The sequence below is a fragment of the Balaenoptera ricei genome, chromosome 5, assembly GCF_028023285.1.
Source record: "Balaenoptera ricei isolate mBalRic1 chromosome 5, mBalRic1.hap2, whole genome shotgun sequence".
Taxonomy (NCBI): domain Eukaryota; kingdom Metazoa; phylum Chordata; class Mammalia; order Artiodactyla; family Balaenopteridae; genus Balaenoptera; species Balaenoptera ricei.
The window spans coordinates 92368144-92512322 of NC_082643.1; the positions used below are offsets into that span (position 1 = coordinate 92368144).

The 144179-nt window shown below is 38.7% G+C and overlaps 1 protein-coding gene across 4 annotated transcripts; it reads left to right on the forward strand.

Annotated features, from left to right (window-relative positions):
* The first annotated feature begins 7364 nt into the window (after window positions 1-7364).
* Window positions 7365-119592, forward strand: PPARGC1A (PPARG coactivator 1 alpha). Of its 4 annotated transcripts, none has more exons than XM_059923255.1 (13): window positions 7365-7451; window positions 25389-25568; window positions 78041-78235; window positions 80689-80811; window positions 81683-81887; window positions 86025-86070; window positions 86180-86253; window positions 97746-98661; window positions 99222-99326; window positions 99481-99601; window positions 108813-108934; window positions 109266-109417; window positions 115674-119592. In XM_059923255.1, the coding sequence occupies exons 1-13, from the start codon at window positions 7434-7436 to the stop codon at window positions 115775-115777; spliced, it is 2361 nt and encodes a 786-aa protein (XP_059779238.1). In that variant the 5' UTR covers window positions 7365-7433; the 3' UTR covers window positions 115778-119592. The 4 variants fall into 4 exon arrangements, with proteins under 4 accessions (XP_059779238.1, XP_059779237.1, XP_059779239.1 ...); XM_059923254.1 differs by lacking the exon at window positions 7365-7451 and adding an exon at window positions 20300-20441; XM_059923256.1 differs by lacking the exons at window positions 7365-7451; window positions 115674-119592 and adding exons at window positions 21211-21429; window positions 114856-115337.
* Window positions 119593-144179: the final 24587 nt, after the last annotated feature.

The window sequence follows — 144179 nt, forward strand, 5'->3', positions numbered from 1 at the left end:
GGAAAATCATTGATTAATTATAGTTTAACATGTGTTTCTTGGTTAAATGCATGGTCATTTATCCCAGTTTATCAACAGTTAACAGCAGATTTTGTCAGACTGATGGCCCGTTAGGAAGATCATCAGGTAACTATCAGAACTTGTTGGTGTCATTATTTATATCAGGTCTCTAATTGTATATCATGTCTGTCATCTCAAGATTTCACCGCAAACCATGTGAGCCCATATTAGAATTATTTAAGTTCACATCTCTATCCCCACAAGATCATAAACTCCTTGGGAGAGGATAGATTGTATTTTATTCATAGTTGTGAGTAAGATCAGAAGAAAATATTATCTTGATAGTCAGAAGGGGACAAAGGCAATGATTTCCACTGGGTGCGCCCCACACAGCGCTAGGCACACGTAGAATGATTTCAAAGAAGGGAAGATGGGAGAAAGGCTCCTGATAACGCCTGCTTCTCCTTCCCCACTCTCTTCCAGGCAGCCTGGGTTGCCCTGTTCTTTGTCCAACAGATTCCTCTTGTACAGCTGCTCCAGACTCAGAGATTCCATCATCCCTATTAAAGTGTGGGCTCTGTGAGGCCAGCAGCCAGATCTAATTCAACTATGTAGCTGTAGCGCATCACACAGTTTTAGCTAGCAAAGATTAAAAACTTTGTCAGGCAGCAGAGGGAGGCAGTTTAGTGTAGAGGTTAAGGGCATACACCCTGGAACCAGGCTGCCCAGGTTCAAGTTCCAACCTTACCATTTATTAGATGTGTAGTCTGGGGTAAGTTACTTAACTTTTTGTGTCTCTTTCTCCATTTGAAAAAAAAGGATAAGAATAGTTCCTATTTCATAAGATAATATGTATAAAGCACTTAGAATGGTAGTGGGTACATGATGGACATTATATATTGAATTCTATTTTTTTAAGAAAACCACCTATTTCCGTTTTAAACTACTTTCGATTTTCTCTCTCTGGTCTAGTTACTTCCTAGAATTTTGTGGGTTAAAGACTGATTTCCAATAATATCACATAAGCAGCTGCATCCTACCACCTGCTTGAGAGCCAGATCTTGGCTCTCACTGCCTTTCATATTTCTTTGTATTTCCCTTAGCAGTTAACACTGGACCTTGTATGATTTATCATTTGTCACCAGGACTTTTTATTTTCTAGTCCCCTTAGTATTGGGGAAAACTAAAATTTAACCAAATATCTACAGATACCAACTTAGGTATCTGATCCTTACATTCTCCATGAGGGCAGTGGTGTCATCCTTATTTTATAGAGACCCAGGGAGATTAAGTATCAATATCTTGACTCATTTCAAAGAGTCAGGAGGTATCAGAGTCTGGTTCTGTCCTCAGGTCAGCCTTCTTTTAAATCTCCCCTTCATTATCCTTCCTCCTTCTGCCTTTCACCCTTCTGGGGTCTCAGCAGGTACCCCCCATCCCAGAGCTAGAGGAATCCACATGCTCTTTTCCGGCCACGTATGCCTCTTGCAATCATTTATTCGGGATCCCAGAACTTTTATTGGAGCGCCCACGAATGGACGGGCAAGGTCCTGGCAAACCACATCTCTGTTTTCCTTTATTTGCATGTTGGCAAGCACACAGGATTACCCAATACTACACTAAACTAGTGAGTAGGGCACTCAGCAAAGCAGGGCACACATGCAAGGGCACCAAAATTTTTCCTTTGAAAGATTATTACATTTGTTTAAAAGAATGAAATAGTGCCGTTTGCAGCAACATAGATGGGCCTAGAGATGATCATATTAAGTGAAATAAGTCAGACAGAGAAAGGCAAATATTGTATGGTATCACTTATATGCGGAATCTAAAGAAATGATATAAATGAACTTATTTACAAAATAGAAATAGACTCACAGACACAGAAAACAAACTTATGGTTACCAAAGGGGATAGTGGAGGTTGGAGGTGGAAGGGGGAAGATAAATTAGGAGTTTGGGATTAACAGGTACACACTACTATATATAAAACAGACAAACAACAAAGACCTACTGTACAGCACAGGGAACTATATTTGATATCTTGTAATAACCTATAATGGAAAAGAATCTGAAATCACTTTGCTGTACACCTGAAACTAACACAACATTGTAAATTAACTATACTTCAATTTTAAAAAATGGTTAAAAAGGTGATCATTGGAAACAGCTATTCTGACAAAGGTTAGAACCCTATTGGGCTTCTCTATACATATGTAATTTAGTAATGAGTCTACTTTTTATTTTGAATTACATGTGGGGCAGGAGCCTCTAAAGTCTTCACAGGGCCTGGCTGTCTATAAGGTGAAGTAGATCTATTTTCAAGCCCCTAACTGATCCCCGTCTCTTCTCCCTCAACACACTTGCTATTGTTCTGTTCACATGTGAGTGTATTAATTGATTGTGAGTCTGACCTTCCACTCACTCTTGGACTATAAGCGGTTTCAGGGCAGAGAGTTATACAGTCTTATACAAGTTAAGCACCTGGTTATACAGTCTTATACAAGTTAAGCACCTGGCATGTTGCTGGACCATCTTTTGGATAGTAGTGGATATTTACTGATCTGTTGACTTGTAACAGCTGGCTGCTTCCCCTTTAATCTTGCATTCTACATGTTTGCAAATATGTATTTTCCCAGACAGTTGGCTAGGTGTAGAGAGATTGGTGATGTGTGTCTTCCTCTTTGCCTCGGCATCATGACGCTGACGTTGTCCTTTGACCCCAAGTCTTTGAGCAAGGACTTTCAGTTTTAACTATAACCTTTAGGATCGACTTTATCTACCTTTACAAGGTGGGAAGATTGTGAACAGTTAGTATTTAGTAGGCAGAGTTCCTGTGGAGGAGAAGGAAGTCCATCACACACCCTTTGACAAGTCTCAAGTTACTGTCTGAGACTATAAATAACGACTGTGGACATGAATCGCGGAGACGAATTCTTTGTGGATAATTTTCCAAGCAGTAAGGTGTTTTCTTTCCACTTCCCTCTTCCCCTTTCAAGTGGTGATGGTTACTGATAATATTTTGAAAAACAATATATAGATTCTGAGGATACATTTCTTCTCTCCTATACCACCAGTTTAATTTATTTTACTTATTTTAACCTCTGGGCATTTCTACAGTAGCTTTATGATGCAAATATCTGGAGAGAGCTTTGGTGCATATGAGTAATCTTACTTTCAGGTTTTCCTTGTTTTTGTTTGTTTGTTTGCTTGTTTTTATTTTCCGCACTTCACCTATTTCTGCATTTTCAAAATTTTGATTTTTCATATTTAGTCCTTAATAATTTTGCCTATAAATAACAAAAGAGATGCTTGGAGTTGGAAAATGTAGACATTGTCTGTCACTCGTTCTTTTGAAGCAAGTGACATTTGGTAGCAATTTGTACTATCTCTTTCCTCATACATTTACCCAAACTGGCAATGACTAAAGCATCAGCGATAAATCCAAATATCAAATTTTTTTTTCCGTTTAAAAGTTTTCAAGATTTTTCTTTCACACGAATCTTTGATCTTTAAAAATGCCTCTTTTTTTTTTTTTTTAATATTTATTTATTATTTATTTATTTATTTGGCTGCTCTGGGTCTTAGTTGCGGCTCGCGGGATCCTCATTGCCGCATGCAGGATCTTCGTTGCGGTATGCAGGAAATTTAGTTGTGGCATGCGAACTCCTAGCTGCAGCATGTGGGATCCAGTTCCCTGACCAGGGATGGAACCCAGGCCCCCTGCACTGGGAACGCGGAGTCCTAGCCACTGGGCCACCAGGGAAGTCCCAAAAATGCCCCTCTTTTATACATTGAGTTGCGACTTACTTTATCCTCCAAGCAGAGTTGTCATTTCTTCTCTCCCTTCAGTAAGTGGGCAAGGCACCCCCAGAGAAGGAAGCATGAGTCCTGGTCCTTATACACCTTTGTGTATTCATAAATCTCAATCTCTACTCCATGGACTAAAAGGTACAAAAACTTTATTGCATATAATTTACTTTAAAATGCTTTAGGAAAGGAGGGAGAAGAAGGAGTGAGAGGACAGAGAAATAGTTGGATCTGAGAAATTTGAAAAGTGAGGGAAGTGGGCATTTGTGTAGCTCCCCCCTGTAGGTGAGGCATTCATTTTGTACTCCCCTAACTTACACCCCTTCAGCTTTTCCTGTTGAATCCCTGTGATAAGCCTGGGAGGTAGGCATTATGTCCACTTTCTAGATGGGAAAATGAAGGCACAGAGACATTAAGTAGTTCAGCTCTTGTGATTGAGATGAAATGTTCTGAAGTGGCTTCGTACTCATGTTTGTGTCTGGTGCTCCTTGCTGAGGGCACAGCCTTCACAGCCAATGTATTCTGCGTCCATCGGAATTAGATTTTGCTTCAAAGTGTTTGTTCTTAGCAGTATAATGTGCATGCCTAGAAAGGGATCATGAATGTGAACTTGGCTTAATGCTCTTTTAGAAAATGAGTTTCTCCTTTTTAAATCATTACATTCAGACCAGACCTCAAAATATTACAAAACCAAAACATGCAACTTTCATTCCTACTCAGTTATAATCAGTGTGGTTTTGATTTTTTTTTAGGCGTGGTGGCGACGGTGGCCATGGGGATTTCAGAATTACTAACACATGCCTACCTCCCCAAGTGGCCATAGGCCATCCCTGTTTGCCTTTGTTCTTCTAGGCTCCAAGAGGTGTGAGCATATCAGAGGACACAGTCTCATTCTGGCTTTGAATTCTGGGCTATTTACTTTGGAACCTGCCCCATTGAATGATGACCCTCTAGTCCACCAGGTGACCCAGGTACTTTGGATCTTAGTTATAATTGTTTTAAGACCAGAGCTGCCAAGTTCTGCAAACTTACATTTTTCGGGGGTAAATGCATTCAATGGAGTTTGTTTTATTTATTTTTCATAAATCAGAGGAGATTAGAAAACCATATTTTTTAGCTCCCGTTTCTGAAGACTAGTACCATGATGAGTTTTGAATGGCCCTGACTCATGCTACCTTTCTGTATTTGGCTGCACTCCAAGCAAAGGCTATAAAATTGTGAGTTTATTCAATTATTGGTATTAAGAGTCAAGCTTAAGGTGTATTTACTGAGTTCTGTTCTAGAGTGAGATAAGCATATTGTTTGTACTTCATGGGATAGATTTGTATAGGAACAGGTTTGTGGCATGGAAAACACTTTTGTAATGTGGTTTGCCATGTGGTCTTAAGATGTGTTCTAATCTGACTTTCGTTTGCAATTGCCATCTTCAAAAGGAGTCTAAATTTCATTTTGGAAGAAGAGTGGCATTATAATAAGGGCTCCTTTTTCTCTGGGGGGTGCTGTCAGTGATCTGAATCAGACATCCCAAGTTAACTTTAGAGGTTGATCCACAGAGAAAGGGATGTTCTTTTAAATGATTTGCCAAATCAGATTCAAAGAGACCTGTGGTGTGGCTACTTTTGACCAGAGCAGGGTGCCATGTGTTGGCTGTGATCCTGTTTGAGTTCTGCCTTTTCTTAATTTCCCTGGCAGTTTTAGCTAGATGTGTGTGGTGTTTTTACTTTCATTCTGAATGGGAAGCTATGGTTCCCTTCTGATTCGTGGAGAGATTCCTAGATGTCTAAGTTACGTGACTTTGGGGCACAAGCAAAAATGCCATTTTTCTGCACGGTCTGCAGAATGTCTGGAGTCAGACAAGACTGACTTCAGGCCCCAGGTCTCCTACATATCAGCTTTTTGTCTTTAGAAAAGTTACTTAAACTTTAAGATTCAATTCCTAGAACTGACATAATAATAGTACTTGCTTCTCCTGTTAGTCCAAGAACTAAGTGAGATAATCCACAAAGCTCCTCAGCACAGTGCTTGGCATTAATAGCAAATATTCACCAAATGTTGGTCATCATTTTTTTTTTATTGCTACTATTTTGACTCTAGCTCAAAGAGTTATGGGCTATGAATGTTAGAAGTAGAACGTTCTCTAGAAGTAGAAAAGACCCTGTTCTTTGAAAGCTGAAGAAGGAGAGGGGGAGAAAGGAGCCCCGTGCTTCATTTCCCATCCTTCAGACTTGTTTATTACAGTGGTAGGTTACCATGGAAACTTTTGGGATTAAGATGGCATTATTGAGTTAAGCATTCAATAAACACCTCAGGAAAGCAAAGCTAAGACATGTATGCACGCCATAAGTAGTTTTCAAATAAAAGGGTTATTTGGGGGCAAAGACGGGATGGCAGTTTACTGACTTCCTTATCTCATGGAGTTTCCTGAGAGAATGATGATCAAGAGTTGAAACTGTGATTGTCACCCTGCTTTTGCCCTTTTGAGGCCATTCCGTCAAGTTGGCAGTAGTTACAGCCAGAATTTCAAAATGGGAAGCTGCTCTTTACGTACCAGGGAGTGTGGCTTTCCAAAATAGATTCTGAAGTCGAAAAGAACTCTGAGTATTTTTCGAGAAGGGTTGACCTCCTTTCATGCCACTTACTGTGAATTAAAGCTGCGAGGGAGAACTAGTTTGGGCATGTGGTACAGCACTTAGAGCCGCCGCTGCCAGGGAACAAGATTTGTGTTTCTAAGGAGATACAACAAAAAGGAGAATGCTTCAAGAGCCAGCGGCTGTCAGAGTGTAAAAGTATCTATGTTCAGAAAGGGAAACAGAAATTGAATTAAGTAATTTTATACACAAGTTACAGGGTGCCCTTCTGCTAATAATTCTTAAATGCAAAAGCAAATAGTTGTGGTCACAAAGGGCTTAGTACATCTCAGCTGATTTGAGTTCTCAGACTTGAACTGGATGTGATTGGTATTAACCTGCTCTGTGCATGTGATTTTCAGATGGTCTGACTCTTGTCTGTCATTTTGTTGGGCTGTATTAGTAACAGGGACATATTCCAGCAGAGGTTTAGGCAGCCACTTGACAACGAGAGGAGGAGAACTCTCCAACCAGAGCAGCAAAACAGAATCCTCTACCAGTGTCTTGAATGCCAATTTCAGCCCGTTTGCCAATGTTTAATCAGTGTTTAGCATGGAAGGATGCCCTGGATGGGTTCCTTCGATAAAGTATCATCACAGGACAGAAATCACAGGGAGAGTGCACCAAAGAAAAATTACAGTACAGCTATATTTACTTAGTGCCTCTGCAATGGGGTTTTATTTTCCACAGTTGGAAAGGGAACCACCTGTCTCAACTGCTGATGTCAGAGAGCTCCCTCGAGACACAGGGCTGTTGGAAAGCACATGATACTGTATATATTTGCTCTTACGTCCATATCAGGCTAAGATTGGGTTTCAGATTTGTGCCCTATTGTGGAGTTCATTGAGCAGTGACTCCGAGGTGCCCTCCCACGTCACCATGCCCTTGTGAATTAAAAAGTAGTGTGTGTGAGCCCCCATCGTGAGTGTTCCCTCAACTTGCCATGCAAGTATTTACACTGCAGTAAAATGAATGACACGCATCTTGGGGGTTATCATTTATGGACTCGATTCTGAATGTGAGTATCAGGAGGCATGATCTCTGCCCCCAGACTCCTTCTGGTGTCTTGGCTTTTGTTTTCTTTCTACTTATCAGGATTTAAAAAATACATATATAGATATCTATCTATCTATATCTATCTGTCTATCTCAGATTTGGAGGTTTTATGTGTAGATTGTTAAAGAGGCAAAAAAAAAAAAAAAAGAATAGGATGTGCCTATCTTTTTAATTTTTATTTATTTATTTAACTTTATTTTTTGCTTATAGCATGTCAGTGTGGGGAAATTGTTATAGAATGAATGAATGCCTAATGCCTGATTTGGAAAGGCTGGATAGTATGACCATGCAATTTCAAGGCATCTATTGAATTATTATTATTATTTTTTAAGATGTTCAGGAGTTGTATAACCACTGCTCCAGTCCTTTGTACCTAGGGGAGAATTAGGCCTTTTAAACATAGTTCCTTAAGGCAATGGAGGGCCACTGTATTGCACAACTCCAGGGGGCACCATTTCTGTCGTAGTCAAGGACTCACGCTTGTACTATCCAGCTGGCTATATGTTCAATCCCAGAAAATATGATGCTATTAACATTACTCAAACATTACATAAAAATAGAATTGTTACCAACAATTGCAGAAGGCATGCTATTAGTGAAGTTCATTATTTTAATAGTGTCACACATCTGAATTTGACTGTCTTTACCAACTTGCAAATTATATGGTGGTTACACAAAATAGGTGGAAAACAGAGTTTCTGAGAGTGTAAATTACATTCTTGGGCCACATCAAATCGATGTCCTATTAGGGATAAGAACGAGGTTTCTTAATTCCCAGACTTCCCATGATGCACACCTTCAATTAAATTAATATTTTAAGTGATGTTTGGTACCTTTTTCTCAAATTCTAGAAATAGAGTAATAGGATAGGTTAAGACCCCCGGTTCATCTAATCTTTCCCCTAGTGTAAGATTTTCCTCTGAAACATTAAAAATGTTATAATATATGATTGATATTAATTAGTTTTCTGTAAAGTACTGCACTCCTTAATGTGAACTGAACTAGAAATAAACATATTACCATGAATTAAGATTTTATTAGTTGCGAAGAAGAATTGGATGAAGGCACCTATGTGAAATCCTAAGCACAGGCATCAAATTGAATTCATGCCAGCACTGCCTTGAGATTAATTTGAGTGCTGAATACGAATAGTGTACCATAACATAACTGTGTTTACTGAATCATTTCTGGCACCAAAAACTAAAGCTACATTACAGATGCAACAACGGGCTTTTCTCCCTTGGAAGAGAGAGGCGGGTGCATTTGTGATTCAAGTGAATGTTACCCTCTGAAAAATGCCTCTAGTCCCCAGGAAGAGAACAGTCTTCTTGAGAACCTTGCATATTCATCCCTCAGACCTTGCATACTTTGTGCTGCTCTGGCCTTCTCCTGCAGCCTGTTCGAGTTTTATAATATGATCAGCTCTATTTTCTATCCACACCCCCCGCTCCCAATCTGGAGTACCGGTTAGACCTCACTTTATAAATTTCCATCGCGTTATTACGTATATGTTTGAAAAGGTTTGGAAGGTGTTGAAAAGATAATATGGGGTTGCCTCAGGGATATTGTAGAAGGACTTCCTGATTATGTAAGGAGGTGGATTATACAACATTTAATACAGGGCTGTGCGAGAATACGGTAAAGGTCCAAGGATCACTGTTCACTGACGGGGATGGGAGTGATGGCCCTGGAGTTGTGTACTGCTGGGGCCCTGCTCTAATACCCCTTTTCTTCTGAAATTCCCTGATTCTGTATTCTTTCATTTTATTTGCATCTATGATATCACTTACTTGAGAGTGAGTGCAAAACTTCAGGCCGCCACTGTCAAATAGGAACATTATGTACATCACATATATAATTTGGAATTTTCTAGTAGCCACATTTAGAAAAGGTAAGTTTAATTTTAATAAAATCTTTTATTTTTCCCAATATGTCCAAAATATTATATCAACATGTCATCACTATAAATTATTAATATCCTCCATTCAATTTTTCACACTTAAGACTTTGAAATCCTCTGTATATTTTGCCTTGACAGCACATCTCAAGTTTGACTAGACACATTTCAAATGCTCAGTAGCCATAGGTGGGTAGTGGCTGCTGCATTGGACAACAGTTTTTTAATGTATATGCCAATGTATATACTTTAATGTATATGCCAACTTTTTAAATATATATGCCAACACAGTTTTTTTAATGTATATGGATATCCTTCCACAGAAAAATTACTTGAAATAAAAAAAATACCTCAACTATCTAAAACAAAACATCACATACCCTTTATGTCACTTTATCAATTTAAAAAGTAATTGTATGATTGATCACAAATTCGAGAAAAGTGTGAATGCTAAGACAATTTAGTTAATGGACCACTGGTGGCAAAATTGACTTTATATTGAATTGTTTTGCTCCTGCGGCTTTGTTTTCCACTTTTACCCCATAGATACCATCATTTTAAAACACGATTTGCTATTTGGCGGATCTTCTCGAATTTGCAAACTCATGGTATCTTGTCAGTTTTCAGGCACCATATGGATGTCTTGTTTCTTAACAGAGAAACTCTTGAAAGACTTTTGGCTCAGATCACTTTTGTGGACAGCAACATGGAAACAAAAACTGTTCTCTGCACTTGCTCCTTCCGGTCTCTTTAGAGGTAGAGACAGGTCAGGACTGGTATGAGGCTGGTTTTCCCTTCCTCAGGTACAGGCACTTGGCATCCCCACAGCTTAGGTGATGATTCTGTGTGTACACTCATAGAGAGTTGGCTTAATGTAAGACTTCAAAAGGAAGTCTGCTCTGCTTTGCTTTTAGGACTTTTTTTAGATGGGGAAGCCAGGCAAAAAGCAAACCTATGTATTTATTCTACTGGTGTTTGATGTTCAAAGAGTTTTAAGTATTGGTATGTGAATGACAGGTATCATTACTGGGTACTTATTATATGCTAGGCACTGGGCTTGTATACATCTCATTTAACCCTAGCACCAATCATGTAAAGTAGGTATTTATGTTGCCATTTTCACAGCTAAGAATGAGAGGTCTGATAGTTTAGGTAACTTGCTTGGGATCACACAGGTAGATACCCAGTGGCGCATCTGCGCTGACTGACCCCAAAGGTTATGTTCTCACAGAAGGGGACCATTGTTTTCACACCAAGTCAATGACCCCCTTCAATAACAAATTTTAAACCAAGGGCAAAATGCTAAAGGTATAGAGTTGGAAGTTTCCTTCACTTCACTCATTTAGGAAATACATTCAGAGATATCTAATCCTAGCCCATCTTTTGATAGAAGATAGATCTAGAAAGGTGAAATGGCTTTGTCCAAGGTCAACAAACAAACCTACACATCGGGTCCCTTGATTCCTACTACACTTCTGATTGTCTATGTAATTTCTGGATTTTTGAGATAAATTGAACATTCAGAATATTTTTTTTTAACAGAAAGGTAGCAAACTTTAAAACTTGGGAGTATAGAAAGACTTCTTTCTCTTTCTTCTCTATGCTTTTTAGACTTTTTATTGACATATGATATGAATACCAAAAAGTGCATATATCATAAGGGTTCAGTTCCATGAACTTTTACTAACTGAACAGACCCATGGAACTAGCACTGCCAACAAGAAATAAACCATAACTAGCTTTCGGGAGCCCCTTCCAGCCTCCAACCACTACCAAAGGCAACCTCTGTCCTGACTTCTGGCTGCATAAATTAGGTATATCTGTTTCTGTACTTATTTGTATAATGACTAGCGTAAGTAGGTATGTACTTTTTTGGTGTGTGTGGCTTCTTTTGCTTCACATTATGTTTGTGGAAATTATGTACATTTTGATGTGTACTAGAAGTTTATTCATTCTCATTGATGTACTTGGCTATACTTTTGAAGTGTAAGAACCTCAACAACCATAATATTGTCAGTGGAATTAATAAGTTTATTGAACATTATTATTTAAATTGCTTTTTTAAGAACGTTATTAACCACAGTTTCATTTGATTCAGTCTAAAACAAAATCACAAAGCTCAAATATGGAGCCTTAACAGTTGCAGTGTAAGGTATCTCCCAGCAAACCTCTCTTGTTCTGTGTTTTTACGCAATATTCAACATAAGGTAATACAATAGGGAAGACAAAAAGGGCACAGTCTGAAAATACCCACAGGAGATTGAATAGTTGGAGTTCCCACTAAGTAGCTTTGTATGGCTGTGCAAAAGGTTAGGTGTGGCCTATTTTTAGGTACCCTACATGGAAATGGATGTACTAAGATGGATGGTAGGAAGTTACACCTCAGGAGTTGTCAGAGATTTTTGTTTTGAAAAGAGGTAGGAAAAGAATCCTTTCTGATCATCTGCTTGGGGCAAAGTACAACCTGGGCTCTTTAAAGAATAATCAAGCCTTTGGACTGCTGAAAAGGGAAACTTGTAAACTGCCTTTTGGAGACTGTTTCACAGGCCCAGAAATCAAGCTTTCTTATGTTAGCTTTCTTGTTGTTTCTTTTTTCTGGGTGCAAGAAAACAGGAAGTTAAATCTGTCCTGCTAGAGTGTACTGCTGGAGTGTCCTGCACTGTTTGAGCTGGTGGTCTGTCAAGGCTTTGTCCTTACTGAGGTTTATCATTCACCTGGTCTTACTTTGCTTACTCCATTGTTACCAGGGCTCCCTCTCCAAATGTCCTATTAGGGAATCTAGTGTGGCTGCAGCTGAGCTATTCATTCAGCGCTAAAGGAAGGTCTCTAAGTTGGTGATATTATTTGGCTCTGAAGCACAGATCTTCCTCCTGATAAATAGGGTCATATGTACAAAGAACACAGCTAAACAGGAAAACTCGATAACTCCCAGTGATGCATCAACCATATATCTTGTGATACAGCATTGGTTTAATATATTTGCTAATAATGCCAAGATAACCCATGTTAGGCATTTGTCCTTCTTTTCTGCCTCCATACCCTAAAGTAGTATCTCAGATGATCCTTCTCAAATTACAAAAAAAAAAAAAGGTAAGGTCTTCTTTTACCCAATACCATGAGCTTTTTATTTAACGGGGGGAGTGCTCTGGTATTAGGAGGCAAAAGCGTTACTCTAAGCTCGTATTTCCCTAGACCTTATTCCTATTTACAAAACCCTGAATTTCAGATCCATCCTCTTTTCTATCTTCTCTCTCTGGGTAACATCATTTCTTACCTGTTGTAAAAGCAAATCACATGTTAGTATGTGAAACTGCATCTATATGCAGGCAGAAGTGAATAGTCACTATCATATCAGCTGTGTGTTTTTCATCCTTACCATGCAAGCAGGGACTTGATCTTCTACGTGACTTGTACCATTTAATAGAATTAATGATAAACAAGATGAAAACTTGCTGTTTCTCTGGGGCAATGACCTGGGCTTTGTAAGAAATCCAGGTCTGTAGAAGCTGGTCTTCTTACAGCCAATATTCATGAAAGTATTATGTTTTACCAGTTCTCATCTATTCTTTTTCTGCAATGGTTAGGAAGTTAAATATCCATATTGCTATGAAAGTGATGAAGCTGTGTGGTTTTTCAGCAAAGTTGAGCACCGGATACCTTTCCTGCACACCCTCCCTGATTTCTAGTGCCTTTGTACAATGAAACATTTGGATTCACCGCATGCAGAGAAGTCTTCCCAGGTTGCCTGCGTCTGTCAAGGCAGATACAGCATTGCGTTTGAGAGTTGACAGGGATCTTAGATATAGTTGAATCCGGCCATCTCTGTTGATAGATAAGGAAACTGAGGCTCAGAATCATTAAGTGAACCGCCCAAAGTTGAATTGCAGGACCCATGTCCTTCCTACCATCCTTGTCCTTCTCTTTTGGGCTAAATCAAGATCCACAAAGTCACTCTACTTATCAGGAAGACTTGAGCCTCATGTAATCACTTGATAACTCATGAACTTGGCCTTGGTTCCAGCCCCGTCAACCATCTTCTCATGAGAATTCTTAATGGTCAAAATAATGATCACCCAAGTGTAGGAAGAGTGATTTGCAGGAAAGACCCATGAAACTGCAAGGATGCTAAGTCGAAGAGGCTCATAATACAGCTTCCATTCCTGCGGAGATAGTCAGCCTTCCAGGGGAAAGGAGGTGGGTCAAGGTCTCATGTGACATTCGGAGAACCCAGAATGAGCTTCTTGCCCAAGAACAGGGCTGCAGCATGACACTATTTACACAGGTGGCTCCCCGTTTTGGAACAGATTGTGGTCCAGAAGTTCACTTGCAAGTCATTGGTTTGAAACGTGGACTGCATTTTCCCCATCCAGTCAATTTCCGTGGTCTCCAGTAGAAGCCACATCTCCAGCACCTCTTCCCTTCTTCCTTCTAGAACTGCCCCTTCCTATTCCCTAGTCAGTAACAATCCCTTCTTGAGAAATTTTCTCAATACTTTAGTCATAACATTCTGAAAGCATTTACTTTTTTTTTTTCTTGGTTTGTGCTTCTGAGCTCCATTAGATGCTAGAAGGGAATAAAAAATATGATTAACAAATAGATGCTTTTGTATAAATAACTGAAATTCCCTTAACCCTACCAAGGATAATCGCATTTTAGAATGGAATGTTTGTTTCACTTAATTGATGAATTTCAACTTGAGAAACAAAGTGAAGATGGCTGTGGCATCTGGGTGTCAGAGGTCTGGGCCCACCTCTGAGGCAAGCTAATAGTGGATAGCTTTCCTATCCCTATAAGTCGGGGCTCAGAGGTTTCTCAGGGTTCCAGGTAGTAACTTCTCTCAGCTTTGCATCCTGAGTGGAGTGGCTGTTAGACTCGATTTCATATACAGAAATGGCTTTCTTTTAAATATATGATGAATGTTGAGACTTATATTGGATGTCAGGGGCTATTTCTATTTGCTACATTCCCTGTATGTTAAGAAGGCACAGTTATAAGTCTGAATCTCTATATTTCTTTTAAAAATGAATAGTTTTTATTCTTCTTCTGAATATAAAAGTTATACATATTTAGCATAGAAAATTAAAAAATTACAGAAAGGCACATATACCCCCCCCACACACACACAAATTTAAAAGAACTTATGTCATCGGCCACTATTAACACCTTGTTATATTTTCTCCTTATCCTCTTAGCTCTTCTATCTTTCTGAGTGTATATTTATATGTAAATTTGTTGTGATTATAGTTTTTTCAAACATAAAATTTTAAACCTTAATATATTTTGAACATTTTCTCATTATGCCATTAATGTATTTCACAACAGTTTTTAATGATAGCATTGAATATATATACATAATGAATGTATGTGTGTGAATATATATGAGTTTATATATATATAGTGTTCCATTATTTATTTTGCTAGGCCATTACTGTTGGACATTTACACTGCTTTCAAGTTTTCAATAATGTAAATTATGTAGCATTGACTATCTTCACACTAAAAATCTTTGCACATATCCCCCTGTTATTTCCTTAAGATGAACTTCTAGAAGTAGAATTTCTGGATCTATGCGGATGCCCATTTTTAACATTTTTGACACATACTGCCTGCTTGTCCTCTAGAAAACTTTGTACTCATTTATAATCTGACCAGTAGTATTTGACATCTGTTTTTGATTGAGCTGCTACGTGGAGGTCAGTCTTAGAAGTGGTCTTCTTGATTAAGAATATTTCCTCAAAAATCTTGTGTTTACTTGGGCTAGCAAAAAAAGTAAGAGTTTATATAAGGCATCACAAAATTTAGCTAGACCTTAAGCTAATTGCTTCCTAAGATGAGAATTTATTTCCTTTCTACATCCTCACATTTTTAGGACATATATTCACTCTGCTAGAGTAAAATTCAAATACCAAAGCACTGGAGAAATCCACAACAGAAACAAAAGCAAAATAACTAAAACCCATCTGAATCTTACCTGGTGGGATTGAAAAAAAGAAAAAGAAAAAAAAAAAAACACCTCACTTATTTAATTCTTCCATTTCAACAATAGTTGAAAATACAATTTTTTCTCTACAATCAAGAAAAGTTAAGCTCATTAGGACCCCAGCTCTAGAAATAAGTACCAAACAGGGGGAACTGTTTGACTAACAGTTTTTTTCCAATTTAATAATTTGTGTACCTGAGGTTTCTCTGGCCCTCAGTAACTTCAGTTAGGGGATAAAATATCTGTCTTACCAAGTGAATTATGTTATTGAGGTTCGATAGGACTTTAAAATTTTAAATAATAACAAATTTAATAAGATATGATGTGCTTTATTTTCAGTTTCAGTAAAAAAAAAATGCTAAATAATCCTATTGAACATTTCTTGTTTAAATAGTCAATAACTCGCTGCATTATAAATGAATTAACCTGAAATAATTAAGGTAAATGAAAATGTCTATAAATGCACAAATACAACAGAGTTAAGCATCAGACAAAATCAGATTTTAACCATCCTTTTATTATCTCTTATCTGTGGGCCTAATAAGCATACTTCTTGCCTTATGTTTAGATTAGTCCAATTGATTGCAATTTGGATTAATTTGCACATTATTTTTTATTTTAATGTGAAAAATGCCAAGAGCAGATTTTGAGATCCACGTTAAAATACAGGCTCAGTTGCATAGAGCTGGTCTGCAGAAGGTTTCACTGGAGATGAGAGAGAGGTTGCTGAAGTTGTTTAGTTTATTAGAAGATAAAAAAATAAATAAACAAATGCTAGGAGGCATTAAAGCCGACTACTGATTTTCCTCTGTTTTCCAAATATGCTCAGTTCACAGTGACATCACCATGGTGATTTTGTGTAAAATAAGACTTCATTTTAGAGTGGTTATAGGCTAGAGGCCTTTGTTATACCCTGCCCTGCTACCAACTTCTGTGCCCCGCACAGCAGCAGCTTCAAACACGTCTCAGGGGCTCAGAGCACGTGCTCAGACTGATGTGGGGTTTCAGGGTCAGTTAGCCCCTCTAGGAATTAAAAGCCAGCAATTGAATGCCTGTTATCAATGATTAACTTTAAAAATATTAGCCATTCTAGGCAGATCCCTTTCCTTTCTATGCAGGCAGCATTCCCAGGAATGCTGGTTTCCAGCTACATAGACAGTCTCTAGGTTATAAAGTTGCCTCGGGGGACTTTGCTGTGCTTTTGATTTGGGAATGAATATTATTCTTATTATGAAACTTTAGTTCTTCCTAGAAGGGTTTTCAGAGATCTGTATGCTCTTTTCAGCTGTTATCTAAATCCTGGCTCTGTCTTATTTTTCTCAGTTATAAAATGGGTACACAGATCATCTTTATTGGGTAGTTTTGAGGACTAAATTGATTGAAGTGTGGTATCTAAAATGCTAATTTCAGTGTCTAGCCCTTGTAAGCTCTGCTGTATATTTTCTTCCCCATTTTTCTTCTTTGAAAACTTTTAGCCTTAAATTTATTCTCATGTAGTTTATTGTAAGCTTAGAAAAACAAATGAGCAAAAAGATATTTATACTAGTAGCTCTTCACTTCTGAGTTCCCACCTATGTTCAATAATGAGATCAAAACCAGTAGTCTCTGCTGTTGTCTACTTGGGTATTTGGGTTTGATGGTGTTTATTTTTTATAACTGGCAGATGTCTGAAATAGGCAGGGCAGCAAAAGCCTTGCAATCTGGGGCAGGAGAGGGGAAGGAAACTCAAACGTTATGTACTTTGTCAAATTTTTTTCATAGAATTGAATTCTTCTCTTGAAGGTTTAATTTCTCTCTTATCGACTTTAAGGATAGATACTCTTGCCTCCACCAATGTTGGAGTCTTGGGGAACAATAACCGAACTACTGAGGGGAGAAATTCCATTGGGGTGGAATCCAGGCTCTGTGTAGATATGGAACATTATGAGCACTCAACAGATGTTAATAAATACCTCCTTCTATTGTTGAGACAAAATGGGGTTGATTTGGGTGTGAATTTAATGGTTAGTGAAAGGACCTTGTACCTAGAAAGGGTGTATTTTAAGGAAGAAAAGAATTGGATATTGAGCAAAATAGCAATGTTTTTTTCATATCAGATTACTCTGTGTTTTTAAGGTCTGTCATCCTCCCAAATTGTAAGTAAGTTCCCTTGTGTTCATGACATATGCCTTCTTAGCAGCCTTTGCAATACATTGCTGTGGACACAGTAAGGTTTCAATAGATCACTGTTGATTGAAACCAAACATTTGGAAATCTTGGAGGCAGAGTTGATGAAGGGATGAAATGAGGGCTGCAGGGAGAAAGGAAGAGAAACAGTCAAGGCAGAGGAGGAATCAAATATAGAAACATCCTGGGAAACCAGGAAAGACCAAGGTTGGTGAACAACTAACACTTTATGTACTCCTGAGAAAAGAAAAACTGGACAGAAGAGAAAGTTTAATCTGAAGAGCTAATTAACCAAGTTATAAGAAGACCTCTAAAGTATCCCTCTCATTAGAGTTGTAATTTTGAGACCAAAAAAACAACAGTGGAAGGTACTCTAATTTTCCCCAAGAATCTATTTAAATTTTTATGTGTACAATAATAGAAATCTGAGGGAAAAATTACAGTATGCTGGAGTTTATAAATCATTTCAATGTTTTGACTCCTAACTAACCCTCTTCGTGATGGTAAGAAAAAGAAAAAAGTATGTATATATAAAACCACCTTTGCTTTCAGTGGATGTGCTGATTTGATTAAGAAAAAGTGGAATTAGGCGGCAAAAAGACAAACAAGAAAACCCCGATAACATAATATGAACAGGTTAAATATCAAAAACAATAATACAGAATGTTCCAGTGTAAAGAACATCTCTAAAAGATAGGATTAAAAAATATATATGTATTCACATAAATATAATGGATGCCTAGTGTTCAATGAACACAAAAGTATCAGAGAATTATCACAACACAGGGATCACCTGATAATAGTGAATAAACATCAACTCTTCTTGGTCAAGTGACCAATATTATTTCACAGTTGACTGTGTTGAGCACAGAGCCAATGACCTTTGCCCTGCATTTTAATAATTTACTGTAGTTTTACATTAAATCAGAATATAATTGTGAAGAAAATTAGTGTTTCTTTGTGGGGAGTGCAGAGTAATGCCACTAATTGCACGTATAAAAGCCTTCCCGAGGTTGTATTTTCCTGTTCTTTCTTGATTTGGAAAATTAAAACTATGGTAATTTTCCGCTATTTGTAAGAGGGAAAATGTGCCAGTGAAATGTATTCAGCTAACTTAAAACGTCAAAGCTTTTGGCCATCGTTTTACGTCCAGTAATGACAAACTGTCAATTTCATCACATTATTCAGGAATATACTAGCAACTTGTTGCAGATCTCAGGGTAGACAAATTTCTTAAAATAGATGTGATCTGAAAGAAGAAACAGTCTGATGTTTTTTGGTTTGTTTTTTCTTTCACTTTAATGTTTGAGCTACTTTATATTTAGAGCAAATCACCATTTTTTTCCTGATAAAGGGATGGACAATAGCAAATTCATTACATTAAACCTAGTAGAATAGGAGAGTAAATGAATAGTGCTTTAGAATCATTTTTAGATCCCTGGGGAATTTTTTTTTCAGATGAGTAATTATCAAGTAAAAGATTGAGTTGATTTTTAAAATAAATGGGGTTTAAAATTTTATAAAAACATGTATATTCACAAATATGTATCCACGTGAACATCACTCTGGAACTTGGAAGGGTTAAATCCGACCTCTGTGGTGTTATGGGAAGTGTTTTCTGGCGTTGTCTAGTACCTTGAGTTTGTTATGGATTCAATATGTAGTGTCATCATAAAACAGTTGAACCTGCATTAGCCCTCATTGTCTCAGGCTAGAAGCTGAAAAATTCAAAAAATGAAAAAGCTCAAGAAATGAATATTTCTGCTAATAGCATGTTGGTATTTTTCCCTTACTCCATGGACATTCTTGATCTCAAAGGCAAACTGCACAACCCAGGGTACTAGGGTTGGAATCCAGTGTTTATTCAAAAAGGCACCCTAAGGCAGTTGCAGAGGAAATGCTACATGTATGAAAAAAAAAAAAAAAGGTAGCCGGGAAACTAAGCTGATCTGGGCAAAGCGGCAGCGAATGTCTTTACTAACACTTGTTTTCTGAGAGCCTATGAGAGAAATGGAAATAATTAGAAGGACCCTGAAAGGGTGGTATTTTGTTGCTTGTTCTCCTTATATGGAACAAAGTAAACTGCAGTAACACTTCTCGGGAGCTGGTGTTCCCTACTGCCACAGGGACAGCAGATTTCTGGGTGGAGGAGTTTGTTTATACCTTAACAAATACAGGCTGTTTTGTTGATTAAATAAGCAAAAAAAAAAAAGAAAAAAAGAAAGAAAGCATGCCCCATTCTCTGTTTTCAAACACTTCCCCCAAGTAGAAAATGTCTCATAAAAATCCATCATGTGATAAGATCTTGCTTTAGTCCCAAACCAAGTCCACTTGGATGTCTTCAAATCTGAGTCCTGAGGGAGTCCACATTTTAGCTAAGAATGTAGTTACTCTGTCATGAAACAGAGAGCTTTGCCACTTGCTTGTTTTGGAAGGAAAATAAATTAAAAAAAGATTGCAGGGGATTTTAGTTATTATATGGCCAAGGCTCCATTTAGAGTCGGTGGCATTCAAAGCTGGCTTTAGTCACAGCATGATGCTCCAAAAGTCCAAGTGTTTCCTTTCTTTCTTTCCGTTTTTTTTTTTTTTTTTTTTTTTTTTTAAGCGTTACTTCACTGAGGCAGAGGGCTGCCTTTGAGTGACGTCACGAGTTTGAGCAGCTAGCAGCACAGGAGAAGGGAGGCTGGGTGAGTGACAGCCCAGCCTACTTTTTAATAGCTTTGTCATGTGACTGGGGACTGTAGTAAGACAGGTGCCTTCAGTTCACTCTCAGTAAGGGGCTGGTTGCCTGCATGAGTGTGTGCTCTGTGTCCCTGTGGATTGGAGTTGAAACAGCTTGACTGGCGTCATTCAGGAGCTGGATGGCGTGGGACATGTGCAACCAGGACTCTGTATGGAGTGACATCGAGGTGAGGTGGGGCTGGACTCAGCACTGCAGCCAGGGCGGAAGCTTCCCTCGCAATGCAATTATGCTTGTAAGAGGGGGAAGGGCTTGGGCTTGGGCGAGGAGAGGAGGCAGCAAAGTAGCCCGGGCAGGAGCTTTGGGAAGGGAATCTCAATCTTATCTTAACTCCAATAAGTTTGCTATTTTAAGGTGGCTCTGAGATACCGTGAACAAATCAAAGCTTAGCTGCTGTCATCAGGATCTGTTGCAGTTAGAAACTCTTTCCATGTGCCTTTGGCTCTGTTTCTACTCATATGCAATATTTATGCCCTAAGATATTGATATGAATCAGAAGCTGAAGTCTTTCCAGTGGTGTTTAGTGGCCTGGTTGGAAAAATGCCATTTCTATTTATAATAAGATGAAGATAAAAATATTAAAATAGATGGGCTCAAATCTAGTCAGTTTTGACTCTAGTCTGGATTTTTTTCTTCTTCTCTCTCTGTTCATCAGAGAACTCACAAAATCCTAAATAATCCTGCTGGGCTATTTTAGATTGCTTTTCCCACAGAACACAAAACAACAAAGCTGATTCTTTTAAAACTCCTCTGTGGTTGAAAGCTTTGGCCAGCAAAGAAAAAAAAAAAAAAAAAAAAAGCCTCACGGTGCAAGGTTTTCCATCAGCGTCAGTGGCAGGGAAGCCAATGGTTAAATCTCTCTGTACCACGGAGAGCTGCCTGAAGCCGGAGAGAGAATAGAGTTTATGCAGGACTGTGTGTGGAGCTGCTCGCTGCTTGTGTAAAAATAGATGGCAATACATCAATTCCACAGTCTCTGCTGGCTACAATTCATACAGGGGGGGAAGAAAAGCGAGCCGGTTTCCTCGTAATCTCTGGAGTCTAGAGTGACTAGCGGGGGGGACGGAGGACCGCGGCATGTTCGCATTCAACACAATGGAATGTTCTCGGAAAGTTTGGCCAACTTGGGAAACAAGCAAAACTTTCTGTGGACTCTGGTGAGATGGACCCGAATTGAATTGCAGGGAGGATCTGAGCGGCTAACAATGAATCTGGCAAAGGGCTGGGAGAGCTTCCTCTGGGAAGCTGGGGGCACGTAGGGTAAGGGGAGGATCAAGGGCTACACGTGATTTGATTAAATAAGATGTCCATGTGGTGCTGCGATACACATCTAAAGTGAAAATAATTTGGCCAAGGCCGTCTGTGAATGCATTTTTCCTCTCTAGTGAGGCATGCCCTGGATTCTTAACTCTTCGCTGGGCTTGCAAATGCTGGCTCCGTTTGCCCTCTCTTGCCTTGGCAGATACATATTTGCGGATTGTAACTGTTCTTATCTTGTTGTGATTTCTTGGTAAGGTGGAAGAGTTATGGATAATTCATACGTCCTGCAGCTATTACGAGTCAGGGATCTAAGTGGCTTCAAAGTCCTAATTGTCTTCGAGTAGCTGGAGTATCCTGTGGGTGGTTGTCTGGCTGGCACTGTGGGTCTCAGCTGCTGTAGTTTCATTTTTGCATCATGTATTCTTCCTGATGCTGCTAGGAGTTGATTGAAGAACTAGATCACATGGAAATAGGGAAGATTTATTTTCCTCATTGGCATTCCTGCAGTCATTTTCAAATAAGCGTCAGAACCGTTTAGAACAGCGGCTTTTTAATTTTGTTCTTAAGGAGGTGAGGTCTCGGGCTAATTGTCCAGCCGTGGATTGAGTTGTCGGTCAGCTGAGACGGGCCAGTCGCTTCTCTGTTGCGCTGGAGGCAGCAGGCTGCTAGCAGCCCAACCTCGGTGGTGGCAGCCCTGGGAATCACCTCCGCCAGGCTCAAATATTACGAGCAGCAGGTAGCGTAGGCCGCTTTCATTTTTTGAATCATTAATGTTTGCTGTCATCCTAAAACGTATTATGCCCTTTTGCACATAATGACGGGACAGTACATTGGTTAATAAAGGCCTCCATCACTATAGCTACTCCGAGTCCCTGGTGTTTCCCAGTTTAATGAAGGTGATGTCCAATAAGCTTACCAAGATTGATAGAGACAGTTCCGATGACATACACTCTACTAAGACTGTCATTCTTTACTGACCCCTGCCCTGCCCCTTATCCCCTGTCCTAATTTTTTTTTTAAGAAGTAAGATTCTTTTTTCATTAATGTAATTAATGTGACCAAGTCCACTCTTTCTTCTCTCTCTCCCTTTAAAATTTACCATCAATGGCACAAAAACCTCCAAAAGGTTAATGGAGAATTATACTTAATTATAATGTTTCATTATCATCAGTGCAGTTAAGCTAATTTATTGTCTGCTCTTCAACTAAGAGAAAAGTCTGTTGGGGTGAAATAACGTACAATAATTAGCCTTTTGTGTTTAGTGACTGCTTTATCCTCTTAAATCTTATTATAAAATTAAGGCTATGGTTGTGAAATAGCTGTCATAGTTGCAAAGAGGCAGTAGAATGTATCTCCGTAATTGCAATAAAGCACACCTGTTACAGATGTATAGGGAAGCAGTAAATATCAGAGTGTCAGATGGGGACAGTTCCAGGGCTCGGACTGTTAAGTCTGGCATCATCCAAAGGCCAAATATAAATTAATAACAGGAACACTTGCTACCACTAATGTGTTTTAGATTATCAGGATAATGCCACGTTCAGAAGCCCTGATTTTATTAGCACGTCAGCATTGGCAAGAGCACATGCACATTTTTCAATGATAACAGAAAAGCAAAAATGAGAGAGGCAGACAGAGAGAGGAAAGGAAAGAAATATGTGAATTACAGCAGAGTAAAATACAAAACATTGATCTGATCTTTTTAATGGTTTTCAAAAGTTACTGAAAAATACATATTTCTGAAAGGTTAAAGGGTTTTGAAGAAATCATGCCTCGAGAGGGCTGTTAAAGAGAGAGACAGCAAGAAGTTGTCCCCCAGTTGGTATCAGCATTCCCAAACACGGGTTCTAGAGTATGCTCTCCACAAAAGGAATTTAAGCCAGATGTAGAGATCCTACGTTGTCGAACTTATTTTTCTTTTTTGTTGTTTACGCTTTTTATTTTAAGGACTCTCCCCTAATCCTAGTGGGTTTTGCACCAGCGAAAAAGTTCTCCCCTTGTCTCTGAATTGGTCGTGTTGTGGAAGAGTTAACTGTGTGTGGGTGTGGGTGTGTGTGTTTGTGTTTGGAGGACAAGCAGTGGGCAAGTGTGGAGACTGGGAAGTGTTGTGCCTGTAACAAAATCCAAACACTGTCCCAGAACAAAATCTTCTCTTCAGCCCAGCCTCCGCTTACTTATCAATCTAGTCAAGTATACGGATCTGTAACTTTGGGCTAGCTCCAATAATAAAAGAGAAAGACCAATAAAATGATAAGGAAAGAGTTGAGATGAAGGGGGTTGCCCTTTCTTGGCATTACCTTTGTGCCTGCAATTTGCGATCTCCGTGGGGCCCAGTGGTCTTAGGGAGGAAGTGCAGGAATTTTCAGGCTTCTCCCAGCCTCTCCTTACCAACTGCTGACTCCATTACCCAGTACCTACTTCTCAGCGTGGTGCTTACGATCATGCTGCTGCATATGACCCGTGTAATGTAGCCTGCCAGGGATGACAGAGGTGCTTGAGAAAAAAAATCTGCGTAGAACTCATTTTATTCAAAATCTGAATGTCAAGCAGTATCTTTAGCTTCATGCCCAACTGCTGCCTGGATGGGAAGAACTCCCCAGTGTCTCTCCTGGCCTTGGGAGGGAGGGCCGTGAGGGGACCACCTCAGAGAGTGTGCCTTTCAATTGAGACCCCTCGGCTTGCAGATAGATAAAGTCCTTATGGCTCTGGCATCACCAGATCCCTTCAAAAGGAAGTTTCTGCAGGGTTCTTCACAATTGGCAGTGATGAATCAGCAGTCAGATAGCCAGTTCGAGGTCAGAAGCCCACCTTAGGAAGCGGGTCCACTTTCCTCAGAAAGCCACAGTGCAGGAGAGTTAACAGGCCACTTACTCTATGCAAGGAGGTGACAAGCAGCCCAGTCACGGTAGAGGGTATTTTAAGCCTCTCAATGTATTGAAATCATTTTTAAAACTCCAAATAAAGAATTGTTCTTTTGAATTCACTTAGAGCATAGTTTAGGAATATATAAATGATGAACAAAAACATAGTTGTGGTGTGCTAGAGTGGTTTTTCTTTTCAGACTTCAGGTGATCCCAATGGTATACACATATACACAGACGCACACACCAACACACAAGACCTGCAAGTTACACATAGCGAAAGATACCAAAGATCATAAAAAATATGATTTTTGTCCTTCATCTCAATGGATTTATTTTTGACCTGTTTGAGAAGTTCAGAAGCTCATGAAAAGTAAAAGATTTAAATAACAGTTCAAGAGAACTATAGACACGTTAAAGGACGTTGCATCATTAGTTGCTAAATGAATTATATGGATTATAATGGTTAAAGAGAGAGTAAATGGAGAAAGTTTTCCTGGTATAGTTCTTTTTTTTTTTTTTTTCTCTCATTTAGTAATCGTTTATTTTGTCTCTCGTATGTGTGATGCAATTGCAAGGTGAAATCAAATTTGTATCTTTCCCTCAAAGGGCTTATACTCTAAGAGTAGAGTGAAATTTTACATATAGTTAACCAGAAAACAATTTGAAACTTGGTAAGTGCTTACTATCAAAGAGGTACCAACAAATCTAAGTTGATTTCTAACTGGACGAATCAGAGGAGGCTTCATGGAAGCATGGCATTTACTATGGATTTGGAGGTAGAATTTGGGATGGAATGGTTCTGGCAAAGTATCCTTTGGGAGCAAAGTGAGGTAAAGAATTTAGGATGTTTATTCTGGGGACTAAAACCCTGGAAACCAGCTTTGGTGGTGTCGTTGAATTAACCAGGCTTAATTCCTATCACATGCTATTGCAGTTTAATAAATTCCTGCAGTTAATGAAAGCTTTTTTCTTTCCTCCCCTGCCCCCTGCAGTGTGCTGCTCTGGTTGGTGAAGACCAGCCTCTTTGCCCAGATCTTCCTGAACTTGACCTTTCTGAACTAGACGTGAACGACTTGGATACGGACAGCTTTCTGGGTGGACTCAAGTGGTGCAGTGACCAGTCAGAAATAATATCCAATCAGTACAACAATGAGCCTTCAAACATATTTGAGGTAAGAACAGCCCTTGGTGAAAATTAATTTCTCATTGAACTTGGCTTATGCCACACTAACATGATTATTGGCCTGAAAGCATAATGAATTCTTACTTTGCTGTCACCAGAAGACTTTTTATCATACTTAGGCACTTCCTATTTTGTGGAAAAACAATTTTGTAAGACAAATTTTTTTTTTTTTTGAGAATTAAGGCCCTAAGGACCCACAATAGAGTGCATCAAACTGTGTTGAAATACTAAGGGATTGTGAAAGAATAAATGACAAAGAAGAACAAACGTCTACACCTGTTTATTCCTGTCTATTTCCCACAGAAAGTGATGCCTACTGTAAACTAATGTAAAATGTAAAAGAATACATTTCTTTTTAACCAAGGGGTGAGGTCTACCTTTAATTATTTTACAAAGTAAGTGAGCAGTTTTTTTTTTTTTACTATCATTATCATATTTATAATCGTACCTCTGATTTCTTTATATTATGGGAACTTCTAAGCCCAACTACTAAGCCCAACTACTCTGATATTTACTTATAAATTAGTCAAAATTAATTTACTTTTCAGTAGTGAGAATTACCTCCCAGACTCTAGACTCTTTATTAGAAGCCTACCCTGTAATAAAGAATGTTAATCTGCATCTATTAAACAGTTACTTTGAGAAAAGAAGTTCTTTCTTACAAGATCAGTACTCATTTACTTGAAAATAAATGGTTTCTTAGAGGGACAAACTCTGGCAAGTGAATTGAGTAAAGATTATCAAATCAACTAGTTTTCAATATCACCACCACCAGCACCACCATTATCATGTAACATTTTCTATCTACCATGTGCCAGGTTCCATACAAAGCACTTTAAATGTATTTTTTATCCACCAGCAGAGACATTTCTTATACTTCAGTGTTGTTTGGTTGAAATCTCGAGTCATTAAGAAAGCCAATTTTACAATATTTATTGAGTTTTTCCAGCACCCAGCACATAAAAGGCACTGAATAAATGTTTATTGAGTCATTAAGAAAACCCATTTTACAATATTTACTGAGTTTTTCCAGCACACAGAAGGTGTTGAATAAGTGCTTCGTGAATAGTGGGTGAATGATGAATATAGTATGTTCATAAGAGTAATAGTAATAACAAAACGGCCAACATTTTAGCACACTTTTGCTTTATGTATGTCATCGCACTCATCCCTCAAAACAACCTACTGTTTAGGTACTATTATTATCATTCCCATTTTACATATGCAGACAGTGAGTTTCAGAGAGGCTAAGTGATTTTCCCAAAATCACACAGTTGACAAAGACGTGGGATTTGAACCCCAGATGTATCTGACTTCAAAGTCTATTATCCTTGATTAAAAATAGAATAACAGTGAATTTGGGTGACAGCCATCCTTTACATACCAAGCTGCTTCTTTGCTCAATATATTTAAAAATAGAACAGAATCTTTCCTTTCAGTGTTGGTTGACATGGAAGCAGGTATATAGCTGGTGAGCTGAGGTGGCTGCAGATTCTGTTGACCGCTAAGATTTTATAATATGTCTGGAGCATTAAGTGGGTCTTAGAAGAGTGCTTAAGGTAATGGAGTGAAGGCTGGGGAGAAGGAATCAGGTGGAGGAAACACTGAGGGTTTGTGGTTAGTTATACTTTCCCAGGCTTCTCAGCCGGGTCTCAGAAAGTTCATGTGAGGACTTGGCTGGTTCGAACTGGTAAATTGAACATTCCTCATTCAGTACACTTGTCAGGTTACAGGCCCATTTTAAGTCATGCTGCATTAAGTAAACAGTACTTTTAAAAATGTCCATCTCCATAGACCTCTTATCTAAAAATCGACTATTTCACATTGGATGAATGCCATGCATTTTGTAGAAGATGGTTAGGGAAAAACTAAAAGGTGGTTGGGGCAATGGCGTGGTAGTCAAGGCCTCCCTTGTGGGCTGGTTGCAAAAAATACACCTTTTTTTCATGGCTGGTGTCCCTGTATTTCATGTCGTGGCACCTGCATGAGGTACTTCTCATTTACACTTCCGGGAGACTTGGTTTGGCAACTAGTTATATATCTATAGATGCTTAATCTACACAAAGACACCCCTTTTGTTTTCCTATATAACTTTCTACTACTGGTAGAATTGTTTTCAACACTCTAAACACAAGGTTTATTTCATTTAATCTCTCATCAGTTCATTTTAAACCAGTGGTTCTCAACTGAAGGCAATTTTGCCTGCCTGGGGATATTTCGCATTGTTTGGCGGGATGTTTGATTTTTTAGGACAGGAGGCAGAGAGGTGCTGCTGGTATTTAGTAGGTAGAGACCAGAGATGCTGTTTAACATCCTATAATGCACAGGACAGCTCCCCACAGCAAAGAATCATTTGGCCCCAAGTGACCATAGTGCTGAGGTGAAGAAACCCTGTTTAAAAAAAAAAGTCGCCACAATTTTTAGAAAACACTAAAGATGAATCCGTCAGATTTCCGAGAGAGAAAATAGAGTTAAGATACAGGATATGAAGACTTAGAAGCCATATAAAATTATCGAGATGCCCAGGGCCCCAGGACTGATATGTCAGGAATTCTCTTAGTGGCAGACAGCAAAAGTGACTGTATCAATAAGTCCCCATAACAGTTTTCTCTGATGTCACGAAATCCATTCTTCTTTGTCGATGCCAAGGGCAAGGCCAAATGTGGCAATACTCAATACTGTTACACACAGAAGCAGCTTCCTCAGCATTTGCATACAGAAAAGATGCCTCTACTCTTTGCCCTCTAGCGTTAAACTCAGACATCTTTTCTATAACGAAGAAAAAAGTGTGTTTTGAGCATAGGTGGAATTCTAAAATTGTGTCTTCCCCTGTGAAGAAGCTCCATAGGCAACAGAGTAACCCTTGAATGGCTACAGCTTTGCACATTGCTTCTACCAAAGCGGCATTACCCCAAAGGCATTTCCCAGCGCCTGTGACTTTAAACCTCTCACAGCGGACTTTCACCTGTGCTCCCTTGTTCTCCTCCAATTCTCAAAACCCTGCCTCATCACATTTGTGAAGGCCTTGTACTTGAGCAAGCCCAACAGTCACGGTCTCTGCCACCTCTGATCTGCCAATAACAAGCATTATCTACCTTGGATTCCCAGAATAAAATAAGGCACCGAGCAGTTCAACACTTTTCCCTGACTCAAGTATCACATTGATGACACTGCTGGACACTGGCCACAGGATTTCTGAATTCTCATCAAAGCGGGAAGAAAGCGGGTATTTAGAGTTACGTTTAGTATTGCAGAATGTTTAAACGTTGGGAATAAATAGAAATTTCTTCCTTTGACCTCTTCCATAATTTGAATCTTAGTTTGATTTTTATGTGTTGAATAACTTAAGAAGAAGAAGAAAAAAAAGAATGGAATTGAATGTCCCAATTTGGGAAACAGTGAATTCCTGAGTGGGAGGAGAGTGAGCTGACGCGTAGTTGTGCATGTTGGTTGAGTAACTGGGCACACAAACAGCAATATCTGCTTGCACAACCTATGTTCGGATGTGTAAATGCAGGTGACCACGTATGATTCAGAAGCCACTTAGCAAAACAGGACACGAGGCCTATAGGTGCAGCAGCCAGTTTATCTTATCCATGTGTCAGGAAAACAGGATGCTGTCCCTGGACCGGCTGGTAGCAAGATTTATGTTTCAGAATATTGCAACACAACTTCCTTCTCTCTGTCGCTTTGTGCATTGTTTGAAGGAGGAGAATAAAGAAGTACTTTTAAAGCATGGCAGTGTTGTAAAGATGGGTGGCATGGGTTAGGTTAAATAGCACATTGGCTCTTCTGGGACATTGTGGGCCACCTTGTCTCTGCTTTATTTTAACCTCTGCTTTGATGCCTCCTTGATTCCACTGAATGGGCATCTTTCATTTGGTGGTCTGTTAACTTCTGAATGCAGCTACTTGGGGTTCTTTAGTACATGGAGAGTGAGAATGTAGCTCTCTCTAGGTCATTGCTCATAATACGTACTGAAGGCTGCCTTTGCTAATGGGGAGGGAAGGTCTCTAATCTGTGGCCAGCATTCACGTTGGGTAATTACTGAAACTTGCAGGAAGGTCTGATACTGTGAACTTTTGTAAAAGAAAAAAGGTGGTTTCCTGCTATCTGTCTGTAAGGTGTCCTGCTATATGCCACCAGGGAATGGTGGATGGAAGCTTTCAAGAATATTCGATCATTATAGTGGGAATATAGATGATTTTACATTTTTTCCTTCGACTTTCAGTTGTATTCTAATTTTTTTCTACAATGGGCATATATTATATACTTATGAAGGAGTTAAAAACAACAGATCTTGGCTATTCAAAAGGCTGTGAGCATTTTGGGAGCAGGGAACCAGCTTGTCTTGGTCACTGATGTTTTTCTAGATGTTTTCTTAGAAAGCAGGAGAAAGTGTGTACTCAGTAAATAATTGCAACCTCATGAATGAGTTAACCATCATATATTTATTGATGGTGTGAACTGCGTTAGCTAATGTGAAAATTACATATAAAGCTCCAATAGATCTATTTCCCCTAAAGGACTTTAAATCTAGTTTGGGAGGGTGAAATCGGAAACCATTAGCAAATAATGGAAGACTATGTATACAAATATACAGATATATGTACATGTTCATATATATCAGTAATTGGAGAACAACGTAACACTATCTACATCCATGTATATGTGCACATGTATAGTTATATGCATGGAGTTATATTATATATATATTAGCAATTGGCAAATATTGCAAGACTGTGTGTATTCAAGTATACATGTATATATGTACGTGTGTGTGTGTGTATATGTATGTATCCTAGCTAAGGAGGGAATCAGCAAGAATAACATCACCCAGGTTAATAAGAGAATAAGAGTGAAGTCTTTTCATAGACGGATTATGAAGGTAAAGAGCTTGGTTTACTCAAAGTGAAAAATGTATTAATGGGAGCACAGGAGTAAGATAGGTTAGTCTGGATTTAGGGTGGGTACAAAATTATGCCAGGCCCTGAGGACCCAGTTGCAAGTGTTTACACGATAGGAATTAGGGTGCCACTGAAGATTTTTAGCAGGAGAGCAATGTGACAGAGATGGTATTTAAGGGTGATCGTTCTGATCGTTCTAAGAGCTATGGACAAGAAGAAAGTAGAGGAAATCTGACAGCAGGCTCTGTTGCATTCCAAACCCCATGCGATGCAGGTGCAGGGAAGGGACAAGGTGACAGCAGAGGGGATGGCGTCCAGGGAACAAAATTTGAAGCACCTCAAAGGAAAATTCCATCAGTCCTGATAAATATGAGTTAGGTTAGGGAGGGAGGTGGCAAAGCAGACTAACTCAAAAATATTCCAAAGGGAATTGGAACTTCATGGGTATCTATCTGGTTAAGTTTCTGCTCACCTTTAGGAGCTGAAGCACTTTCTTAGACTGTGAGTCATTTTACAAAGGGGCTCCCATCTCCCTGCTGCGTCAAGGGCAGAACAGATTTAACCCAATCCACAAATTCACGTGGTGTCTGCTTTTTCTCAGTTGTCTCCTTGGAGGAAATTCTGTAGCCTTCCATGGTAATGAATTCCTGCTTCTGACTGTGCCTGAGGTCAGGCAGACTTTTCTATGAATGGCACACCTCTTGGGATTTTAATAAAACAAACAGAGAAAAAAAATGTGTGTCCAAACCACCTCCCCTTAATTTAATCATCAGGAGAATAAATTCTCCTTTGTTATGTGGAGAGACCGAATTCATTTACAATAATCATTTCTTGAAGATTTCTGGAATCTCCAATTTGCAATCAATAAATGTTTGTCATTTAAATTCAATTTACGGCCCACAACCAGATTTTTGCCACACTTGGTAATGACGCTTAGGGAGAATATAGACTTCAAGTAAGAAAATAATAGCCATTTAAGTGGGGAGATAATTGGCTGTAACATAAGAACATTGAAGAATGTTGAAACTCCTGGAGACTTATGGAGTATTTTAAAAATTTATGTTGTACTTATCTTTGCATTTGTAGCCTACCACAAAATTTCAAATTCTGGGTATAAATCAGTTAGATGTTCATCTTGGAGAGTCACAAATCAGGAAGCAACAATCTGACCCAGCCTGTGTGCTGCTTTATTTTCAACCTCTACTGTAGGCTTATCCAGCTGGGAGACTGAGTAGTGTTCACGTGTGTGTGTGTGTGTGTGTGTGTGTGTGTTTCTCTACACACCTCAGTTAAAGACCGTTTAGACTTCTTGTCTTGATAACATCTGCCTTATCTTGGGAACATCTGGTTTATCACCCTGTTTCCGCCTTGCCATTATGCTGACCACTGGAAAAATATGGCTCAGGAGCTCTGACCCATGGGGCTATGTCTATTGGCATCAATCCCTACTAATAAATAGTAAGTCAAAGGATGCCGGTTAAATGACATCCTTCACCACTAACTTTCCTGATGGTTGCTTTTGTTAGTGTAAGTTGTGGTTACAAAAGATGAGGTCGGCTGCTGTTTTTCAGGGAAGTCAATCCAGTTCTTAGGCATTTGCAATTTGGAAAGTGAGAATCCATATGTGTAATTGGGCATAATGATTGTAGAAGGTACTAGTTTGTGTTTTGGGGATAGAGACCAACTATTTCGATACTCTTGGCACTCCAAGAAGGAGGTGAGACATTTTATGGACATATCTTGGGCTTTTCCTACCTCCTGGACTCTCCAGTGGGTCATTGAAATAAAATTTACTCCACCTGGATATCTTTGGAGCCAGGAAAGTGGAGACCCACATTCACAAGGAGGAAAACTTGGGGAGGAATCAGGAAAAAGTGGCGCAATGCCTCTTAGATTTACTTCAAAGATATTAGTCGAGGTTAAAGTAATCAAGATTCAGGGTGCTGCAGTGGACAAACTGTCCCTTTGTATAGCAACTATGTGTGCTTGCATAGTAAGCTTATACATAGTGTCTGTTTGTCCTCCTCCCCCTATCTATATGAAATGTCGTGGAAACACAGCCCAGCAGATGGCTCACCTCTGAATGAGATCAACACCCAAAGCAGATAAAAAGATGAACATTAAAGACCGACAGCCAAATTGTTCTTCCACTGTTCTCTACCCCAGACTTCACATTTTTAACAAGGTTTATCTGTCCCGATAATTATGTGCCTATTCTTTTAGCAATGAAAACTTTTATTGTGTGTTTTATAAAATGAATTGCCTGTGATGTAAAACAATTTTGTAAGGACCGTTTTTTTCTTCTTCTTTAACCTCTCAGGTTACTTTCAAGATTGTGCGCTCTGAGGTATAGTTTGAAAGCAAAGCAGGGCACTGTGTTTTACTGTAGCCTGCCAAAGATGCTGAATTACAAGCAGCTAGAATGAGAGCAAGGGAAGCGGGGAGAGAGATACACAAGGAAATACACACTCCTACTCTTGGCAAGGGCAAATTTTTACGAAGATAAATGACTTCTTATCCATTACGCAATTTACCCCAAAATGATAATAGGAGATACTTTTGTGCCTTTTCTGTTCCAAAATGATAGAATAATTTGCATAGTTTCAGATCCTAAACACTGATGCTATGTAGACCTGCCCATCTCCATTACTAGAGCAAGTTATTCATTCAAGGTTTGCAGCCGGATAGATTAATGAATGACCAGGTCTTGCGTAAAATGACTTGGCTCGACTTTTAAACAAGTAGGCTTTTTTTTTGTTTTTTTTTTTGTTTTTGGCCAGTCTTGTGCTTGGTGTTAATGGGCTCTTTCAAGCCCCCTCTAGAGTTGTTTTTTGTGTTTTTTTTTTTTAGAAGTAGCTTTGTTAACTATTTCCCCCACTTTTTCATTCTCTCCCAAACTTCTGCTCAGAAGCAGTTAGTTCAAGGAGGTAAAAGCAGGCTGGTCGGGCAGGGAGGAGGGAGGAGACTTCACAGCCAAATTCTTGGTGGCCGATGCCCTGCCCTGTGCCACATCAGCATGATTTATTGGAGCCTGGTCTTCGGCACAACTGAGTTTAGTGTGAGATCCTTGGTGTTTCTCACACAATATGCAAGGCTGGAGCTCTGATCTTTGAAGGAAAGCCTCAGAGCTATTTGCAAAGTGCTGTGCTTAGTGAATACTAAATTACATTTAGGAAATAGTCTATTGCTACCAGTTATACTTCATTTTTATTCTTGACACAGACACCTAAATCAGAGAATAGTAACATTTCAGAGATTATGGAAGCAGTTTGGGTATGTTCCAACACTATAATAGGATCAGAATTTTAAGGCCTTTGTACTATTACCAATAATCACTTAGTTTCTACTGCAGTGTACTTTGTAGGGAATTACAGCTTTTACTAAAAAGATTAAAATGCTATTATGCAAATGATTGCAGTATGTTATTATGTTTACAAATTAGCATCCATGGCTCGACACACAAATTAACTAACTATTCTATCTATGTTATTAAGGATTTAATAAAGTAACTGTTAATAAAAATGGGGAGCTTGGAACACTTAATAGGAAACAATTGTGATTTAACACAGAACTCAAGCCTTGTGTTTAAGGTTGTAGGGGATATAGTGGTAAAATAAAGTTGAGCAAAGCACAAAGAAGAACTTTGACCATGAGAGCCACAGAGCTGCTTGTCTGAGACGCTGATGACCATGAACTAAATACCTTCAGGCTACAATATACAGTGGGCAGCATATCAATAAATCTAAGCAAAGCACACACACCACCTTCTATTAATAAATAGTTCATTGAAATGATAATAGCCCTTCACTGCATGTTTGATACGTTCCATACACACAGAGAATACTTAAATTATTCGAAAATGGAGCTCAGAGCAAATTTTGCTGTGGCGAATGGGATTTAGCTGCAGAATATTGCCGTGTGATAAAAGAGGGGAAGGCTAGGTTCAGACTACGATGGCTTTACAAACAGCCTGCAAATTGCTATTCCTGGCTGTTCATAAGAGATCATAAAAGCAAGGAGATAAGAACCGCCAAGGTCTCTGAGAAATGAATGTATGTGATTATGTTATCTTGTGGGTTGGATTTACTAGACAGACCGACAACACCTTCACTTCAGTCCAACAGGAAAAGTAGAAAGAGATGTAGATTTTGAATAACAAACTTTGTTAGAGTGTGGAAGTTCCGAAACACTAGAATTAAAATCTTTCAAAAAAGATCCACGATTCCGGTCAGTGACTGCATTGCTAGATCTCAAAATGAGAGCTAAGGGTGTTACTTACTCTTAAGCAAACACACAAACAAAAAGGAAACAAAAGAATTACTAGAAAATCCTGCAGCAATGTAATTCATATTTCAAATATTTTTTATTTATTTTTCTTAATAGTCACATACAGATGTTGAAGACTTCTAGATAAACAGTAAGCTTTTTAGGTCTACCTAAAAACAAATAATTAAATGAAATAATAAATAAACTATTATCCTTTTAGATCTACCTACAGAGGGCCACCAACTTGGGCTTCTTAGCAGGAATATCAGGGTGTACTTAAAGAAACATAGGAGCAGGGAAGCAACCACAAACTTGGTCAAGGTTTGTGCCCTTGCATACAATACAAGCAATTTATTTTGTTCCAAATAGCACTTCTGTCGTTGGGAAACTACTTATGCAAATTTGTGATATCTAGCTTTAGCAAGGCACCTGGTTCCCTCATTTCCTTCCACATTTGGATAAATTGGGTTGTTCTTCACTCTTCCAAATTTGTCCTTGTGGAAGCGAACACTTGCAAATTGGTTGAAGCTTGCTAAGAGAAAGAAAGAAAGCGGGGAAAGAAAGGAGGAAATGATTTGACCAAAAACAGTGTCTGGGACAGCTTATGATTTGATGGTTTGTGGCCTTGTCCCATTCCCAGGCACCTGATCGAGAACGTGGTACAATTCTGTTATGCAGACGTTCCAGAACTCTTGCCAACATTCACCTGACATGACCAAGGTTTAAAGTACTGCCTGTAACTTTACACAGCATAGTGGAACTGTGTGTCTGTGTGTGTGTGCATACACATTCGCATTCTTTTTTTTTTTTAGGGAAAAAAATGGGATACTTGCCATGGCTGGCTGGTAAAATAATTAGTCCAGCAGACAAATGTCTTGGCCCATGTTTAAACAGAGCTTTAAGGACACAGTGTTCTCACCAGTCACATATCTAAATACAAACCAGTGTCAGCTGCCATGCAGACCAAAATGTAATAGCCTGCTTTCGCATAGGTCATCGTCAGTCCATTTTGGTCAGAGTCACACTTCACATCTGTTTCTGTGCGCTGCAGCCCCTTAAGGTGGCAATGGGCTTCGTAAGAGCAGCTATAAATTGCCACTGCTGGAATTACTTTGAATAAGTGTATACTGTTTCATATTTATAACAGTGAGCCTTCGTAATATGCACAGTGAATATATAACACCGATCAGTTCAACAAGCATGAAATTGTATGTTGTCAACTTGTCACATAAATAGAGTCATATTCTGGCTTGCCATAATGTTGAACTAACACTTTTTCCCCCAGAATTGTCGAGAGGGTCACAAAAAAAATTGGGAGGTAGCACTTCCTTTGGGTAGATAAACAGTCAGGGCTGTTGTAAAGTTGATATTACCGTTGATGGGTTCCTTTCCTCCCTTCTCTCCAAAGTGCTTACTTTTCTTGGGTGAATGTTAATTGGCTAATCTGGTGTGTTTCTTCTGTCATCCAATGGTATCATTTTCAGTCAGTGCTAGAAGGCTTTTTTTGGGTTATGTATGTGTGAGAAGCTTTTTTTGTTCTCCTTTGAAACAATTTTTTTTTTGTATTCTTGTAGCGCAAATCAGTGCTAATTGTCATGAAATTCTCTAACCATCTTCTGGCAAGCTCTCTGTTTCATTTGCACTCCAGTTAACTCTTAATTCATTACCAGAGCCCTGGGTCATAGCGAAGACTGGACATTTTGATCAGACTTTCCCACGATAGAGAATTTAGAGAGATGCAGCAGAGAAATGATTGGAGCAAATGTGCAATTTACTGAAAGGAGAGGGGGACAAATGAAACATACCAGTCGCCGGGGAGCAACTGCAGGGACCAGTTTCCACGATGGCTGATATTTCGGCACCAGAGGCATGAGTAGAAACTGATGCCAAGTACTTCTGAACTTTGGAGAAATTCTTAGAGTGTGTTCAACACTCCCCATCTTCCTTCAAATGGTCTGGAAACAGAAGGTGTTGCCGGCTATCTCTGCCGTCATGTGGATTTTCCTGGTTAAGATGCCAACTTTAAAACCTCAGGACTGTGCTTTAGAATGCATGTATTACCAAGGGGGTATGACTAACTCTGATCTTTCATCCCATATCACTTGTGGTGTGGACGGTCACATTTTCTCATGGAGGAAACCACTTGCCTGCCGAAGCTACTGGTCTCCAACTTGTGCGTATTTTCACATTTTTTCATGCTTCTGGATTTTAACAGTTTCTCTATTCTCTCACTGATTTATTTATCCCTTCATTAAAAAAAAAAAATTACTGTCAACCATTAGCATGCCCGTCTCCTTGCCACTTTCTGAAGATACAGTGATTACATGTAGACAAAGTCCATGGTACCATGAAGCTCACGGTTAGTGATGAAGACGGAGCTTTAAAATCAAGTGAGATAAGCTCTCTGAGAGAGAAAGCAAAGCGGGGACTTTCCCCACCTGCCTGTTATCCTGGTTATCGCTCACAGATAATTTCTGCCCTTCTCTGGGTTGGTACACTTATCATCTTCAGAAATGCCTTCACCTCGACATGGAATTTTGCTGGAGAGCGTTTCTCCTAGCTAATGGGACCTTCTGTTCCAAACCAAGAGCCCAGGCATAGGGTCCATCAAAAGCAGGGCAGTGGGACAGAATATTTGAAATTAGAGAACCTGGGATTTATGGTGTCCTACACAACTGTGTATTGAGAAAAACAGCAGTTTGCTCATTGGAATGGCTGAGAGAAGAGGAGAGGTAGTCAGCCTAAGGGAAGAGGGCAAGGCTGTCAGCAGAAAGTTCTCTCACCAGTGTACAAGGCTGCCGTGAGTGGAACACTGAGCCCCTGGCAACGTATTTGGGGCTCCTTTGGATGAATACCATTTTGCACCATTTTAGGCCTGTTGACATTTCTCCGTGAGAATGATATTTCAGTCCAGCTGGAAGGCCTGACACACTTTTTGTCTATATGCGACACCTTGAATATGTGGCTTTCCTACGTCTTGGAGCTTTCTTTGCACTGTTTCATGGATGGTCCTACCTGCTTCCGTGAATGAGGCAGGCACAGGAAGAAGGCTCACTACCTCTTGCCTCTTCTCTCTGGAGGTACCAAGCATTACATCTCTACTGGGCCTGATTCAATTAGATCCCTTTCACTTCCCTGTAATTCCCCGGCTTAAACTTTTTCTCCCCAGTCCTTTCCGAGAAGTTTATTTCTGATTTGAATGGTGCTTATATAGGGAAAAAAGTCCCTCTATTATAAGAATGCCCTTGGTTTTTCCATGGACTCTTGGCCTAAGGACATTAGCTTCGCTGGGTGCCATTAGCTTCACATTTGTTCAGAGGTGAAATTGAAGCTTCTGTATTCCAGACATAGTTCTCCCAGGTGTCCAGGGATCCTCGCCAACTCAGATCCTGTCCAGAAATGTTCTCATGTCAGGATCCTCTTGTGTCTTGCCAGCACATGTTTAGCAGGGACACCCTGCTCTCCTCTGAGCCACTGATACCGGCTTGCCTTTTCTTTTAGGCAGTGCTGCCTGATGGGCAGGCTCGCCTCCTATTCCCACTGGAGAAGAGTCTAGTCAAATACCTGAGCATCTGAACGCCGCGACGCTGCGTGGGTTAAGTGACATCTTACCCCGCTGGTCCGCAGTTCTAGGGCTCTGTGTGCAATAGATTTGAGAGTTATATTAGGTCACAATGCCACTTTCTAGCTCCTTTAATCCTATCACCCGGCAATCCCAGCAATGTAGCTGAGGTGGCTTCCTCTGTCCTAAAGGAATTTGTGTCAGTTTCTCCTGGGACAGATCTCATCCGGACTGCTTTGCAATATTTGTTCCAACTGAAAATTTTGACAAAGACATTCTGTCCACACAGAGCCAAAGAATTTTCTGTGTTTAGATGCATTTGGAGGTAACAGAATGTTGCCTGGTCTTGGCAGGTAACTGAGTCTGGCAATCCACGTAGCATGATCCATGCCCTGTTTAATTTGTCTTTGAATGGCAAATGTGTTTCTTCTCTGAGTCAGCAAAAGCCATGATACCCTCCAATGGTACTGTGTGACCTCCCTCCTGCTTTTGTGATATGGAAAAACAAAACAGCGATCCCACTTTTTTTCCTTTAGTTGCTGGTTCGCTTTTATTTCCAGCGACATGTTTCATAGCTGAAAGGGAAGATGTATGTTCCATAGATGGGATGCATTTTTACTTAATCACAGTGGTTATTTTTATAATTCATATTAGGAGACCTCATTTCTCTGGCCATTTTTAACTTAGTATTATTAATTGTCTGAAACATAGCTGAGAAACATACCATTTGTATAAATGTCTCTGAGAAGCCAAACCAGATGAAAAAAAAATCATACCCTCAAACTCAATGCATTTTATTCCCAGATAAGCTTCTCCAGCTCTCACTTATCACTTGCTTCCTTTTGTTTTACTTGCAATTTACACCAATCTAGTTATCTGTGTTCTGAGCACATGGGAGATTAGAAGAAATGATTTAGAAAGTTAATGAGCTTGTAGAGGCAAGGGGTGGGAAGTAGGAACTGGCCAAAACAGATGAGACTAAAAACTACAAAAAGTAGACACTTACTCAAAATATGACTGTCTGGGGCCATTTCAGTTGAGGGCAAAGCGCCCTGTATTTCTCAGGGCTATCTTTCTAAATAGCTCCCTGCGGTCATTTTACAATATCACATAATGCTACAAAAATCAATTCTCATAATTTTTAAGATGAGGGAAATATGTAAATGATTTTGAAATCTTCCCATTAAATGCTTTAATAAAAAATTGGGTGGTTAAGCCATTCAACTTCTTGATTCATCTGCACAAGTGCCCAGGTGGATTAATGCCTGATCATGAGAAATAAATGAGGCATATATGCAAACACACACACATATTTTTGCATCTAAAAGATTTTCCTGGGGTCTGGATATCATCCTGTTTTTCCCACGTAGTAGTACCTAATAGGAGAATATTCCATGTAATGTTAAACTTCATTGTATAATTTGTCAGATCACTTTCTCCCTTAAAAAAACACAACTGGTGGGATTTCCCTGGTGGCGCGATGGTTAAGAATCCTCCTGCCAATGCAGGGGATACGGGTTCGATCCCTGGTCCAGGAAGATCCCACATGCTGCAGAGCAACTAAGCCTGTGCGCCACAACGACTGATACCCGCGCGCCTAGAGCCCGTGCTCTGCAACAAGACAAGCCACCGCAGTGAGAAGCCCGTGCACCGCAATGAAGAGTAGCCCAGGCTCTCCGCAACCAGAGAAAGCCCACGTGCAGCAACGAAAACCCAACGCAGCCAAAAGTAAAACAAAACAAAACAAAACAAAAAGAACACAACTGGTAAAAATTTCCTGCAATAAAAAGATCACTGATTTTTTTTTTCTTGTCAGGAGTAAAGCTCTTTAGCTGTAAGGCCATTGGTCAAGGCAAATACAGCTCAGCAGACTTATCCTTAAATAAGTAATTCCCCGCATTACCTTAGAAGGAAATTACTGATACTTTCCCCTTCGTTGCTTTTCTACCCAGTCCCCAAATAAACCACCACTCCAACAATGCATAATTCATGTGTCTATATTCTTTGAGAACACACTCAATTGTATTACCAGTACTATGAGTAATTTCCCCCTTTTTTTCCCATTTTGTTTGGAGATCCTTATAAATAGAGGATGTAGGGCTTACAAGACAATCACTAAAATGCGCTGCTTGGTTTTGGGTAAAGGATTTCAGATAATGTGCAGGACTGAGTTCTCTAAATCTCATTTCTCTCTCGAAACCCAAGGAAAGCTCTGTGTCTTCTTTATCCAAACTCTCTGGCCCAGCTCTGTCACCTTTCACCTGAGGGGAAAGAATGGACAGCGTGGGTTTCTCTATATGGACCCTGAGCCTTGGTTGGGCCATGACCCCTCATTAGTATTCAAACTTTGGCAATTTCAAAGAATGCCGTCCACCCTGACTGCTGTAAGCAGCCCGGCCCCCCTGGTACTTCTCACGCTTCTCCCTTGTATGAAGACATTTGTGCCTCTCTTCATGTCCCCTTCAGGAATCATTCTTCCGTCATTCAATTTTTCCCCTTTCTCTTTATGGCTGTCATAATAGCTCCTGATACAGTCGGGCAGTGGTGACCCTGTCCATCACTCACCTGCAAGCTATTCTTGAACCAGTGGATGGTTCCCTGAATGACCAGATTCATTGTGCCGATGGTGGGCCTTTCCACCCGACCTTTCATCCAGGAGCATAAAAGCCCATCCCAGGCTGTGTGCAAGCTGGCTGCCCTGCCACCTCAGTGTCCTCCACGGAGCTGAGCAGTGGAAAGGAAAGAATCAATGCAAATGAAGTGCGGAGGCACGGACAGAAAAAGACGTGCAGCTGGGGGTTCTCAGAAATTACATCTGTCCTCCTTTGAGTGTCAGTGGAAATAAGCCTTAAGAAATGAGAGTCCAAAGGAAATTTGCCATACACCCAATGTCCATAAACTGTATTATAACCATGTGCTACACTAAAGGCCAGTGGTTGGTTGGGTCTGTGTTCAGTGGGAACCTTCACCAGGCAAAGGATAAACTATTAAATCCCTAAACTTAAGAAGCTATCAGTGGCCCCTCTTAGGCAAAATGAGTATTATTATCACATGTGCCAAAGAGCATTGTGGCCATAGGGGTCTGTCCTTCCGGCAGTATCCCTCGAGCTACATTATGAACTGCATGAGGGCGTTCCTTCGTGTCCTTTATAAGTGTACCTTAACTTGTTACCTCATCACCTTCTCTGTGCCGAGCACAAAACTGTGCATATTTGGAATTCTATCTCTGATGTCTGTTAACGGATGGATTTACAGTGGTTCTATCAGATTCAGGGAGAGGAAGAGAGAGAGAGAATAAAATGACCTCCCCAGCCATTTAGACCAATCCTGCTAAAAATAAGACATCTCAAAGATCTGAGAGCATGCTCTCCAAGAGATGGTTTGTAAACAGAGCCAACTGTGACAGCAGTATGTGTGCACCTGCCAGACTAGCTGTGAACTTACCTTCTAATGCACTGCAACTTGCTCCTCAGATTAAGATAGATGGGTGGTTATAATGGCAGTTGCAAGACATGTGTTAAGCTGGTGTGTGTTGGCACATAAAGACACTGTTGTATGTCTGCTTTGGACATCGAGTATTCACTCCTCTCTCCTACGGAAGAGGGAATATTTCTCACACTCAGTGAAGAGCTAAAGAATTGGTACCTTTATGGTGTTCCAGAGCATGGGGGATTAACTCTGCCTCTGTCCAAGGGATCAGCTGTTACCTGGGAGCTCATAAAAATGCACGGCCCCAGCTTCCCATGGCCCACATTGTTCCCACACTGTGCCCATATTTCCTGGCCTCAACAGATCCAGACTTCCAACATGTGCAGATATTTTGTTTTTGTTGTCATTTCCTTGTCAAAAATTACAATGAAAAGAATTTATCTCATGAGGAAAAGTGATTGCCTAATCGCACAAGTTTACAGTACCATAGCTCTATGACAGTTATCCTGTTTCCTGGAAGAATCAAGCACAGAGGCTAGAAAGAAATGGTGGGATGGCAAAGGATGGCTAATCTCCCAAGGCGTTCAGGCTTTTCAGAAGTTGTGAATGTTTTGGCCTTGCTTTGGTTTATAGGCTGGAAACCTGGGTGCAAAAATAGCAAAGCAAAAGGATCCCCTTAACCTGAATGTCTTACCAGTTTCTGGAGAGCAGTTGAATTCTTGGTCATCTTTGCTATTTTAGCAAAGACCTCAGAGAGCTGTCTTTGTTTAAAAGGGAACAGTTTACCCAGCCCACGTGGGTACCTGTTTAGGCTGACTCATGGGTTAAAATTTAGTATGCTATTATATAGGATGCTCTGATACAGGAATTTATTTCAGTCCTTCTTCAATTGACCCATTTATTGACCATTTAAAGAGCATCCACTATGTGCAAGGCACTAATTTAGGTGCTCAAAATACAAGGACGTATTGTGTACATAATACTTAGGACACAGAGTTGGTTGTCTAGTGAAAAGACACTTAACAAATTATAAGATATTGGGATGGATTTTGTGGCAAAATTAGAGATGAAGTACATGAAGACACAAACAGAGGGGTAAAAATGTCTGCTGAAAGGGTGAAAAGGGAGGAAAGTTTGTAAGTGTTGGTAGGTTATTTATTTGAGACTTCACCACATCAGGGGTTAAACATACTCCTATTTACTTATAAAATATAGTAAACTGCATTTCTCATCTCTTAGCAGGAAAACGGAATGGCCAAGAAACAGGATGCACACATTAGGCCCTTAATAACATTTTTTTTTAATGAATCTGCCTTCTAACAAGGCCGTTCTACGTCACGCTTGGCAGTCCAATAGCTCATTAGATTTTAACAAAAGCAGCAGAGCTAAATGAGAAGAATTCCTCAGTCAGGTACTCTTGGCAGTATCCCTGGGAGCACATGTGACAAATAGAATCAGAAATGACTTAAATAGTCAGCTACCACAAGCCAAACTTAAAAAAAAGCCCTGAAAAGACCAAAAATGGAAACATATTACAGTTATCTGCATTCACAGTGCAGAACAAGTTTGGTCGTATTTAAGATAATTCTCTAGTGCGTGCTATTTTTAGCCCAAGGGTAAGCTCCTTTAAGAGTCTTTGGCGTTGCATCCCTTTAACCTGGCCTAACAAACTAAGCCAATAAGCTGTCTGATTTTCCTTGTCCATCCAGGAGGAAGAGAGATAGCTAAAACAAACCATTTTCGGGGAAAATGTTCAGCCTATCTTGTATTAGGAGCTTTTTTCATATAGATTTTTAAAACATCCCAATATTAAGTGTTGCCTGTCGGAGACCAAAATGTCAAACTTTGCTGTTTTGAAATTGTAGGCTCACGGTTATAAAAAGAGGATTTTATAGGCCTAGCCTAATGGAAATAAACATTACTCCATTACCTTCAGTAAAACCAAATCTTTACAGTTCAAGCTATCATTATTAATGTCTATGAGAAGAAAGAAACGTTTCCAGGGGGTTTATTTATTTATTTATTTAGGCAAAGAAAGACTGGTGAACTGTACCACAGCAAATGAAAGTTTTCTTAACGCTTTCTCCTCAGTGACTTTGCAGTGTGTAATTTAAAAGCAGAAAGCAAAGAAAATGCCGTCTTAAAACACTAGGCTGGCTATTCCTGGTATCTTTCTTTCTTACGTATTAACAACTCTTTGTGAGACGATTGCTCTGTCAATTCTTGTCTGTCTGTCTCTATATAGTATATCCAAACAACTCTATCAGCTTTCTATTGTTCACAGCCCTGTGTGTTTTTTGAGGGCGTGGGTTGGTGGGGGTTGGGTGTATGTCTGGAGGCATAGGTGTGAGCTATCTCAGTTTAAATCATATAACCACAGGTGTGGATCACAACACTTAACAACGCATTAATTTCTGCTTAGTTCATCAAAAACAATGCTGTTAAGCATCCAAGTTTAAGGTTGTTCCCAGATTGACTGGGTTATTGAAATTCAGAAGACAATTTGCCAATCCAGTATCGGGTAGATTTCAGCAATCAATAGCCAGAAGTTTCTTGAGCTCATAGCATAAGCAAGATGGTACGCCAGGTGAGGTGGCGGTTAGAAAGGTGATTAAGGCAGGACTTCAGTTCTCAAGGAGACTTGTCACCAAATGGCAGAAAGAAGTTGCCCACGCCCACACAGTGGCAGTCAGAAAAGTTTAGGACGTTTATAGAGATCCAGACACCATGCCTAGGTTTCCTCTCTTCCAGAGTGATTCTACCTCAATTACCAGCCTTCTCATAAACATGTCATTAGGCCCCGGATAAATGAATGCCCCACCACTCCTCTTGGTTATGCATGATTTCTATCTTCCCACAGATTAGGGATTTAGGAGTTAGTATTTAACCAGAACTCAAATTCCCTGGTTCCCATTGCTTGCCCTCAGTGTCAGTAGGATGGAATTGCTGTTTTCTATCAGGAAGCTTCAGAAACACTGGCTAGTCGCATGACCATCTCCAAGGATATATTTGCTTCCTTGAGCTGCTCTATTGCCTGTTAAATGATCAAATGGTGCCTATTTCTGCAGAGCACTGGTGGGTCTGGGCATTCTTTGTCCTGCCATTGCAGTCTGCTGCCAGGGAGGTGTTTTGTGCTTTACAAGCTCGCTCCTGATCTTTAGTCCCCTTTAAGACCAGCTGTTAATCTTTAGCACAGGCTGACTCTGCAACCCAGTGCACACCAGGTTGCCTAACTTCTTGTTTGTGTGCTCCCAGGGATCAGAAACCAGTTTGCTGTTTTTCCCCCAAACCACAAGCCTTAGGGTCACTGCCTCCGTCTCCCCGTCCTTTGTTCTCCACGTTCGGTCTGTTGCTGAAAACTTCCTGTTCTTAAGTGAATGATCACATCTTCCTCCGTCATTTCTTTTTAACTCTTATCACCTTGTACTTAGTGATCACAGCCCCCTTTAGTGCTTCCCTGGTGGTGTTGTTCCCAGCTACTTCAGAAGGTATCATATCCCGCACACGCCATACTTGATGACGAAACCAACCATTATTTTTCAGCTTCTTCTGTGTGTCTAGAACGTTGCCAGAAACTATGGTGCCTATAAAAGAAATATATGGACTTTAGGGATTATCTTTCTTTGGGGATACACAGCTTTGTGAGGAAACAAGACCTACTCATGGGACACAATTGGACAGTGGGTGAAATGTGGATGGACATTCAACAAAGCCCTATTCTAGGCACAACGTAAAATATACGAGTCAGTGATCTACTCCCTGTGTTCAGTTTCCATTAGAAATAAATTGTCCCATAAGGAAACATGTGCTCATTGGCGTGATATTAGCAAACTCCTCTAAGAGTTTTAGAATTAGGAAGAGATCCATAAGACCTGTGGGGGAACACAGAAGCCAGATCTTCTGAAACAGATCTTCAGAATGGAGAGAGATTTCCATTGGCAGAGAGGAAAGGGAAGTATTTCAGACATCAGTTTTCATCTCTACTACATACTTATTGCCCACCTACTATGTACCAGGATTTATGCTAGCTGTTGGCATAACAAACTGGATGAGACAGGGACCATGTTAAACGCAAAGTCATGGTGGTGGAGAGAGCCCAAGGGATGACTGGGAAATAAGAACGAATCTAATTGGGCAAGAGGGAAAGTAGATACAAGTGAATAGAATCTTAGCATTGGACTAAATTAATATGAGGAGAGATTAGTCCAGCAATAGGGAAACTGAGGCCCAGGTACCTTATGTGACTTGTATGACAGATAACAGCTTGAGGTCAGGACAAGCAGGGGGAAGACAGAAGGCAGGGCTTGTTATCATGGAAGAAGTGTTACCTTGCACAGGGGTTGCAGGCAGAGGCCCAGTGAGCAGGCGGTTGTGGTTTTCAAGCTTGAGGTAATAGGACTGGAATTAGGAGATGATGGTGACAATGAAAGGAAGGGGTGGATGTGGGAGACGTTGTGAAGAAAGAATCGATGAAGATCTTGATCCCATCCAGTGAGAGGTTCGATGCTGTGGTGGGAGAAAAAGGAGTAAAAATGGCTGTGGTTTCAAGCCTGGGGGATTTGGAGACTTTGGGATCAGTTAAGGAAAACAAGAGAATCAGAGGAGGGTATGTGGATCATGGCAGGAGCTGAGAGGAAGGATCTAGAATGTAATGTGCTTCGATTGTAAAGAGCATGGGGTGGCTGCTATTGGAAGTCTGTGAAAAAAAATATAATAATTGAGCTTGGGCACAGTCATGGAAGTCTTTATGAGGATAGGTGTCTTAAAGGAAATATTTATTTGGCAGACGCTGTGGAGGAGGGATATCAAGGTTCCCCTTTGTCTGACAGATTAAAGATTTTTCACTTTTGCTTTGAGGTCAATAATTCGCCAGGCTTTTTCTTGCCAATAGTAACAGTAACTTTCGGTATTTTTATGTGATAAACACTAGGACTACACTTTCAAAGAGCATTTTCATGTAAAAAAAAAAGTTTAATTTTGGATATACAATGGAGAAAAGACAGTCTCTTCAATAAGTGGTGCTGGGAAACCTGGACAGCTACATGTAAAAGAATGAAGTTAGAACACTCCCTGACACCATACACAAATATAAACTTAAAATGGATTAAAGACCTAAATGTAAGGCCAGACACTATAAAACTCTTAGAGGAAAACATAGGAAGAACACTCTTTGACATAAATCACAGCAAGATCTTTTTTGACCCATCTCCTAGAGTAATGGAAATAAAAACAAAAATAAACAAACGGGACCTAATGAAACTTAAAAGCTTTTGCACAACAAAGGAAACTATAAACAAGACGAAAAGACAACCCTCAGAATGAGAGAAAATACTTGCAAACGAATCAACGGACAAAGGATTAATCTCCAAAATATATAAACAGCTCATGCAGCTCATTGTCAAAAAAACAACCCAATCAAAAAATGGACAGAAGACCTAAAAAACATTTCTCCAAAGAAGACATACAGATGGCCAAGAGGCACATGAAAAGCTGCTCAACATCACTAATTATTAGAGAAATGCAAATCAACATTACAATGAGGTAGCACCTCACACTGGTTAGAATGGGCATCATCAGAAAATCTACAAACAGCAAATGCTGGAGAGGGTGTGGTGAAAAGGGAACCCTCTTGCACTGTTGGTGGGAATGTAAATTGATACAGCCACTATGGAGAACAGTATGGAGGTTCCTTAAAAAACTAAAAGTAGAATTAACCATATGACCCAGCAATCCCACTACTGGGCATATACCCAGAGAAAACCATAATTCAAAAAGACACATGCACTCCAATGTTCATTGTAGCACTGTTTACAATAGCCAGGTCATGGAAGCAACCTAAATGCCCATGGACAGACGAATGGATAAAGAAGATGTGGTACATATATACAGTGGAATATTACTCAGCCATAAAACGGAATGAAATTGGGTCATTTGTAAAGACATGGATGGAACTAGAGACTGTCATACAGAGTGAAGTAAGTCAGAAAGAAAAAAGCAAATGTCATATATTAACACATATATGTAGAATCTGGAAAAATGGTACAGATGAACCGGTTTGCAAGGCAGAAATAGAGACACAGATGTAGAGAACAAACGTATGGGTACCAAGGGGGAAAGCAGGGGGTGGGGTGGCAGTGGTGGGATGAATTGGGAGATTGGGATTGACATATATACACTAATATGTATAAAATAGATAACTAATAAGAACCTGCTGTATATTAAAAAAATAATAAAATAAGATTTTTTTAAAAAGTTTAACTTAATATATTAAAAATAAATGATCTCGTTTGATTCACCTAATTGCCATGAAAGGTTGGAGGTGTTATCTCACTTTACTGTTGAGACAGTGAGGCTTAGATAAGTAACTTGTCCAGGGCCAAGGTGCAAAAAGTAACCAGAAGAACTAAGACGGCCCAACTCCCAAACTTGAATTTTTAACCATACCTTTTGACTTAATACCTCTATTGCCGGGCTCTAAGCTTCTCATCCCCTCCTACTCCCAGCCTTTTTAAAATTTTCCAAATGCCTGGAATTATTTCTGTCCCCTTGTTTTCAATTCTCCTGAATTTGAAAATCACAGGAACCTCTCAAATTCAGGAAGTGTTCCCTGATTAATTCCACCTCTACCCCAACAGCTAGCAGAGCCCAGATCTGATCTTGTTAGAGTAGATTTCATGTTATTTAGTGGAGAGATTGCATGAATCCATCCTGCCACAGCCTGGTCAACAGATCAGAGTTTATGCCTTACTGCACATGGATCTGTAGATGTTTTCATTTGCAGAGGATTGTACTTGGAAGCATATATTAAAATTGTAAGGCCAGGAACTGTTTGTGATATTCTTCATGCCCCCAGTGTGTATACTCCTGATGCATGTTGACTGATGGACCAATATTTTTGTTGGTATTTGGTTGAGAAGGAGGGCAATTGCAAAGTATTGATAAAGCATCCTAAACTTGGCTTTAAAGTCCTTTATTGAACTCATGGGCATGTCTTCATAAACTAGATTTGGTAGAATATGCCTGTAAGATAAGTCTCCCAGAAGACAAGTTTAGTGGGGAATATAACTCTTTTAAAATGCAATTGAAAACAGGCATATATCCCCCAATAAACCATTTCTTACAATTTCACTTAGCTCTGACAATTCTCCTTCCCTTAGTGCACGTCAAATCATTTTGCATTGTGGCTGTGCATTTCTTCTTAATATTCTGTTTTTCTGTTGCTCCTGGGTTAAGAAGTCAAACTATGCCTTATTCATCTTTTTCTTATATACAATGCCTTGCATATAATAGGAACTCAATAAATACATGTCATAAGACTGTGTATTATTCCCTCAGCTAATTTATAAGTAGGGATGTTGATTTTTATTTCTTTTGGTTCTTGTGTTACCTTAGCAGTTCTTTAGTTCCTAGTTCAAAATTCTGTGAACAAAAGGTACTCAGTGCTGCCTAATGAATGAATTAATGACATTTTACTTGTGATCTTCTAAACCATCCTGGAAGAATTTTTAGGGGACTGGGAAAATTACCTGGGTAACAAGATCTCTTGAGCAGCTGCCAGGCTGCGTCTGGTGACTGTATCAAAATCTTTGGTTAAGCCAATGATTCCATTTCAGCTAGTTCATTCTTTGCTTCAAATAATACAGGTTTTTGTGCACTGATGTTTAAGATAAAGTGGTGCCCATTTTGCATTTCTGGTTACATTTACAAAACAGTGTTTTATTGCTGTCTAAACACAAGACTGCTCGCAACCACTCCTACTGCAGCACACGGAGAAAGGACTGTCATGTGGACTTGCCCTTCATTTGAAATATGTTGTATTTAAAGGTCATCGTGTTCTGGTTTGGGTAGCAGAGTATTGATCAGAGTATTATGGTAACAGTTATACTGCTGATTGAATGAAGATAAATATCCAAGAATGCAGCTGTTATTACCGGGCACTATCGTTATTCCTGACAGCCTGGTCATCCCAGGAAGGCTAAGAATGGTCAGTAGGTGAGTATTATCAAGCAGGGAGCAAGCCAATGCCCTCTGAGAACCACTATTTAGATTTTGGCCCTTATATTGTCCTGCTCCCACCTTTTTACTCTTTATTTAGAATTCCTCGACTTTTTAGAATTCTTCTGTTGCTCCTCACTCCTTTCTTCTTCTCACATTAATACTCATATTTTCATCCATTTTTTGAAGGATTATGGGGAGACAGTATCATTGCATCTAATTTCCCCCTCTTGAATGTAATGGCACTTCCTCTGATATCATCAGGAAATTCTTAAATTTCTTTTCTTTTCTCCTTCATTCTTTTTTTTTTTTTTAATTAATTAATTAATTAATTTTTGGCTGTGTTGGGTCTTCGTTTCTGTGCGAGGGCTTTTTCCAGTTGCGGCGAGCGGGGGCCACTCTTCATCGCGGTGCGCGGGCCTCTCACTATCATGGCCTCTCTTGTTGCGGAGCACAGGCTCCAGACACGCAGGCTCAGTAGTTGTGGCTCACGGGCCCAGTTGCTCCGCGGCATGTGGGATCCTCCCAGACCAGGGCTCGAACCCGCGTCCCCTGCATTGGCAGGCAGACTCTCAACCACTGCGCCACCAGGGAAGCCCCCATCAGGGAATTCTTAATTGTCTAATATAAAAGCCCTTGATCTTCTGGAATTTTCTGTGCTATTTGATGATTCCCCATTGACCGGGAGGTAGTAAAACTCTTTGCTCCCTTGGTATTTTATTTTAAATGTTTTAGTTGTTGTTAATTTTCCTTTTTGTAGTCTCCTAATTTTCTTCCTACTTCTCTGAGCACATCTCTTCTCTTTCCTTTGCTTAGAAGATCCTAACATTACCCGTCCCTTACACTTTCGGGATGCAGGCACACCAGAGCTAACTGTTCAAGCCAAAGCTCACATCTGAACTGGCTCTGTTGATTGTGTTGCCATCACCTCTGCGTTGAGCCTTGTCTTGGCCTGACATTGGGACTAGCATTTTAGGCAATATCACTCTTCCCTAGTTAACAGAGGCAAGGAAGAATGGTTTCTGAAATGATGCTTGAGAACCCTCCTAGTATAACTTTATTTCCTGGGAAGAGCACAGAGCGGATACTTGGTTTGAAGAGTGTACTGGAGTGGGCTGGTATTAAAAGTTATCATAATAATAGTCTAATTTATATTTAAAACTATATTTATGTTATATAAATTTATATTTATGTTACCTTCATTTCTATTTGTTATCTCATAAAATATAAATTTATACCTTAAATTTATATCTTATACTTATATAATTATATATTTATATACCTTAATTTCTATTTATATTTCCACTCACAGAGTCAGTCCATACGACTTTCACTAATTCTTCCTGCCTTCCTAAAGGGACTAGAAAGCAAATGTTTGGCAGAGTGGGGCTCAGTCTCAGAATTAAGAAACCTGCCAGTCTATGAGCTAGCAATGGCAAAGGTGACATTCGACTCTCGATCCTCTCTCCCAATTTTAGCATATTATCTCTACAAATGACATTCTCCCATGTGTACGAAGGGATTATGGAAAATCTACAAAAAACAAATGAGGGCCATATCTCCTCTTCACAAGAGGACACCGAGACTCAGAGGGCCTTTCCCAAGTTCCTAGACATCGGTGACCTCCTTCTTCTCTGCATCCCAAGAATCCAAAGGCATAACAGGATGGTTAGGAGATTGGGTCCTAGAGTCAGATGGGCCTGGGTTTGAAATCCTAGTTCCACCACTTACTTGCAGTGGGGCCATGGATACATTTACGTAACTCCTCTGAGTCTCAGTTTGTTCTTTCATATACTAGTGCCTGCCTCGTAGGATTATTCATTCATTCAGCAAACATTTACTGATAACTTATTACATGTGAAAAATCTGCTGGGCACTGGGGATTCAGTAGTAAACAAGGGAATAAAAAGCCCTGCCCTCCTGGAGCTTATGTTCTAGTAAGCTGTTGTTAGGATTAAATGAGATAATGCAATGAAAGTACTTTGCACAGTGCCTGGACATAGTGGATATGCAAGAAATGATTTTTAACAAATAAAAAATCTGTAAACAGCTGGAGGTGATGCTATTTGTCCTTCATCCTTAAGGGTATCTGTAAAGATAATAAATGTAATATGAACAAAGCCTTACATTTTCCAAGAATCAGTCTATTCCATGGAAACCATTTACAATTTAGCTATAATAGTGGGAATTTAGAATTTTTGAGTTCTTTGGTTGTAAACAACAGAATGAAAAAAAAAAAAAAAATAGAATCAACTCCCAAGCAGAGGAGCAAAAGGACATCAGTGGCTGATGGAACTGATGAGAGAGGTTGAAGTGGGCTTACAAGCCTTGGAACAGAACTGCCAGATGGCTCTGATCACCGTTCAAATCTTAATAGTTTTCGCTTGGGTCCTATGCCAGCTCCTGGGTGGTGAGCAGAGAGTGGGGCTTTGGCTTTCTGGCTCTCAGTGTGTATCTAATGGAGCAGGGATCATTTTGTAAGAGGAAATTGTGGTGCTACTACAAAATACAGGGAAGTCAAGAAACAAGACATGAAAGCTGTAGGGTCCTAAGGTGGTTGGAGGATCTTGTCAGCATAAAATGCTTGACATTGAGGAAAGGAACAGGGTTCTTGCTCCTAAATAAACAGTGGAAATCCGACCACACAGTGTCTCTCCTCTGAAATTCCATGAATTAAAAATAGCACTGATATTTTAATTACTTGTGCCTTCGAAATATAAATATACATTTGTATATATACACACGGTAAATTACATTTTATGAAACCTTGCTTCTGACGTTATTTGCCAAAGTTGTGCTCTCCATCCTGTGGTCTGTATACCTCGTTGGCATTTGGCAGTATGCACTCATAGCCTTTTATAGTGATCCAACAATCCCAGAAACACATATAGAACACCAGTGATGAGCATCTTCTGTGAGCCCAGTGGTTTGCTGGCTCTGGGGATACAGAGGAATGTGTGTCTCATTACACTCCATAATCACATGTATTTGCTATCCCTGAGAACTCACTTGTGTTTCTCTGCCAAGAAACATTAGTCTTCTCATTTAAAAAAAACAATCTCAAATAATATATGTAGAAATAATGTAAGGGAAGTGCATAGTTTAATACTCGGACCTAATTGGTAGTCAGTAAATGGCCATTTGTAGGAAAATTCGATACCCCAAATTTCCTGGATAGCTCTGTAAAACCCAAAGTGTCCTTGGGAACAAAAACTGCAAGAGAATTCTGGGCAAGATTCAAATTCCAGGGAAGGAGTGTCCAGCAGCCCGCCCCTGGGCTCTGTGCCAGCCCGTCATTGATGAAGGGGAAGTGGGGTTTCTGCTTAGTGACTTCCTAGTGTGTATCCAATGCGTACCTTGAATCCAAGGTAAATTCCAGGAGGGAGGGGCCGTGTCTCTTTTATTCACCTCAGACCCTGCACTTAGCATGGGTCCCAGCACATGGTAGGCACCTAAGAAATATTTGTTGAAAAAATAGCCAAACTGGGAAGCTCTAGACGGAGGCGAAAGGGAAATGACTAAGCTACTTGCTTGAGTGGCTAACATTAGTGCATAATCTCCAAAAGCGATCCTAGAACGGGTGAAGTGTTCAATCTCTGTCATGAAATGTAACCTTTGGAGGGAAGACAAGCAAGCACAGTGTGATTTCTCAGAGTGTCCAGCAGCTTTGAGCATGGCCCGGACCTCTCTTTGATGTGGCTGAGGAGAGCCAACAAGCGAAGGCATTTTATATGTTAAAGTGGACCCCATTGAGTCAATGATGTTTGCGATGACTAATGAGTCCATGGTAAGAGGAAACCAGGAAACAGTGGCCTACACTACAGAAAACATCGACACAGGGAACCTTTGCTCAGAATACTGCTTGCAAAAGTTCAGAATTTGGCATTTGCAACAACTGCTGTTTGATTTTCTTTATGGTTGTAGGGGCACATTCTGGAAAGGCAGTAAGTTCTAATCTATGTTGTGTGAGCAATTTGGGGTGGGGTTAGGGCATATAAATATTTTTTTGTTTTATAACTGTGTAACACATTTGTATTATGACTGTATAACAAATGCCCAACCACCACTTTATTTTGGTTCAGGGTGGGAGAACCTGGTGGTAGTTTAATGTTGAATGGGTCCCGTAATGTACCATTTGCATAATCATTCACTTATTCCGTGGTTATTTATTGAACATCTACTAGATGCTAGGTCTGGTGACGCTTTGGGTTTTTCTATGTGTAAGTTACACCGTTTTGTTTAGATGTAGCACATCTTTTTGTCCATCTCTTTGCTGCTTGCCTGATTTCTTACTATCATCCAGACTTCCCCTTCTACATCACCTCCCTTAGACTATCTCCCTCTGGTCCCCAAGACATCCAGGCACCTCTACTATGTGCCCCATAGAGGTATGAACTGTGATTTTCATTAACGTAGTCCCATTACCTAACTCAGTGTCTGAAATATAGTCAGCTCTTTTTATGCATATGTTGAATGAGTAAGGCATTAAAAAATCTGAAATTATTTTTGGAGTACATTATGAAAGGTACAATGCTCGCTGTTTGGAGAACCATCAAGCATAAGTAGGTACTTGCTTGTCCTAAAGGAGCTTACAGTTAACTCAACCATTCTCATTTTTCGACAAGTGCTTTTTGGATGCCTACTATGTTCCAGGTCATTGTCTATTTAGAAGTAAAGACGGGTATTTTATTTTATTTATTTATTTATTCTTTTGGCTGCGCTGCTCAGCTTACAGGGTCTCAGTTCCCCAACCAGGGATTGAACCCAGGCCACGGCAGTAAAAGCACTGAATCCTAACCTCTAGACCACCAGGGAACTCCCAAGATGGATATTTTAAAAGATAATTAATATTAAGTGCTGTTTGCCTCGAGTGATGGTAGGTTCAAATAAGACAAAGAGAAATGAAGAGTGGCGTCATGGGAGGATCACTTAAAGAGAAAGGTAAAATATCTGAACCTATTTTATTTTGAAATAAGGCCTTTCTTTCTCTTCTTTCCCCTTTTCTTCTTCACATTCATTCATTCATCCATCTGGGATTTGCGCAGCATCTGCTGTATCAGAGACTCAGCATACAAAAATAAATGGCACATCCCTCCCTAGGAAATACACACAGGTAAACAATTTTTAAGGTGAACCCTGCCTTTGAGCCAAACATTTTAGTACAGTGAATATTATCGGTATTAAAACGCATCTTTATTATTTGACTTTCAGATAATGAACTGAAGGATGTAAATGATAGCAAACCTATGTATCGCCATTTTTTGTTGCTGTTGGTAAATGCCAATATGTGAAGCTTTTTATATGGAGTTGATAGGCTTCTATTAAATAATTAATATCAAATAAAGCATACTTTTTTACATCATTTTTCCTTTATTTAACTTAACTACCTTCTATCTAGTTATGTCACACATTTATTTTTTTAATTTTAATTTTGTTGGAGTATAGTTGATTTACAATGTGTGTTAGTTTCAAGTGAACAGCAAAGTGATTCAGTTATATATATACATATATCCACTCTTTTTTAGATTATTTTCTCATGTAGGTTATCACAGAATTTTGAGTAGAGTTCCCTGTGCTATACAGTAGGTCCTTGTTGGTTATCTATCGTACATATAGTAGTGTGTGTATGTTCATCCCAAGCTCCTGATTTATGCCCCCCCTGCCCATCACGTTTCCCCTTTGGTAACCATAAGTTTGTTTTCGATATCTGTAAGTCTGTTTCTGTTTTTTAAATAAGTTAATTTGTATCAGTTTTTTAAAATTAGATTCCACATATGAGTGATATCATATGATATTTGTCTTTCTCTGTCTGACTTACTTCACTTTGTATGATAATCTCCAGGTCCATTCATGTTGCTGCAAATGACATTATTTCATTCTTTTTTATGGCTGAGTAATATTCCATTGTATATATGTACCACATCTTCTTTATCCATTCCTTTGTTGATGGACATTTAGGTTGCTTCCATGTCTTGGTTATTGTAACACTGGGTTGCATGTATCCTTTCAGATTATGGTTTTCTCCAGATATATGCACAGGAGTGGGATTGCTGGATCATATGGTAGTTATATTTTTAGTTTTTTAAGGACCCTCCGTACTGTTCTCCACAGTGGCTATACCAATTTACATTCCCACCAACAGTGTAGGAGGGTTCCCTTTTTTCCACACCCTCTCCAGCATTTATTGTTTGTAAAGAAAGCATACTTTTTTTTTTCCCCAATTGTGGCTTTCCATATTAATGTTAGATCATTCCTAGTTTGTATACATGCTCTGACTTTACTGGATTTATAATGGCAAAGTATGTAAATAAAATAAAACTCTACTCCTACATTTGTATAAAAGGTAATAGATTGTTAAAAAATAAAATAAAAATAAAATTCATCTTTGTGGGGCAAGGGTATCTTCGTTTATAGAGGTTTTAATTTTTTTCTCTCAAGCTAGGCTTCTTTGCTAAGCCTGTGAAATTATTTGGCTGTATGGCCTCTCAGGCCAGACAAGTTGCAAGGCCATCGGAAACTTGTACGTGTTTCTGGTAATTGGATAGGTTCATAATCAACCCGAGTGTGAGGTCTAGATGTGCTCACCATGAGCCTTCATTCACAGGTCAGAGGGAAAACCTAGATGTCTCATCATACCCAGACATTAGGAGAGGCCTGTTCTGTAATTGTTGTTGTAGGGATTTCCATGACCAAAACAATGTAACTATGCTGAAAATGCTATGACTTCTATAAGAAATCCCTTGCCTGGATTCCTGGCAACGTTATGTAAAACTAAAAATAATGCTCCCTTCTCGGAACTAACCCTCAGTCTCTGAATGACTTATCTAACACATGTCATACGTCCATGGCCTTGTGGAGTTAGTTATATTTTCATTGTTCCCGTCACACTTCCTTGACTAGATCATAAACTCACTCATTCAGGATAACAAAGAAAACTTTTAACTATTGAAGGCCTCTATGTGCCAGCAGTATTCTAAGCACTTTACATGTTTTAATTCATTTAATCCTTACAACAACCTTGAGGCAGATATTTTATAATTGTCTTCACTATGTATGGGGAACCGAGTCATAGAGAAGTTCAGCAGCTCACCCTCGGTCCGCAGCCCTAGTGTCAGAGCTAGGATTTGTGCCCATACAGTCTGACGCCAGCTCCTGTATCCTTAGATCCTTCACTCTATGACCTCTCCAGCTATCTCATGCGTTACTGCATGATGACTCATACGTGGTAGGGGCTCCAAAAAAAATGAAATGATTGATTTATCAAATAGCTTTCCAAATGTTTTCATAATTTTATCATGTTTTGATATATCCTTCTGGATAGAAGATATAAGGCAGTTATTACCTTAATATTCTGTGGAGTTTGACTAAGGAGCAGGGATTATTTCAGCATAAGAATTTTCTGCAGAAATCCCTCTTCATTTTCACCACTGAAAATTCATAGTGGCTCAGTGTTCATCAAGTTCAGATATGGAAACATGTCTGACTCCCCAATTTGAGATTCATCTAGTATACTTTCCCTCCTCAAAATGTAGCTCATTTTTTTCCTGAGGCAACACAGTAGATATAACTTAGGAAATCTTTCCTTTCATCTATTTAATAAATAATAATACTTGGGCCCACTGTAATAGTGCATATAAAGTATCACCACCCTGATGTAGATATTGCTTTTATGCTGAATTTTCTGTTCTACCTGTCTTCTGACACACCTCTCACATTCCCCATTCAAAGAGATGTTTCAGAGTGTGTCTTCCACTAAAGATGATCCCCTCTCTCTGTACTTACCTCTAATCAAGCTATGATGTTTTAAGTAGTTAAAAGTTTTGACTATGTCTTTGCTTTCTGTAACCCAGATCTTCTAATATAGAAAACCAATATCCTAAGTGCTAAATGCTTAAAAAAAAAAAAAAAATTTACAAATCCCTTATACAAAAAGGAAAACCTGTGAAAGGAGATCTATCATAGCTCCAGCATAAAATTAGCAAATAATTTTGCTTATAATTACTTCCTATGGATGATCCTGTTAATATGCAAACACCACTGCACATTGTTAATTCCTTGAAGACAGTGACAACCTAGTTAAAAGCTGAAGTAATTGGTATACAAATGCACACACACACACACACACACACTCTCTCATATGCTTATCTGAGTCATGTTTCTTGCATCTGTCTATCACTACATAGATGAAGACTGATAAAAATGTGCTAATGAAAAGATAAAAACTAGGCTTTACACGATAAGCTTAAAGTATAGTAGGATGTGCTAAAACACTTTAAAAGAGTTACATTGGTGTGCTTAAGTAATATTTAATGGGATAGGAAAAATCAAACTGGATCTTAAGCCATACTTAGGATTTCTATGAGGAAAAAAATTGGGAAAAGCACTTTATATTAGAGATACCATAATGAATAGGGAGGTAAATGGGAAAAAAAGGAAGATCAGAGGAGAGAGAGACTTTAATGCAAATGGGCAACACAGTAAAAAAGGCCCTGGAAACTCAATGGCAGAGCTATAAGGGGACAGAGTGGAGAATTGGTGAGGACATCCCTTGTGTAAAGTGGTCAGCTGCTCCTCGAATCTTCTGATTTCTTTGGAAAAACAAAAGTTTCATATGAAATCTCCAGTTCAGTAAATATTATTACCCAATCATCTAATAATGTTTAAAACCTTTTGTAGGTAAACACTATGTTATCTAAACAAAACATATGTCTGGGCTAGTTCTGGCCCAAAGATCTCCAATTTGGAACCTGAGCTAGAATGAGTGAAATGACATAAAAATCTAAGTCTTCATCCAAAGTGTTATGGCATGTCTTTCTAGTGGGGATTAACTGTAATAAACAGAATTTTTCTGCCCTATGTGATGGGGCAAGTATTAGAGAAAATGTGCTGAGTTTATGAAGAAAACTTGAGACTTGCTACTCAAACTGTGGTCTGTGAACCAGCGGCATTAGTATCACCCAAGAGGTTATTAGAGACTCAGAATCTCAGGCCGAACCCCAGGATAAGAATCTGCATTTTACCAACATCATCCAGTGATGCGAAGCACCTGATTTAGTACACTTAGTGTTCTTATTTTTAAATGGCCCCTGTAAGGCAAATCGTACAGCCAAAATTTGAGCAGAGAGCAAAATTTCCAAGAACCTTTAGTGTTACTAGTGGAACATGGAACTGAAAAAGTTTGCTCTTACTGAAGCTTGAACAGAGCAGTTAATATGGTAATGTTGACATATTTAACAATGCTTTCACACTGTTAAGTTCTTTACAAGAACTTGGTGAGCCAAATACAAGGCTCCACACACACAGGTAATGCGTTTATTTGGTAATCAGTAAATTACCTTATATAGTCAGTAAATGTTGCATCCTGGACAACTGATAAGGTCGTTGGCTTTCACGTGTTTTTTTCAATATCGTGCTCAGCCTCAAGTATGAATTGAATAGGGTGACCTTTTGATACTCTATGAAATTGACTGCATTTCCTAAGATTCTGTGGTTTCAATTACCATAAATTGTTTTATATTGGGTCCTCAGCCGTTGCACTGGTCCCAGCATAACAATATCTTATCATTCTGATAATGCATTCGGCAGCAGTGGGGCATGTTGTCACTAATATGTGACAAGGTGCTGGTGTGTTCCCAGTCAGAACTTCATGTCAAATACAGGAACCATATGAAATTTACTCAGATCAAATCTACTCACTAAGTGGATTGCAAAATGTGAAGTATTTTTGGTTCAGTGATGGGAATTGTGTTGTAGGGTACTAGCTGGATCTTGAATTTGTGAGATAGGTAAGTCAATTAGTGGTTCCTCAGTTTATTAGCAACTTAATTGTCAGAATATAATGGAAACTTCTGAGCTGCAACAACTCATTAGAAGCCATGAAACATGTGACTTTTATTTCTAGAAGAATATTCGGTGAGCTGTGTTTTTTCCCCAAAGAGATCTTGAAAATAAAATTAACAATTAAGTTGAAATTCACACCTGTGAAGGTATAAGAGTTTTGAATTCTGCCACTGGAAAACTCTCTAGAAATGTTAGGGACACTGAAGAGAGGGGGAACCTGGGTTCAAATTTCCACTCAGTCACATGTTTGCAATGTAAACTTAGGCAAGTTTCTTAACCTCCTTAAGCCTCAGTCTCTTTATCTGTAAAATGGTGAAGTGATAGCTGTTTCAAAGGATTGTTTACAGATAAAAAGACATAGCAGGTACAATATCCCTAGCACATAGCAAGAGCTCAAAGAATACTATTCTCTTTTATTTGTCAACGCAGATAGTTTTCTTCACTTGCCCTTTATCTTGAAATAACTTTGATCTTAGAACAACCTTATTTTTTTCAAGATTAAATATGCAATCATTAAAAAGCATGCAGCCATTGTATTATCTACTAGAAAGAGAGCTGTATCTTGCTGTCATACTTGTACTTTACAGAAATGGATAGTTTCTGCCAAAGCAAGAGTTTACTTTTTAGTTCCCTGGTAGATTGTGGTTTGATTTTATTTGGCCTTTATGGCAATAATACTCTGATCACTGTCACAGAAGCTCAAGGAAAAATCTTGCTTCTCTTCTAATGTTTCATTATAGCTATAGATCCCAAAGAAGATCTTGGCAATGTTTAAGAATAAAGAACAGTTGAAGAGTTGTGTGTGGTGATTAAAACTTTAATTCACATTTCAAAGACAGTAATTATTTTCTGAAGCCCACAGCCCAAACAAAGAGTATAATATGGAAAGAGTATTTCATTTCTAACTAAAAGTGATGATAAAATTATGAATTATTCCATTCTCCTTCTAATTTCCTGTTCTTTGATTTTCAGTTTTCTTTTTCTCCATCTTTTCATTTTTTAGTCTATTTTTCCTTCATTTTTTGTTTAAATAATTATGTTAGATTCTACACCAATGACTGCTGAGCAGCTGGGTTGCTGTAAACACCATGAGAACAGGGACGGTGTCTGTTAGAGCCATGGCTGTGTGTCTTAGACACTTGCCATTCAAAAAGTATTTTCTAAATATACAAATGAATAAAAGGAGGAATGAATGAATAAAGCCACATAAAACATGGCTGTGGACTTCAAAATGCTTAAATATGTATTGAGGCTTTTTTCCCATTTTTTAAAGATATAAAAATGAAAGTGCAATACCTGCTGTATTTACTGAAGACTCTATTTTACCTAGTCTTATTTTTAGATAAGATGAATCAATTATTTCTTCCCATTATCATCTTCAAGCACCATATAACCTTTTCTTTTCCTATATCTGCTGTTTATATTTCCTTCAACTCAATTGTATTTGATTTTTTTAAATGATACTTTTGTCCTAGTTCAGCTATTCCAAATTGAAGGCAATATCTATAAGGTTTTATCAGTTACTAAACCCAATTTATTGTATAAGTAGAAAGGCTATTTAATCAGGGGTAAAGATTGTGAAATGGCTCATCTTAGGTAATAGATTAAGTTCTTATTACCTAGGGTTTCTTAGGATATTCTCCTAAGTTCTGCTCTTTTATTGACAGGGTAACATTTTGAAATGAGTTTTTAAAAGGAACATCACTAGAGAAATAGTAGGAAATAGTTACATAGTGTTTTATGGTACTCTTTTGTCCAATATCTCATTTAATCCTTACCTCAATGTTGTGAAGCAGCTACCTCTATATACAGTTGATAGAACTGGGGTCACAGGGCCCAAATGCCTTCTCTAAGGATATAGGCTAGTCTGTGACAGAATCAGAACTTGAACCCTATTCTTCTTAGGCCAAATCTCATAAGATTTTGACTATTACTTTAAAAGTATTCACAGTGGACACGATATCAATAGGAACAGAAGCAAAATGAGGGACCTTGGGTTAATGTTTCAGGAATATTGAACTACTGAATGCTCTGCCAGGGACAAAGTGAGCAGCGATTGATGCTGTGATGGCTCAGAACTATTTTGCTGTCAATTGCTAAAGCCGTATGTTTTCATATTGTGCCCAGAGGTGAAAGGATTTACTCCAGGGCCACCCTTAGCTGATAACATCAGATCTTTCACCCCTGAACAGATTACAGCAGGCTGACATCATCCCAGCAAACATACCTGGAAAGTCTGTCTACAACCATTGATGTCAGCTGGGGCAACAAGGGTGTCAGAGTCCTTTCTCAATCCCCTTCCATGGCTTTGCTATAGAGTCTTCCAACACAATAACCTTTTCTTTTCCTATATACCCCCTGTTTATATTGCCTATGACTCAGTGGTACTTTATTTTTTTTAATGATACTTTTGTCCTGGTTCAGCCAATTCTGTCATTGTTCATATACTGGTTGCTGTAGTCTGCTTGATATTGTGGGGTGTTGGGAGGAAGAACTAAATTTAAATAAAGTATTCAACTATGGAAGTATATTGCAAATTCAGTAAATAGTGTTTGAATGATTTTATCTGATATGCATGTACCTTTAGCACTACATTTTTGTGTATTGCTTCTCAACTCTTCCTTAAAACACACAGGTATTACAATGTTTCCACTTCCAGTAACCTTCAGGAATAACCAGGGCATATTTCAGTTGCCATTTTACAGTTGAGAAAATTAAGGTCCAAGGAAGGCAGATTCTAAGCCAGAGCCACAAAGCTGAGTAGACCTGGACTGATCTGGATTAACTCTTTAATCACACTTAAGCTTTTTCTCTTGTCCCTTTTATCACATTACTACACATGCTTTTTGTTTTTATGTTTTTATTTTATAAATACAAAAGTGATCATTACAGAACGATTAGAGAAAAGACAAATTGAACTAAAGTCATCTGAAGTCTCACTTCCTTGTAATTTTTGGTGTTTATTCTTTCAGATGTTTCCCCCATATACATGCATAGATCATGGGCTGAACAAGTGCTATTTCCTAAATTTCTTTATTGATTTGATAGTATTTAATGGGTACATTTCATCTTAATGATATACATCTGTATCATCATTTTCATGGATGTAGCTTGTCACTGTGTGTGTTCTCCTGGACATCTTTTTACTTGAAACCCAAGCTTTCATCGCCTGCCCAGCCTATAGCCAGAGGCCACTCTAACGTGATCTGTGATGATTTTTTTTTTTAAAGAAGGGATCCAGTATGATGGCAGCAGTCATAGCAATGAGGCTCTTGGCTGGTGGTTGTCCCTGCCATATGCCAAAAAGATCTATTTGATGGACTTACGAGCACTAAAGAAGGATCCAGTGCTGGAGAGAGATACTGACAGAACTAACCCAGGGATTCAAAGGTCAAACTCTCAGCTCCTAGTCTGAGTGGGAAATTGAAATGAGAACAGGACCCAGGAAAGAAAGCCTCACCTAGCAAAGGGGCCAGATTTGATGTGCGCTGGATGAAGGTGAAGCATCCACATTCTGTGGAACATGTGAGAATTCAGGGCGACTCACTGTGGGACACTGGCCTGCACTGATGGAAAAGCCCATGAAATATAGATCATAGCAAGTATTTTCACCTTCCCTCAAAGACTCTACCATTAAGTCCTGGCTCCCGAATCCTGCCAGAGGAGCTTTATAAAAATACTAACTCCTACTTCCAAAGATACTGATACTGATTTAGTTGCTCTGGGGGTGGGAATAGGGGGGTGTCAAGCATAAATATTTTTTTAAATGCTCATGTGATTCTAATATGTAGCCAAAGTTGAGACTCACAGATACCTTTTACTTTCTGTGAAAGACAGCAGGAAACTTTTCTTTGAGTCAAGTTTTTGTACTAAGAGTTATATTTTCACTAGTTTAAGTGTTTCTATGTTATCCCAGTATGAAATATTTTCTAAGGAAAAGTCATGCCCTGTTTTGTAAATAAATCTGATTTTTAAAAATATTTGGCTTTTCTTGAATAAAAGTGGAATTCTTATTATTTTATCTAGTCATTTATTCCTCACAATTGTTTACTTCATTTACAGTAATTTATTTTGTTAATCATCTGTCTTCCCTTGCTAGAATAAGCTCTGTGAGGGCAGGGACATTTAATTACTTTGTTCATTTTTAATTATTTTGTTCATATTCCCGCTGTCAAGAATGCCTGGCACATTAGTAGATACTCAATAAATATTCGTTAACATTTTTTGACACTCAGTTTGACATGCACATCATGATTCCTATTCCCAAGAAGCTTATGGTCTATTGAAAAGCACAGACATGCAACTTAATTGTAGTCCAGCATTTCTATAGAGGACTAAAACGGGAACTTTCCATTTACGATATTTTATTTTTATTTTTTTAAACTTTTTATTTTATATTGGGGTATAGCTGATTAACGATGTTGTGATAGTTTCACGTGCACAGCGAAGCGACTCAGCCATACATATACACGTATCCATTCTCCCCCAAACTCCTCTCCCATCCAGGCTGCCACATAACATTGAGCAGAGTTGCCTGTGCTATACAGTAGGTCCTTGTTGGTTATCCATCTTAAATATAGCAGTGTTTACAGAGAAAGAGAAATATGTATGATATCCCTTACATGTGGAATCTAAAAAGAAAGGATACAGATGAACTAATTTACAAAACAGAAAGAGACTCACAGACTCAGAGAAGGAACTTATGGTTACCAAGGGGGGGGGGAAGGGTGGGGAGGGGAGGGATAGTTAGGGAGTTTGGGATTGACATGTACACACTGCCATTTACAATATTTTAAACAATGTTGAGGCCTAAAGAATAAAGTGGCAAGTGCATGAGAAAGATTCTTTGCTATTATTTCCTTTAATTCTCCTGGGAAACAACATAGTATAGTAGAAAAAATAAGGAAACCGTAGGCCACAAACAAGTATAGATTTAGATCAGTTACTAATTGGCCTTGAGAAAGTCTGTTTAACCCTCTGGGGGTCAGTCGTCTAATCTCCAAAATCATGTGGCTGGATGAGTTGATCCTTTTAGCTCTTACTGTTTGGTATTTCTGTTACTATGTTCTATCATTATATGAGGCTTGTTTTCTCCTTTCTGTAACTCTCTAATTTTTATCCAGTTTGGTTTGTACTTCTCTTGTCATTTCCCATGTTGTTAAAGGCACATACACTTTAAAAAATACAGTTTTCAAGGCCACTTTTGAATATGTTACCTTTGGTGTTATGAGCCACTTTGTCTAACTGGATGTCCTAGGCTACACTGCTGTGCCTGCTAACTGGGTATGCATATAAATCACTGACCATCATGAATGATTCTGTATCCAGACGGAATTCAGTATAAAGTATTTAAAGATTTTTCAGGAGGGTTGCACTCAGTCTGGCATTAAGAGAAGCTCAATCTCTAAATCCTAGGAGATTGCAGACTTACTCAGATGCTTTGGAAACCCAAACCTATGTGAAATACGTACCTACAAAGTCATTGAAAAGATGAACTTCTCATATTGTATTTATTTGGCAAGTATTTATTGACAACCCACTACTCTGTGCAGGAACACTTTAATGGAAAATGAAAGGTGCTCAAGGAGTCCAAGGTCCAATCCCAGGATCTAAATGGCTCCTTTTCTCTTGGGGACAGGCCAGGAGTGGCACAGAGGATTATCAGGATGTACACTTTGATTTCCTTCACCCTAGATGGCCCCATAGAGAGGACAGCCTTGCCTCTGATTAGCTTCTAACTACCTTGAGACAGTTTTCTCTCATTTTAATGCTATTGCCAGAATATTGCAGTAATCAGATCATTTGACATCACCTGCATCTTGGCGTCACCAGCCTTAATATACCATCTGGATCCAGGTGCCAGGCATCTGCAGCTGCACGTTTTGCACACATAGCTCGTGGTGCTAAGTCTTTAGGAACAAATAGCTTTGCATTGGCCTCTGTAATGGTGCCTTCTAAGCACTTCTTTGGGACAGAAAATGTACTATCTTAGAGAGAATTTATTAGTTGTAATGGAAAATTATTATAAATGTTTCTTACAGAGCCAATCTAAAAAACATTGCTTATGCCCAGGGTTAGTATAATCTGCTAATTTAAAAAAGTAAAACTTTATGAGTCGTTTAGAGTAAGTGTCCTCTGAAGCCCTAGTGCTGCTGTTCTGATTGATCAATGCTCTTGTGGAATGTTTTTTAAATATTTTCAATATTACCTCCCTCACCCTTCTGCCAATATGTAAACCGTGGAAAAATTAATATCTTACTCACTGCAAGTTTGTACCTCAGGACCTTTGTACTTACTCTGACCTTTGCCTAAAATATTTCTTTCTCAGGTATTATGGCTTGCTACTTCAAATGCTTTCTCTCTCTCTCTCTCTCTCTCTCTCTCATACACACACACACACACACACACACACACACACAATACGGTATATATATGCGTTTACACTATAAATATACACACACACACACACACACACATATATTCCATTCTTTGTCTATCTATATACTCCAAATATTTTGTCTCCTTCTCTCTCTCTATGTATGTATATATTACATGTATGTATATATATAAATGAACCAAATATATTCTCTCTCTATATATATGTACTCTCTCTGTGTAATATGTATATATACTCTATATTATTTATATATTATATATGTATATATATATTTATACATATCTGTATATATTAGTCTAATCTTTGGAAGGTCTGCCATCTTCTCTCTACCAAACTAAAATGTAAGTTTCTAGAAAAACGATTATAGCACGTAGTAGTCACTCAATAAATATGTGTAAGTAATAAAAACATACATTTATAAACATGCACATAAATATGGTATTTATGCCTGTGTGTGCACGAGTGTATGTCAAGTGTAGATATCAAAGTTCAGCTTGATATGGGTTTCAGGTGATCACTTCATGTAATAAACATGCAAGCATCCAGGGATTATGTCAAACCATGCCTGTAAACTCGGACATATTAGCCTTAACAAGTAACAGGTAGGCAATGACCTTTATACAAATTGTAAGGATTTCTGAGCATTCGTGTATTTAATAATTTTGATGCCACATTTCTAATCTCTATATTGTGTCAGTTTATTGAGTAGAATGTTCTTTCTGTTTCCCTTCATTTGTTTATACTCTATCCCTACCTCAAAGTCTACTCTGTGTTCCTTCATATTATTTTTTCAACAAATTTATATTTGGTCTCAGTTATTTTGAACTCAGTCTAGTGCATGAGGACAATAATAATGATAATATTAATAATAGCAAACATAAGTCGTTACTATATATCAGGCACCGTTCTACATGATATGCATGGATTAGCACAAGTGAGTCTCAAAATAACCCTACAATGTAAGTCTCATTATTTTTCTTTTAAATTAAGCCCAGAGTTTTATTTATTTTTTTAATTAAAAAAATTTTTTTTAATATTTATTTATTTGGTTGTGCTGGGTGGCTCCTTAGTTGTGGCATGCGAACTCTTAGTTGCAGCATACATGTGGGATTTAGTTCCCTGACCAGGGATTGAACCCGGGCCCCCTGAATTGGGGGTGCAGAATCTTAACCACTGCGCCAGCAGGGAAGTCCCTGTAAGTCATTATTATAACGCACTTCTCAGACATGAAATCTGAGACACGGAGAGGTTAAGTAACTTGCTGAAGGTTACATACCTTGTAAGGATGAATTCAGGATCCCAACTCAGGCAATCTAACTTCAGAATCTATATTTTGCCTCACTGCCTCTTTCATAAGAACATGAAAATCTTACAAGGCTTTTATGTGCTTTTGATCTTTAAAAAAATCTTAAGAAGTCTAGAAATATTTAAGAACTCTGTGAAAGTATATAGAAGAAAATCCTCAAGAATCATTTGGCATCTAGCCTATGTAATCAAATAGGCTACAAAACGAAAATGAACTTTACGATAATGATGATGGTCAGAAAATGCTGAAGAAAGAGGAGAGTGATTGGTAATAAAAAGAGTAAAATGCCGTAGAACTAATCCAAAAGAAATTCGGGGAGTAAGGCTGTAAAGCACCTAGGCACATTAATGTAAGATATTAGAAATAAGCATTCACATAGAATAAATTAAAAATGTTATTAATAACTATTAGGCACTACTAGAATTGCATGTGTGAGAAGAGATCAATCTAGCATACATGGAATCATGTATTCTAACTTGATTTATACATTTCTCAACAGGCACAAAATAGCAACTTACCCAAACTTGCATGATTATCAGAATCACTTGGTGTGCTTATCAAAACTACAGAATCCTGGACTGTTTCTCTAGGGAAATTGTTCTCAAACAGAGGAAGTTTTGCCTCCTGGCAAATATTTGGCAATATCTGGAGACAATTTTGGTTGTCACAATTGGAGAGGTGCTATAGGCATCTAAATAGGTAGTGGTCAGGGAAGCTGTGAAACAACCTACAGGGCACAGGGGAGCCCCCTAGAACAAAGAATGATCTGATCCAAAATGTCAATTGTGCCAAAGCTGAGAAACACTGATCTAGATATTTTGATTTGATGGTATGTGGTGGGATCCAGAAATCTGTATTTCTAACCAGGGATCCAGGTTACTATTATAAAGTCTTGAAGATACCAGTATGGGTTGGATTTGTTGAAAAACTTTTCATTAAAGAAGGACCACTTATAATAGGCTTTGAGGTGGGAGTCAGAGATATGAAAAAAAATGAAGGGGAAAGGGGAGATCATTCTAATCGAAGAGAAAATCACACCCAGTAGGACTAAAGATAGGCAGTAACACTGGGCCAGCAGTAGCTAGTAAGAAGCAATCTCAGAGAAACCGCCTCTTTCTACATGGAAGGCCAACTCTGCTTCATGGGATGTAACTATATTTCTTCACCTTAGTCCCTACCTGTTGATAATGAACTGACATGTCTTTCCAACTGATTTTGTAGCCCCCAAATGTGAATATAGATTAGACTAGCCCATGCCCACTTTCATTTTTGTTCTAATAATTTCTTCCGTAAAATCCCAACATATAAAGAAAGGGAGGGAAAACAAGTTTTTATCAGATGTATCTGTTTTGATATCCAACTCTGCTTCTTATTAGCCACATGAGTTTGGGGCTACTACTAGGGTTAATGGTGGTTTAAATGAAATAATATGCATAAAGAAATTAACTCATCACCATGCACATGAGAAGCCCTCAGTAAAGGTCAGCTGCTGACCTTTTATTTTACTATTTTTTTACTTACTATTTTTTTTTTTGTTTGTTTACTATTTTTTAAATCAAAATAACATTTATATGTCATAATATTTTTGGTACTATTTAAATGGACATAAAAAAGTGAAGTTGGGTTATAAGATAATGATTGGTATGTTATAGCAATCTTAGCAACTGATTATTTTGTACTTTGTTTTGATTGAAGAGGATGGAGAAAACGCTGCCTCATAGAAAGGAGTATTTGTAAATGGCTTCAGGTTTTAAACTGCTCATGTGCACATCTCAAGATATTTTTAAATCTTGAGACCAATACCAAATGATTCAAGTTGGCAGGTTAAGGCAGTGGTGATCTCCACTGTGTTTATGATAAGATACATAACACAATTGAATGTACATTTTGCTTTCTAAAAGCAAATTATTTATATTTGTATATGAATTCAATTATATAAAATATATTATATACTAAAATATTTACAATCAATCCTTGTAGTAACTGTACTGATGTCCAAGGTTCCATGGAACACAGTTTGAAAAACCCTCTGGCTAAGAGTAATATATATTCCCAGCTTGCAGACGAGTATGTTATAAGGTATGAAATAAAGAAGCTCACTCTAATCCAGATAGATTATGTCAATTGTTTTCTCTTGATTAGTGAGCCTGATGCTCCTGCATGGACAGATAGTTAGTTGGTCTGGCATGATTTTTCTCTTGGCTCTTTTGAGATATTTGCGAATTAATTGCTTAATAATGCATTCCAGTATCTTTCCAAACACCAGAATTGGTGAGAGTAAATCTCTACATTTACAAGACCCATCCCAAACCCTTCCTTTACAAAAGATGGATTTACAAAAAATGCATGAGAAGTGAATGGAAGCTATTTTAAATCAGAGCCTAACATAAACATTATTATCAAGACAAATCTGCTGAGGGTGAGAAGAGGTGGGAATTACAGAGGATACAACAGTGGCAATAACAAAAGGATGAAAAGTCACATTATATTCTTAGAACTGGTTAGACTTTTTAGTTATTACTGATTCATTTTAATTAAGCTTCTACTATATGTCACATGTTTTAACCAGGGATCAGATGGACCTTGCAGGGCTTCTATTTTACACAGGACATGAACAATTGTCATTAAAATATATACTGAGTTAAGTTTCAGTTAAGCAGTAAGTTTCAAAGGGAAAAATAAACCAGGAAGGTGGATAGACTGTGTTTGGAGAAGTTAGGAGGGTCTCACTGAGAAGGTAACATCTGAGTAAATAAGGGGATAAAGGGGGCAAGCCATGTGGCCTTCTGGCAGAAGCGCCTTCTAGAAAGGGGAAACAGCAGGTGCAGAGCCTTGGGGCAGAGGAATGCCTGGCATTTTTGTGATCTAGTAAGGAGCTCAGAGTGTTTGGAAAGGATTCAGCCTGATAAATGGGGGTGTTGAGAGCATCAGAGGCTATAGGTCTAATACAGGGCAACCAACAATGCATCTCAGTTAGCCTGCAGTAGTCTGGGTTAAGCCCCCAGTGGTTGATTGTTGATTATTCCCAGTCACTCTCAAAAGTGTTCTGGCTTGGATGATAAATTATATGGTGATCCTAGGCTGGTAGGTCACTCTTAGAACTTTGACTCTTACTCTTAGAGACATGGGAAGCCATGGAGGGCATGGTCAAAATTGAGGCAAGATAAGACTCAAGGTTTATCAGGACCACTGTCTTCTGGGTTGAGAATGGACTATTGGAATGGACTATTGGGATGGACTAAATGGACTATTGGGGTGGGGTGGCAAGTGGCAAGGGTGAAAACAGGAAGCCAGTTGGGAGCCTATAGAATGACCATTCTAGCATGTGCAGGGCAGCCAGAATTGAGTTGTTTGACTTAAGCCATACAGATAGCTGGTGGTCCAAATGGGACTAGGATCCATTCTCTTGACTTCCAGTCTGGTGTTCTTATAACCTGCCCAGTTTCTCTCTTGTTTTAAACTTGAGGACAAATGGAATGCCTTACTGGCTCTTTTCAGGTCTATTAAGCCTCCTGTTTGATGACACAACCCAGTTGCTTCCTCTATATAGTGTGAGGAATAGACATGAAACATCTCCCCCGCCCACCCCTTAACTAGCTCATTTTGAGTGCATCAACCAGGATTTTCTTACGCCTTTCTCTTGAACTTCTGTATTTACACTTTTGGCTCATGTGACCTCTTCAGAATAATGAACTCCATATGTTCAGGACATGCTTATTAACTCATGAGTGTGTGATGTAAGCTAATAAGTTAGTATAGAGCCTAAGTGCAGATGTGAACCTAAATTTTATGCCTGCTTAAATAGGAGCGTAAGTATTAACAGGAATTAAATGGACTCCCACAGGTAAATATATCTATGGAGGGAATCCTTCAGTTTTGCTTGTATTTATTTCTGCTTGATCCTTATTTTATTTTATTTTTGCAGGAGTTATCTTCAGTTTTTGTTCATTGCTTTCTTCAGTTAGAGTGGATAACTGGGAGGAAGAATACATGCACTGATTATACACTTACACAGTCAATGACAATTGAATATGTAGAATACACTCAAGAGATTGAGATGCACATATACATAGATTCTGTTTCAAATATGTCCTTGAAATGCAGACTTGTATGTGTTGAGGGGTGTGGTGTGTGTAGACACATTTACGTACACGATATTTTAAGTAGCCTATAGTTTCATGGGGAGTTGCCTAGACAGTGAAATTTAAATTTGTTTCTTCCTGTTAGCCACTATATCGTACAACCAGCAACTCTGGCATCTGACAGGGCAAATACAGTGGCGCCTAATGTACTCATTGTATCTCTCCTGGGAATAAAATACAGGAATAAGCTAACTTTTGGGGTATTTGTAAGAAATGAATAGATGAAAAAGTATTTTTTATAAGAAATGTGTGATATGATGTAAGGTGGTCTTTATTGTCTTGATTATTTTTCTGCTGGACATATATGCTTGAGATTTCTTAAGTTGTTTTTTTTTTTTTCTGCCTTCAAGTGACCATCCCATTTTCAAAGCCCTTTATTCCATATGCTAAGCAAAAAGTTAGTAGAGTATTTTAGAGACTCTTCCTATGGAATGGGGTAAGAGTTAGCAACCTATAAGAAGTGCCATGTGGGGATTCTGCCTGATTTGGAGTGTGAGAAGGTGGACAGACATGCTGTTGTTACCCATGCCTGGGTGTAAGCAAAACAAGAAAAACCACAGTGGATTGTAGAGCATTCAAGGAGAGAGAGAGAAGAAAGAAGGAAAAAGAATTGTTTGAAAATAGTATTCAAAATATTTAACAACCTCTTCAGCAAAGACTCAGATTACTCAGAGCAGACATGTGCAATAAACAATTAGTGAAGTGTTATCTGTCCTCATTAAAATGGTTTTTAAAAAAACTAAAAACCTCAAATTCTATTTCAGGGGTTTAATCCGAATTGTTATTTTTTATTTCATTTCAGAAGAAAAGTTTTTTCTTTATTTTGAATTCAGCTTCTTGCAAATCTTGAATCAAACTTTATACATCAAAACCAACCTTGATACATGCAAATGTTTTTTGCCTTTTTGTGCATGAAACAGTGGTACAACACTTTATATATGGTGATTCAGGAAAGGGACGCCTATGATCAATTGTATTCCTTATTTGAGCCCCTGAATCTATCATAAAATTCACTTTCTTATTTATTTATTTCAACTCCTGGTGGGGTCTATTGGAACAAATAATCCAATATAGTGGATAATCCAAAAATGTCATTTATATTTGGCTTCAGAATACATTACCAGATGTTACTCTAGCAGAATTCCCTTCTTAATTAGGCCTCATTTAAAGTAGGAGTTAATTTTGTCTGCATTAGCTGCTTCCAAATCAGCAGGATGGGGCAAGAAGGAAGCCCAAGGCATGCTGGGAATTTGGGAGGAAGCTGGCCCAGTGCTAAGAGTCGGCGGTAGAACGTGCTCAAAGAATGAAGTTCAAATACAGGTAATCAAGATGATGGGCATATACACAGGAGATGTTTATTGAGCACCTTCTTTAAGAATTCTCAGGCCTTTATCAACTCTTTTTTTTTTCTCCTTATTACTCATGAGTGCAGAAAAATTCTGTAATAGGAATTTGGCAGATAACAACTTGAAATTTTACATAGTAAAAAAATAGAGGCTCAGAGAGGTTAAGTGACCTCTCACACAGATTGATCTCGGAGTAAACAGCCCCTAAGGTATTGAAACTGATTAATGAATGATAAGAAGACCCCACTGTTTCCTTCTTATTGATGATTTGACTAATGAGGAAGCAAGAATTCTCCTGGCCTAATTCGCATTAAGAGAGCTAAGATAATGAAGCTGTGATTAAATGGCTATTAAACTATTTTTATCAAACAGAGATCAAGCGAGTGTAAGAATCTGGGGATGCAGAGTATAATTGCAATTCTACAAGATGTGGAAAAAATTACTATCATAAGCAGGACATGGTCCTTCCAGAATAGTCTGCATTAAAAATCTTTGGGATACCTCATGCAGTTTTGCACTCTGTGTTTCTCCCTTCAGGCGTCAGCATCTCAGAGTCCCTCACCTCCTCCTTAATTTAGTGGATGTATTCACTCTGGGTGCATTTGGGTGAGTTGAATGCATTGTCTACCCCACCATGTGTAACTGGTTGGAAGATCGTTTTGCCAACTGCTCACAAAGGAACAAGGCCCAGATATTATACACTGGATCCCAAATTTCAATCTTGAGGTGACTTGGGGTGTGTGAAGGGGCAGAATCTACCTTCCTTCAACTGTACCTTTTGAATTATATCACACTTAGTGCAATTCATATAGGGACCCGACAGTTCCAAAGAGAGGTAATGAATCTTCTGGTTTTATTGACTGTTCTGAACTATCGTTTATTAAGGACACGATATGGCTTCTGATTTGTTGCACATTCTGAATTGTGGTTTGTTAGTATACATGTATGTATATCTGTCACTGGAAATTCTTTACACCTTGAGTGAGTTTTTGTTGCTATGCCTTCTTTATTCCTGGAGAGCCCTTAGAGATTGAAGTGTTACAGTCACAAGGACCTTTATTTAGGTCAGAAGAATAGCTGCGGACTTCCTTTATGTAAGGAGAGGCCAAGGTTGAAACCCATCGTGGGAAATGCGGCTTGATAGCCACAGAGTTCCACATGGAAATGTTCCTTGTCTGCTTCCCAACCTTACTTCTGCCTTTCTGCCCCCAGAGGAGACTGAGCTATTTGTGTAGCTGTAGCTCACCACCCAGTTGGTGATCTGCTCTCTCTTTTTCACCGCTCTGCTTTTCTTTTCCAACTTACATGGAGCTAATTAGTATATTTTTATAAAAACAGTAATTTTGAACAATTAGAAAGCAGTATCAGAGCCGAGTCTTGGAAAGGTTATCTTGCAATGGCATTTTTCCTGACTCATGTATTTCCCTGCCCTGTGAACAGACATGTGTTAGTAGGCCAGTGGGCTTTGTCTGCAGCGACTTTCATTTATTTGCTCTGTAAATTGGGACCGAAGCAATAATGGAAAGTGACATTAATTGTTTGAGTTCTTTTGGTCACATGCGTTGCCTTCTCTGGGGTGTTCGATCGTTGAAACTCATAGCAAATTAATTGAAATTGTCAGAATGAGGGACAGTGTCCACTCAACTTTACATGTACGAATATCTGTTGAGTTTCAACACGGAAGTGTCATCAAACTTTCTTCCCAGTCTGCTATGACGGAAGAAAACAGAGATTTTGAAATCATAGCATTCGTGTCTACCTTAATTCAAGAACAACTTTATTAAAACAAATGGTCTTGGAGCACCTCTCTGAGTCACACATATACAAGGATGATAATAAAAAGGTTTAATAATTATTTCTAATGGACACTGCCTGTAAATAATGATTACAGTCCCACTGTTCCATACTGATTTAAGACCAGCCTGCCCCTCCCCCCTCCCCCTCCCCTCCTCCCTCTCCCTCCCCCTCCCCCCCACACAATGCCAGTCTTCCATTCCACAAACCCTCCCCTCCCATGGTGGTTTCAGGAGAGAGGAGACTTTAAATAGTTGGTGGGTTAATCAAGTCTTGTAAATTAATTATGACATTATCAAGCTCCAGTATTTCTGCCATTGTATTTGGTGTACACTCACCCAGGCTTATTAAAGGAACTGAAGAAAACTAGTTAATTTAAGTGTTGTCATTTTGACTTGATTAGAATTATCGTCGTTTGTTTACACTAGGGATAGAACTAAGACACTATTGTATTATGTGATTGAAAGCAAATAGGGGCTTGTAGTATTGCTGGGAAGCCAAACGCAAAATTTAAATTGGAATAAACAAAATTACTAATTTACTGGTAAACATGCTTAACTATTTTTCCTGAGCTCTTTTTGAACTTCAGTGAAGTAAGCCTTTCTGAAAACTGGGATACCTGGAAAAAATATCCAACTTATTGAAAGTGCTTGTGCATGTGCTTGTGTGTGTGTGTGAGTGTGTGTGTGTGTGTGTGTGTGTGTGTGTGTAAGCATGAATGTGTGTGCTTGAGTCATTTTCAAAGATTATATTTATTAGGCAATATGGGGATACTTATATTAGTGTAAATCTGATTTTGAGATGATTTTGAAATGATTTTAAATAATATATATTTCATTTAAATATATATTATTTTAAGATGATTTAAAACAATATATATTTCATTTAAATATAACTTTTATTCAGAATAGTTTAATAACCTGAATTTGGTTTTTGGTACATGGGAGAATCGAAATCAAAATTAAAAGGGAGAGATTGGCATCTTTGGATACCAGATTATGATCCTCTGCAGAAAATAGGAGCAAATTATTTCAGTATCTTTATTATTAAGGTTACATGGACAGAGTCCAGAAGAGTTGAGGGTGAGGGGGATGCTCAATAAAGTCTTATTATTGAATTGAGCAATTTGGATTTTAAAGGATTGACCAATTTATGGAAGGAAGTGGTGCAATTTTGAAGTTAACATTTCACACCTTTTTTTTTTTTAAAGATTTCCTTGTGCCCTTTTTTCTTTTCTTTCTTTCTTTCTTTCTTTCTTTCTTTCTTTCTTTCTTTCTTTCTTTCTTTTTTATTTATTTATGGCCGTGTTGGGTCTTCGTTTCTGTGCGAGGGCTTTCTCTAGCTGTGGCAAGCGGGGGCCACTCTTCATCACGGTGCGCGGGCCTCTCACTATCGCGGCCTCTCGTGTTGCGGAGCACAGGCTCCAGACGCACAGGCTCAGTAATTGTGGCTCACGGGCTCAGTTGCTCCGCGGCATGTGGGATCTTCCCAGACCAGGGCTCGAATCCGTGTCCCCTATATCTGCAGGCAGATTCTCAACCACTGCGCCACCAGGGAAGCCCCATTTCACACCTTCTGATTAGGGTTTACCACCTACACTAGAGTCTAAAAACTCCTAGAATTGTTACTCCACACTGTGTGCCCCAAACCACTTGACTCACAAGGTCAAGTACAGGGCCATTAGGGAGATGGGAACAAATGTTAAAAGTGCCAAATAAAGTCTACCATGAGTATCTATGGCTCTTCTTGCTTTCTTAAATCCAAAACAGAAAGACGTTCATAGTTTTCCTCCTGGATGGAGAATCATCAGTAAGGAGGGAAAGCAATTTTTATGTGAAAATAGAATGTATACGTGATAAACGCCTGCCTAATTTCTCTAGTAATACAATTTGATTTTCTGATTAGCTGTCTTATTCTGTGATTCTTGTAATTTTGTCAGGTCAATTAACTGGAGTTCAGTGCTAGAGAGAAAGGAAGTGTGGCACTGCTGACTTCGTTAGATGTCAGCAGCTTAGGTGTATTTTGTAATAGGATCTGCGTGGGATAATTTAGCTGATATTGTTAATGTCATAGCGTACAGAACTTAAAAAAATGACTTATGAAGCAGGTCAGATTGGACAACGTGAAGTGCTAAAAGAAGGAAAAGAAAGTGATCTACACAACATATATTTTAGGTAAAAAAATGCAGATCAATGAATTATTCAGCAAGTAACCAATGACTGTCTATACTGTATGCCCCGCATTGGCACTGGTTGCCCAGGTACATAAGAATATAGCACATTGACCTATAGACAAGGGGTATAAGCTCCAGTTTGGAAGATCTTGAGTTTTTTGTACAGAGTGCTGAAATAAATGAATATTCTCTTTTATAATACATTGTTTACAGATTCTTTCCCTCCCCTGGTGGGTTCTCAGAGGGGCAGAGTTTTGTCTTGTTTCTCCTTGTGTCTCCAACACTTAGCATGGCCCTGACATACAGTAGGTGTTCAAAAATATTTGTGCAATGCATAACTGAAGATGAGCTTTCCAAGGATGTGTTGGTGGAAATGAGTGTGGCAGGTGGGAAAATGAGTTAAACCATGTTTGGAAGAGCCCCTGTTAGAGGCGATGTTGCCCTAGAAAGTACCCCTGGTCACAAGAAATGAATGCATTCAAGAGATGTTACAAAGTAAGGCTCTACTTAGTGACTGGCCAGGTACAGAGAACTCAAGGTGGTTCCAGAGTTTAGGGCCTGAAGAATTGTTATCCAAACCCAGAAAGTCAAGAGAAACAGCAAGTTTTTTGGTTTTGTTTTTTTGGGTTTTTTTCCACGAAAGGTCCTCAGTTTGGATTTTGAGATAAGGGAGCTCTTATCAGGTAGAAATGTCCAGTAGGCAGTTATAGATTTATGGCTAAAGTTGGGAGAGATGTCAGGGAGAGAAATAAATGTCTATGGAGTGTTCAATGATGAGATTATAATTGAAACCATGGAAGTGTATAGTTTTTCTTGGTATAGTTTCAGTTTGTGGTGGTGTTCAAACAGAGGGTTATCTAAACATTTTGGTGGGTATGCTGTACAGGAGATTGAAACACTATATCTGATGATGCAATAGATGATAATTAAAATGCTCTCAAGCCCTGAGATTCTCTAAATCTTCTCTTTTAGTTAAGGAAACAAGACATAAATATACGGAAAATGACTGTGAACAAGACAGAATCGTATTTAGCAGTGTTAACACTGACACAATAAATAGCTAAATTGGACAGCTCAACAATCAGAGATTGGTACACTAAAGGTATTAATTGATTGCGTGATTCAGACCAAAAGGGATTTGGAATTTAAGGAAGACGTGATCTTGTGTTCTGACTCGGACGTTCCAAATTTCATGTATCGCATATTCATTTGGGTAAACATATTCAGTCTATGCTGATTAATAGATTACTCATCTCCCAATGTGAACTAACTCATGACTTCTTCTGTTGTATTGTTTTTTGCAGAAGATAGATGAGGAGAATGAGGCAAACTTGCTAGCAGTCCTCACAGAGACACTGGACAGTCTCCCTGTGGATGAAGACGGATTGCCCTCATTTGATGCACTGACAGATGGAGATGTGACCACTGAGAATGAGGCCAGTCCTTCCTCCATACCTGATGGCACCCCTCCGCCTCAGGAGACAGAAGAGCCGTCTCTAGTAAGAACCCTTCCTACTGTTTAACAGGAATTGGAGTTGCCTCTGGCTACCCGCTGCGTGGGTATGATGTAGTAACAATAAGGTTTGGATTTTTCGTTTAGACTGATGCCAAAATAATCCCCAAGCACACTCAGAGTTGCAAATTCTGTGATTCTGTGTTGAAAAATGTTGATAATACAGTCTTCATGTGGTCTCACTGCAGTTTTTTAAAACTACCTTTTGTAGGTTTTTATATCTTTTAGTATTATTGATGTTTATGGTTAGAAACTTAGAAAATGTAGACAACTAAAAAGAATAGACAAAAAGTTCACCTGTAATTTCAAATAATCTCTAGTATCAAAAATTATTGAAATCTCTTGTTTTAAGATATATCATGAACATGTTCGTGAATTTTAAATAGATGCATAATTTTGAATGGTTGCATAGTATTTTATTGTTTGGAGATGAACTAATTTATTAAGCAATCCCTTATGGTGGGGATATTTAGTCTTTTTCCTATTTTTTTTCACCATCATAAATTGTATGATAATTGACATATTTGTAGTTTTATTCTCATGCATATTATTTTAGAAATAGAAGGTAGATCAAAGAGTATGCAGTATTTCAAGGCTTTGGATCCATAATTCTTATGAAGACTGGAAAATAATAGCACATTTGCCACCTAAGTTACCTAAATTTATGGTAGGCAATGAAGAGTAGATTTATTGGCAATGAAGAGTGAATTTTCTTTTCAGTGCAGTACTCGACCAGGATTTTATTAGTTCTAAGACACAGTTTACCTTCTCAGCTATGGTAGCCATTTGTCATTTGCCATAAATCTGATGTAATAGCATGCAATGTAAATTATGGAATGCCATCCTGCAAACTTTAATAGTGTGCTTTGGCCTGCCATCTAGGTGTTGTTTCTCTCCCGTCTCTAAGTTTCTATATGTTAAAAGCATTCCATGTAAACCTGTGGAGACCCTACTTATATGCCTTTCCATTTCGAGATTTCTGGTTTAGAGGAGAATATCTCATAAGCAATGGTAACATATGTATTCCCCAGTTTTTCCATGTGCCAGTGTCATTGGCTTTGCTGCCTAAGACTCTGATTTTTCTTTTTTAAATTTATTTATTTATTTATTTATTTTTGGCTATGTTGGGTCTTCGTTTCTGTGTGAGGGCTTTCTCCAGTTCCGGCGAGCGGGGGCCACTCTTCATCGCGGTGCGCGGGCCTCTCACTGTCGCGGCCTCTCCCATTGCGGAGCACAGGCTCCAGACGTGCAGGCTCAGTAGTTGTGGCTCACGGGCCTAGCCGCTTTGCGGCATGTGGGATCTTCCCAGACCAGGGCTCGAACCCATGTCCCCTGCATTGGCAGGGAGATTCTTAACCACTGCGCCACCAGGGAAGCCCCTAGACTCTGATTTCTTTACATGGATACCCAACGATTTTCATCCACACAGTGGTTTCAGTTGGGAGGGGCTGTTGACTCAGAGTCATACTACATATCCCATCAGGGAGGTCCTGGAAGGCCAGCAAGTCAAATGAAGAGAAAGAGGTCAAAAGAGATGAAATGCTTTGCCTAAGCCAGAACCCAGATCTCTTGATCTACAGGCCAGGACTCTACCTACTTAAAAATTCTTTTTAGTGAAAGCCACTCTTTTATCTGAAATATTATTTGAATCAGTAGTGTTTTACACTTGATTGTGAAACATGATTCAAAACATCACAGAATCTTTTCTTTATTGCCCCTTGATTCATTTGGGTTATTGAGGGGGAAATGTACAGCCCCCCCCGCCCCCCAAATCCCCTAGTCTTCATTTAGTAAAGCAGCTTTTCTCACCTCATAGGTATTTGGAAATCCTTTTAGGAAGATTCTTCTGGCTTACTTTATCTAAAAGAAAAATTAAGGTAGATACTACTAAGTCTCAAATGTAGGAGAAGGTAACGCTTTCACAGTTTGTAGTGTAATGCCAAACTTTTTCTTACTTTTTTTAAAAAAATTTAATTATTAATTAATTTATTTATGGCTGTGTTGGGTCTTCGTTTCTGTGTGAGGGCTTTCTCTAGTTGCGGCGAGCGGGGACCACTCTTCATCGCGGTGCGTGGGCCTCTCACTATCGCGGCCTCTCTTGTTGCGGAGCACAGGCTCCAGACGCGCAGGCTCAGCAATTGTGGCTCACGGTCCCAGTTGCTCCGCGGCATGTGGGATCTTCCCAGACCAGGGCTCGAACCCGTGTCCCCTGTACTGGCAGGCAGATTCTCAACCACTGCGCCACCAGGGAAGCCCCTTTTTCTTACTTTTTAAAAATGTTTCCTTAGTGCTATTGTGCTAAGGTGTACTATGATTAGAGTGAATTCATTTTTGTAATTAAAATTAATTAATTTTAAGTTTAAAATTTCAACAGCTTATTCTAATGCTGAAAAGATGCCTAACGTTTCTTGCTTTCTCTCTTCCTTGATATGTTTCTAGCTTAAGAAGCTCTTACTGGCACCAGCCAACACTCAGCTAAGTTATAATGAATGCAGTGGCCTCAGTACCCACAACCATGCAAACCATAATCACAGGATCAGAACAAACCCTGCAGTTGTTAAGGTACAAATGTAAAGTTTTTTTTTAATACGGGAGGGGAAATCACAAGGGACTTTGGCTTAAAGCTATAAAATAAACAATAGGTTTCTATGTGTTAATTCAGCTGGAATCCTGCAGCGGCTTCCTAATGGTGAAACAGATTATGAAATGGGTTTCCAAAAGCAATACTCTACCTATTTTAAACTAGGAAGAGTTCATCAATGCTTTGTCTTTGGACGATTGAAATGAAAGTTCTACTGTCTGTTACTTCTTGCCTACTTTATTAATACACGCAGCAACGTGGGCTACAATACAATTTGCTGATAGTCTGGTATCATCTATGAGTGACTTTAAGATGCTGGATTACCATTTTACCAGCTGTCTAACCTGAGAAAGATTGCTCTGGAATCACCACAAAAGATCTATCTCTGCCATTAATTGCATGGAATGCTGGCAATGACATAATTCAGTTAGCGGGCTGTATTAAACAATGTTTGTCTTGCCATTCACTGTGAGTGAAAACGGAGCGTTAAGGGGTACTTAAGAGAATTGTGAATACTGGGCTCCGGCAATCAGTGGCAAATTAAGGTTTAAACCGGCGTTTTTTTTTTTTTTTTATTCACAGTAAAGGCGCTGTAGGGTCTTGTTAGTTACATGTTGCTGAGTAGGAACATTGAAATGTAGGAGAAATGAAATAAAAAGCTGCATAAATGTCATTTAGGAATTTTAAATGTAATTTTCTTTCCTTGTTCTGCAAACAATTATTCACAGCTCATAGATCCAGTACACTTAGACTGAACACTTCATTGAAAATCTCATCTCTTCAGAAAACCTATATCCATTCTGATAAGGTTCAGTTCACCAATTTTAGCTTTCTTTATGCCTTGCTTTTAAGACCGAGAATTCATGGAGCAATAAAGCGAAGAGCATCTGTCAACAGCAAAAGCCACAAAGACGTCCCTGCTCGGAGCTTCTCAAGTATCTGACCACAAATGATGACCCTCCTCACACCAAACCCACAGAGAACCGGAACAGCAGCAGAGACAAATGCACCTCCAAAAAGAAGGCCCACACACAATCTCAGTCGCAACATTTACAAGGTAGGCTGTGGACCCAAACACAAGCTGCGGGTGAGGGTGCAGAGGGCAGGGCAAGCCTGCACTGGGCTGAGGAGACCCAAACTTCGGGCTTCTGTTCCATCGGTGTCTCTCTTGAAGGAGAACTCAGCACTTTATGATAGCTGGGGGGAAAAAAATCCTTCCTTGGACACAGGTTGAACATATCCTATTTAGCTGAGATACAGCCTAATTCACAGTCACCAGAAGGCACCTGAAATGTTAGCCGGGTGGGGAGCCAGGGGTGGTGCAGAGGGAATTGCAACATCAGATGAGGTTTGTAGGAACCTCTGAATTGCTGAGACAACTGAAGCTCTGAGCAAGCCGGGCTAGCCAATTCATGAAAGAGCTTTTATTTTTTTCCCTTCCAATAATGGAAAAAAAAAAATGAGGCACTGTTGATTTGCTTGCTGTCTATCCCTCATGAAATAGTAAATAGTATTTACGCAGTCTCTCATTTATGATGTGCATTCTTCTTTTTTCTAGACTACATGGTATACTCACAAATTTTATTTTGTAAATAAGGATTTGGAAATTCCTGGATATTTAAAAAATTTGCTTTCTATTTAAAAAATATAAGCTTATATTGCACTAAACATCTGGGGTGATTTTTATTGTCCCCATACGTTACTAGAAGGCTGATCATCCTGAGGCAGATCAGGGTGATTTGGGGAAAATCGCTGTTAGCAAAGATACATTTTCTTTCTTTCTTTCTTTTCTTTCTTTCTTTCTTTCCTTCTTTCCTTCTTTCTTTCTTTCTTTCTTTCTTTCTTTCTTTCTTTCTTTCTTTCTTTCTTTCTTTCTTTCCTTCTTTCTTTCTTTCTTTTTCTTTCTTTCTTCCCTCCTTTCTTTCTTTGTCTTCCTTCAAAATATTCTAATTGTAGAGGCCCAACGAGAGCCTGTAGAAAGTTGCCGTTGCTTTAAAATATTTAACTTCCACGTCATCTGTACCTCTGACTTTGTAGTGGAAGTAGACACGTTCTAAAATAGCAGTTATAAACATCCACCTCTTTTTTTTTTTCCCTTTTGTTTCCCCAATTCCCCTTCCAGCTGCAGAGTGGTAGCCCCTGATCCCTGTTTTGAACCATGATTATTTCATACAGGTATGCTGTTGCTGCTGCTTTTAATACGTCTTTTCTTCTCCAGTGTTTTGAATTTCACTCTCTTATCCCTACCTCACCATAAACCTGGGATTTTCATATTCCTTTAATATTTTTAATTGGCTCTCAATTAGATTTTCCCTGGTGGATATCTCAAAATCACCGTCCATCCCTTTCTGTCCGTTCAAGGAAATATATTTATCAAAATGGGCCACAGTCTCTCAGTTTGCTGCACCCTGACTGGCCTCTCACATGCATGCGCTGGAACAGTTTTCTCAGTGCAGAACCAGACGTGCTGTGGGATTCTAGTGGGTGACCTGAAATGAGGAATTCACTGGGCTACACCCCACATGGTGCTGGGCATATGTTCATTTTCTGGAACTGAATCTGAAGCCTCAAACTTGCTGGAACCCTGTAGTCAGTGAACCTAGTCCAGCAACACATGTTTTAAAGTGGGGGGTTTTTTGTCTTTTTTAAAAATTTTACTTGGTCCTTTTGGATTTCGAGGGTTTATTAATTTTGTCAATCCATGTACCACTAAATATTATTGTAATCTGTTACAAACCATGGCAGTGAAGAACTAAATTGGCCTGTGAAAGACATATACTTTAGATAAAACCTGCTGTATGTAGGGTTTGTTTTTTTTTTAAGGTATATATCTGTGGTGAGGCATCAAAAGTATATCCCAGAATAGAACAAAGCTTGTTAAACAACAACAACCAAAAAAAAAAAAAAAAAATTCCTGTAGTTACTAGAGGTGTAAAAGAAAATAAACATGCAAACATGGCTGGTTGTTAATAACCAACAGGAAATAAATGCTGGGTTTCAGGGATTATTTAAATTATTATTCAAAATTTTAATGTAGAAAATATATGAACAATTAGAGACAATTAACTAAGAGGATTTTCTGAGGTTGCCTTATTGAACATATTGTCATTTTTTTTGCACGGAGCTTCACGTGTGCTCTCTGTACCATTGTAGGGTCCATTTCTTTTCACTTCCCTAGGATAATGGTCTGGACTTGGGCGATTGTATGGTCCCGTTTATTCATTTATTGATTCATTTACTAATGCAGTCATTCATCAAAGATATCATGATCTTCATGAAAAAGATTCATTCCTGTCCTCAAGGATCTTAGAGTCTCTGGTCTACCAGTCATTGCAACAGTGTGGATTAAACTTCCAGTAAACCAAATCAAAGCTCCTCTAGTGGTAGTTTTTGTGAGCGTGGGCTTATTTTGGGATTAGATTCTGGATTCGCTTTGAAGCTGTGCCCTTCCTGTGGCCCTCATTTCCTGTTTGCATTTTGTCCCACGAAATATGACCACTGCCTGTTCCTTTCCTTCCATTGCCATAGGCCTTACTTTTACCCAACTATCAGAATTTGGGGGATCTTCCTTTAAGCATTCCAGATAGGCTACCCTACACCTTGAAAACTGGAATTTCAGTGACTGATTTTCAATGTACATTATTGTGTGACATCGCACATATTCATACCTGGTGATATTTTGTATAGAACCTTTATGTGTTATCTTAATTATTAGTTGAGCACCATAGAAGTTGGTAAAGTTCCTTCATAAGTGTGTTCTTTTTGAAAGGCTCATTATGTCAGACATATTAAAAAGTTAATGTCAAATCAGTTCATTTATTGTTATATCTGAAAAAGCCAATCAATCAATGTACCTAATTTGCACAAGACAGCATGAGCTTCGTATTTCTGGATGCACATTGGATAGATGATAAACCATACAATTGTTTAAAAACGAAATCTAAATCTACAAATTAAATGCTATGTAAATACTACTTGTATATGTAAATGCTATTTGTCCAAGTAAAGTACCTAATTTCAACCTAATTTGGACATAAATAGTATTTTCACATTTCAAAGGGCCTTAATTACTGGTGTTGATTAATTTCCTTTAATATCTATTGAACGCAATTCCTTTTGATAATAGGGGAAAGAAAACATATTCAGGGCCCGACTCTGCCAGTAACTAGTTTTATGGCCCTGGAAATATCATGCAGCATCTTAGGTCTCAGGTTTTTCATCCATAAAATAAGAAAGTTTATTCTAAAGACCTTTTTGGTTTCAAGTCCATGATTTTCATTACATAAATGACTACCTCTTGACCTTTTGAAAGTAGTTATTTTAATGAAAGAAAGTTGACAAAATCTACATACATATAAAAATATCTTTATAGATAAGCATATATATACGTAATATGTGGACGTATATCCCAAGTACGTTTCTCATCATGTTTTCCCCTCCTTCTGTTCAAAAGACAAGACTGCCAAGGAGAAGCAATTGAAATTTTGGAGTGAGAAGATTCTTACTCCACCCTTCATAACTGGGAAATGCCTCCTGTAGGAGGGTAAGATTTAGGAAGCAGAAAAAGAAGTAGATGAGCTCTCTTTGCAAGTCTATAGGTCTCTCAACTGATAAACAGTAGTCTTCCTTTAGTTGTCTATCAGATTTGGGGATCTGAAGGCCTTTTAAACTATCTGGGTCAGTGTCCACAATTTGCCATAATCTCTCACTTAATTGTCAGTGAATAGAATAGTTCTTGAGTGAGCTTTGGCCTCATAGAGATAACCTATTCTCAGGGCTAGATATAAAATTATACATTTTAGGAGAAAAATCAACTGAATATTCATAACGTTCTGTTGTCTTGTAGTTACTCTGCTGTTTTCTTGCCTAAACAAACCGTGTACTATATTCCAAATTAAAATAGAAAACATTATTTCTCTCTGATGGTCTGATGCAAATTTTGTATCCTTAACAGGGATGCTACATTTTGGGGAAAATTCTGTTTTCGTATGTGTTTTCAAATGATAGTTTACTGATGCAAACGTTGTTTGGAATTTGTTTTAGCATAATGGATTGTTGTCTGAGTTTGATCCAATATTCAGGGACTTCCTTACTTTAGTTTTCCGGTTTCCAGTTTCCAACTTGACTTGTAGAAAGAAAACAAATCTGAAAAACTCTCAATATTTCATAATTAGTTTCCTTTTTTTTCCTTTAGCCAAACCAACAACTTTATCTCTTCCTCTGACCCCAGAGTCACCAAAGTAAGTATTACGAAATGTAACCATTTTCAGAAAGGGAAGGGGGTTCTAATACATTTGGCTACAGCAACTCCATTTCAGTTTGTTTTTATAAATGTGCCATATCTTCCAGTGACCCCAAGGGTTCCCCATTTGAGAACAAGACTATTGAACGAACCTTAAGTGTGGAACTCTCTGGAACTGCAGGTAAGCCTTACATTTCACTTGGATCTTTTTGTGTGGGTGAGTCTGTATGTGAAATATATATTAGCGTATATTCTCTATGTGATTAATGAAATTCACAAAGAGTACAAACAACATTGGATAAGAAGTTATCTATAAATATTTTCAGTTGTTTATTTTTTTAAGAGGAGACGTTTATTGTGTGTCACACCTGGGCCAGACCCTCTGATATATATCATTGATTTGGATCCACAAATAAACCTATTTCCGATTAAGACCCTAAAACTTGAGTAGGAGGAGAAATTAACATTTATTGGTCTTCCACTCAATAGATACGCCAAGCGTATAAGTGGTTTTAGCTGATTTCATAACGACCTCATGAAGATGGTGGTAGTATTTTTCATTTTTAAGATGAGAAAATAAGGTTCAGAGATGTTAAGTAACTTGCCCAAGATTGCAGAGCTAGAAAGCAAAGAGCAAAGGTTTGAACTCAGGTTTACTAATTATCAATACTTCACTTGAAATATTTTCTTACTCTCCATTGTACTCAACAGTGTAATGCTCTCCTATATATATTACCATTTTTATATCTTTCCAGTAAAGGAGAAAAATGAAAATATGTCCATTCACCAAAACAAAATGTTCTTATATGTTTTAAACAAGAGCAATTTCCTTCACCGTTTGGACTTCTTAGTTTATCTGGCCAGTCTTACTTCACATTCTGAAGAGGAAGAAGCTTTAAAAACTTGAACTAACCCCTGAGAAACTTACAAATCCAAAGAGTTCCTAGGCAGACTTCTGAGTTGGCTGCAAATGGTACCTTTGCAGTAAGTGGTTAGGTTTAGGCACTTGAACCCCACCAGAAAGTGAATCTGAGGATGTCTGTACAAGAAGTTCCTAGGCTCTGGCCATTGCTGATAAGGGTAAAGGAACAGAAAGTTAAACAAATGCTTTCAGCCAGAACTATGGTGCCTACACACACCGTGGTCATTGTTACTAAGTTTAATTTCACCCTTTGAGTTTGCTAAATTACCTCCTTATGAAAGGTCTATTGCATGATTGCATGATTTGCTCAAGCAGTAGAGCAGTTAATTTCATGGTATTTATATATATTTTATGTGTGTGTCTGCAAGTATAAATATATCGTTATATAATAATACATGTACACACATGTATTCACATATAAAGAATATATATAACATCATTTCTTAAATAAATTACAATTACACATGTGATATAAGTAACTTGTGTGTGCGTCTATTATGTGCAGTAGAGGCCTTCTTGTCTGACCAATGAGTGAGTATTTGGTGGTTTTATCTAAAAAGTTGATTGAAGTATACACAGTTTAATCATTTCACTTTTGCTTAAAACATACGAATTATACATTCAAATATAAAATTTTTGGTATAAGACAGAGAGACCTTTGCACTGAACTTAAATGTACTAACTAGGGATCCATTCATCTTTCTGGCACAAACTTCACTAATAATGCATCATAGATGGTATTCACGTTTCGTTTCTTGCTTTTTGAAGGAAAATAATTAAGGGTATTTGTGTGGTAGTCTGAGTGCAGAATCATTCTAGGTTTTTATGATTTTTTAATATAAATCATAATCAGAATTCCTTATGTTTTCCCATACCATCCACCTACAACTAATTTGACAGCCCTTCTTTTAGTAACATACCTTTATCGGGTCTTTTAATAGAAAAAACTTTTCTTACTAATATTTTCTTACTAACATTCATTCAGTTACATAATATTTTATTATCTGACATAATTGCAGTCACCAGTACAATGGACATTAACGGATTTGGGAAAATACATTACCTTGGCTATAGTAACAACCAGCTGAAAGGAATCCATTAACTAGGAGTGTTCAGGATGCTGTAGGTGTAAGTTGCTTTGGTTTAGAGAGGATTGAGAAAGCTTCCACTGTATATACCGATACCAAGCTTTCCATTAAAGAAACATTTTTTTATTTTTCTCTGATTATAAATAATATAAGCTTACTATAAAAGATGTCCAAAATACAAACTAGTGGAAAAATTGTGTATAGTTCTAAATTGTTTTCTATGGATATTTTTACATCTGTGATCATTTTGTATATACATAATTTTGCATTCTGATTTTTCAGTTAACATTTTAATAAGGAAGTTTTATATTATCACAGACCCTTTATTATCAGGCTTTTCTTAGTGTGCTGTATAACATTAGTTTGAGTAGGTACATGTATCAAAATGTATCAAAATTTAATTATACTTTTATTGTTACACATTTAGGTTGTTTTAAAGTGTTACCATTTTGAAATAGCATGCAGTGGAAATCTTTGTTCATAAATTGTTTAAATCTTATTTTTCTCAAAATAAACTACTAGTAGTTATTAACATGAATATAAGGATATAAATATCTTGGGGGCTTCTGATACATATTACCCCATTGCTTTCCAAAAGAGGTGTTTCCACTTACAGTCCTATTATCACTATGTGGATATATTTGCTTTATTACATCCTTGCTAGCATTGGGTATCTTCGTTTTTAAAACATTTTGCTCATTTATGTGTATAACATTTCATTTAAATTGCATTCCTTGTACTCATGAGATTATGGTGTTACAAAAAAGCACTTACTTTTATTTTCTTCTTGTCAGAAGTTTTATTATTTCTCTTACTGACCTAATTTTAAATATTTTAGTTATACATTTGAAAGGTTAGTAGGCTACACTGTTGAGAATTTATAGAAGATACTTTAAAAAAATACTTAGCATCCTAAAAATATATACAGTGGATTTATTTCTGTTGGTGAACCAGAATTCATCTTACTAGTTTAAACCCCTTTTTCTTAGTGCTTTGAAAGAGTATTGAGTACAATGGAAATCAATTTACCAACATATATAACATATATAATACCTGCTCTATGCTTGCAACACAGTAGGTCTTGGGGAATATATATCAAGCATAAGACATAGAGACTAATCCATGCAAAGCATGGACTATTGTACTTGGCTCATAGTAGGTGCTAAATAAATGTTCTTGTTTTTAAGATGTGGGCTTATAGTCAGTTGGGAAAGTAACACATATTGTCCAAGTAGCATGAAGGGAAAATATTATTTACTGTTTATAATGTTTTGCTACTTTCTAAAGAAGGTGGGCTCAGAGGTTGGTTTTTCGTTTGTTGAGCATGGTGGTAATGAGTGCAGATACAAATTACACAAGCTGATGTATGGCCAAATTGCATTACATGCAAGAAGGGAATTCTAGCTACAGGAAAATCAAGGGATGAAGAAGAACTTGGAGGCTGTAGAAGGTGGCTAGAAGGAGACATTTGAAACCTGCTCGGAGGATGGTGTAGGGAGGAGGAGATTGGGGGAGAAGAGGGTTTTTTTTTTGATAGAGCTACTGTGTGTTTGAAGTGCTAGACAATGTGTAATGTTCATGACCTCCATCCCCACTAAACATCTTCAGTGAAATTTGTTGTGTAATAGCGTTTGGAGGATATGACAAACACTGATTGTGCCTCAAGAGAATCACCAAAGGGAGAAAATAAGCTTTCAAAGGGAACCCTGTAACATGGCTTCAAGTTAAATACCATGATTGTGCAAAAGATTGAAAAGAATTGTAGAGACAGTTCAGGACTGAAGGAAGCATTAAGGCAATACCATTAGGCAGTGAGTGACAGAGTTGATCTGTGGAAAGGAGTTTGGAGGAAATTGAGCGCTCCACTGACTTGGGGTGCCTTAAGGGAGAAAAATATTTGCATCTGATTTTTAAGTGTGTGGGTGGAAAGGAGAGGAGATATTGATGGAGCAGAAGATACTGTATTGTAAATTGAAACATAAAATTGCCAGTATTCAACATTTTTGACATACCAAAAAAATTGGCAGTTTCGTGTGATACTACCTGAACTAAGATACTTGAAAAGCTGCAAATCTCCAAATGAAAGTAGTCTATGATGATTTTTTAAAAAACAGACAGCACACTTTAGTGAAGTTGTGCAAAACCTTGGCTCTGATATTGAACAAAGCCAAGTTTAAATTCTGGATCTACCCCCATCTAGCTGTAAGGCCTTTGGTCAATCTAATTAAATTCTGTAAGACTCAGGAAGCTTATGTATCAAATGAAGCTGATCACAGTACCTGCATCTCATTGAGGCACTGTGAGGATTAAATGAGATAAAACATGAAAAAAGCTTAGTCCAGGGACAACATATGTGTTCAATAACTATTAGCTATTTAATTACTAATTCTACATTAAATTCGTTTCTGGAGGTCATTGTACCTTCCAGCTCATCTTTTCAACTTTTGACTACCTTTTACCTGTTTCCTTTTATTGGCCTTAATACTATCTCCTCTTTGGCACTCTCATGTATGAAGTTATGTATTCTTTTTTGTGGCAAAATTCCCCTAATTCCCCATGAAACTGAACATATACTGCTTTTGGTGCGGGGCTGGGATTTACCAAATCAAGGTAGAAAAATCTCCTCTTGGGCATTCATTCTCTCAACAACAGGTACTTCTGCTGTTACTACAAATCCTAGAGGCCAGACATTCACTAATAGGCACTTCACTTGTATTATTTCTGGACTCTCTGTCCATTTAATTGTGAAGGAAAAAGCTGTATGTTGATTCTAGGTCTGTGGTGGACCCTGGGTTCAAAGCAAGTCTGTCTGACTAGAGATTATGTCTCTTCCCCAAAGCCTGAATTTTAAAGATAGTAGTGGACATCTGTTATGTTAAATAGGTTTTATTTCACTTGCCAAGCGTCATTGGTTGGTATTGGCTGCCAGAAGCATTGTGTTGAGAAGGCTGCTAAGGCCAAGTCTGTACTCAGTGGGAATGTCATGATCAGTTAGTAATGTCTGCCCATGATCAGTTAGTAATGTCTGCCCATGATCAGTTAGTAATGTCTGCCGTCGGTGCAGCAGAGAGGGGTGGACAGGGTGTGGACAGCATGCAGGTTGTTGATTTGTTGATCCTTGGTATGCATGCTGAATGCCTTTGGTCGCAACAGAGGACGTGGATCAAGCTGTTGCCCAGGACTTTCTGGTGTCTTCTTATTTAATTTTACAAATTTTAGTGAAATTTTCCAAACATTTAAGTGAAAATGTAAAGAGTCAACAACATTCTAAGACCTCAAGAATAATCCCTCTGCCCCATCTGCAGAGTCTTTGGGAAACAGGAGGGATGAGATAGGAAGTTTGTTTTATTAGGTATCACCAGCTGGTCTGACTTTGTGATTGTCCTAAACTAGCTCATTTTGGCTGATAAAAAAAAAAAATGCTTCTCTTTTACAGGTGTAAAAACTAATTTGATTTCAAAATAGCTGTTAGTAAAGCAAGATGAGAGAAAAGAGAATGCTCTTTTGGCAGAAGGCATTTAAATCTATTGCATATGGAGATGTTCAGAGTGCTAGACTCTTTGCTTCTGAAATGGGAATGGCAAAGCAATGTCATCTCAACAAGGTGATGGTTTTAACCACAGGACATGAAGGAATTTGATTAGTGAACCAAAGTGAATGACCCCCAAACTTTTATTTATATATATTTATTTACATGTACATACATATATATGTATATGTGTGTGTGTATATATATATATATATACACACACATGTATATGTATATATAAACGTTTTATTTTTATTACTGTAAAAGTAATAAGAATAAATATAACTATTTTAGAACTAATTAGGAAAATAAGAACAAAATCATCAGCACCCTCATCACCCTAACTCACGAGGTCTTAGCAATGCTTTCCTCCATCGATATGTATATTTTCCCCATGGTTTTCATGATGGTGGATTTTGTTTAAATCGGCAGTTATTCAAATTGCACTTCAGTAGACTTGCACTTAAAATACCCCACTCATTAACCCATCAATGAGTAATTTCTTATTCTTTTATGTGGAGTCTTATATTGTCATTTTTGGACTTCCCACTTAAAAGCTGATTTTGCTGGATGGTATATTGACAAATAGCATAAATTTGCTATACCCTTTTGCTATATACGTCTTTTGTATGTGACTTATCCGTGGGGAAATAGACCAAAGCAAAATAGGAGCAGTAGCTGGTACTTTTAAAAGAAAGCCACAGCGACAGAGAACTAGAAAGTGATTTTAACAGGTCATATAATCCATTCCTGTGGCTGAAGAAGCCAAGAAAGGGAGACCCAACAAATTCTCTTTACAGCCCATTCCAGTGTTTTGCAACTTGTCCTGACAGGAATTTCTTCCATATTTCATATCCCTCATTTTCTATTTTTAATCTCATTCTTCTTGACTCAGCGTCTGAAAAGCACCTCAGTTTTCTTTTCTGGAAATGGCACTATCCAATGTCTTTCAAGCCAAGGATAGCAAAGCAATTTTCTCTCCCATATCAACTTCAGGGGTTTGGTGGGAGACACCTGGAAAGCCAGACTCCTCCGTTCCCGACCCGGACCCCCTCTCCTGCCCCAGCTCTGTGGGAAAGTGCCCGAGGGCCAATGAATAGCAACTTCATGTTCCATGAGCAAGAGTTGGGGCATTAGACACATGTCATAGGAATGTTCTGAAGCTTTTCTGTGAGTTTGTTCCCCAGTTCTCAGGGCTGATACAGGAAATCCTTAAAAAGCAGGAAAGGCGGGGGCTCCATCAGTCAGAGGGGACATGCCAGCCTGGGTACCAGAGTGAGGTGTGGGAGGCCCTTCTGTGTCAGGGGTTAACACTTTGTTTGCTGGCTTTTGTGGAGATCCAGTGAGTCCTGGGGAAGTTAGGGGTGAAGAGAGAGCACTGGAGGAGCTTTTATCGACAAAATATTTTAACAATTATAGCAGTAACAGTTCATACTGATTGAGTATCAGTCCCTCCTATGCTCCCTTGACACCCACTCCAAGTTCTTGAGGCCAAAAATATGTGAGTAGAACTCAAGTCAGTCTCCTCTCTTTGCCCAGTCCTCCTTCTTTGGTGAGTTTTTAAGCAAATTAGAAAATCATCTTCTCGGTGTCTTTCCTTGAGAAATCTTTGAATTGGCATGTGACGTAAGAAAAATCCCACTGTCAAACTCCAAAGCGAGTCACAGATTTAGCAGGAGGTTGTGTGAAATGTAAACTGTAAAACTGTGTAAACTATTAAAAAAGATCTTCCTGAAGTCATTGGCTGGATAGTGGAGCACAGAATACAGAGCAGAGGACTTGCCATTTATCAGTCATTCAATTAAACACACCAACCCAAAAGAGAACTCCTCAAAGGAAATCGTTTTATAGCACATAATGAAACACAAAACCAAACCAAACTTGTCTCTGACTTTTTTTTTTTTAAGGGCTGTTTAAAAAGATAACTGGAGAGTGTGGGAGAGTGTGTACCACTTCCCCCAGATTTGCTGTGCAGAAGTGCAGAAGTGTGAGTGATGTAGAGGTACTTGTTTATTATAGAGCACATTTCAATGCAGTAATCATAAATATTGCTAAGGTTGTGCTCCGTTGAAATATGACCTACATACTCTTGATTGTTTGTGTTACGTGATTTGTCTGACACCCATTACATTCTGGGTAATAGCAGCCATTTGTTGCTCTGCACAGCAGGCTCTTCTGACAAAAGAAAATAGGCAGCAATAAAAAAGCTATAGTCTGAATTACATTCTGCACAGTGCTGCACTGCTGAGAGTTTGTGCAAGTGTGTTAACAATGTTCTGAACTGCCTCTTGTCAGCCTTCAGCCTGTAATGGCCATCTGTCCTCACATAAATCTGTCAAAACCTGCTAAGTTCAAGAGAGAGCATGGAATATACCTTGTACTGTCAACACCAAAATGTACACATTCCCCAGAAAATCAACACACAGGAAATAATCCGGAGGTTATGGGAGGCATTAGCCCGGTTGATGTAGGGTTGTGGGCTGAAATTGAGAGTCCGGCAATTAGTGGGAAGATGACAAAGGTAGTGGCGTTGAGGAATTGAGTATTGACTGCCCTTCTACCGCAGGGGAAAACATTCTGGGTGGAGGAGATGGGGTTAGAGAAATCTAATTAGTTCAGGTGCAGCAAAGGGTTCCCTGTCCCGGGCACAACTCCTAAAAGCTGGACATCACGTTAAAAGAAAAAAAAAAAAAATGCTTCTTACACTTTTGTTTTGCTTTGTTTTGTTTTACTCTGGATCTCAACCCTATCTGGAAATAGATTTTCAATGAGGCACTGGTGACACGCAGTCTCATGATCCTTAAGATGTCTCAGTCTTGCTCTGGGGTATTCTCCTCAGATTAAAGAAGTTTCAGTAAACAGTCAAAAGGTTAGGGAATGATCTGAATTATTTTTCCCTGCCCACCGACTCACTAATCCTAAAATAACTTCCATCTACTAAGCGAGTATTATTTATTTGTTTTAATGAGCAGGGCCGTCCGAAATTTATAGCCCTGATATTTTCACTCACAGGGTATATCTGGTTATCTCAGGGTGTTTCTGTAAGTGTTAAGCAGATACACAAGAAAATCTGTACTTACTGCAGATTTTAAAGAATGATCTCTTTATGAAGTCCTGGGGGCTGAATCCCTGAAATGCCAGCATTTGGGGGAATATTCAGCACATAGTAGGTGCTGAGTGAAAGTCTGTTTAATTGCCACAGGCCATCTAAAATGAAAAGGAAGTAAAAGCCTTTGTTTTTAACGCCAAGAAACTCTAATCATGTGTTAGCGCTCCCAAGAGCAACTTGAGAATCGGTTATTTAAGCGATAATGAGCTTAGGTACTAGGACAAGGGTTTCAAATGTTCAAGACGAAAAAGAATTTCTATATTTAAAATCCCTAGATAGCTGAGCTATTTTTAGAACTAGTCTCTCTTTAATAGTGGCCTAATTTGGTGTTTCTGAAGTTTAGGGTTTCTTTTTATAAGTCTAGAATGTCAGTCAAAATATATCTACCTGAGATCAAGGCAGGGTGCCACATAGACGCGACGGGACACTGGCTCTCCATAAGTGGTCTATGAACCATGTCATTAAAAATATTTGACCAGCTTCCCAAGTGATCCTTGGGCCACTGAAATGGGACACCTACTAGTAAAGGAGGATCTAGAAAAATAAAAACGAGTGAAACATTTTGCAAAAATAAGCCCAAGCAATATTCCACTGAGAGCTCCTCATCTGTCTGGAGAGACAAGATATAATTCACATTCAAAAAGAGATAAGCGTGAAAATATAGCAATATCTGGTAAGTGAGTGATCCTGGCAGTAAATTATTGGAAAAGTAAAAATTACCCCCATTCAGAGTATCATGAAAAGATTTATGAAGTTGTATTTGAGGATGTTGAATGTCATTTCCCCCAATTCAAGGGCTATCTCATTTGGAATATTTGACTGTTATTTACTCAGCAAAGAGAGATTATTCATCATTATTTCTTTGAGCATCTTAGCTTCCTGTGAGAAATATTTGAGATCTTGTCATTTCTTTGCTGGGAATTGGTATCTTTAAATTTGTTGTAGCAGTAATTGAAGGTAGCATGTGGTAGAAATCAGTGTGTATGAATGGGGCAGTGCAAAGGGTGGAGGAAACAAGCAGAGAGAGAGACAGACAAACAGAAAGATAGACAGGGAAAGAAAGAACGAAAGAAAAGGAAGAGGAGAAGGAGATGGAGGGGGAATGGGAGGAATAGGAGGAGATGGAAGAGGGGAAGGAGGGGGAGGAGGAGAGAAAATTGGCCATAAAGGAATTCCTTAGATTGAGTGAAAGATATACTTGTCTATGAAAGAGGGAACACAAGGAGAGTGAACTTCAGTGACATGGATGATTCATTCAGTAACGTCACCTCCCTATTATCTTCAAGCAGAGAATGGGGGGCAGGTGTACAGTAGGCTGCTGATAAAGGGAAGCTTTTCTGAGACTCAGATGTGTCACGAAGGGAGAGCAGTGTCTCCTTCTCTTTGTGTTTGCATTTCCCTGTCTTTCTGAACTTTTCTGGGATAGATTTCCAAAGTCAAACCTCTTTGTGTTTTTGTACGTTTCCTTCCCTCCTTTAGGGAGAATTAGCTACGTATAATAAAAATTGCCAAATATTGGTGCAAAGTATTTCATTTTAAGGAAAATATTAATTTCTTCTATCTCTTTATTGTAAAGTAGGGGAGAGAGGCAGTGTCTTTCTGTTCATACCAAAACGTCATGTAGCTTTCTGTGCCCTACTTGGTTATGTGTGTGTATGTATGTGTGTGTGTATATGTGTGTGTGTGTGTGTGTGTGTGTATATATATATATACTTCTATTTTCCAGCAAGGTAGAATTTTCCTTGAAGCATGCAGTCGCCTTAAGTCTAAGCCCAGGCTTCTTGTGGACTTCAGTTCTTTTTTGCTGAATAGCGTCCTCCCATCCTCCTAAATAAAAAGTGTATTGTAAACTAAAATGTTCCCTTGTAAGCATAAAGTCATTTGAACTCCAGCCTGCCCTTCTTCAAAGTTCCGTCGACTCTGGAGCCTCGCCACAATTCTTCTTCCTTGGCATAAAGGGCTGAGGAGGACTTAGGGGTGAAACTGAACAGAGGTAACCAGCCTTCACACACTCTCCCACAGTGACTTGTGATGGAATTTTCTGCCCTCTGTAGAAAAGCACAAAAGGCAACAACTGACAGATTTCCCCTCTTCTTCCTTTCTTTTTTTTCATTTTTTTCAATTAGTTAGTTGCCGAAGCTTGGATTCATTTCAATCCTTCAGCCTCGTAACCCGCCCTGATGTGGTGCTCCAAGTAAAATGGTCCGCTGGCACCGCAATATTTAGTGTTACTGTTCACTTAGGTTTCTGTTGCAGAACCATATTTTAGACAGAATGTATTAGTTATGCTTACAAGAATGTACTGTACCTACATTAGCCATGGTTTACAAAGTTAATGAACTGTGGAGACAAAGAATCATTGCCGTCAGGTTGTAGAGTTGTCTGGTGCCCTGCATTAGCCGGCTGCATTTTACTGAACTTACTTTGATGTTGCCAATGTCATTCCCACCCTCCTCCCTCCCAGTTGCTGTCATCCCATCTTTTCTTTTCTTGTCTTTTTTTTTTTTTTTTAAAGTTGCCTAATTCTTTGGCTCCATGGGTAGATATCCTTGATTTTACAAAAATTCCTGATCTACATGCATCCTCCCCAGCGTTCTTTGCAGACAAATGCCACCAAAGGCCTTCTATGATTTCCCTGTGTCCCACCGTGTTAATTTTCCACAACTCAGACTGTGAGAAGCCCCTGTAAACCTGAGCTTTGGTAATGCCTGGTGGTGACGTGGTCATGTTTCCTGGGAAGCAGGATCTGTTAGCACTGGCGTTTGAAATACAAAATATCATGGCTTTCACCACAGCCTCATATTGTAGGTCCATCTTTTCTTGGTGACAGAGGCTTCGGGGGACAGGGTCACTTTTTCCGGTCTTATCATGAATTTAGTTTCCTTCCTTTACACTGAGTTTTAACCATTGTCTGAAATCTTGGAAAAGTTAGGAAAACATATCCTGGCATTTAACAACGTATCTCTGTCTCTTTTCTTTCTCTCTCTCCCCTCCCCCCTTTTTTTTTTTTCTTTTATTATCTTAGGCCTAACTCCACCCACAACTCCTCCTCATAAAGCCAACCAAGATAACCCTTTTAGGGCTTCTCCGAAGCTGAAGCCCTCTTGCAAGACCGTGGTACCTCCGCCATCAAAGAAGGCCCGGTACAGTGAGTCTTCTGGTATCCAAGACAATAACTCCACCAGGAAAGGGCCCGAGCAGTCTGAGTTGTACTCACAGCTCAGCAAGACCTCCGTGCTCACCAGTGGACACGAGGAAAGGAAGGCCAAGCGGCCCAGTCTGCGGCTGTTTGGTGACCATGACTATTGTCAGTCAATTAATTCCAAAACGGAAATACTCATTAATATATCACAGGAGCTCCACGACTCCAGACAACTAGAATATAAAGATGCCTCCTCCAACTGGCAGGGGCAGATGCGCTCTGCCACAGATTCAGACCAGTGCTACCTGAGAGAGGCCTCGGAGGTGAGCAGGCAGGTCTCTCCCGGCAGCACCAGAAAACAGCTCCAAGACCAGGAAATCCGAGCTGAGCTGAACAAGCACTTCGGTCATCCCAGTCAAGCTGTTTTTGACGACGAAGCAGACAAGACCAGTGAACTGAGGGACAGTGATTTCAGTGATGAACAATTCTCCAAACTACCTATGTTTATAAATTCAGGACTAGCCATGGACGGCCTGTTTGATGACAGCGAGGATGAAAGTGATAAACTGAAGTCCCCTTGGGATGGCACGCAGTCCTATTCATTGTTCCATGTGTCGCCTTCTTGTTCTTCTTTTAACTCTCCGTGTAGAGATTCCGTGTCACCACCCAAATCCTTATTTTCTCAAAGACCCCAAAGGATGCGCTCTCGTTCAAGGTCCTTTTCTCGACATAGGTCGTGTTCTCGATCACCATATTCCAGGTCAAGATCAAGGTCCCCAGGCAGTAGATCCTCTTCAAGGTAAACCTTGTCAAAACCCACCCAAAGCCTAAGGCGTTCCCAGGAAGTGAAAAAAAAAACAAAGGCAAAAAACGCATTCAAAACCCACAGGCAGCCCCGCCCCTCACCATCCATTCCCAGTGCGACAGGAACTAAGGAGATTGTCGTTACCCATACATTCCTCCCCATCTTCTCTTAAATCTGTCATTCTTGAGCCCAGTGCCTTGAGCCAGTCAGATCAGAGAGAGCAATTTGTAAGAAACTTGCTCATCTAACTTTTTCCATTACCTGGAGAGCTGCCTTGGGCCAGGATAGGTGAGATCCATGCAAGATAAAGCTGACAGTGTACCAGGCCGGTGTTCGGCATTCACATCAATAAGAGACGCTGCAAGAGAACACGTCACTCCAGACCTCTAAGCTGACTAGACGATCACAAACTGTCACTGGGAAATCTCACAAGTAGCTGGGAACTGAAAGCCGGTTTATGTAATGCGGAATTCCAGGGGCTGTTCAGTCATGCCGATGAACTGGGGTTCACCGGCAGTTGCAAATGCCCTTTTGTTTTTCCTCCTCTCTCCCAGATCTTGCTACTACTATGAGTCAGGCCACTGCAGACACCGCGTGCACCGAAATTCTCCCCTGTGCGCGAGATCACGTTCAAGATCGCCCTACGGCCGGCGGCCCAGGTAAAGATACACGTCCTTTACCCTCCGCGCCTCTCATCTCCTCCCGTAGATGACAAGATGTTTTCTAAAACCCTGCCCCCACCCCCCAATTTCTGTTTAATTTTGCTCATGCGATTGGAGGTGGTTGCCTTAATGATGAAGTTCTGTTTCTCAGGTATGACAGCTACGAGGAGTATCAGCACGAGAGGCTGAAGAGGGAAGAATACCGCAGAGAGTCTGAAAAGCGGGAGTCTGAAAGGGCCAAACAGAGAGAGAGGCAAAGGCAGAAGGCAATTGTAAGCAGCTTGGAGCTTACTTTCATTTTACAGGAGGGTTTCTTTTCTTTTCTTTTCCTGTCTTTTCTTTTCCGGGGGGTGGGCACAGATTAGAAAATAAGGTAAAGACTCTTGTTAGAATACGCAATACTCAGCCTTTTGGCTTTAAAGCATCAGTGAGCCCTCAATCCCTCTTAACACAGACTATCGGAAAACAAAATGTTAGGTCAGTGTATTTCTCCTCCATACTACCTGTTTCTCATTCATCTTGAAGCTCATTACTGTTTTCGATCTTTGTTTCTAAAAATGGAGGAAGGAGAGATTTGTCCAGTCAGATACTGGTCCCATCAAGCCAGAGGATGAGTTCTTTGTATTGTTCTCTGCTGCTTTTTTTTCTCTGAGTGGAAAATGAAGAGATATCACTATTTGGTTTCAGTTTTCATCTTTTTGGCAGACGTGAGGGTTGGATTGAATTAGATTTAAAGGCAGTGGTAGAGAAAGATTTGCTTAGAAAGTCATCACTTCTTCCTCGTGCCGGGTCAACACCTAACACATCCATATTTCTTATGAACTGCTTTTCAATAACCTATTATGGATTTCAGCACCATGTACTGCAGGGTATTACATTCACTTGACATATACACAGTTACTGACCCTTTGGGGTAAGGATCTAGGTTATGTGCATCTAGTTCGTTCTATGTTGGTCAGACCTTAGAAGGCAAAAAGGAGGTCCTCCAATTGTCAGCATCCAGTACTTGTTCAAGGCAGATATTCCTAATTGATTAAGGAAATCTTTCCCACTGAACCCCAATAGAGCCTTGAGGGCTTTCCCAACATGGTGCTCCAGGAAGCCATGGCATAGCCATTGGAAATGGCACTGTTTTCATTCATTGCAGCTGCTGTCTGTTAGCTGCTAAACGTCATTTCAGTGAAGATCAACCTTTGACACATCTTGCATACAAGCTAACCAGGGCTTAGGGAAATGATTTTTAGCTGTAAATGTTAGATGCATATGGTACCTTTAAAACAACCATCAACAAAATCTTGAAAAACCTACGTAAAAGAGCTGACTAATAGAGTCCAGATCGAGCGTTGGCCAACAGTTATCAACTGGAGGAAAAAGGTTAACTGAGAGGTTTGTTAACTCAGGCGCTCAAGGAGAAAGAAAGGAGAAGTAATTGAATACTTAGGCTAAAGGTCTAGGGCTTTGCTGCCATTTAACTTTGAATCTACCTAAGACCAAATTAAAGGCCTTGTGAAAATTATAACACTTTCCCTCATTTTTCACAACTTTCAAATGAGCTGTGATATTAAGATCTGCCAGAGTATCATTAGTTAACACTTAAGAAGACTAATGAAAATTAAAAATTCAATTTTTCTAATTTAGATGTTTTTAATTAATAGCCTGTTCAATAATTATAATAATTCACATTTATAGAGTGCCATATAGTTTACAAAGCCTTGTAGTATGGAACAGTACAGTTGATATATACCAAAGAGAGTCATGTTGAGTAAGCATAAAGGAAAATAGTTATTTCAGTGTTTTCATATTCATATTTGATAAAACTCTTCATGTTTCTTCCCAAAAGAATGACACTGAAGAGAGAAATTGTTTTATCATATATTTGCTCATTTGTGCAAAATGTAACACAGCTGTAACTAAAGCTATGTAGATAAATGACGTGCTTATTCTATTCTTCCAAAGATAACTTAGTGCCAGATACTTACCCGGGTGAAGAAAGGGAGGGAGGGGTCTTTTTGCTAGTTTGGTTCTTTACAAATAGATCAAATAGTGTGATGGTCTATATTCCATAGATGCCTGAGCCAAAAGTACTCTTGAGGCCGCTAGCCTCAGTTTGGAAGCAGATACCACCCTACCACCCTGCCTTTCCATGTGTCACAAATATTGATCAGTTCCTTGGTTAATTCTTTGACTAAGACAATCTTTATCAGTTCCCTTTGAAAGACAGCAATTATAGTGCAAATGTCAACTTGGCTTATATTAAGTCATCATAATTAACTAGACGTTTGTGAGAATTTTGGCTTTGAGATTTTTATTTTTGTTTTTAAAAAGCAGATTAAAAAAGAAAACTAGGACATAGAGATTGTTTACTAACACAGTGACCCATAGGCAGTAAGAGCTTAGTATAAAGATTTGGGACTTACTGTTAAACCAATTCCCACTTGGACTATTAGATGCTATTTTTGCTTAATATAAGTGAAAACACATGACTATATGAGAGACATTTGTTAGGTGCCTGGGCTCTAAAATTAGGTAAGACCTAGTCCCCACATCCAGGGAGTTCAAGTCTACTGGCTGGTAAAGATACATGAAGAGGCAATAGGATGTGTTAATTGCTATTGCAGAGGATGTGCCTAAGGTACTGCAGTGGCAAACGGGTTGGCAACCAGCCCTGAGAACGAGGGAGGGCATCCCTGGAGAGGGTGAGATTGATTTGAAACCTAAAGGGAGGAAAAGGCAAAGGTTTTTTACACCTGTGTTGTCCAGTGTGGGAGCCATTAGCCATGAGGCTAATTCAGCTAGTCCCAAATTTAAATGCACTACGAGTGTGACTGAATTTTGAAGACAGTACAAAAAAAGAAAAGAGTGTAAAATACTTCATTAATATTTTTTACATCAATGACAAGTTGAAACAATAATATTTTGACTATGCTAAGCCAAGTAAAATATATTATTAAAATTAAATTTGTTTCTTTTTACTTTTTAAAATGTGCCTCAGAAAATTTAAAAGTTACATATGGTGCATTATATTTTTATTGGAAATTACTATTCTAGGCAGAGACTTTAGCTTATACTAAGTCTCTGGAAAAGAACAAGCTATATTGGGAAACTGCTAGTCATTTAATTAGAACACCAGGGTACAGGAGAGGCAAGAAATAAGTCTGGAGGGCTCCATGGTAGCCAGATCCTTGAAGGGTCCTGTAAGTCATAATAAAGATTTTGAAGACTATCTTGAAGGCGTAGTGGAACTATTTAATGAGATTACCCGCAGGAAGTTTTTCTGATTGATTTCCTTCCTCAAAATGATCTGCTTTCTTGTGCCATAATGCATTTGCAAAATATATTTTTGCGGACTTGGAGATACGAGCAATGATTTTTGACTCATTTGACTAGATTAGTTTGAAAAGTCATTCATGAAACAGCTAAAGGAACTAGGACAGTTTGCCTAAGTTGGTCGGGTAGGTGATTTCCATTCAGATTTCTGAGACACCCTTAAAGTAATGAATAAATAGCAAATTAAATCTGGAATATCTTGGGTGCAGTGCTGGATTATTCATTAATTCAGATCAATTTTATAATCAGGGGAGCAGCAAAACAGAGGCTCCAAAAGGAAATGAAAAAAATAATGTTACAATCATGTAATAGATACTTTACAAAATTAACCTTTGCTACCTTGCCTTGTGGTCTATAATATTGACTTATTTTTGAGTTCCATAAGAAGGAGATGGTGGTTTAGGTCATCTATAAACTTTTTATTGTGTATGTGTCCATAAGTCTTTATTCAGACCGACTTCAGTGCACCAAATCAGACAGCTAAGAAAAGACTAATAATTAGTAATTACACAGAATCATATGTTGTGGTTGAATATTGCCATTGTTTAAGTTGCTGTTTTCCTCCAATTTCCATCTAAATGCTCTCAAAACCCAATTTATCCTCCGCTTTTCTCAGTCTCATAGGCTTGAAATAATTCAGGTTATATTGGAATTCTGGAAGCGAGAGTATAGTACTTAATGTCTAAACTGTCACTGCTCTAATTTCTTGGGGAGTTCTAAGTCCAATTCCATTTGCAATCTTTACAGTTTCCTGCCAGAAAACATGATAATGGGATGTTAATTTAAAGGGCAAATCTAGACATTATGAAATGGCTCAGGGCTTAAAACCAAAACCAGATGTGCTTGGGCAATGACTGTGCCATTTCTTTTCTCTTCTCCATTGGTCAATGTGCAGCCAGGGAGCCAGAAGCAGTGCCTCATCACTGATAATTATCAGCTTCTTCCAAATGAAAAAAAAAAAAAAAGTTGTGTGATTTCTCATGGTTATACTTTTTGGAGAAAATAAAGTAGTTTTCTATTCAAGCCTTTTTCGAGAGCTATTCCATATGGGTGAATATGTTATATTATGAGTCTAAACTCACAACTTAGAAATTTTCAGTTTTATCAAAAGTAGTTACACATGCTCTGAGTCTATAGTTTTCATGTTTTCTGACTTATCACTGTGTTTACTTGCATCTTAGCTCTTATTATTGTATTAGCTCTTAAGTAAACTAACCTGGATGTATTCACATCTATCCAACCTAAGACACGAAGGAGGAGTATTCCTGGGCCGTACTTGGATGGAAGTAACTTTGGTAAACTGAAAGCTATAGTTTTGTTTCTCCCCTGAAAGTGTCTCCTAGTAGCGGTCACTTACTGAATGCCTACTGAATCAGATGAGTGTAATCAATGTTAAGAACAAGAGAAAAAACAAAAAAAAAGGAAACTTGTTTTGGCATTATGTCAGAGTTTTGGCCTTTGTTTCTATCCATTCACACCTTTTCATGGTCATTCACCCCTCCCACTTTATCTTTTAGATAGAGGACCTAGCGATACCATTCACTGTAGAAGTGGCATGGATTTTATCCACTCATCTCTTCTATAGTATTTGTAATATCCTTGGAATTTTTGAGGAAGTTAGGTTGTAACTAATCTGGAAGTGAACATAAATCTTTCATTGCCAAAGTTGACATGCAGTTTCCTTAGCATAGGAAGAGGGATTTTTAAATTATCCTAACTTGGAAATGTAGAATAAAAGTTCTAAGAACTAAAATCCAAATTATATCAGGCTGTTCCTTATTGTTACCTAACACTGCAGAGCAATTTAGTGAGATAACACACAGAAAAGCATCAAGCACAGTACTTGGCATCTATTAGAATTTAGTAAACGTTAATCTCACTACTAATTTCCCTTTCTTCTTAGTCAAACCCCTTTTACCAGGAGTTACTTATTTTTTGATGAGAAACAACCATTGTATGTTTTCCCCAGCTAACTGGGAGGCTCTACACACTTTCTGATAAAGATTTTGATAATGCAAAGTCAGTTAATTCAGTCAGATTTTTTTTCTCTGTTTATCCCCTGTGTTTTGATATAATGAGGATTTACCATACCTGTTAATGCAACATAAATCTTCACTTTTATTATCCACCCCATCAGCAAACTAGCTTCTGTGAAAATTGAAGCTAAAATATACTTGATAAATGTCCCTTCCTCCTCGATAGTGAAAACTGGTCTGAAAATCATTTTTCAAGGAGATTTTTCCAAAGGTTTAGAGTTCCTCCAAGCCTTTAAGAAGTTGGAAATGTTATTAAGCATTTTGATTTCTTTTCCTTTCATCTCCTGTTTAGAAATTAATGTCTTGAAAAATTGGCTGCAAATGTTAAGGTTTTTTAAAGATATGGAATCTATTCATCTGTCTAATAAAACTGCAACATGTTAAAAATAATCAGTTCTTCACTAGACATTTTGGCCAATCTTGGAAAGATTTTTGTCTTTGCTTTTTAGACCTTCAGATGCCTTTTAATTTCATTTTTATCACTAGGAAAACCAAACACTCTAATCATTTTCTCAAATGAGAATTTCAACATGTATTCAATCTCTGATCTTTGTAAGATAGCAAGATGTGGTCGCATTCTTATGTTGCATAAAAGAAGATTGACAGTCAAATAGGTAATTTAAGTGATTGTGGAACAGCCCTTTGGATTTCTGTCTTTCCTATCTAGGTTGTGTCTTCTTTTTACTGCAGAATGTATCAGTATCCGATATAAAAGGTCCTCTGGTTTATCTTCTTTTGGGATTATTGTTGCATACAGTTTCGTATAAAGAAGCAATTCAGAGACTATCCCAATATGTCTGCATATGGATGTGCATATGGTCGATTTTCACGTTTACTTTGAATTTCCTTGAAGATGAACGTAGGCTGTGTATATTCCCTTAAGAGTAGATGAGCAATTTCTTTGTGATGATTCAATTTCTTTCTCTCTCTTCTGCATTTCTCCCTCCTTTTCCTCTGTACAGTAGTAACCTTACTAAAAACATTCATTTAAAAAAATAAATAAATAACACTCATGCAAGCAGGCGCCAGGAAGTTTAGATAACAGTCCCATCAAATTCTGCTGTTTGGCTGGAGCTGGCTGCATAAATAGAACGGAATGTGATGTGATGATTCCCTTGCTCAAGTGTACAGCACTGCCCCGGGATGAGCCGCACTCTCCGTTTATATTTATTGACCTCCAGGATGTGCTGGGTGCTCTGGAACAACACAATTACAGCCTTCAGTTGAGACATACAATCTACATGGAAGCGAATCAGGCAGCCCGCTCTGCTTGCTGTACTTCATCTGGTCAGTTATGTAGGCTCAATGGTTGCTGTCAGAGGAATTGTGTTTTACCAGCTGTTTCAGTGGAGTGAGAAAAGTGAGAGTCCTTACACTTAAACCATAAAAGCAAATCATGGAAACCTTTGTTAGTACACTCAGCTGAGCTACCTGGGCAAGGTTTTTCCTATGATAAAGCACCAAACCTGGTTTTCATTCTCCATTGTCTTAGAGAGTCTCAGAGTAAGGACCACACTTAGTCACCTTTGACGTAATGAAGGGTCTGGAACTAGGTGTTAAAAGTGATTAATTTATTGGCAATTGATTGATTTTTCAGCAAATATTCATTAAGAAGACTCATGTTTGGGTACTGTTAAAATATAGTAGTCGATAGGACTGGTATGGTCTGTACTTTCATGAAGCTTTCATTGTTGGGGGAGATAGACATTAAACACCGAATAAACTATTAATTATTTAATTACAATTGGGCACAGAACTACAAAGGAGAAGTAGAGTGTTCTATCAGAGCAACTAGTAATAGAAAGCCGGACCTCACCTCAAGTCTCAGAAAGGAAAATGATTGTTGAGTTCACTGTAATTCTAGACAGTATGTGTATGTTGGTGGAGGGGAAGGAGAGGCAGTGTGGAAAGGGTATTCCAAGTAGCAGAGAAGCAGCTTGTGCAAAGCCCTTAGAAAAGGAAGGAGCACAGTACATACTGGGGATTGAGAGAAGATCAATATGGCTGCAAATAGAGGCAAGGAAAGAATGGGATGTGGGAGCTGAAGCCCAAGATGAAGATAGATCCAGACCCTGAAGGGCCCGGTAGGTTCTGTTAATGATTTAGGTCTTTCCCTAAATGCTATGAGAAACTATTGAAATGTTTTAGATCTTAATTGGCATGATTGGATTCCTGTACTCTTCGTAAAGACTATTCTGACTGATGTGAAAGAATAGTTTGGAGGAGGGTAAACACAGACACAGGATCCAAGTAAAGAGGCTGTTTTACTGGTCCAGAAAGAGATGCTGGCAGCTTGATTTAGGGGACATGCAATAAAAGAGGCAGATTTAGGAAGTAAAAATCAACAGGACTTAAGGAGTGATTGGAAATGTGGAGGGGACTAAGCGGGAAGAATCAAGGAAGGCACTTGAGTTTTTGTCCTGAATAACTGGCTAGATGATGTTAACTTCACTGATACAAGAAAGACCCACTGGGAAGAGGCTGAGCTACAGAGTTTGGTTTGGGTAATGTTGGTCTAGTTTGAGGTGCCTATGGGACATACAACCTGAGATGTCAAGTAGATAGTTGTTGATTTGAATCTGAAGCTCAGAGGAACTTCCCTGATGAAAACAGAAATATGAGTGTTGCATATGGTAAAAGAAGAAACATGGATGATCAAATCACCTAGGAGGATATATATTATAGGATCTGTGAATTGTTCAGTTACGTTTCTCAAACATTGAGAGTCCACTCTTTGCCAAGTTCTTTGCTAAATACTGGGCACATGAAATGGACATATGTTCAGTAAATAACATAGGACATCTCTTTGCTTTAAGCCTAAATGACTTTTTGCATCATCCAAGATGTAAAAAGATATTCTCAGATATTCTCAGCACATCCAGAGAAAACTCTTAGGCAAGCTAAATCTGTACCGTTGCCCTGTGTTTCCTAGTCTCTGCCTCCATCTAACTTAAATCTCTCCAACCTTAAGTTCATTTCATTCTTGTCTGCCATTGATAGACATACAAGCTAACTGGTAAGCACTTCGTTATACTAACTTCTTACGTTCTTGAAAAACCTTTTCTCAGTTTGAGAAACATCATCATCTTTGGCCTTGTCTTCTTGGAATAAGAGATATACGATTACTTCTTACACTAAGAATGCATTCTTGTTCTTTAAAAAGTGATCCATCTTCAGGCTATAAAATATTCTTCCCATATTTTGTAGGTTATAAATTGCTGTTGACTTTCAGATTATGATGATATTGACTCCACTTGTGAAAATTAGGCCACACCCTTCTTGTCTGTTCCTAAAATAAGATTCATTGGCAAAGTGAAATTTATAGCCTCTTTTATAGCTCTTATTCTTTGGAGACCCATGGCTTAAAATGGCCAGTATTTTAAGGCTGTATTTTTAAAATTATTGTCTTTGGACCACCTGTATCAGAATCACTGGGGTGTGCTTGTTAAAAATAAAGATCATTGAAGCTTACTTTCCAAATTTTTTTAATACAGCTGGAATAAACCCAATAATTTGCATTTTTAATAAGTGCCCCAGGTAATTTGTATTTATACTAGAGTTTAAGAATCAATATTTTGAGGGGTGTCAAAATTTGTATGTCAAACTATCATGCTGTACATCTTAAAATTATACAGTAATGGATGTCAATTATTTGTCAATAGAACTAAAAAATGTGTATATTTTATCATTAGAATTCTGAGTTAAGGAGAAATTAAAGAGTTTTGCAAGCCAGGTCAGTTTCCTACCAATTTTGAAGATTAATAATCGAGTCACAAGTTTTAAAATATTTAATAGATATTATTCAGCTATTCAGTGATAAAAAAGATTGCATTACACACATTTCTTCTATAATACATTAAATTTCATGTGACAAAGGAACAGAGATGGATAGAAAAAGTAGAAGAGAGTGAGAGGCGGAAGAGAGTGATACTGAAGAAATGGAAAGTAAAACTTGGTTCAAGTGTAGTCTTTTGTTCAGGTTTAGTGTGTGTTTTGCTTTAATTGGCATGCTCTGGGGGGGTTCTCATTATGCATGATTGTACATTCATAAATGTTTCTAGCATTCAACTTCTTTCCTATCTTCAGAACTAGCAAGTGTCTTCTCACTTTCCCCCCCTAGGAAGAACGCCGTGTGATTTATGTTGGTAAAATCAGACCTGACACAACACGGACAGAACTGAGGGGCCGTTTTGAAGTTTTTGGTGAAATTGAGGAGTGCACAGTAAATCTGCGGGATGATGGGTGAGAATCTTCAAGATTATTTCTTGTTTAGAAGCTGACATATGTAAAAAATTATGGCCATAAGATTACTAGAATGGGAATGCTTTGACAGATGACATGTTGAGTTCAGAACCTTATTTATTTTCTTTCATCCCTATTTATTAATCTTTCTAGTTGAGATTTCCTGTCCCAGAAATAAGTATTTAGCTGCTTGACAGGACAATCACACTGATAAATGGATGCAGTGGTTCAGACGTTGGCACCAGCGAAGTCTCCAAAGTAGAAAGAGTTACAGTCATATATGCTAATGCTTCCTCACTAGCTTTGAACTTCTCTTCTTTGTCCATTGCAGAGACAGCTATGGTTTCATTACCTACCGTTATACCTGTGATGCTTTTGCTGCTCTTGAAAATGGATATACTTTACGCAGGTCGAATGAAACTGACTTCGAGCTGTACTTTTGTGGACGCAAGCAATTTTTCAAGTCTAACTATGCAGACCTAGGTATGGATTTTATTGTACATAGAATGAGGAATCCATAATGTAGAGCTCAAAATGGAAGCATATGTAAACTGTAGGCACATTGGGTTGGACCATCACTTTATTTTACTAGTGGGAATATTTGAATACAGATTTTATCTTGTTTTTTATTTTTTAACACACGAGACAGTTTCAGAAGCAAGGGGCTTAAGTTTCGGCAACAAAGAGAAGAAGCAAATTGTTTCTACTGTCTGCCCATATGCTGAAATTCTGCACTATTGGTATGTCTTTGTGTGTGTGTGTGTGTGTGTGTGTGTGTGTGGTATGTTTTGAGTGTGCAGGTGTTGTATTCGTCTGTAATCTCTTACTGCTTTCCGTGCCTACCCTGAATCCTTTTGTACAAGCTATAACATTGGCATCACTGCTTTGCAGAACAGAATATGCAAAAGTCTTATTCTTTTTTCCTTATTATCTCACAAACTCTTAGAAATGTCAACATTTTCTACACATTACACTCAGAGAGGAGAAAGTAAAATTTCATGTGCTAAATCACACTGTACTTTCTTTAAAACAAAAGAAGAAAAAAAACCCTGTTTTTTTTTAGTGCTTCTATATGCTAGGCACTGTGCCAAGGCTTTGTAAGCATCTTCTCATTTAATTACCAGAACAATCCTAGGAAGTGGATATTATCATCCCCATTTTACAGGTAAGGAAGCTGAAGAATAGATAAATATTCCTTTTTTCCTGTTATAAAAGTTGTACAGACTCAAGGGGTAACATTTGGAAAATATAAAAAGGTATTAAGAAAAATAGTAAAATCACCTATCAGCCTATCACCTAGAGATAACCATGTTACCTAGTATGGGATTTGCTGTTCAGTATTTTGTCTCAGAACGTCAAATTTCTTATAGTTGAGGTCATATTATACGTATATATACACTTTTAAGTTCTGCTTTTCTCGATTAATATTATATAAGTTCATTTTCCACTGTGATTCAAAGGATCAAAAATAATTTACCAGTATATTTTAATGGTTGTATAGTATTCTATTTGGCAAATAGTGCCATTATATTTAATTGTTCCATTATAGCTAAACACATTTTCGGTTTTTGATATTATAAATAATGCCACGATGGACATCTTGATTTCCTTTCCAATTTTAATTTTGTTCCTTTCCATGTTATTCCCTAACTAATGTGTGTATTGTAAACCTTTAAATTCCTTCATGAAATAATGAAGGAAGGAGAATGGCAAATGTCTTGTGCATATGACATAATTATTTAAATCAATTTATAATAATCATCATGAAATTAACAAATAAATCTGCTCCTAAGCATTATTATATGTCTATCTGCACTTGCTTTGGCTTGGTATAAAGACAAAAAAATGAATACCAAATACAGGGCTTTTTTCTTCCTTCAGCTGAACTGATGTCTTCCTAGAGTAATTGATACAGGTGGGGTGCATTGTTCAGGGGGAATATGCTATAATTCACTTCACAAGCTAAATAGATAGTATGAAGCAGGGGAGAGGCAGTTGACTGTTAGAGAGATAGACGCCTAGGGATGAAAATATAAAAGGTGGCAAGTCATTTGTTCAAATGTTGGCTGATAAAAACAGGCCAGACAGATTGAAGTCTTGAGTTGATTTGACTTATTTTCTTCAGTGATGAAGACCAGGGTGTTTTCTAGTCTCTCCAAACATCTAGAGTTTAAAATAAGCTACCTAGAGGGGCCTTTAGATCGTGATTCATCACTGGTAAAGGGAGCATGGGATAGTATTTCCAAATTGAACTGGAGCCTCCCTGAAATACTTCTAAGAAGAATGCTTCTCCTCTAGTTATCTCTCTGCCTTGCCAGCAGCAATAGAAACTTTGCCATTGCTAAGCTAGCTCTGATTTCCTGAAAGGTGTGTTTGATGTGTATTGTAATAGCATGGATTTTTCCAATTCCCTCCAGCCTTATAAATGCAGGAAGTGGAGTCCATCTGAGTGTAGGCCTGGTGTAGTTGAAAGCGCCTTGGCTTTGGAATTTCTCAGGCCTGGTTTTGAAACCTGAGTTAGCTTTTTGACCTTGAGCAATTAAACTCCCTCTGCTTCTGGTTCTTCATTTGTAAAATACATTATAATGTGGTTGTGAAGATTAAATATGTATCTGTGAAGCCCTTAGCATAGTGTCAGTGTCTGGCACAAAATAGATTCTCAATGAATAGTAGCTATAATTATAATAAAAATGATTGTTATGAGAAGTTATAAATTTCAAGTTATTTTAAAATGAAAGAATCAACACCAGGGGCCAGCTTTGGAACCAAACAACATCATATATGTCTTGTCTTTATTCCCTGAATAGTTGAAGTTAAGTGCCTAGGGCCATGAATGCTGAATACAACGTGCATATAAGCATATACTGGACTCTTAGAGGGGTTGGGAGCTTACGTGTATGTCAAGAGTAAAGTGACATGATGTGATACTGATTAATTTTACCAAAAGTAAAGCAACCTATCATTTAAGATAGATTATCAATTTTTAAAATTTTTATTTGCTCTCCTAAATTAAGTGAGCTCCCATATCCCATGTCTCTGCTATTTTTAAAATATAGTTAATTTACAGTGTTGTGTTAGTTTCAAGAGTACAGCAAAGTGATTCAGTTATACATGTATATATATATATTCTTTTTCAGATTCTTTTCCACTATAGATTATTATAAGATATTGAGTAGAGTTCCCTGTGCTATCCAGTAGGTCCTTGTTGTTTATCTATTTTATATATAGTCGTGTGTGTCTGTTCATCCCAGTCATCTAATTTATCTCCCCCCACCCCCCTCCCCCCCATCCCCTTTGGTAACCATAAGTTTGTTTTCTATGTCTGTGAGTCTATTTCTGTTTTGTAAGTAAGTTCATTTGTATCATTTTTTTTAGATTCAGCATTTAAGTGATATATGATATTTGTCTTTCTCTGTCTGACTTACTTCACTTGGTATGATAAATTCTAGGTCCACCCATGTTGCTGCAAATGGCATTATTTCATTCTTTTTTTAGGGCTGAGTAATATTCCATTGTATATATGTATCACATCTTCTTTATCCATTCCTCTGTCAGTAGACATTTAGGTTGCTTCCATGTCTTGGTTATTGTAACACTGGGGTACATGTATCCTTTCAGATTACGGTTTTCTCCAGATATATGCCCAGGAGTGGGATTGATGGATCATATGGTAGTTCTATTTTTAGTTTTTTAAGGAACCTCCATACTGTTCTCCACACCCTCTTCAGCATCTATTATTTGTAGACTTTTAAATGATGGCCATTCTGACTGGTGTGAAGTGATACTCATCATAGTTTTGATTTGCATTTCCCTAATAATTAGTGATATTGAGCAGCTTTTCATGTCCCTGTTGGCCATCTGTATGTCTTCTTTGGAGAAATGTCTATTTAGGTCTCCATTTCTCTGCTGTTGAGGCCACTTAATCGTTACTTACAATACTATTAATGCAAAACACAATGATTCTAGTTACTATTTACGAGCCAGATTTATAAATGAGACTCAGAATTTAAAGGGATGATCAAGCTTACCATGATGAAGCCAATATTTAAGTCTGGTTTCTATGAATCTGTAATCTGTGTGTCTTTCTGTTTACTGTTCTATAAACAAATAGATCTTTCCATTTGAAAGAGCTTGATGAAAAATCTCAAAGAGGAAAGACAGAAATTAAATTAGGACTATAGGGTCAAAATAGAAGGATGGGTCACGATTAAGAATATGATCATTTTGATCAGGAATTAGTTATGGCTTAGAATTTGTAAATAATAAAAAGTAAACAAATAACATTGGTCACAAACTCTTTATTAACTCAAAGAAATGTATTATATTATCAACATCTTGAATACATATGTAACTTTACATATACCCTTGCCATTCATTGGTAAATCAATCCCAGATCTAAACACAAATATGTTCAATCACGTTTTTAATAATATGTGGGTGTTCAAGATTAATACATTCATTAGACAAATACTGAGTGCCTACTTTGTGCCAACAGTTTTCTAGGTGTTCGGAATACAGTTGCGATGTGATTTGTTTCTATTAATACAGTATTATTAATTATAAAAATTTATTTTTTTAATTTGTTAGAGTGGCTTTCAGGTTATTCCTATAAAAATTTCATTATCTCTTACTTGTGTTGCAATATCCTTCCTTTAGTGGAGGGAAAGGGGTGGAGTGGATGTTATTGCCACAGGAGTTGCATATAAACACATTGTCTTTTCAAGAAATGAGAAAGATTTTGTGGGTGCCGACGGACATGGTATGCCCATGAAAGTTGGTATATACGTAAGCACCAGCCACTGTATTTCACAGTGTAGAAACTCTTGAAACCCACTGTATCAAAGTGCTTTTAGTATTTACTAATGAAAATACAGAAACACTGTTATTCTGGGTTTCATGTAGAATAATCCCAAATTAAGACATTTTAAATATTCTCAAAATTTCCTCCAAGGAAAGATACACATATATGTTCTCGATGGTTCTATGCTGACTTTATGTCACACAGACTGCCATCACTGGACAACTCTTCCATCTTCATCTACAATGCAAGTGGAATTCTGATTTCAGGCTAGTCTCTGATAATGAGCAGGACTTGTTTTGTGTGTCTACAGAAAAGATTTTGATTTGAACAACAGCTACTCGTGAGGCTTTGGTTATACAAGCAAAGTATTCATTAGGCTATGAAGAGAAGAGTGTAAGCCAGTGTAATTTAAGATGGACCATATAAAATGTTAGTGAGGAAAGATGGGCCTTTTTTATCCTGTTTTTATATCTGAGGCTGACTATAATTGTTCATCTTACCTGGAAAAAGAAATGCGGTAAAGACAAGGGATGGTGAGAATGGGAAAAAAAAAAAATGTGAAGGAATTTCCTTGTCTTTAAAGTAGATTGAAGCGGTGGGGAAGGGGAATCAGCCTGGTTCTGGAGAGCTTGAGGGATTTGCAACCTTTTCAGAAGAACACCTTGTGAGGTCAGTGATTAGCCCCCATATGATCCAGTATTACCCTTTTCTGTCACCGAGCGTTTCTATTTTGTAATTTAATCTGGGTAAAACACAAATATTTATATTTTAGTAAGATTGTTAACGTTTCCCAGAAAGGTTTAGTTTTCTCTTCTAGTAAGTGCTTTCCAAAGCATGAATGTGTTTGCCAGAGGCCCTCTATTGTATTTCCAAGATACCTTTTCTCCAGCTGAGACACCAGCAGAAATAGTTGACTTTTTCATAGATGTCGATGGAGAAAAATCAGAAATATTTGACAGAATTTTACTTGACGTCCAACGTGGCTGACATACACCCATTTTGTTCAGGGCCACTTAAAGTGGCATGTGGAGCTTTGCACAAAAGCTTACTTGGACTAGTTTAAGGATCTAAGAAAGACCATGGCTTTATTTATGCGGGTATATTTTTCCTCTCCTATTAGTGAGTAAAGAGGCTGCATTTTCCCTCTCTGGACATGAAGCATTTTCCTAAACCTTCTAATTTGGGGAGAGTTTGTGCCACTGTTGCTGGGGTCCCTCAAGGTACTGGAGATCGTATGCCCCTCCCGCCTGAAAGGGGAGCAGCAGGGCGATGATTCGGTGAAGTTCTGACAATTCCCTCTCTCCCACTCAACTGGCTTTCATGCTCAATGCAATCAATCCCACTGAATAGGAAAATTAGTTCCAGCTTCTACTTTTACCTCTCCAACTAAGTGGTTGGGGAACCTTGGGTAAGTCATCTACCAGGAAGGGAGAGGGGGCTTATTTTTAAAGCATATTGATTGACTAAGTTGCTATTGAAAAGAAATATTAAGGTCTGTTCTGATTACCTCCCAGGAGTGTTTAAATCTAAAATGAGTCAATAGATGACTGTTTTGAATGCTCGTCACTCCTTACCCTCTGCAAATATATACATGTGCTATAAATAGATAAATAAATATATAAATATACAATTAATTAACTAAAATATTGGTGTGTATATATACCAGTACCATATACTGTAAAAATACCTTCTGCAAATATATATATGCATATTAATATTCATACATATAAATACCTTCTGAAAAAATATATATGTAAATATATGCACATATATATGTGTACACCAACACCAATATCATATACTAATAAAAGTTGGGCATATTTTTTAAAGTATATCGATTGGATAAGTTGCTCTTGAATCAGGTAATCTTAGATTAGATGATTGAGTTAATGACCATCAGCAAAGGGTACATCTAAATCTGGCTTGGGTTTCTTTCAGATTCAAACTCAGATGACTTTGACCCTGCTTCCACCAAGAGCAAGTATGACTCTCTGGATTTCGATAGTTTACTGAAAGAAGCCCAGAGAAGCTTGCGCAGGTAACATGTTCCCTGGCTGAGGATGACAGAGGGACGGTGAATACCTCACGGGACAGCGCGTCCTTCCCTAACAGACTGTTGCAAGTCATACTTAGGAATTTCTCCTACTTTACACTCTCTGTACAAAAACAAAACAAAACAACAACAATACAACAAGAACAACAATGGTTTACATGAACACAGCTGCTGAAGAGGCAAGAGACAGAATGGAAACCCAGTAAGCACATGTTTATTTATGGGTGTCAGCTTTGCTTTCCCTGAGTCTCTTGGTGATGGAGTGTGTGTGTGTGTGTGTGTGTGTGTGTGTGTGTGTGTGTGTATACACGGTGTGTGTGTTTGCCTGGTTTGGGGGAAGTGTGTATGTACAGGTGGGGACTGGGGGCACCTGACCAGAGCGTGCAAGGGCAAACCACTTCAAATGGCAGCAGTTCCATGAAGACACACTTAAAACCTAGAACTTCAAAATGTTCATATTCTATTCAAAAGGAAAAAAAAATGTGTACATCCAAAAGGAAAGAAAACCAACCAACCACAAGCCACCCTAAAATGACAGCCACTGATGTCTGGGCATCAGCCTCCGTACTCTGTTTTTTTTAAGAAAGTGCAACATCAACTTGAAGCAAGCTTTCTCTCATAACGTAATGATTATATGACAATCCCGAAGAAACTGCAGGCTCCGTAGAACTCATGTCCTTTCTCTCTCTCTCCCTTTTTTTCTTTCTTTTTTTCCTTTTTCCTTTTGCCATGGAATCTGGGTGGGAAAGGATACTTCGGGCACCGAGCTCAACTTTCCTAACATTTTGAAGTTTCTGTAGTTCGTCCTTTCTCATGACACCCATGTAAATGTCCAAAATGTTGATCTTCCACAGCGAATTTCAAAAGCCTTGTCAATGGTCAAGCGTGCAGCTTGTTCAGTGGTTCTTTCTTAGGAGCGAGCACGGTGTTACATTGCTAATGGGAGTTGGGTAGAACTCTCTGGGATGTGTTCAGATAGTATAATTGCTACATTCTCTGATGTAGTTAAGTATTTACAGATGTTAAATGGAGTATTTTTATTTTGTGTACATACGATACAATGATGTTCTTTTTTTGTTACAGCTATGCACTGTAAATGCAGCCTTCTTTTCAAAACTGCTAAATTTTTCTTAATCGAGAATATTCAAATGTAACTATGAGGTGAAACAATTATTGTACACTAACATATTTAGAAGCTGAACTTACCGCTTATATATATTTGATTGTAAAACAAAACAAACAAACAAAAAAGGACAGTGTGTGTGTCCGTTGAGTGCAACACAACAAACCGATGCTTTACGCACAACCATCCCTTCTTAGGTGAGCTTCGATCCAAGCATCTTGTCAAGAAATCTCCTAGCCCCCTAAAGGTATTAACCACTTCTGCGATATTTTTCCACATTTTCTTGTTGCTTGTTTTTCTTTGAAGTTTTATACACTGGATTTGTTAGGGGAATGAAATTTTCTCATCTAAAATTTTTCTAGAAGATATCATGATTTTATGTAAAGTCTCTCAATGGGTAACCATTAAGAAATGTTTTTATTTTCTCTATCAACAGTAGTTTTGAAACTAGAGGTCAGAAATCTTTTTAAAATGCTGTTTTGTTTTAATTTTTGTGATTTTAATTTGATACAAAATGCTGAGGTAATAATTACAGTATGATTTTTACAATAATTAATGTGTGTCTGAAGACTATCTTTGAAGCCAGTATCTCTTTCCCTTGGCAGAGTATGATGATGGTATTTATCTGTATTTTTTACAGTTATGCATCCTGTATAAATACTGATATTTCATTCCTTTGTTTACTAAAGAGACATATTTATCAGTTGCAGATAGCCTATTTATTATAAATTATGAGATGATGAAAATAATAAAGCCAGTGGAAATTTTCTACCTAGGATGCATGGCAATTGTCAGGTTGGAGTTGAAGTGTTTCATTTGGGAAATTCCGCTTTTGCAGAAGCAGTGTTTCTACTTGCACTAGCATGGCCTCTGACGTGACCATGAAGTTGTTCTTGATGACATTGCTTCTGCTAAATTCAATAAAAACTTCAGAAAAACCTCCATTTTTGAGCATCAGGATTTCCTCTGAGTGTGGAGCCCTGGAATGGAAGTCAGTAAAGTTTGGCGTGTATATTCAAGTTTCTAAATTGAGATTCGATCACAGTTTGGCCGACATGACTTTCCTGGAAGACATGATATACCTACTACGTAATCGTTCTTTTCCTTTCTCTCGCCCAACACAATCTTATAAAATGGATTTCACCCCCAGGCCAATGCAGCTCATTTTGAAAGCTGCATTCATTTATCACCAGCATATTGTGTTCTGAGTGAATCCACTGTCTGTCCTGTCGGATGCTTGCTTGAGTTTTTGGCTTCTTATTTCTAAGTAGATAGAAAGCAATAAAAATACTATGAAATAAAAGAACTTGTTCACAGGTCCTGCGTTACGACCGTAACACATCTTTAATCCGCCTAATTCTTGTTGTTCTGTAGGTTAAATGCAGGTATTTTAACTCTGTGTGGACGCCAAACTAAAGTTTACAGTCTTTCTTTCTGAATTTTGAGTATCTTCTGTTGTAGAATAAGAATAAAAAAAAGACTATTAAGAGCAATAAATTATTTTTAAGAAATCAATATTTAGTAAATCATATTATGTGTTCAAGGACCAGATGCTTTCTCTATTTTGCCTTGAAATTTTTTGTGATCCAATTTTCAATACATTCTCCTTTTTGCCCTGGATTGTTGACATGAGTAAAAATCTAGGTTTCTTTTCTTACTTATGAAAAGACAACACTACAGATTTCATGTTGAGGATTCATTTATCCCCCCTTCTGGCCTGACAAATATTGTTACCATGAAGATAGTTTTCTTCCATGGACTTCAAATTGCATCTAAAATTAGTGCAAAGAGAGACTCACTAGACCATCCAAATAGAGCTTTTGTATCTTATGCAGACACTGTGGGTAGCCCATCAAAATGTAAACTGTGTTCCTTTTATTTTTATTTTTTAAATTATTTTTGGAGAGAATATTTCAAATGAACACATGCACCCCATCATCACTGGAGGCAAATTTCAGCATAGATCTGTAGGATTTTTAGATGACCCCGGGCCATTGCCTTCATGCTGTGGTAAGTACCACATCTACAATTTTGGTAACTGAACTGGTGCTTTAGAAATGTGGGGTTTTGTTTTTTTTTTTTTTTTCAAGAGATGTAGCAGAATAATTCTTCCAGTGCAACAAAATCAATTTTTGCTAAACGACTCTGAGAGCAACGGTTGGGCTGTCAACATTCAAAGCAGCAGAGAGGGAACTTTGCACTATTGGGGTATGATGGTTGGGTCAGTTGAAAAAAAGGAAACCTTTTCATGCCTTTAGATGTGAACTTACAGTAGGTAATGATTATGTGTCCTTTTTTGATGGCTGTAACGAGAACTTCAATCACTGTAGTCTAAGACCTGATCTATAGATGACCTAGAATAGCCATGTAATATAATGTGATGATTCTAAATTTGTACCTATGTGACAGACATTTTCAATAATATGAACTGCTGATTTGATGGAGCTACTATAAGATTTGTAGGTGAAAGTGTAATACTGTTGGTTGAACTATGCTGAAGAGGGAAAGTGAGCGATTAGTTGAGCCCTTGTCGGGCTTTTTATTTTTCCCACCTGCCAACTCTACATGTATTGTTGTGGTTTTATTCATTGTATGAAAATTCCTGTGATTTTTTTTTTTTAAATGTGCAGTACACATCAGCCTCACTGAGCTAATAAAGGGAAACGAATGTTTCAAATCTACTTCTGCTTTTCTTATTGATCATAACCAAGCTCCTGGCATATTCCTCAGATCAGTACACATTACTTGCTTATCGTTATTCTGTTTCCTCTCTGGATCTCCCCCCTCCCCCTGCTTTTCCATATTCATGGATGGATTTCAGCTCTAAGGTAACATGCACCTTCTGTATTTTACCTTGTCTCCTTTCAAATGGCAAAGGCGGAAGTGGTGATTTCTATAATGAGAAGTGATGTGGGACTTTATCAAACGGATTAGCTCTGTTTTTGTACTTAACCCTGGAAAGTATGAATTTTAAGTACAAGCCACTGCCCCAGTGAGAAACCTGCTAAATATGTCAGCTTAGGAAGCAATTCTACTCTAATGGACTGAATTTTTTTTTATTTACAGTTGATTTACAATGTTATGTTAGTTTCTGGTGTATAGCATGGACTGAATATTTTTTGAAGACTTGTAACAGAATGCATCTCCCTGTCCCCCCGTCATATGTAAGTCATCAGGTTAAATATGGGACAAGCTGATAGATTTCTGCTGGTACGGCTTGCTGTCAGGATGTCCACTGCACCTTGTAGGTGATTGGTGATCTTCATGACAGAGATTGCAGAGAATGTGTTATTAGTGCTCTGCCATGTCCAGATTTCAGATGTGGTCCTCACTCCCAGCCACTTGCATTGCAAGATTCAGCATAAGCCTAGACATGGGGAAAGGTGGCTAAATATATTCCAGCTCCCAGCCCCGCCCCCCCTTTCTCCTACAGAAAAACGTATTCATAATTATTGGAATTGTGATAGAGCTATCAATAGTACATCGAAATCTACTAAATAACACAAGAAGCACTTCCCATGGCTCTCTGTCTATTTTATAGCACTGTAAGATTTGCCAATTATTTTATCAAAATAGAAAATAAAAACTTACCGTTATCTTACCCAAATAACTGCATTCATCTACAACTGTGATTCAGTCAGTGGATAAGCCTCAGATTGTGACTTGTCTCCACTGGTGTTTAAATTGTATAGGGCATTTTGAATCTTCTGGCTGGAATTAGCAAGGGCAATAGAATAATGACAGTCTTCCTTTTAAAGGGTTAACTTTTTTACCCTTAAAAACCTTTTGAGGGTAAAGAGGGATTTTTAAGAAAAAAAAAAAGGAGTAGCCACTAGTCTTACACAGGGACATCCTGATTAGAGATAGAGGATTCATTTGATGTTGTCCTCAAACATTAAATCGCTTCCATCCTTAATGATACTAATGGCAAAATAATTATTGAAGCCAAAATTAGGCTGACTAAAATAAATGAACACTGGATATGAATAGTTTATTTAAAAGGAGCTTGTTTCCATTCAAAAGTCCTCCAAACTAATCTGTTTAAAGTATACAATGTGATATTGGTTCAAAATCCTTTTTCAGCATTGCCAGTTTTCTCTTAATTGTAGCATTATTTAGCTGATCACTGGGTATAATTTACAGCTCTGAGAGCACTGCTATACTCATTTGACACTAGCGTCACTAGCTACATAGTCATAACTCAGTATTAATCATAGAATGTTATAACCAAGATGTACTTTTTGCAATGTTTATATTAATCTTGTATTTTGCGATTCTCTTTACCATTTCTTATTTTCAAACACAGTATACACTATTATAAATCAATCTTCACACTTTATCAAACAGCAGAGAGCAATAAATAAGGTCACAACTCATAGAGGAGCTCCTTGGAGGTTTGGAACATCATGATTTAAATCTCAGAAAGATTTAATCAAAAGCTGAATTAATCCCTGGGGAAAAAGATGCTGTATAGATTCTATTGATGGGCACAAAGCAGCCTATTTCTTTTCACTGGTCTCTGTTAACATGTTGGGGAAAAGGAACAAAGTTTCTTCTATGAGAAAGAAAATAAGATTTCCTTGGTGGGGGAAAGATAATATGCAATGAGTTTTGGGTCATGTTTCTTCCCTTTCAATCAACATGGTCCTTTTTATTCTACTTACCGCGACATTATCTACTCTTCTAGTTCATGGTTTCAGTTAAATGTCCTCTACCCTCCTGCTCCCCTCAGTATATCCCATGTGATTCCAGTAATTCTGCAAAGCCCCACAAGCTCCACTCCAGTCAAGCATGTGGAATGTGTGGGTCACATGAGCTTGTTTCCTGGGCTTCTGTTGTAACCAGGTGACTGCCCCCGGGGCAAATTCTCAGCATTCAGGGAGGCTGGAAACTTGCAGGAAGAAATGATCAGAAAATTTGGATATTTCTAGGACCAGGTTCCCACTGAAAAGCCTAACACTTTTCCTTGATTAGGATGTATGATAAGGACAAGAGACCACCCCCTTCCCCGCTGCCTCTTTTCTGTCCATCATTCTTACAGGAATGTGATCATATTCCTTTTAACCCTAAAACCATTACTTACCATCGGCTGACTTATAAAAGGGGAAGAGTGGAATTAATTAATTGAAAAAAGTGAGAGAACTTTTAGAGGAGAAAACCAAATGATCCTATAATATTTTCCTGATTAAATTAAATGAGCATAATTATACATGCACATATGCACACCAAGGCATTAGTATCATCAAGAACCTTAAAATACTGTATTGTTCCAAATGTATGCAGATAACACTTACTGAAGGTGAGTAGCCAGTGTGATATTTAAATTTGCATATTGACCATTTTCATATATTAATTTCTAGTAGGAAGAAGCTGAATTTTTAGGGAAAGTCCTGGGTTGATTTAGAAAAAATGTTGTACTTCTGCTCATTTTGGAACATTGGGAGCACTTAGCAACATTATCTTTTTTTCCATGTAGTTTTCTGTGATGGATTTTCAACCAGATGACATCCAAGTGAAAGCTGAAATTAAATGGGAAGGAAAGAATGTTAAGTGGTAAAACCCTAAGTAGCTTATTAGACTACTTAATTGGAGAGAATTTATTTTTGCCGTTGTTAGGAACTCTATCATCAAGCTTCTCTTTAACATTACTAATTGATGAGAAAAAGGGGGACTATAGTAATATAGCTACCACACAATACTCTCCAGCAGGTCATTTAAGGGAATTCACAGGTACTTTCCTTTGATTGACTTTGGTGGTGTTGAAAATCATTCATATCAATGCTCTTAAATGGAACTTCATTTCCAACCAGGTCTCTTATTCCTACCAGAGCTTCCCAGCACACTTAAGACTTAAAGAAAATGAGGCTGTGTTTGTTCCTAGTTTAATCATTTGGCATGTTTTCAGCTTGATTGCTATACCCTTTAATCAAATGACTCATGTTTTGTAGTACTTAGAGGTATTGCCCTCTGTAAGCATGTCACTATTTGTTGGTAGGAATGTGTGTACACTATCACAGAATGATGGTTAATTACTCTGCTTGCCAGAGAAGGATAAGTTAGTAATCAGGTGACACAACATGTGATGTGGCCATGTTACTTTCGTGTCAGGTAACTTCATGATCAAGGGCAACACATGGCCTAATGTTCTTCCAATTATCTGGCTACAAAACATCCTGGTACTATTCAATGAGCTGCCTTTCCCAGGGTCAACATCTGAATCTCTATCAAACCATCCAATAGGAAAATGATTAGAAGGAAAGCAAAAACTGGAGTTCTCCACCAAATGTTTGGCCTTTGTGTCTGAGGTTGAGAAGTACCTGTGTGTTATGGCTGACATTTTCCCATTTTTAATGGCAGGTATGGTGACATCCATAGAGAGTGTCAGTGTATGCGCCTGATGAATGAAACAAGTGATGGAGAGCTCATAAGAGTTCCTCTGTCACATGGTGCCAGGGTCTCATTGAACCACATTCTGCCATGACTCACCATGGCAAGTACTAAAACTAGAAAGCTCAGCTGAAGGAAAGAGAAGGAATAAATAGAAGGTTAACCAAACACATTTGAACTTCAGGTACAGAGCAAGGTTTGGGCAAAGATTCCCCCTGGTTTCTTATTTGCCTTTTATGCCAACTCAGCCTGTGGGATTATATAAACAAAATGGGCAATTGAACTGCGAGGGTAGTGGAGCTGTGAATAAGAGAATGGACCTTACAAAGCTGGTTCCATATGTGTGTGTGGTTCTGTGTCAGCTAGACAGCAATTGGCCTTTACCGACCTGGTGTTTGCTTGGAGGAGTTATTAAAATCCTGTTTACTGCCTGGGTTGTTAACATTGGTGGGAGGCTCTTAGAGGTTTCCCTAATGAGGTTTTCGGAGAGAAATTTTCAGCTTTACTTTTGGGGAATGATAAAAAGATACCACACGTACATACAATAAACAGGACTCTTCACCTTCCAATGATGCATTGCAGAAGATCCCATTTTTTCCTTCTAATTGGTTCAGTTTCACCATCCCCAGAGTCACCACCTGCAGCAAGGGAGCCTCAGAGACTTGCAGCATTTTGAAGGTTAAACTTGAACCCCCTCAAAAGTCATATCTGTTAGATACCATGGAGACATTTAAATTCATGGCAATGGGATGATTTAAAGGCATCATTTGCTCTTTTTTTTGCATGCTCTTAAAAACTTAACCTTACCATCTCCATTTGGAAACTTGATCAACTTGGAGGCTTCTGTTCTCGGAATCTGGTCTTAGTGACACACCTGGCTGTTTGGTTGCTCAGCAATTCCACCTCAGATAACGATGGTACTTAATCTGAGTCTTTTCCTCTAACATCTTAATTTTCAAATTAGATGAATCTTTCTGCTGCAGTAAGAAGGCTAATATGAAAATCTATCTTCCATTCGAAAGTCCAGCAAATTCAGGCTGTGATTAAAACAGTGAGGATAATGGTAATGACTATGGTGGTATCAGCTAACATTTATTGTGGGCTTACAATCTTCTAGTCACTTTGCTTGACTCTTTATGTGAATTTTCTTGATAAATCCTCCTAGGTAAAGAATGAGGTAGTGTACCATTATTCTCACCTTATAGAGGAGAAAATGGAGGTGTAGAGAATCTGCCAACATTTGGGTAAAGTCCAGTTGACCCTAACACTTATTTAATTGACTGTTTCCTATATATAATGCCTCCACCAATAAAATATTAATGCCCAAAAGAAAACATTTTTCTGTTGGAGGTGATTGAAAAGTTTGTGTGGTTTTGTTGTTACCATCTTGTTAGAATGAATGAATGTTATGTAATGCATTCATTCATTCTGCATTCACTGAACACTTCCAATGGGCCAGAAACCATACTAGGTACTAGGAGCAGAAGGGACTAGTTGACAATATAGTAAGAAAAAAATTAAACTGTGTGTTTACTAATAACAACAGCAGGGCACTCTTAGCAGGAGTGTGAGAGAGAAAGTGTGTGTGTGTGTGTGTGTGTGTATACACATACACAAGTGTATATGTATATATGTTCAGTTGATCCTTGAACAACATGGAGTTAGGAGTGCCTACAACTTGTGTAGTCAAAAATCCAAGAATATCTTTACAGTCGGCCCTCCATATCCATGGTTCCACATCACATCATATTTAAAAATCCAAGTATAAGTGGACCCTAGCAGTTCAAACCCATGTTGTCCAAGGGTCAACTGTATATGTATACATGTATATATGTATATGTGTGTATGTACATATGTGTGTATACATATATGCATATGTATATGTGTGTGTGCGTGTGTATTTGTGTTTTCTGGAAGGTATATTGCGGTATTACTAATGTCTATGAGGTTGAGGCCAGAGATTCTCATACTTAATGGGCAGGAATGGCAAAGTGCTGTGATCCCATGGTAAACAATTTGATTTAAAAGGACTGCCAATCAACTTTAAAAAAAGTAGACCTCCTGCCTGCATTAAAATTAAATTGGAGTTGGTGCACCATTACCACTTAGGTATTCAATAACAAAAATAATCAATATTTGATAACTCTTTACGGTTTTCCCAACACTATTTAAAAGTTTCTCGGTTAAAGCTAAGCTATGTGACAAGCTGAAGGCGTAATCACTAGGCACCTTTTGACTGCTTTCTCTTTCCTGTGTGTATAGTCATTTTCATCTTGAATATTAGCTGTTCATGATAGAGGACCTTCTTAAAATTTCTCAGGTGTATTTTGTCTGGATTTCTCTCTCCAGTGCTAACATTTCTACAGTAAGGTCTTAGGATTACTGTGGAAAGCAATCAATCACTAGACACTCACAGTTTGAGATTATGGATGGCCTTTTGGGGGTAGTGTCCATGTTGTACCTGGAATCAATAGTAGAGAAAAGAGGGCTCAGTTTCTAACACTGCAATATTTGTGCTACATTTCCAATCCAGTGTCCAAGCTCAACGAGGTCAGTTAAAATTATAAAGAGGGCAAAAAGAACGAAATAATGCCATTTGCAGCAACATGGATGCAACTAGCGATTATCATACTAAGTGAAATAAGTCAGAAAGAGAAAAATACCAGATGATATCACTTATATGTGGAATCTAAAATATGACACAAATGAACCTATCTATGAAACAGAAACAGAATTACAGACATAGAGAATAAACTGGTGATTGCCAAGGGGGCTTGGGGGAGGGCTGGAGTGGGAGGTCGGGGTTAGCAGATGTAAGCTGTTATATATAGGATGGATAAACAAGGTCCTACTGTATAGCACAGAGAACTATATTCAACATCCTATGATAAACCACAATGAAAAGAATATAAAAAAGAATGTGCGTGTGTGTGTGTATATATATATATATATATATATATATATATATATGTATATATGTATAACTGAATCACTTTGCTGTACAGCAGTAACTAACACAACATTGTAAATCAACTATACTCCAATAAAAAATAAATAAATAAAAAGAAAAAAATTATAAACAGGGAAAGAGGGGTAGTTCATCACAGACTTTGGTCTTTGGCATTCTATGAACCTTAAAAAAATAGTCTAGGGCTATCAGTCTCCAGGGTAAGAGAAAACATTCCAGCAATGACTGGCTTAACAATGGCTGCAAAATGGATACTGTCACAGACTCTTTTTAAAATGTTTTTAAGGTTTAATTAGAAAACATACCAAACAGACACGTAAGTGCATAAAATATTCGAATAGAGCCTCATGTATGAGATCTTAACATTTTACCCTCTATGCTTAAGATCGCTCTGAAAAAAATCACATACCCATCTCTTTTTTTCTCCTTCCCTCCTCAGTAGTGACCTGTCTCCTGTGGTTGGCGTGTTGCTATTCCCATCCATTTCTTTTTCTGTTAACTACCTTTCCACGTCTCCAAAAGCGAGATGCAGTATTATGTTGTGCCTTTTGAAAATTTACATAATGTTTTCCCACCGTACGGTATCCTTTTTGCAATTTGCCAGTGGTGCCTTTTAATGCAAATGCAATTAGAACAATTCGGCCTTGCTGTAAGCCAGAAGGAAATCCTTCTTTCCAGGTGTTTGGAGTTGCCTTAGCAGCTGCTCAACTGTCCCAGCCAATCATTCTTCACAGCATTCCTGACATTCATCTTGGTTTCCTATTTATCACTTTGGCGCATGGTTAAGTGCATTTATGCAATATCTTTAAAAGTCTTCGACCCTTGATCCACACCCTCATCTAGCTTATTGACTGGTTATAAAGTTATTCCAAGGGAACAGGGAGTCATAAAATCACAGAAGTTGAAAACCCATACCTACGTAGTTTTGTTTTGTTTTGTTTTTTTTAATAATAGAATGGGTTCTGATGTTTCTTCTCTGTTAAATCAGAGATTTTTGCTAGACTCCTAACCTTTCCATTCCCACATACCTGTGAATGGCCATGCCCTCTCCAAAGAGGACATTGGGAAGCCCCAGCACTGAAGAAATTATTTCTTGTAATAGTAACCGATTAAACTAGTTACCAGCTGGGGAGCATGTTTCAGCACTTAAGTTAATTGAACTGTTGCAAACTAAATATGATTCTAAATTGTTTCAGTATTCTAAAGCACTTCATGCGTGCAGACAAAAATGAAAAAAAATTACCAAATCGGTTTGAAATGTGCAAATCGGGCATATAGCGCTGACATTTAGATCTATGACCTGATAACTCTGCAGTAGGTACATTGAAAAACTTTGTGGGCTTATTTGTTTTTCTTCTTTTGCTGAGCTCTCCTTTGAAACCCCTGAACCAATACTTGATGTGATATTCAATACGTGGAAGTCAGACTGCAGTCAGAAGGGGAACTGTCTGCATCAGGGTTTTTCTACTAATTTTCCCAGAAAATAGTCTCTTCGTGATTCGTTTCATGGACCAAGGAAGAAAGGAATTGATGAAAGGATGTTGAGGTTAATAGAGGAAATGCAGGGGTTTTTTGTTTTTGTTTTTTTTCTGGGAGAATCTGGCTAGAATGTAGTTTGTGTATCTGTTTGGAGGGCATGGTTTTCCTTGAGGGGGTGGCCTTTTTGTATTGAGGACCACTGTACACAATCAGTGAATATTTAAATTGAAGAAGGAGGTGGTCCTGAAGTAAATCTGGATGGCAGAAGATGCTACTCCCCCATCGGATATGTCTCTTCTTCTTCTTCATGTCTCCCCCATCACCCAACATATATACAGATGCTATTCCATTTCCAGAGCTTTCTGTGGCTGTGAATTTTCCAACCCTCTACATGATCAGGCCAGGGGCTGGGACTGGATGGGTAGTTTAAGAAGCTTGGATGGGCTGTGAACCTCTCTGCAGCTTAATGAATCACCATGAGTAACAAGTTACACAATTCTTACATCCCTCCAAGGTCATCCTTCCCCCTCCCAAAGGAAACTTACGAATAAGATGAAGTGAAATACCATATCCACTGACTTCATGGACTCTATCTGAGAAGATAAATAAAACTCAAAGAATGATAGAATTAACACCAGGAGGAGAGTCTTAGGGGACACAGTCAAGGATGCTCAGGGTCATAGTGGAAAAGTCCCTGGCTTCAGGTTGCACGATGGTAGAGTCTGGGTTAGAATACAGGCTGTCATTGTTATTTCAGTGACATCACAAGTTGCTGGGCACCATACAATATCAGAACACGAACCAGCAACACATTGACAAGAACAAACTCACGCAGAACAATTGACTACTAATGAGGCAGCTGCATCCACAGTATGAGTTGAGAGGTTCATGGCAGATGCCTTTCTCCAAAATATCTCTTCTACGGCTGACCAATCATATTGTAAATTCAACACTTGGTGATTCATATAGGTTTTAATTAAACTGAAAGTACTCTTGGGAAAGATGAAAAACTATGGCCATTACTAGTTCTAACTCATTGTTGCTCAGATCATTTCAAGATAATAGGTGGTTGTGTTAGACCCAAAGTGAGAGAAATTGGAAAACCCAAGTCCTCCCTCCCTGAAGGAAGGCAGGAAGGACAGTGACACTGGGTGGTCAGAAGAAGGGCACACAATGAGTGTGTCCTTGGCTCCATTATCATGCTAAAGTTTGAGTGAGTTCCTACAAGAAGATGTAATACTCACTTGTATTCTCAATATCTAAGAACTTTCTTTCTCACTTATTTAGACATTCATTAAACATTTATTTAATATGTACTTTGAGCTAGACCTGGAAGGGATGAATAATGTAGTTTCTACATTTAAGAAACTCCCAATCAAGTGTGGAGACATGCAGAGTACTTGACAAACGTTACAAAAACACCTGCTATGTCCCAGACACTGTTGTCATCACCAGAGGTAGCAAAAACCAATTAATGAGATACCCTGTCCTCAAGGAATTTGCAGCCTGGTGAATGCATATACAATGTAATGAGTGAACAATTCAGAAATGTCCCAAGATCTATGGGAACAAATTTATTTCTCATAAGGGAGAATGGACAGTGAAAGCTCCATGGGATTTGTTTTTAATATTTATTTATTTATATGGCTGCGCTGGGTCTTAGTTGTGGCACGTGGATCTTTGTTGCAACATTCCAGCTCTTAGTTGTGGCATGTGGGGTCTAGTTCCTGGACCAGGGATCAAACCCGGGCCCCCTGCATTGGGAGTGCAGAGTCTTAACCACTGGACCACAAGGGAAGTCCCTCCATGGGATCTTTATTAAGAGAACTGACCGTGATATGTGGAACTGGGCAGTGGGAGAAGCAGAAGCAGTAAAACTCTCTCTTTCCCCAGAATCTCTCCTCAAATAGGGAACATTCAAGATTTCCATAAAATGTCTGCCTGTGAATACTTGCCATCTTTCATTGACTTAGCTCAAGCGTTGCCTTTTCTACAAATACTTTCCATACCTATCTCTCCCCACTTTCTGCCCCAGATTTGCAGAACTAACTTCTTCATTTTTACATCTTCTGTGTATACACCTGACTGGATAGATGAATGAAAAGTTGACAGAATTTTCAGTTTTCGCTAAACGAATCCCCAAATGCCCTGGCTCTGAATCGTTTCTGGAAGATCATTCTTCTCAAGCTCCTATAAAAAGGGCAATTTATGATTCTTGATATGGAAAAATGGTCCCTCAAGACTTCTCTGAGAAATTGGGTGTAAGGAATACTCACATGGTGGCATTTTCCCTCTTCTGCCTCTTTCAAAGAACCACCCCCTGAAACGAGAGCCTGCTATGACAGAATGTGATTTCTTCATTTGAGGGAGGTCATGATGAACTGGTTCTATGGGGTCCATGAGAAACATGGGCTCTTTCCTCAGAGCTTTACAACTCATCCTCCCCCACCCCTCCCCTGGCCACCACAGGCTAGTTCTGGGGAGGAATCTGTCTGTTTATTGCTTCTAAACATACTTTGCTTTTCTTTGCTAGCAGCATAGTTCTGATGGAATCCTTGGATTACACATCACCCAGGCCATCCTTTATGGTTCTTTAGCCAAGTGGGAACTTGGTTCAGGCAAGGGGGCTGCTGATGACTGGGGTGCAAATAGAGCTTTCCCAGGAGTTGGTCATTATTTTCACATTATGGTTATAGCTTTAGGGAAACTTCTCTGGGGGCATAGAGATTTCTGCTGATCCAAACAACTTAGGGAATGTTGAAACTTAGCCCAAAAGCCCCACCTGAGCAGAAATGGCAGAAGCTGGGGAGGTTTGCTCGTGCCTTCCAAATATCTATCCAAAAGGTCTCATTTCTGCTATTTCTACGGCCAAATGAATTGTCACATCCATGTGCATCCCTTACCCAGCAATCTGTTTATCAAGAAAGAGAAGCCTGTTGTCTCCCAATTTCTACTTTCCAGGTGACTGATATTAATTAGTTTGCAGCAAGCACAATTTATCTCTAGCTGAAACCAAAGCAGATGAAAATGCTGCCATGCAGTAAGATTTCTTTTCTTGAAACGATGAATGGGATGAAGATACTTATCTGGGAGAACAGGTTTCAGGTGGAGCTTCCATCAGCCGTACTCTGAAATGCGTTGTTAAACTATGGCTGATCTGGGTAAGGAATAAAAATAGCTTGTCATATTTTGACGACATTAACTCATTTCCAACACAAGAGGCCAAGGCCCCAGCACAATGATAGACTCTTTCTGAAAGTAGAAAGTGCCGACTCTGTTAATAACTCTGGAGCTAGTTCTCAATTATTGGCATTTCTTGAAAGATATCACTAATTTCCTCAAAGCTCTGGCACCACTTTAGAATTCATCTCAGTGCCCCAATGCAAAGAACAAAGCTTTTAAATCAATCTACCCTTTAATTATTATTATTAAGATAACCCCTAAAATTGTCCCTTCTGGCTAGTTTGCATACAGAGTCAGCACCAAACCCCCGAGAAATTGACAAGCAGAAATAATTAGGGCAATTTGACCATGAAATAACTGTCTACCGTAGCTGTGTGATCCCAGCAAATTTATTTCTTGACGTTTCTTAGCCTCAGTTTCTTCAAGAGAAAATGGGAAGACAAAGCCCATTTTGTGAGGTTGATATGACGTCTCCTGGGCTAATCTCTGTAAAACTACCGGGGAAATGATGAGAATACTCCCTTTTCTTCTTAGTGGTCCAAATGGGCACTTGAAATACCTTTGAAAAATTGGAAAGCTGTGATGAAATCTGATGTCAAAAAGGACACTTCTTTTTTGTATACATATATATATTTCAGTTCCTATACACTATGCTAGACAGTGAGACTAAAGGAAATACAAACAAAAACACAAAACCGTGGTCGGCTCTGGGCTTCAGTTCTGGTCACCAGCTGTATCCCAAGCACTACTTTTCACATCTTTAAAGTGAAAGGGGCAGATAGCTTCCAATTCTAACATGCTATGGAAATAGGAATATACTCTTAGTGCATTATCCTCTCATCTTTCTCTTTCCATTCTAGCCACCCCTTTGTAGTCTCCTTCATTAGTTTTTTTTTTTTTTTTCTTCTACTTATCTCTCTCATGTTGATATTCCCCTGGCTTTTTTCTTTAATCATCTTTCTCTTCTTGATGCATGTTCTCGAGATGTATCATTGGCCATGATAACAGTGAGTGCCCGAAGACCATGGCAGATGACTTCTAAATCAATTTCTCTCACCCAAGTCACTCTCCCAAGCTTCAGAGTCATAGACCTACTGGACATTTTCTTTTGAGTTTCTCCTAGAAGTTTAAACACAGTATGTCCCAAACTGAACACATCATCTTACTCCTTAGAAAAATAGACTTATATTCCCCTTTTCAGAGATTGTCATCAACTCGAAATTCCCTGGCAAAAACATGGGAGTCATCATAAATCCTCCCTCTCTTTCATTACCATATCTAATTTCACCAAATCTAAGCTCACCAAGTCTTATTTATTCTACTTCTTTTCAAGCTCTCAAATTTTTCATCTTCATTATTCCAGTTATAACCAATTCCACTATAGCTTCCATTTAGCAGTCAAAATAGTGTTTTGAAAACTCTAAATTGATCTTACCCTGTTCTTAAACCCACTGATGGTTTCACGTGGCTCTCTGGAAACAAACGTAAAGGCCTTATTATTGAGTATAATTTCATCCACGAATGGCCCCTACCATCCCCCAACCATTACTTTTTACCGTGCTCCCAGCTCCATGGCTCCCCGATACTACAGTTTCACTCTTACTCCACCTTTGTAGTTTCTGGAATATACACCCTCAATTCTGTCCTATTCCCAAAACTTTGCAAAAGCTATTCCCTCTACTTGGAATGCCCTCCCTCTCCTGCCCTGTCAGAGAGCCTGAGGGTCTTCTCCCCATACGGTTAAGAGCTTTTGCTTTGAGGTAAGACACACCTAAGATTGAATGCCAGATCTCGTAAGTTAGATCACCTTTAAAATATAAATAACTGTACCCGCTACATAATGTTATTCTAAAGATTAAATATGATGCAATTAGTATGGCATATGGCACATAGGAACATTCAATCATTGTTAGCTAATGTTTGTCCTTTACAGCGATTCTAAGCTCCTCCCCCCGTCCTGCAACCACACCTCTCTATGCCCTGCTCTGGAATTTAAGCCCCAGGATGTCAGGGACAGAGTCTATTTTGTGCACATTTATTTAGCACTTGTCACTGTGTCTGACCCACAGCAAGGCCACTATAAAATTTGTTATTTCCATCAAGATTCAACTCTAACACTGTTTCTTCTAGGAAGCTTTTATTAACCCCCTAATCTTCCTTCAACATTGGTGCAGTACTTCTCCTAAGTAACAGACTCTGCTATGGGAATGGTTTCTCTTTCTTCTCTAGAGTCTTGAATTTCTGGAGGACAAAGACTGTGTCATTTATGTTTGAAACCCCAGCACCCTTCCCAGATCCATATAGTAGCACTCAAGAAAAGCTTTTTGAATGAATAAATGGATGAATGAATGGATTATCTCTTTCACTCATATCTTTTTCTCTCCTGTTTTCCCCTTATCATGCTCCATTTACATTCTGTTCATAAGAATCAGGCAGAGAATATGGAAACCAATGGATGTCAGGCAGGTCAGACTACTCCTTCACCCCAGAGTAGACATTACAGATATAGCCCCCTGGTGTTCTGCTAAAATACACATATTGATAGTGGCTCCTGGGTGGAAAGGTTTTTCCATCATAGAAGCTTTAGAAAAGCTTTCCCCTGAGCAAGGGCATGAGAACCGCACAGGCAAGCCGGAGACCGTGCAGACCTCCCTGAAGGAAGTCTGAAAAGCCGGTATCTAGGCGAGAGTCCACCCTCTGGCTCTGCCCACAGGGTTTAAGTAAGAGCCTGGATGGACGGTGCATTTCTACAAGCTCAGATGAAAGTGGCTGAGAGATGATCTGAAAAGGAAGAGGACACTTCTGTACTCTGTTCCCTGGGCCATGGCCTCCTAACCACCTTGTAGGCCAGGCAAAAAGCCGAGCTGAGCCGGATGCATCAAAACGAAAGGGTTTGTGTGCAAATCAGGGAAGAATTCTGCCAACACCTACAGGACTGGTGCCAGGGAGTTAACATTTGAAAACCTCAGCTCCATGCCAGGCCGTTGTTGGAAAAGCAGCAGATTTTGGAGCCAATGCCAGTAAGGTGCAGAGGGAAAGAAGTGAGGACAAGGACTCCAGGAATTAGCTACTCAGGAATGTTCAAGAAACCTGGTAGCTCTTTTCCTTGTCAAAAAAGAGAGAGAGAGAGAAAAGGACATTCATCGGAGCATTCATCGGAGCAGGTTGCTCAGGGTTTTCAGGGAACTGGCAGGGCAGATGCTACAAGGTCATTGGAGTCAGTGTCAAGTGCGAGAACAAAGGGCAGTGACATGAGCTAAGAAATGACTAAGCACTCGAGGCCCTGAGTAGCTAATAGATGGATCCAAATGCCAAGTGAAGCAGTTGTCTCAACTCATTTGAATACTTCTGAAGAGGTGATGAAAAAAATAGCGGGAGAGATGGAACCTCTTCTCTTCCAGAATATTCCAAGATGAGGAGATAACATTCCCTTACTCTGTGACTCTGTGATGGTGGTTGATCAAACTTCCCCTTTAGTCACTTTCTCTGGTGTTTTAGAATGGAAGTTTTAGAACCAGTGCACAGCAAGTTTTCCTTTGATTCGGGGGCTTTTTTATTTATTTATTTATTTTTACCCACACGGGGGTTTTTATTCTTAAGGAATTGCTTCCTATTTGCAGCTTGGGAATCTCCCTCTCCGGTAAAAGGCTGCTTAGAGTTTTAAGATGAAGGGCATGGTTTGGCAGTCAGGCAGCTAAGCTTTGGGGTTATACAGAGCTGGAATGCCAGTTCAAGTTTTCCAGGCTCCAACTCCATGATTGTCTTTTTTTTTTTTTTTTTTTCAACCTCTTTATTGGAGTATAATTGCCCTACAATGCTGCATTAGCTTCTGCTGTATAACAAAGTGAATCAGCTATACATATACACACAAACCCATATCACCTCCCTCATGATTGTCTTATAATGCTATGTGTCTCTCATGGACCATGCAAACATGACTTTCTGGAGCAAACCCATGTCACTCATTTGGCACTTAGGCGAGGGCTAGTTAAGTCGGTGAATTTGGTGGGGTGACCCTCCCTTTGGCATGCTCCTCTCAGCTCTCCCTGCACAAACAGCAACAAATCTTTCTACCCCTTTGGTCAAGCACTTTTGATTCTCTCCTATAACTGGGGCTCACTCACCCCTATAAGTTTGTCCTTTAGGGGCCCAAGTCTCAATTCGCTAATTAAATGAACTTATCTGGGCTAGTAGCTCTTAATTCCTGTCAGTGCCCTTCCTCTGGTACTGAATGCAGAATCAAAGATGGAAATTTTAGTTGGTAAAAGATTACTGGAAGAGAGAAATGGTTGAAGTAGACAAAACTTCATTGCCTCTCAAATCTCACTGAATAACATCACCCATCCTACCTACAAGTTGGCAGGTCCTTGCTTACAGGAGCCCCACTGGAAAACCACTACTGAGTGTTGAGATTCAGGTCTCCAATTTTCTGAATAATAAGAATCCATTAGGAAAAACTTTTTCTGATTTGTGAAATACTTCTTGAGCAACTGCTGTGCGCTGGACTCTGTTCTATGTAGGAGATTCAGTGGGGAAACAACTCATGCTTCCAGAGAGGTTCTATGCTATGGGACATTTCTCTCTATCTTCCTCTCTCAACATTTTTACAGCCTGTTGAATGCTTAGGAAAACACCTTTGAAGAGATCAAGTAACCAGTGGCTAGGAAGAGAAAAGATTAAGAAAAAAAGGAGGGATATTAGTTTTAAACTGCTCATTTAGAATTACCAGTTTCAATCAATGACAATTTTAAGATATTAAATACATTCTGGAGTAACTTGTCGAAAAAAGTGCCATTACTGATATTCTCCAAGGTCTTTCTAATCAGATCAGGGTCAGTGATGGGGAATAAGCTGGAAGATGAATAGGATATCAGAATGAAATTGAGTTCCAAGGAGTTACCACAACTTCCCAGCTTGAGCGACTTGGTTCTGAGACAATGGCTGGGGAGGTCTTTGGTGAAACTGGACCACTGCTGATTGCTCACCACATAGTGTGGGACCCTCCTCTTACTTAAGCTATTGGAAAGCAACTCTTGGCATTCTCCTCTGAGTTACGGGAGAGAAAGAGGCAGTTGCAGGAACCCTCTCTGCTCCTTGGATTCTGCACTCATGTCTCTTGTCAAGAAGCCTTGCTAGAGTCTTCACATGGCCCAGTGAGAAGCAAACCCTAGCTCTATCAGTTACTAGCTGTGTGACTTTGGGTAAGCGTGTAACTCCTCTAAGCCTCAGCTTCTTTATCTGTAAACTGGGGATAATATTAATAGTAGCTAATAATAACAAAACATCTATGAGGTGATTATTGCTCTGTTCAAGCACTGCTGGAGATTCATGCCCTCATCAGAAGCTCACAGTCTCCATGAGTTAAGTGTGATTACACCAATCAATAGCTATTATTATAGAGAATCATGGTCACAGGTCAGAAATCACTACAGGTAACGCTTTTTTAAAAAACAACGGTTATCTTTTTTTAAATTAAATGACTGTGCAACTTCTGTGATAACCATCTCTGCCAAGGAAGAGCTTTCATCACTTAATAAATGGCATACTTTGGAAGAGCTCCTGCACTCAGATAGATGACGCTCCCTCCAATGCCCACTTCGTCCTCTTAGGACAGTAGGATAGTAAGACATTTAATTGACTGAAGGCATATCCTACCTAGTATACAAGTGTGTGGAGAGCTATAATGCAATACTGTTTTGTATTATGCTATAGTGATTATGTGCTATAGTGATTCCTTGTTAAAAGCAGAGAGAAAGAGAGAGATAGAGAGAAAGAGAGAGAGAGAGATTTCATATTTGTAATTTAGCACTCTTGATATTGAAGCAGGAAATTAGCATCCCCACCTGTGACCTGATTCTATGACCTGCTCTATAATTTGGTATGGAAATGCCCAACTCGCAGAAGCCATGGGATGCAGTGGGTTCATCTTCAGCTGGGCCCCGGTGGTGTCTCCCTCCCCCAGGGCTCAGTCTCCGGAGAACACATTCTCAGTTCTCCAGAGAACACTGAGCTCTTTCTTCAAGAACACTTGAAGAAAGAAGGAAAGACTCCCCTCAGCTCTGCCATCTCTTCTGTTCATCTTCCGGGCCTCCAGTCTTTTCTCTGTTCCACTCTTGCTACAGGATCTGTGAGAAAAGAAAAATCAATTCACTAGTTCAGGTCAGCCAGTAAAATTTGCTCATAGGTCCCCAAACCACAGCCGGATGAATCCAGCCGCATTTCTCCTGGGTTACAATTCCATAAAGCCTCCTAACGGCCTTTATCATGATTTCACACAGGTCCTTCAGCAGCCACCTGTCATGATCACTTTTAAATCTGCTTGTAGGGCGATAATTTTGTCTTTTCCTGGATCTTCTGTGCGGGTAAATTGGGCTGGGAGGGGGAGAAGGAGGTCTCGGAAAACAAAGCCCTGGGTTTTAGCCACATCTGGTTATACCAGTTAGCGTTCGCAGAAAGACTTGAGGTAGTTACTTCCTGCGATTCACCTGGTCCCTGAATCGTCATGCAGCATCTTTTGGATCATTCATTCATTTATGGTTTGTCATGGGTGACAAACACCTTTTGAGCCGCTAGCTCATACACGGTAATGTGATAACTGAGAAAGAAGAGGGCCGGGTTGTTGCTTGCACTCTAAGAGAAGGAGATGCAAGCAGACTAGTAAGTTGTAACAATCTTACTTGCGTTCAAATGGCAAGTAGGGGCAGAGGGCATCCAAGGAAGACTTTCTAGGCATGGTACTGAGTCTTGAGCAGAGGAAGATGATGTGTTTGGACATCAATAGACCTTCACTAACGTTCCACATCTACCATATATGTTCAATGTTACCTAGACAAATTACCCATCCTCTCAAAATGCAGGTTCCTGAGCTCAAAAATAGATATAGCCTGCTTTGTGGGGTTTGGGTGAAAATGAGCACGCTATATGTAAGCACAAGACTCATGTCTGACACAGTAAATAGTTAATGCATGGAGACTCTATTTTTGTTGTTATTATGTATGATAACTGTTTTATATTATGAATCTATCATGAGTCATCTCAATAATAATTAGAACTAGGGCACGATCTATTGAGGAAATGAAAGAATTTCAATATGTCTGAAATTAGCAGGGGGTATGTAGAAGAGGGGCAGCAAGACTGAGTGGGTGACATGTGTGGATAGTCAAGCAAAAGCCTATTCACTAAGGGCCGCGTGGCCTGCATTAAGGAGTAGAGATTATTTGCTTGAAGAGGACGGAAGCCTTTGAAGGTTAATCCCTTTTTAAGAAATGTTGTGTGGTAGCAACTAAATATCCTGAGGATGTGGCCCTTCTTGTTGTCAGCTGTCTGGCCCTGGCTCACAAAGCCTGGGTTCATTTGCCACCTAGCCACAGGGGGATTACAAACCTCAGGCACCTCTTTGCCTATGAGGAATTCTCAGCAATTTTTCAGAGAGTAAAGCATTGTCTGTGAAATTCTTGAAGATTTCTCCCCCTCGTTCTGAAATGCCCTGAATTTCAAGCAGATATAATGTTGCTGACTCACTTCTAGTTTCTTAAGGATCTGGGTTGAGTTGTCATATGTTATAAATCTCTAGTTTACGGAATTGTTCCTATTGTTGTTAAGGTAGAGCTGGAAGTGTGTCAAAGGAATTCAAGGTGGACTAAACACAAGTTGAGCTTAAAATCTGCCATGTAATTTTGCTCTTTTTTTTTTTTTTTTCAGTAAAAGGAGCCCTTTAATATTTTTATAGAGGGTCATTATTTAATTTTTGTCTTAAGGAGGAAATGTCAAAGAGTGGACTTCAAGATATATGTCTATGTAAGACTGATTGTATTTAACATAAATTTCCCAGGGCTTCCTTTAGTGCTTTACGGAATCTCTCTACATCATTCATGGCAAAACTATACCAGATCTCTGACAGGAGGAAGTTTTCTCTTGTTAGGATTTTTGGTTTGACTCTTCCACAAACAGGCACATCTAACAACTTTGGGAAATTGCTCACCCCAGCCTACATGTTAAACAGGAAACATAAAGATGTGGCAATGCACAGGAAGAGAAAAAGAGGCTGGGCTTAGGACAAATATGCCTTATATCACAGTTTTTACCCCCAAGAATCAGCTGTATTGACAAAGCCTGCAGAATAATCTTCATGGGATTTGAATGTGATTTTGCAAGTCAGCTCATATTTGGGCGTCTCCTTCTTAGTGAAGATAAATTGGCCTATACCTTACTCTGTTTAGAATACATGGATGGATGGATGGATGGATGGATGACCTAGAACAACCATCCCTATATGAAAATGTAACTTCTTAGCACATTTTTATACTTATTTTTTTCACCTTTAAGAAAAGATGTTATCTCTCAGTGTTTTGGCCTTGATCATTGTTACTAATTTCTTTGAGATTTTTCTATTTCTATACCTTGCTTTGCTCCCTTCTCCTTGTGGGTTTAATCCTCCTTGGCCTAAAGCCAAAGTTAGGAGGGACAACATGCAACAGGGCACCTAGTCCAAGTTACCTCTCCTGATCGGGAAATTGAGCTTCTACCTTTCACCAAGCAAGCATGGTTTCTTATGGGGAGGGATGCTGACACGTGAAAAAAGGCAAGACAATATGTATACGCAAATATATAACTTATCTCTTACACTGATTGTATTAGACGACAGGTCTGTTGTATCTGAGAAGTTGTCAAATACTTAGGCTTCATTTTACATAATTACACAGTATGGAATGACATGAGTTTTTTGTGTTTTTTTTTTTTTTAACAACATTGTGTCAGTTGTGTAATTTGGGGGCAGTTATTTCTCTTGGATACATTCACACTGACCACAGTTTTCAAATCAAAATGAGTTTGAAACATTTTCTATTGAGTTTTGTGTGTGTGATTGTATTTATATTAACCTCTTACAAATACATATCAAAATTGGCATAGATAACACAGCATCGTTTTGGAAGGGAATACAATTAAATGAGAAACAACGTTTAGCAGCAAAAACCAAAACCAAAACCAAAACAGTCAGCATACAGAGAGCTCCATTATTTAACATCAGATGCATGTTAACACAATGTTATCCAACGATGAAATAAGGTGGAAGACAGCTTATTGCTCTTGTATCTTATGTAGAAGTCATGCCCATTTGGTTGTGCGTGTCAGAACCCCACAGGAACGAGTGTAGACACAAGGGATTTGCGGTCCCCATAACTAAACTGTGGGAAGGGAAGGATGTGAGTGGGCCCCATGGGGATTGACACCCAGGCCAGCATCCTCTCCCCCAACCAATGCGTTTTCTTGCTTTCCACTAGTGGACTTGTTTTCTTCTGATATTGTTCAGCCCTGATTTATTGTAGGTCTGTCATATTATGTCTCGATGCAGAAGGCGAAGTTAAGAGCAAGCTTTGAAGACAATAGATGGGATGGCCTATCCCAATGGCAGCACCATGGGAATGACATGAGATTATCTCTATGTTTTCTATTATTGTATCATCTCTGTTTGCCTCACTAGAAATGTAAGCTCCATGAAGACAAGGGTTTTGAGGTTCTTGTTAACTGATGTATACTCAGCACCTAAAAGTGTCTAGAACTAGTAGGAACTCACTAAATATTTGAATAAATGAATAACTGAATCAAAGTCAAAGTGCCCTCCTTCATTTGCTTCCTGTCTTTGCTTCATGTGGGTTTTTGTTTTCTCTCTTGGGGAGGGTTCACAGTGTCACTTGCAATGAGAGAACTTACAGTTATTTTTCAAGATCATGCCATTTTATCATGGGGAGCTGGAATTTCCATGCCCATTCTTTCTCACTGACACCAGCTGATTTTAAGTCAACCTTTCTATATTTTTCACATTCCTTGTATTTCTGGAGTTGCTTTTAGCAGGAGCCTATTTTTTTTAGATTATTTTTTTCATGCACATATACCTATTTCTAAGATGTCATTAAACTTAATTTTCTGTTCTATTTTGTTCCCCCCCGATCTATATTTTCTTTTCTTGGCACTTTCTCATTTGCTTTACTCATGTTATTCTTTCTTTCAGGTCACCAAAGAGCAATTGCCTGAGTTTCTGGGTAACATCTCTGTTTTGGTATTTTTGGAGGTATCTTTTAGCACTGTTTCACTACAGCCCAGATCAAATAAATACATTCCATACGCAGGAAAGTGTTAAGTATTAACTCCTAATAGCCCTGCTCCTTTTCATCTATCCTTTAGGTTAAGTTGCCAGATAGATTTGACAACTGGCAGGAAACTGCCAATTGGTTGGAAATGGAAGGTCACTCAAGCAGGGAGCTATTTTCCTGCATGGGGGAGAGGGAGAGGCTGTCTTCCAAAAGTCACATCTAGAAACAAATTTTTTTCATCAACGGCTGTAGTTTGTCCAAAAGGGCAGATAAATAATCGTTTGTAAAGGAATAGTGGAAACATCTTTTTACACAAAACAGTAAGAATAGTTTTGAAGTTTTAAATGTTCAGATGCAAAGATAAAGGGACAGAGATAAAAGCAATAAGCAACAGGATCGTTTACTAGCTCTAGTCATGAATACAGTGAATACAATGTCATAATAATGGAGCTTTGAATAAACTCAAAAAGATTCTGTATATCTTCTTGACTAGGATGAGGATGACAAGGTTAATTAAGACTTAAGGGAAATAAGAGGGTGCAAAACAAAATTGGAACATTCACTTGGTACCCTCTCCCTGCCCACCAAAAAATATTATCAGTTCCTGGTGAGCATGGATTTGTGTTTGTATCATGAACCATACCTACACAATGTGTGTATGCAATTGTTAACAAATAGTTAGGTGTCACATTGTGTGTCAGTTCCAATTACTTGATACTGGTTGTCTAGAACTTTCCCTAATGAAGGATTCTCAGACATTAAGGGGTATCACTGAAAAAATGTTCCATAATCATTTAGAAATACCTATCATGAACATAATGCTTACAAGTGCTAGCTTGAGTTCTATGAATTTTTCATTGTTGATTCATATCTAATTATTACTTCAATTATGTTTAGTTTTCTTCTGATAATTTTTTGGGTAGGTTTCTAAACTTGTTATTATAATAAAATTTGCTTCTGGAAAGATTGATGTATCATCATAGCCATCTGGCCCTTGTATTGTTTGCCCAGTTGGAGTTATTACAAAGTTGTACCCTGACAGATTTCATGGCAGAGAGCAGATAGCCCACATGGACCATAAGGAAACAGATTTCAACCTAAGAAAGCAAAAGGTATACAGTGCAAAATTTACCATTGTTTTCACTAGGTTTAATGAGGTTGGAGACTTCAATTACATTACAAAGGACTTTGTTAGTACAGATGCTTTCAGCTGCAAACAACAGCAAATCCAATCAATAGCGATGTAAATTAATATGAATAACTGTTTTTCACTTAACAAGAATCAGAAGGTTGATTATTGCTGACATGTTCAATACCATAATAGTGTCAGGGTTTGTACTTTAACTCTCTTGGGTTTTGTCCCATGATTATCAGATGGATGCCACACCGCCAAGTCTCATATCTACCTTAAAGTTAGGAAAAAAGTGGTAAAGAATCAGTAGTGTCTGCTTATTTTATCAGTAACAACTTTCACATATTACTTCTGACCTTCATCTCTTTGTGTTCAGAAGTATGTGGCTCACCCTGGTTGCAAGGGAAGCTGGGAAAGCATATATTTAGCTTTTCTGGCCTCTGTGATAGATGGAGCAAGGAAGAAGAAGGTTAGAGGTAAGTACTTAATTAACCAATCAGTAGTCTCTAACATAATCTGCCCCTTACACTAGTGGACATCTTCATATAGCTTTCTTCATATAGATATGTTTCATCCTTCTCCCACAAGAAGTAACTCCTAATCTCATTCATTTTAGAATCTAGCTTCAAGTGCATTATCTCTGCGAGTGTTGTCCAGTCCTCACTATCGGATCCAGGTGTGAATTTCCTGGTCTGGTGACTATTAGCTGAAAGACAAGTAATCTGTTCCCTTCTTCCAGTATCCAACCGTGGTGAAGGAACAGGGTAACTACAATAAAATCGCCATCTTGGAAAAAGGAAGAATGGGTGTTACATACAAATTACTGGTCTATAACACACATCAAATGGCAAGGTCTTCACCTTGGCAGTGGAGTACAGATTTTTGTTAGACAGTCAGCCTATCCTTTTCTAATATGATCCCTAGTATCCATCATGGCTGTATCTGAAAGAGACTCTGGAGAAAATGATCTTCCTGAGGCATGTACAAACTTCCTAGTTCATTTCTTGTTCATGAAGTTTCAAGGGCTTAAATTATTAAACAGCCACAAGTTTGAGCTTTTCTGAGCAATATCATCTCCTCAAAATCATAGTAACCTCAGGGGTGATTTTGCTTCTAGTAATCTCCATATGAAGAAACTAAAGCCAAATATATGTGTAGACATAGTCTTTGTGAGAAATCCTGTCTCCTAATGCCTAAGTTTAAAGGTTAGTCTAATAGGCAATGCCTTGTGGGGATATAAAAAAAAGAAAATAGGCTTGTGTTAGAAAACACCATCTTAGATAAAATCTTTGCTGAGGTATAGTTATCATGGTTGTTGAATATTGGAATGCTTTTATACAGCTTGGTGGGTGGCTGTTTCCCTAAGTCCCCAGTCTACACTCTCAGATCCAGCTACCAAATGATTAATGCTTGACATAGTATGAGGACTTTCCAGAATCCTCCTCCAGTCCTGTTGCCAACATTCAGTTTGACTCCTTATTGCCTCATTAAATATTTTGTACATCACCTCTGGCTTATACCCAGTTAGAGCAGCACAGAAGTATGTTCAGTGATATGCGGGATCCTGGGACCAAGCCAAATATTTTCCAAGGAAATGTCACATTAGGAGAAGGCTAATCAAAGCCTTAAAAAGGACAACACCAAGTTGAAAGGGCAACTGGTAAGAAAGTAATAAAAATAAAGCAAAGGTAAAAAAATAGGTTGGTTTCAGACAAAGAATGACTTGGTTGAAAGTGGATTCAGAGAGAATTACGCTAATGTAGACCAACTGCCATGGTATTCCTCTCCTGTGTGTCTTGGCATGGTGCACTGCCCAGGGGCATGTCCTTAAAGCCATTGACCCATCCTGGATACAAGCCAAACAAGGAAGGGTCAGGAGCATAAGCCCAATTAATCAGGTACCACCAGCGCAGGCGGACACGGGGCCAAAGACCAAAAGGTCAGCTAATACAAGGGGGAGCAAGAAGATGTCATAGATCTCAGAACACAGACAGGGTCCAGAGTCTAAGAGGTTAGGAATTAGGCAGA

Bases quoted from the DNA above. Each gene is read 5' to 3' on its own strand.
- PPARGC1A (XM_059923253.1), top strand. From the start codon at position 21,373: ATGTTCTCGGAAAGTTTGGCCAACTTGGGAAACAAGCAAAACTTTCTG. The intron at 86,254-97,745 runs GTAAGCCTTACA...TTATTATCTTAG, and splicing joins GGAACTCTCTGGAACTGCAG to GCCTAACTCCACCCACAACT. The intron at 99,327-99,480 runs GTAAAGATACAC...TCTGTTTCTCAG, and splicing joins CCCTACGGCCGGCGGCCCAG to GTATGACAGCTACGAGGAGT.